The sequence below is a fragment of the Misgurnus anguillicaudatus genome, chromosome 22 (genome assembly GCF_027580225.2).
Source record: "Misgurnus anguillicaudatus chromosome 22, ASM2758022v2, whole genome shotgun sequence".
Taxonomy (NCBI): Eukaryota; Metazoa; Chordata; class Actinopteri; order Cypriniformes; family Cobitidae; genus Misgurnus; species Misgurnus anguillicaudatus.
Genome location: NC_073358.2, coordinates 48,002,678 through 48,146,856, shown reverse-complemented (window position 1 = coordinate 48,146,856; position 144,179 = coordinate 48,002,678). Strand labels below are relative to the sequence as shown.

General features: G+C 36.9%; 2 protein-coding genes and 1 long non-coding RNA gene across 6 annotated transcripts; 2 read left to right on the top strand and 1 right to left on the bottom strand.

Annotated features, from left to right (window-relative positions):
- Positions 1-72,883: 72,883 nt before the first annotated feature.
- On the bottom strand, positions 72,884-111,227 carry prodhb (proline dehydrogenase (oxidase) 1b). 2 transcript variants are annotated; one of them, XM_073860533.1, is made up of 14 exons: positions 110,804-111,227; positions 108,028-108,236; positions 99,723-99,757; positions 99,498-99,644; positions 96,824-96,933; positions 96,613-96,729; positions 87,707-87,775; positions 86,940-87,026; positions 86,544-86,636; positions 83,722-83,868; positions 83,185-83,360; positions 81,639-81,735; positions 76,044-76,134; positions 72,884-73,831 (listed from the first exon to the last, which is right to left on the bottom strand). In XM_073860533.1, exons 1-14 carry the CDS (start codon positions 111,137-111,139, stop codon positions 73,641-73,643), a joined length of 1,905 nt encoding a protein of 634 aa, XP_073716634.1. In that variant the 5' UTR covers positions 111,140-111,227; the 3' UTR covers positions 72,884-73,640. The 2 variants fall into 2 exon arrangements, with proteins under 2 accessions (XP_073716634.1, XP_073716635.1); XM_073860534.1 differs by having other exon boundaries at positions 96,824-96,888.
- Positions 92,203-95,445, top strand: LOC129415738 (uncharacterized). 3 transcript variants are annotated; one of them, XR_012365240.1, is made up of 6 exons: positions 92,203-93,013; positions 93,717-93,807; positions 93,978-94,101; positions 94,255-94,408; positions 94,560-94,610; positions 94,700-95,445. It is a non-coding gene; the product is annotated as an uncharacterized lncRNA (long non-coding RNA). The 3 variants fall into 3 exon arrangements; XR_012365238.1 differs by having other exon boundaries at positions 93,925-94,101; XR_012365237.1 differs by having other exon boundaries at positions 92,203-93,807; positions 93,925-94,101.
- Positions 111,228-112,347: 1,120 nt separating the features above from the next.
- scarf2 (scavenger receptor class F, member 2) lies at positions 112,348-142,587 on the top strand. Its single transcript, XM_055198416.2, has 11 exons — positions 112,348-113,034; positions 118,721-118,779; positions 118,865-118,966; positions 119,500-120,022; positions 121,232-121,450; positions 121,722-121,850; positions 123,153-123,256; positions 128,227-128,341; positions 130,517-130,641; positions 140,058-140,207; positions 140,486-142,587. The coding sequence occupies exons 1-11, from the start codon at positions 112,886-112,888 to the stop codon at positions 141,580-141,582; spliced, it is 2,772 nt and encodes a 923-aa protein (XP_055054391.2). The 5' UTR covers positions 112,348-112,885; the 3' UTR covers positions 141,583-142,587.
- The last annotated feature ends 1,592 nt before the right edge of the window (positions 142,588-144,179 follow it).

Below are 144,179 nucleotides of genomic sequence, written 5' to 3'. Positions count from 1 at the left end.
TTATTGAATTAATTAATTTTTGAAAAAGTAACTCAAATATTAATGTGTAAATTTAAAAAAGTAATGCGTTACTTTACTTGTTACTTAAAAAAAGTTATATTATTACGTAATGCACGTTACTTGTAATGCGTTACCCCCAACACTGGTCATAAGGGGCAATTTAGCTAAATTAGGATAGGGCAATTTAGCTAAAATAGGATAGGACAATATTTGTCCGAGACACAACTATTTAAAAATCTGGAATCTGAGGGTCCAAAAATCTAAATATTGCGAGAATTGCCTTTAAAGTTGTCCAAATAAAGTCCTTATCAACAACACATATTACTAATGATAAATACAGTTTTGATATATTTACGGTAGGAAATGTACAAATTATCTTCATGGGATATAATCTTTACTTAACTCTTTCCCCGCCATTGACGAGTTATCTCGTCAGTTAAGAGAAACGTGTTTCTGATGACGTTTTATGTTAATCTGTAATAACACAATTATACACTAGATGGCGCACTTACCCAATTTATTAAAAAAACTGAAGCAAAAAAAAAATGATTTACGAATTTTAAACTCTGTGTATGTTTTGATAATCGTTCTAAATCTGATCTCTAAAAAAATTCCTTCACAAAAATGCAATTATTTTATACCCATATTTAAGAGTTTTTAAGCAGAGAAAAAATATGGATGGGATGAAATGTTTTCTTTCGCTGTTTTGTTTGTTTGTTTGTCTTTCATTTGATATATTTGTATGTTGATATATTTTTAGAAGAAAATTTTCCTGGAAGGCATTTTGTGAAACTTTTGTGAAAATTACAAAAAATGCTGGCGGGCAAATTTTCCAAAAATTGCTGGTGGGGAATGAGTTTATATCCTAATGATTTTTTGTATAAAAAAACTATTCTTTTGATTCTAATATCTGTGCTATGTGCTTTCTGGTCCAGACTTAAATATAAGATACAAAAACTAAACTGTATTGTCTCTATTGTCCCTTTATTTTATGTCCTATATTAGATTAGACTAAATATAATTGTTATATCTTATTGTTATATCTTTATCTATAGTATAATATTTATAGTATATGTGAATGTGCATTTCTTAAGACTTTGAGTTTTGCAATTGCATAGCTTACAGCATTTCGACAACTAACCGTCCTAACACAGTGATTCAGACGTTACAGATGTAAAAACCGATAATGTAGATGTGCGGCTCTTTAAAGACTGTTAATTGAAGTGTATATAGTGTAGGACAACAAAAAACCTTCCTGTTTACCGAAGGATCAATGATGTCTCACAGGCTTTACAAGTGCCGATTGCGCTGCCAAATTGAATGGCACTGCTTTCAAAGCTCTACAGTCACCATTTGACATTTTCAGCCACCCTTTTATGGCCGTTGTAGACGATGTGTCACAACACATTAAAATAGAGCTGATACTTGTTGAAAGTTTAAAGCGACTGAAAACTTTAACACTAGCTAACTTATTCATGTCCTTATAGCTTCTGTAGGAAATTCAGTAAGTTTGTCGCAATTATCGTGATTATATTAAACATAAGAGATTACTTGTGACCCTGGACCACAAAACCAGTCATGAGACACACGGGTTTATTTGTAAAAATAGCCATCAATAAATTGTATAGGGTCGAAATTATCGGATATTAAGTAAAGATCATGTTTCAATGAGATATTTTGGAAATTTCCTACTGTAAATATATAACAAAAATGTATTTATCATTAGTAATATGTGTTGCTTAGGACTTCATTTGGACAACTTTAAAGGTGATGTTCTCAATATTTTGAATTTTACTCTCCTAACAAACCATACATCAATAAATGTAATGTATGAATCTTAATTTTTAAAAGACCCTTATGATTGGTTTTGTGGTCCAGGGTCACATATGTGACCTGGGTGTGCCTCAAACATCCTGAAAAGTGAAGCTGCTGGCTCTTTGATCGCCCCCTGGTGGCTGGATGCAGTACAAGTCATAAACCCAACCCTCTCCATGCAAACGAATGGGACTCGGGTCTAAATAAAAAAATAAAATACACCTACAATGAAATTTTCTGAAAGTTTTTAGTCCTTTAAGGTAGTTGTTAATGCGCTGATATTTGTTTAATTGTTCATTTTTGTATAAGTTTCATTTTAGCCAATTTGATGCTACAGGGTGTTATGATTAAGTCACAAAAAAGATGAATTTCGTGGCATTGACACGATAAATAAATCAAATTTAATTTATTATACAACTTTTCATGCATATAACACGACTTTCTGTGAGATCAGTCTGGTTTTAGGGCGATTTCCCGGACAAGGTTTGGGTTAATTCACGACTAGGCCTTATTTATATTAGGTAATTTAAGAAGTTTTTACAAAAATACCTGACAAAAAACACAACAGGTGTGAGACAAAACAATGTCACCAATATATTTTAAGGCGCTCTATGCATTTTCCATTTTTGTCAAACAGCGACCCCTAGAGTTGTTGGGGAATACTTGAGACTGTCGTAATTTCCCACCCCCACTCTGTACACCTCCGAAAATAATGACCAGGTAATGTTTTACAATTTCATACAAATATTAGACTACTGCATAGTCTACTAATCCACTGATGATGGTAATAGGATAATAAGAAGTTTATTCCAAGTGTAGAGTAGGCCTATAATAATAAAGTACCGCGTTTGCTGGCTTATAACGTTTTTACACGATTGCAGCTAAATCACAAGTAAACAGTCTATAGTCTATGTTTCATTTCCTTTGTATTATTTTATTGTAATGTAAACATTACAAAATGCCATGACAAAGTTAATTGTGTACGTTGCATTATTTCATAATATTGGCCATTATAACGTCACTATATATGATTATTGCTATTTATCATTGTAGTTAGCAAATTGTGCATGTTTACACTATTTACAACCTCTAGGCTTATTTATGTCCTGATAATTATGTGAGATATTGATAACTGTTGTCATGATAATTGCATGACATACTACAAGCAAGCGCAACAACATAGACAGCAAACAAGTTTACAAATAAGAGATTTACTTACTAGTCCATCAACAAGATTGCCAGATCAGCATCCCTGTTGCATCCAGTGCTGTCTTTATGCTCATGCTAACGAGTAAAAACTTGACCGAGTGGGACTCTTGTCCACTTCCTAACGCGGTCAGATTCTCTTCTCCTTTTCCTACTCTCTTCTGAATGCGCTTTCTTAACTCGTCCATCGTTGAGCATCACGTCTCAAATTCGCGCGTGCAGTTGTTGTTTACAGGCTTGTTCGACTTCATGCAGCGCTGCAAGAACCAACAGCCGGATGACATCAAAGTACCGCGAGAATGATCCGCACTTTGACGTCATCCGTCTGTCAGTTCTAGCGGCGCCGGACGAAGTCGAACAAGCCTGACGTGTGTGACGTCGTTGCCGTAAAGCAAGTCGTGATTCTCGCGAGATTTGTCAGGGGCGGTTCTCTCAAGCTTACATTGCTGGTTTTGGTAGCGGTGTCCTCCCCGAGCTTCAACAGGAGGATGATTCGCCCTACTATGACTTTGTTTATCACCGAAATAACTTTGAATCTGTTATATTAAGGTAAAATAACTGCATAGTGTGTCTTTAATATATAAATTGTCAGGACAATGTGTTTTCAACTTAAAGTAGCTCAAACATGCATTTGAGTCCGGGACTAGGATAAGCCCTGTCGGGGAAACCGTCCCATAGTGTATTATTATGTGTCTAAATTTAAGTCGTTAGTTGTATTTGTATTACCTTATTTTAGCAAGCCAAGGGACGTGGTTGAATTGGGCGTGCAAGCGTTTGGGTGCTCCGCCTCTGGGCTCCACGGACGATTCCTTCTGCACATGCCCAGGCTCCAAACTGACGTTTTTGCGTATGTCAGCACCCATCGTCATGCATTTTATGTTCAGTTTATTACAATGGAAGAAAGCGGCGTTGCGGCGTCCATCTTTTTTTACAGAATGAGACAAATATCACATTTTGAGATTAGGAGCATCAAAGTTTGATTTCACTCATTAATTTCACATTAGTTTCAATCTTTAACATGATCTTACTCAGTTAAAGGTACAGTGTGTAATTTTTAAAAGGATCTCTTGACAAAAATGCTAAATAATATACAAAACTATATTATAAGGGGTGTATAAAGACCTTTTAACTCTTTCACCGCCATTGACGAGATATCTCGTCAATTAAGAGAAAACGCTTCCCCGCCAATGAAGAGATTTTCCGTCTTTCCGCAATACCGCTATTATCCACCCTTCCGCAACTTTTTAAACCCGGAAGTATTGCCCTATGGCAAGCTGCTGCATGTCCGTGTCTGTTTTAAAGATCGCTCTGAATGGGATCTCTATGAAAAGTCCATCACAAAAATGGAATTATCTCTGCTTTTTGCTCAAAATTTGGTGTTTTTGCAGAAACCTACCCATATTCAAAAGCTGATTACAAAAGAACCAATGAATGTAGGATGAAACGTTTTTTTTTTTTTTTTGAAAGCAGAGGGTCTGTTCTTTCATTTGGTATATTGTATGTTTATATATTTAAAGAAGAACATTTTCTGGAAGGCATTAAACTTTGGTGAAAATCATGAAAAACGCTGGCGCTGGCTGGCAACTTTTTAAAAAAATGCTGGCGATGAAAGAGTTAATAATGAACTATTATGTTTTCATTACCTTAGAATGAGACGTTTTTATCTACATACACCGAGGGTCCCATTACGTGGAAGTCGCCATTTTGTGCCGCCATGTTTCTACAGAAGCCCTTAACGGACAAACTTTATTACTAACTTGTCTCCACCGATGACATTTTTTTTTTTTGTGGTGGCTACTGTAGCTTCTCTATGTGGTTCAAAAGCAAGGGGTGAGCAGTGGACTGAGCCATTAGTTGCAATTCGCAACCTCACAACTAGATGTCGCTAAAATTTACACACTGCACCTTTAATATTAAAGATATCAAGGTTATATTTTCACAGAATGTCCTTTACATTGTGTATACTGTAGGATGATTTCACGTAGAAGACAGTAAATCACAAAAAAATATAATTTTAGTTGGGTTTTCACAGACAATGTCACATAAAAAAACACCTCTGTTATGTTTTATAAAATGTCAGATTCTGGTTAAACCAGCAGGCTGTGATTTAGGAATTACACATAAATAACTTTTGCCGAGTACACTTAAACAGATAACCTTCAAAAGGGTCATATTTTGTTCTGTATTAAAAACTCAAAGTTATGTAGAAATTGTTTAAATTGCTAACATGCCTTTCTAAAACCTCTCTGGTAATTTTGTGTATTGATTCTGTTGTCAGTCATAGCAGAGGAATCCTTTACATGATCAATAGCAAATAACATCTTCACTGTTTGCACTCATTATAATGGTACGGTTCATCATTGACATTCTAATATAGAAAGCTAGTTATTAGTGGCATTCATGTAATTTTAATATTACTCTCATGTTTCATTTATACATTTGGTTTTACACCTGCTTTCACACGAACACCTTTCACAAATAACATTTTATAGTTTTCCACCTTACATAAATCTGACTCAGCTGCCATTAAGTTTGTTCAGAAATATACAAAAGCGTCCACGGCCTTATTATTTCCAAATGACTCATCTAATGACATGTTGTTGTATTGCTAATGTCCAGACAAGACTGCTGTATGACTTAATGGTTATTTTGGCAGGGATATGACACAATACACACATGCAACCATGTCTTAAACTACATCCCAAAAGCATTTAAGGTTTTACACAGATTATATGGTTGATCTTATCATGTTTTATGAATGAGCTTTCCTCGTGCATTTCATCACAGCTGTTTAAGTACATGTCTGAAACATATACAACATGCATGTTGTGATTAATAAATATTTGCACGTTGACAGTTAGGGTGTCATCCGTATCTATGTTGTCCTTGATGGAGGGGACCATATGCGCCGGAGATTAAAGTCAGCCGATTAAATCGGACAGCGGCCGCTGTCCTAATGAAGGACCGCCCCTGAGCTTATCTTTTAAAAAGAAAAAGCGATTCCCCTCTCGAGCATTTACTTTAACCTCATTCACCGAATCCCACCACTGTCCCGCTGCGTTTCAGCATTAACAGTATCATAGTCCGTAATCCCGATCCCCGGGAATTTTAAAGCTAATCTCTGCGGGAAAATATCTAACTGTGTGGTAATGGATCACGGTGGCTTTGACCTGTGAGATTGACCAGGTTGTCCTTAAGTGCATCTCAGTCGATGTTCGTTTATCACATCTGCGTCTCTGTTTGGATGATTCCAGAGGATTATCTGTATAATCCCTAGCATGATGGGAACTTTCCCCGAGGCGGCTTTTACCTTCAGTCACCCTGCGTGATTCGGTGCCAAACCAGTCGCTGCAGACTCCTTCAGCTTTCAGACAGAGAGCGCAGAATAAACTCAGACTTGATATAATGAATAAATGAACCAAGCAAATACTGTTTGGCAAGCAGGCGCATGATTTTTGCTCAGTGGGTCAGGCCAGGCCTGCCAATTTTGCAAACAATACAAATTCGTACGTCGCTGTAATCGTTTTTGGTGGAAACGTTCCAGACAATTTGCACATTTCTTATATTTAAGCTAAAACAAAAGCTCCATAAAACCGGTAATCCAATTACATCCGACAGGTAACGATTTTCTCTGCCTTTCGTGTTTTTACACGTTACACATCTTACAGTCTCCATGCATAGAAGCTTTATTTTGTGCCATTTTCAATAAGCAATTGTTTCTGGTGCTTTAAAGTCATTTGCATGCTGGTACATGAATTGGTGTAAGGAAGGTAACAAACACAGCAGAATAAGTTAGTAAAATAACACACGACATTCATAAACACTGATAAAAAAACGATTAATTGAATTTAATCAATTTTTTTAAGGTAAGTGGTTGCAATCAATTTCTTTAAGCTACATTTAAAAAAAGATAAGTAAAGTAAAATAAAATATAAAACTTTTGTTTAAATGTAGCTTAAAGAAATTGATTGCAACCACTTACCTTAAAAAAATTGATTAAATTCAATGAATCATTTTTTTTTTCAGTGAACTAGATCAGATTATCTAAACTGTTTAGTATAGATAAATAGGTCTAGCAATAAAGGGCTGTGACGAAGGTAGTATTTTATCATCGCGATGGTAATGTGGTAGTGTTGTAGTTCTCGAGACCGGTCTCGGTCTCAAGACCACTTTTTAAAGGCCTTGGTCTCTTCTTGGAATCGACCGCATTTTTACTCAGTCTCGTCTCGGTCTCAAACAAAGAGGACTCGGAATTTTATTTCAAGACCAGTCAAGGCCACAACTGATGGCACACTGCAAAAAAATGATTTTCAAGAAAAAAAATTCTTAGTATTTTTGTCTTGTTTTCAGTAAAAATATCCAAAAATTCTCAAAATAAGATGTTTTTTCTGGATGAACAAAACAACCCAAGAAAATAAGTCTAGTTTTTAGAGCAAAAATATCAAATTTAAGTGATTTTGTGCATAAAACAAGCAAAAAAAAATCTGCCAATGGTGTAGCTAATTTTTCTTGAAATTTTCTTGAATTTAATGTTTAAGAAAAGGGTTCAAGATTTTTTTTTTCTTACCCCATTGGCAGATTTTTTTGCTTGTTTTATTCACAAAATCACTTGCTTTAAAACCTAGACTTATTTTCTTGGGTGGTTTTGCTCATCAAGAAAAAGCATCTTAATTTAAGAATTTTTAGATATTTTTACTGAAAACAAGACAAAAATTCTAAGAAAATTTATTTTTTTGCAGTGCACATCACAAATTTATTTGTTATCATTAATTTTATGCAGTTTATTCAGGTTTGGCATATGATGTTGGCATTGTTTAAGCATTGTTTAAGTTTCTCCCAACGGTTTAGGTGGTCTTGACTACAACACTATTGTGTGGACGCGTGTGGGCATATCAGCATTAATGCATGTAGGCTTATATACTGTATGCATACATATATTTTAAAATATAAAAATGTAAACAAGGATCAGGATCCTTTCTTAACAAATCGGATTTTTTTTCACCGGTGGGTGCTGTGTCAAGCCAATGTCAAGCCATGCTCAGGTTATTTAGCAACAGCAGACACTCTGGAGCGGCCAATTGCTTGGAAAAGGAGGAAAGGTCGCATTTTCCATGTGGTTTTAGATGCAAAATAGGACTGCACGGTAAATCGCATGTGATTGTCATTGTGCATCTTGTCAGTAAAGCCGGTTCCTTGATTAGTTGTAAATCGGCATTACCTGCTTTCAGTTGGAGCGCCATTTACTACACAGAGCCGTAGTTCACTGACAAGCTGGGTAATATCGCATGCATATCGCAGGCGATACGTCCACAATAATTTTTGCAAAATTGGCCTGATTGTCAGTGAACTATGCCTTTGTGTAGTAAATGCTGCTCCATCTGAAAGCACGTAATGGTGATTTACTACTAATCAAGCCCTAATGCGAAATGTGAAGCGCCCCTTATTTAGATTATTCATCAAAGCATTATAGATATTGAGATCCATCAATCAGAGATGCTCCCGAATTTTTGAAAAAAAAAATTAATTGAGCATTGGCCAAGTGCTCGAGCCCCGTAGCACCTACGGGATCGGCGCCTATGTGCATGTTTATTGTAGCAATTCTATTCATGAAACAACACACAATTCAAGTGAGGAACCTTATTGGGGTTATAATGTTTCCAGCTGTGCTGAAAATGCATTCTGATAATGTACTGGTAGCACATATTGTTACTTTTTTGCAACCTTGACCGAGAGAGAGTTTCTTGCCTCATTGTTCCACTCCCAAACCAGCGAGTCGAGTTCCCTCCCTTTGTAAAAAACGCTGGCTGTTCACATAAACTTGAAGACATCTCGCTGGGCAAAACTGTACTTTATATTTGTCATAGTTTATGACATGCACCAGTGATGCGGGGGTTGATCCAAAATGAGCGGGTGCCTGCGGTCACCCAAAAATATATTTAATGATAATTGGAACGTGGTCGGCTGGGTCGTTTGAATTAAAGATGCCAATGAAACCTTTGTAATTTATATAATACAAAAATGCGTGCACACCACCGCGGGTCGCACTTCACCACTGCGTTGGTGGTGCACCATTGCGGTAGTGCGGTGGTAATGACAACCGTCACAGCCCCATTTTTGATCAGGTCTTTTCAAGCCTAGAAGCTTCTAGAAAGTGCAAAAACCAAGCATGCATAGTGTAAAACCAGCTTGAATGTGTCAAAATGACTTCTTTTCTAGTTTTAAAATAGGATCTTTACAGTCCATTGAGTCATTGCTGGAAGTGCTAAACTCAAACAAGCGCTCGCCGGAAAAGAAAGCATTGATAAGATGCTGCTCTTGTCTGTCCCACAGTAACAAATTTTGCCCCGCTGGGTGCCCAGGTGTTATTCTGCATTACACAAAACTGTTTTGTTAAGACAAATCGATGCATTATGATGAGATGACACTAACAATAACAAGAAATGCAAATGCAGAGCTTTGGTAACCTACCGCAAGTCGAACGTAGCATTTTGTGTCTTTGATACGTTTCAGCTAAATTTCAATGCAGAACATTTGTAAACATTTGAAGATTTGACTAGCACTCTTTAATCAGTGATGTTTTCGGTTATTTAAAGGTCCAGTTTGTAGATTTTCAGCAACATAGCGGTGAGACTGAAAATTACAACCAACGGCTCAGTGCACAACTCACCCCTCCCTTTCGAACCGCATAGAGAAGCTACGATAGCTGCCGCAGGACAAACATGTCATCCTCTGAGACAACGTAGTAACAAAACACACTCTATAGAGCAGTTTGTCCATTTAGGGGTACCGTAGAAACATGGCGTGCAAAATGGCGACTTCCATGTTAGGAGACCCGTGGTGTAGGTAGATAAAAACAATACAGTTCATTAGGTAAGGTCTTATACACCATTAATAATATAGCTATGTATATTATATTGCATTTTTTGTCAAGAGATCCTTCGAAAGTTACACAATGCACCTTTAAGGTCCTTTGCTTGTACTTTTATCTTCTAAAGGTTCTGTTTATCCTTGAATAGTTGACATGAAATTTGTCTAGATGAATATTTTTGAACATTTGGAAGAACAAACATCACAGATGCACTCTGTCATTTGTTGGCATTTGTGTCTTAGTACTTGCGTTTGCTGTAGACGGTCACATCATATTTGATGTCACATGGTATTTGCATGTTCTGTTCAGAGTCGTGTCGTGTCAAAGACTATATATGTAGATATAGCTCAGTGACGTACACGCATTCGTAATGTTGTGAATCTCTCAAGGCCCTGCCAGGGAGATCTTCAAATAAACATTTGTTCTTGTTTCGACTCGTAATGGTCCTGCAGTGGATTAGAGGGCACGTTTAAGGATTTAAGGTTTAGGACATCTTGTAAGGTTTTGTGCCACTTAGAAAGTGGCACATAAAATTGCTCGAATTCCCTTTTCTCTAAAGGCAAAATGTTTAATACAAAAGAATCGTAGCCGCACTAACAATGCAAATGAATGAGAGTCGGTTCGAACTCAGATCTGCATGTCATTTACACAAAATTGCATGTTTTAGGACGACAGGTTCTGGTTTACTGAGACTAACAGTAAAAAAATAAATATTCACACAAGATCACTTATTTAAATCACTGCAGGTCCTTCACACAAAATATGCCTGGAAAACTGTACAATAGTCCTCTCTGACCTTTAGCTAATGGGTGGAAAATAAGCATGCATGTGTACCCGTGCAGCTAGCAGATTATGGATTTGCCGCGAGCAAATAATCATGTGAATATGGTCATACATAATAATCAATGAGCAGCAGGGTACATGGAGTAAATTGCAAACATTTATATTCGGTTGGTATAATAAACCGAGAAAATCAAGAAGCGATGAAGGTAAGGAGGTTATTTTCTCTTTATGTGTACGGACAGCATCTGTGCCGTGATATTGATCATCACAGACGATTTTTTTTCAGTTTGTGAAAATAAACTCATAATTAGTTTTATGGTAAGACATATACAAGAAAGCATGGGAATGTTTAACAACAGAACATCTTAAAGGTGACATAGAATGGTTGAACGGAGTATTTATCCTTGTTCTGTGATGTGACATGTAGACAAAAAAAATTTAGTTTGGGTCTGTAATACCTTAGAAGCTTCCTAAAAACCTCTCTCAGGTAGCTCTATTAGGGTGGGGGATTTTAAACAAGTGGTTTTGCACCTATTTGGCTCCCCCTACTGGCTTAACTCGCAATCTCATTACTGATTGGCTGACTTTGCTGCCACTCAAAAAATGTAGCCAATTATTTTAAAGTGGAGGGGCTGTTAGATGCCTGTGATGTCATAAGCATCAGTTTTTTAGATTGGGTTGTTTTCTGGCTGACATTTTTAAAAGAGGAATTTCTATGAGACTAAGATGTTTAGCATGTTTAGCACTTTTTGTATGTTTGTGAATCTGGGTAGACTACCATTATTCAACAAAGACAAGGTAAAAATGGTTTTTCATTCTCTGTCCCCTTTAAAGATTTTGCATTAATCAGGGTTCCCACACCTTAGTTAACTTCAAAATCAAAGACCTTTCAAGGACTTTCAATGTCCAATTCCCTCAAATTCAAGGACTAAATGTGTGGACACATTTCAAGTGAGAGCAAGATTACATTGTGTTACCTTTAAAGATACATTGTTACAGTTCCCTTTCAAGGGAACTCGCGCCTCCAAGGGTAAGTGCGTCTGAACGTGTATATCAAATTCAACCAATTGTGAGGCTTAACGACAAAGACAGGTTGATGCAGGAGCCAGGAAATATATCGCTATCTGAAATATTGCCAAAGATGGTGTTACATGGATGCAGGAAGTATGGGGAGACGCAACGTCTCGTTCCCTTCTCAGGTAACAAGAGTTACATACGTAACCCGAGATGTTTTCATATGTTAAACACAACTATGCAAAAAAGCATTTTGGTATGAATCAACATTCGCATACAGAAGATATAAGCATTTAAAGTGAACAGTGCCCCAGATCTGCTTTGTGACAAACATTCTTCAAAATATCTACATTTGTGTTTATCAGAACAAAGAATTTTAAACAGGTTTGAGTTTTCAGTCAACTATCCCTTTAAATCTGATAAAGTCATAATAATGTGTCAAACATTTCCGTGAACCAGTTTAACCCCAGTAGACAGAGTACATCGTAAACAGTGAAACATGGCCAACTAGATAAAAATGTGTCTCTGTCACTGTTCTTGTATATCTCTCTCTATATAACAATGATCCCTCTATTTGATCTCAAGGTGAGGGATTTGCCGCAGACCGGCACCCTGTTTTCACTTTTCTGTCACTCTTTTTCTAGAGCTTATTTGTTTAGTGGGATTACAGCCTGTCTTCTCTGGGGACGAAGGCCATGGTGCAAAGTGTTGGGCTCTTAAAGGGCCAGCATACGGGCAGGTAGTCACGTCGAGGGGACTGTTTGTGTAAGCAGCGTGTCTGAGAATGGACTCCCACCGCGTCTGGCTCCCCAGGACCCCAATTCTCTCCCAGCCAGAGTGTTTCTCAACAGGCCTGAATGGAAAATGGGTGTTGATTTGATCCAGCATGTTTGAAGAAACCTCTGACACCGTGCTTGCAGGATCCAGGATAAATATTTAAAGAGCAAGGGGAAGGAAATGTTTGATTGGGATAGAGAAAGAGTTATACAGAAAACAGGGAAGTCGAAAGTATGAGTACCTGAGTACACCAAGACATGAATATGATTCATTTTGGTACTTAAGTGCGTCATGTCGACTGCATCATTTATGTAACCAGTGAATGTAAATGTGTCAAAATATCAAATATGTCCATTACGTCCTGTGGTATAAATGTAACTGACCATTTCGATAAAAACATATTTGATGAGAACATTTAGAAAAAATGCTGTGTAGTTTAACCATGATTATTAATGTAACCACATTTGTGACTCTGAACCACAAAACCAAGGGACAATGTTTTTGAAATTGAGATTTCTACACAACCAATAATGTATAATTGTTAAGGAAAGGAGGATATTTGGCTATTATATTATAAATCAGTATTATAAGCTTGCCGCTGTGAATGTAAAGTAAGGAGGTAGATTTGAATACTGATCTTTATGTACATGTCCAATCAAATGTTTTTGTTATTTTTTTACTAAAAAGTTACAGATTGCAGCTTTAACATTTATATAAAAATGTAAATTTTGAAATAACGGTGAGAGCTCAGTGGCATATTAGTTTTTGTTGTTTTGTTGAGGAAATTGTGCATTGTGAAATTGCACGGCTATGATTTACGCATTTGGCAGATGCTTTTATTCAAAGTGACTTTCAGTTCATGTAAGTATACAATTGTGAAAGAGTCACGGTCTCAGTGAGTGGGTGTGTTTTGGGAGGGTTGAAAGATGAGGGAAATTTACAGAGGGAAGAAATCGTCGACGGCAAATGGCAGGCCTTCACGCTGAGCTGATTAAATATTCCTTTTGAAGGTATGTGTGGTGTCAAAGTTGCTTTGAGAGAGTTTTCTGTGAGGCCAACAGAGACATGTCTAAGCAGTCATGGAGGTGAAGCATCGGTTACCCGCTTTCCTGTGGCAGTTAGTTGGCAGCTGGCGGTTAATTTATTGAGCGTTGATGTTTCGCATGTTGTGGGCAGACGTGTTTTTCACACGCAATACGTGCACAGACACAGACATTTTTATTTGGTGTAAATACAATAACTCAGAATATTTTGAATAAAGCAGAACACAATTAAGTCCAAATTCCCACTGAATTTTATTCCCCTACCCCTCACCCAAGGGTTAAAATATTTCCCTAAGAAATGGGACACCACTACTACACATCATACGACATCATACGTCCTCATCAAAGTAGATGCAATGTTTATCACAAACTAAAAAGATGCTGCCTTCACCTGAAGAACCGGAATGCATCTGCCTCTGGAATGCAATCAGACCGGGGAAACTGGGACGTGATCAGACTGGGGAAACCGGGATGTGATCAGGCCGAGAAAACCGGGATGTGATTTGACCGGGGGAACCGGGACGCTTGGGGAACCGGGACGCTTGGGGAACCGGGACGCATTCAGACCAGGGAAACTGGGACCCTATCAGACCTGGGGAACCGGGACGGAATCAGACCGTGGGAACCGGGACGCGTTCAGACCTGGGGAACTGGGACGCGTTCAGACCTGGGGAACCGGGACGCGTTCAGACCTGGGGAACCAGGACGCGATCAGACCAGGGGAACCGGGACGCAATAACACTGGGGCAACCGGGATGTGATTAGACCGGGGGAACCGGGACACGATCAGACCAGGGGAATCGGGACGATAGCAGACAGGGGGAACCAGGATGCTTTCAGACTGGGGGAACCGGGACGCGAGCAGACAGGGGAAACCAGGATGCTTTCAGACTGGGGGAACCAGGACGCGAGCAGACAGGTGGAACCAGGATGCGTTCAGACTGGGGGAACCGGGATGTGATCAGATGGGAAACAGGGACGGGTTCAGACCGGGGGAATCGGGTTGCAATCAGATTAGGAACAGGGACGGGATCAGACTGGGAGAAACGGGACGTGATCACACATCACACCAGGGGAACTGGGTTGCGAGCAGACAGGGGGAACCAGGATGCGTTCAAACAGGGGGAACCAGGACGCGATAACACCGGGGGAACCGGGATGTGATTAGACCGTGGAACCGGGACACGATCAGACCAGGGGAACCGGGACGCGAGCAGACAGGGGGAACCAGGATGCTTTCAGACTGGGGGAACCGGGACGCGAGCAGACAGGGGGAACCAGGATGCGTTCAGACTGGGGGAACCGGGATGTGATCAGATGGGAAACAGGGACGGGTTCAGACCGGGGGAACCGGGTTGCGATCAGATTAGGAACAGGGATGGGATCAGACCGGGAGAACCGGGACGTGATTACACATCACACCAAGGGAACTGGGTTGTGAGCAGACAGGGGGAACCAGGATGCGTTCAGACCGGGGGAACCGGGACGTGATCACACATTACACCAAGGGAACTGGGACGCGTCCAGACGGGATTCAGGAACACATTCAGACCGGTGGAACCGGGATGCGATCAGACATCACACCAGGGGAACCGGGTTGCGATCGGACGGGAACAGGGATGGGTTCAGACCAGGAGAACCGGGATGTGATCAGACCAGGGGAACCGGGATACGACCAGACCGGGGGAACCAGGACGCGTTCAGACCGGGGGACCCGGGACGCGATCACACATCACACCAGGGGAACTGGGATGTGATCAGGCGGGGAACAGGGAAGAGTTCAGACCGGGGGAACTGGGAAGTGATCAGACGGGGAACAGGGACGCGTTCAGACCAGGGGAACCGGGGCCCATTCAGACTGAGGGAACCAAGAACCTGGGACCTGATTAGAACGGGGAACCGGGACGCGATCATATCGGAGGAACCGAGACGCGATCAGACAGGAGAGGAAAATCTTTGTTTGAAGGGCTATTTGGCCCTACCCCTCCAACTAAAATAAAGTTGAGACATCCCTAGCCCTTCAAGTAATGCGCTAAACGGAGAGGTAGGGGTAAGGGGTAGAAATGAAATTGGGAAATGAAGTCATCCATAAGAATTTGGTATTAATGAGCTCACTTTTTTTTGTGGGTTTCGTCTTTTTAGTAGTTTGACAGGTGCGGTCATTACGAACTGAAGATTTTCAAAAGATTAAACGCATAGGTTTGAAGCGACATGACAAATGTTTCAGTGTTGGATGCATTCTAGTTTTTTTACCATGTTTTTTTTCCTACCATGTACACCATATATGTACACCATATAGTGGTCAACCAAAGTTATTCATGTAAGCCCAAATGGATAAACTTAATTATACGTCCATTTTATAATATAACACTCAAATTAAATGCATGCCATTTAATTACGTTGTGACAAAAACGTTCATGAATTGTGTTATATTAGCTCAGTTTAATTAACCAAATTGACCAAGCAGCAAAATCCATTTTCCAAGTCAGTGTTCAAAGGGTGTTGTCATCTTCGCATCATGTGACCCGCTCGGACTTCCTGTTTCTGTTCTCCATTGACGCGTCTCCATCTGTAAACCTATCGAGAGAGCGTTGAGGGAGACAACTGACCTCACAACCATCTGCTGCATAGCATTTCGGTGCTTGTTTTGGCCCATTCGCATGCTCGGAGCTTTAAGAAGTCTCAGGAAGTCTCTCATATTAGACTGCATCTTTATATCCCATAAGACCCATAATTTTCCATAATGCACCAGCAGTAAGTCACAATTGTGTCTGTGGCAAGAATGTGAGTGCATGTCCCTTTATGTCTTCAAGCGAGTCGATCTGTTTGGGAGTTTGGATGCAGAAATAAATGATGAAATAGTGATAATCATAATAATACGTAATGAGAATATTTGAATATAAAAATAGTAGTATTAAGTCATTGAGGTGTAAAACTGGCTGTATGTAATGTAGATGTTTTTGTGTATATAGTATTTATGTCTATGTGAACGTGTTTATGTAATGTGTGTGTGGGGATTTCTAATTTCTGCGGGTGAATGTAAAGGCTTAATATATTTTCCGACTGGGTCACCCAAAGCAGTAGAGAGTAGGTCACCTGCAGATATTGACTCTCTCTCTCTCTCTCTCTCTCTCTCTCTCTCTCTCTCTCTCTCTCTCTCACACACCACACACACACACACACACACACACACTGTTAATGTCAATACTGAGTTGAAAAAGCCTCAAGCGTCACACAAAGTATATACAAATAGCTTATTTGTAAAATTAGTTATGCAAAATAGTCCGAAATTGGACGTGAAAGAAAAGGCGAGCAAGCCAAACTTTCCTGGAACTACGCTTGTATTTGACACACTTAATATGAAGTGGAAGCCATCAGAAGGGAGTCATGTTCTGCAGGTTCTACATCACATTAAAATCTAGTAAATTTACCACAAACGGCTTTCCATCTGTAATGCTAACGCTCACAACAACAGCGACAGAATGCCTTTAAACGCTCAGTTTGCCAAAAATGAGCTAAGAACAGCTGTGCCACAAAAAATGACTCTTCATTGTGGAAATATTTTTGCGGTTTTATTTATTTTTTTGTCCGTGGCACAAGCTGCCAGGTGTAGTTTATGCAGGCTGTGACGTAAACTGAAGGCTACTGGCTATTTAAAGCTCTTCAATATGTCCCACCTACAGTCTTAAAAATAAAGGTGCTACATGATGTCATATAAGAACCATATTTGGTTATAAAGAACCTTTAAAGGACAAGTTGGGTATTTTACACTTAAAGCCCTGTTTTCAGATTGTTTATGATGAAATAGAACGGTTTTGACTGAAATTTCGACATATGCGGCTGCCCCGAGAATTTTCGGGTGTTTCTTGTATCACCTTCCACCTCTATAATGGGTTTATAGGTGCACAGAAACAATCCTTCCTAAAATGCATTAAACTTTCGTTTACAAAGACGTGAAACTCACCGAGTGGTCAGGGGTGTTCACTGATATGCTCACACAAAAAAATCGCTGCAAAATACGCATTCCAACAGGTTTTATCGTAGTTTTTGCCAACTCCATTGACTTGTATTAGATGTGCTGTGAGGTACAGTATTACTCTGCGCTGGGAACTTTGTTTCTATTCTTGCAATTGGCAATGGCGGATTAGCGCCACCAACTGGGCTGGAGTGTCTATTATTCAAGCTCTCAACGGAAGAATGTACGGGTGTGAGGCGTTTGGAAAAATAGGTCCACAAGTTAACAACGAATGCTAAAACAGCTGTTGGAGGGCATCTTTTGCAGCGATTTTGTGTGAGCATATCAGTGAACACCCCTGACCACTCCAAGAGTTTCACGTCTTTGTAAACGAAAGTTTAATGCATTTTAGGAAGGATTGTTCCAGTGCACCATTAAACCCATTGTAAAGGTGGGAGGTGAAACACAAACACCCGAAAATTCTCAGGGCAGCCGAATATGTCGAAATTTCAGTCCAAACCGTTCTATTTCATCATAAACAGTCTGAAAACGGGGCTTTAGGTGTAGAATACCGAACTTGTCCTTTAACATCTGATGAACCTTTCTGTTTCAACAGGTTTTTATCGGAAGAAAAGTTTCTTTAGGATACAAACATTTTAAAAAGAAATGGTCCTTTGACAGAGCTTGACATTTTCGTGATCATAAAAACAGATCAAGCCTCAGCCAAGTAAAGAAAAAGTAACGCAAAAGTAATGTAATGCAATTAGTTACTTTTTTGGGGAGTAACTTAATATTGTAATGCATTACTTTTAAAAGTAACTTTCCACAACACTGTTTACCAGTAATGCTGATGGTGACGATTCTTTCTCACCAATCAGTAGCTCCGTTTACATGCAACCAAATAATCTGTTTTGTAATCGTATTGATGGCCCAATCGGACTGAAAAGCTTTTATGTAAATGCCTTAATCTTTGCCTATATCTCAGTCCGTCCAGAAAAACCCAAAGTTTTTTTGTGATTGTTGCTGGCAAAAATCCTTGATTTTGCTGTTTTCTTAAAAAATATGATGGAATATGCGGGATATTTATGCAATGGAATTGTGGGAACTTGCAAAAACTGTTTGCAGCTTTTGCAGCTTTTCAATGATGTTCACGTCACATAATCACATCACTTCATAACGTTCCCATGGCAACAGGGGACATGGCTGCGCTTGTGTGAAGTAAATGCAAAAATGTTCAACTTTCTGCTAAGATGTATGTGATTTTTGCTACAAAAATGCGGGGATTATGAAATCATGCAAGCCCGCATATTTTGCGCACGGAAATCTGCAATTTATGCTTCAAAAGTGTGGCGTATTTGAAAAAACTTTGGCTGATTATGCATTGAATCATGCGATCCCATATTCACGTTTTTCTGGAGGGACTGAAATCTGAAAACTTCTTAAGAACAACTTTCTCCAACTCAGCATTGACTTTGTACATTTATCCAGAGATAAAGTGTGAACTCGACTAGAAATGGCGTTGCCAAGTCCTCTGCTTTTTTTCCGAGTTCAGATTTTTCTGCGAATTTCGTTCATTAGTTATTGACATTTTGGGCTGTGAATTGCTTTTAGGCTAGCGTTGAATGTCCATTGGTTTGGTTTTGGTGCACTTACAATGTTTAGGGCAGAGGTCTCCAACCTTTTTGTGAGCAAGCGCTACCACAATGAATAAAACAATCTGGAGGGCTACTTTTTGATATAGTCTACTCAAAACTTTTTTGTTACCAAGCCAAGCTAATATAAAAAATATCTAATAAATAAATATTACCATTGACACTATTATTAGAATGTGCTTTGGCAGACTTTGTGCAGGCTACCTGGTACCCGCGGGCACCACATTTGGAGATTAGGGTGGATGTAACTGTACAGTCATAACCTGCAATCAGATTAAATTCAGTCAGATTGACAAAATTTTGTGCATGTTAACATAGTCAGTGATCGGCAGTGTTAAACATCACATAGTGGCTTGCTTTGAATTAAGTGAGGTGATACAAAAAAGGTTTGTGTACTAGGTACTGTACACAGTGGAAAACCCCTAAATGTGTGCTGTACTGTAAGTGACTTTGGATAAAAATCTGCCAAATTAATCAATGGAAATGTAAAATAACCTGCAGTACAATGAAGGCAAAATAATCGTCTCTGGTAACTGGCGATAAATCCTGCTGTGTATTTTACTCAGAACATTCCTCCAAGCTGTTTCATCTCATTAACATATCAGTTCATTAAAAAGCAGCTCTGATTTTGTCCATCTCCATCACCTTTCAATCCCATGATGCAATTGTTTGGTGAAAAGGTCCATATTCTACATACGCGAGGTCAGAGCCTACAATCCCGGCGTCATGATTCCGAACGGACAGCACAGATCCTTTCCCCCTTTGTTTATCCGTGCATGAACGTGTCCATCTGTGAAATCCCACACATGCCCTCTGTGTGCTGTGTTGTTCCTGACAGCTGCTGTGTCAGAGCCATAGGAGTTCCCAGTTTCCAGGCTTTAATGAGCCTCTGAGGGTCAACACACCTTCAGGTGCTATAACGTACACATGTGCACTTTCTTTCTCAACCTAATCAGCTATATTTCAGCTACATATAGAGTCCCGCATGGCCCGGTATTTCCATGCTTTAATGAATTAAGGTCAAGGGAATTGTGAAAGCAGATAAGGATCAATTGCGGCTTTGTCGTTTTTGGCTCTCATCTTTGGCCTGTGTGCACGTGTGTTTGCGTTTATTAAAAACAAGGCTGCGGGCAATGCCAAGACGATAGCATTTCTTTTGAATTGTGAGCTTCTCAGCCACCCCCCTTAAAGGAATATTCCATTTTCTTAAAAGAAAAATCCAGATAATTTACTCACCACCATGTCATCCAAAATGTTGATTTCTTTCTTTGTTCAGTCGAGAAGAAATTATGTTTTTTTTTTAGGAAAACATTGCAGGATTCTTCTAATTTTAATGGACTTTAATAAAGCCCAACATTTAATACTTAACTCAACACTTAACAGTTTTTTTCAACGGAGTTTCAAAGGTCTATAAATGATCCCAAACGAGGCATAAGGGTCTTATCTAGTGAAACGATTGTCATTTTTGACAAGAAAAATAAAAAAATGCTCTTTTAAACCACAACTTTTCGTCTAGGTCCGGTCCAGCGCGACCTAACGTAAATGCGTAGTGACGTAGGGAGGTCACGTGTTACATATATAAAACGCACATTTGCGGACCATTGTAAACAATAAACTGACACAAAGACATTCATTAGTATCAGTTGACATACAACAACGTTGGAACGGTCCTCTTTCTCAACACTTTTAAACACTGGGGCGGAGTTTCGCGGTCGCCTCTGTGACCTCTTGACGTCATGACGTATTGTGTGGGGTCACGCTGGCGTATCACGACCGGATCTTGACAAGAAGTTGTGGTTTAAAAGTAGATATTTTTTATTTTTCGTGTCAAAAATGACAATCGTTTCGCTAGATAAGACCCTTATGCCTCATTTGGGATCGTTTATTGTCCTTTGAAACTCCATTGAAAAAAACTGTTAAGTGTTGAGGTAAGTATTAAATGTTGGGCTCTATTAAAGTCCATTAAAATGAGAAAAATCCTGCAATGTTTTCCTCAAAAAACATAATTTCTTCTTGACTGAACAAAGAAAGACATCAACATTTTGGATGACATGGTGGTGAGTAAATTATCTGGATTTTTCTTTTAAGAAAATGGAATATTTCTTTAACACACACATACAGTACGTCTCTAGATTTAAAACATTAGCAGAACACCTTGTCTGTACTGTACTTAATATTTCAGTTGTGGTACCTGCTAATTGGAGTTTCTCACGCACTCTTAAAAATAAAGGCACTACAAAAGGTTATTACGGTAATGCCCAGTTGCATAAGTGTGAGGGTAACCAGTGTTGTGCCTGAACGAGTTCATTGAACGAAAGTTCATGAACGCGTTCATATTTTGAGCGAACGTGTACTGAACATACTGTATTACTGCCTGATGAACTTATTGTGAACTCGTTCATTCTGGTGCTTGTAAATGGCACGCGCTCTCATTTTAATATCGTTCAATGGGGTGCCAGATTTCTATAGAGTCTTCCAGACGAAAACCCGGTTAAAACACATTGTAAACAGGCCTTAATGTGTAGCGGAAAAAACACCCAATCTGGCAACATCGCCACCAGGCTGCTGAAATCCAAATCCCTGCCGCGGCACTCACATAGTTTAACATTCAATAGCATTATATTTGTCCTAAACGGTTAACAATTACCATAAGTTAGGCTGCTAACGCATATTCTGGATCTTGAAATAGACTTTGACTAAGCTCACGCTATTTAACGTGCACGTGCGGTTGTCCTACGCGATGCCTCGCAGCGCTTTTCGCCCGGAAAACCCCCTTGAAGCACCGGCTAGCCTTTCAAGGTGTGCAAATACAAACATTAAAAGACAGTCAATGCTAATGTAAAACCTGGCTGGATAAGGATTTAAAGTTGGATATGAAGATGAAATCTGACGCATTTAGCTTCAGTGTTAAAACTGATAAAATAATTGTTGTCTGTGGTTATATGGGCTATTATGGCAATCATTTTTTTTTGTAATATGGGAAAAAAGAACTATAAATTAGTTAAAATTTTTGGAACTGTGAACTAGTTCAAATTTTTGAAATATGAACTATGAAGTGAACTGTTTCATTTTAAAATTTGTGAACTGTGAACTGCACTAGTTCATGTAAAACGTGAACTTTCCCAACACTGAGGGTAACCCCGTAACGCTGGATTTCCACCAACTGCGTAGCGGCTGCAGATCGGCTCCGCTGCGTTACGGCTCCGAACTCCGCCGTCCCCCAGTACCCACCAGTTCCGAATTTGTTGCAGTTCCGAATTTGCTGCGTGCTGAAGTGACGAGGACCCATGAGGTCTCGCAAATTCACGTGATGATCGCGCGGTATCTAGTTCTGTCGTCAAATTATGACGTTTTGTTGGACCAGCCCAGATCATGATACGAGATCTCGCGAATTCAGGTGATCACGTGATAGAGTCATGGCTCTGCCCTGCGGAGCTGTCCGGCATCAGTCAAAAATAGAAGCTCTGCGTATTTGTTCCGGAGGGCTGCGGATGGCCGGAGCTGTGACGGATTCGGAACGCAGTCAGTGGAAATACACACATTGACTTGAATGCAAACCGATTGACTCCGCAGCCGTTCCGCAGTCTGTCAAAACACGGCAATGGAGAAGCGGTTGCTATAGTTACAAAATCTCACAGTGTAAACAAATCTATGGACAGAGCTAAGCAGACGGTGGATTTGGGTACAACGAAACATCGCAAATAAACAGACCGCATGAATAAAACCTCAAAGTAATTAAGGTAACACTTTACAATAAGGTTCATTAGTTAACATTAGTTAATGTATTAACTAACATGAACAAACCATGAGCAATACATTTGTTACAGTATTTATTAATCTTTGTTAATGTTAGTTAATAGAAATAAAGCTTTATTTGCTTGTTCATGTTAGTTCACATTGCATTAACTAACATTAACAAAATTTTAATAAAAGTATTAGTAAGTGTTGAAATGAACATTAACAAAGATTAATAAATGCTGTATAAGTGCAGTTCATTATTAGTTCATGTTAATTAATGTAGTTAACTAATGTTAACTAATGAACCTTATTGTAAAGTGTTACCGTAATTAAAACTTGAAGCACTTTTGATTGACTGACAATCAAATTGATATTCTCCTAATATATATGCATCACTTTTGTGTAAGGGATTATTTTGATTGTTGGACATGTGTGTTGGTACTTCCTTTTCTTAAATAACCATAAAATCAGCCATCGCGTGTGAAGTTAAGGGACCTGTTACAGGCAACATTTTATTTTATACCTTGACAGACCCCTTGCCCATTCACGTTTGTGGTTCACAGAAGAGATTACGTCGTACAAATCATGAACAACGTGACAGTGATTAAAAGATTTATTTTGGGGGTGTTGCTTTAAAGATAGAAAGAGATCAATTTCTCACCTAATGGCATTCTTTCTCTAATAAATGAATGAATGAACGGCATCAAGCTATTGCCAAAGTATGATTTATGCTGTTCTCTCTCACTGAACATCTTCAAAACCATCCATCATATTCAGTGAAGTCCCACAGAAGATGGGTTAAATCATCTGTACCTCGTCTCTGGTTATGCATCTGGAGTGTGTTGAGGGCGTGGGACATCTCTGCCACTGAATAATCATCTAAATGTCATTAATCATTAGTACACACTCCGTCTGTTTCACCACAAGATACTGGGATGGTCCTCTCTACCTCCACCTGTCTCTCTCCCAACTCTGGAAATGTGCCTCATTTCTTATTGGCTTTTGGGAAACTAACAAGCAATGAATTGAAGGTGGCCTGGGGTGGTCCCGGACCTCCTATAAGCATTGAGGGAACTCCTATAAAGCACGAAAATAGAAAAGGGGATCCCCTGGTTTTTATTCAAATACTATGTGAATTTAAAATAAACTAATCCGAAAGATTAAACTCGCAAGTGCGCCTCATGCAGAAATTGACAGATTGTTAGATTTAGGATCGGGTTAGGGTCTTTTAAAAAATTCTTCTCTGAACTATTATTTCACATTAATTTGAGTCGTGAAAATTGTTAGGGTTTGAGTTCAGGGTAATGTGGGGTTTATTTGATTAAAAGTAACACATCTTAGCTTGTGAAATCACGGCGAACCTATAATGATGTGGGTAGGCAGGGGACTTTGACATAATTCGAACACTTCTACTAAGAACCCTTCAGGATTTCTGCACACTGTCAAAAAATTGTCCCAAGCTTTTACTAAGGCAGTACACTTTAAAAAGGTCCTAATACCATTTAGGTACAGTTATATAGCCTATTTATACATTTGGTACCAATATGTATCTTTCAAGTACTAATATGTAACTCTGGGGTACTAATAAAAACTCTTTTGGGCAATTTCCCGGACAGGGTTTAGATTAATCCAGGACTAGGTTTTAGTTATATTAGGACATTAAAGTAGTTTTTACAAAAATACATTACAAATAGCTGCAAGAGGTCAAGCCAAAAAAGGGCACAGGAGGAAGAAAAGTTGATTTCAGCAAAAGAATATGAAAGTTATCAGCAAAAAAGCTATGTTCTCATTCAGTGAAATCTTTCCCTCTCTTCTTGAGGAGCATTGACAACTAGAACACTGAAGGAAATGTGAGTGGTGCTTGCAGTGGCGAAACTCGGGTCACAAAATGTTAACGTGGTGTTAATGAGTCAAAAGAGCCCACCCCCATGTCTATAAGATGTTCTGATGCAGAGATATAGCTCGAAAACCGGTTGATAAGGTATTCTCATTGGTTGCTAGGGAGTGAATTGGCATCCACCAATGATTATACTCCAAACCATGGAAGGAATAATCCATGATGACTCAAGGTTTTAAATGTACTGTTGCAGTAGTTTTAGGCAAAAATCACCATCTCAAAACCACTAGGTGGCACAATAACAAAATTGTGCATGCAACCTCAGGTCATGACTGTGTTACATCTAGTTAGTTTCATTACTATACACTTTAAAGAAGAAACAGTTGTATGACCATAGAGCTTGCTTTATATCAAAGGTTTATAAGGCCAACTAGTGCAAGAATATTTTTTTGTGTGTGGCCACAAATCTGGTGTAAAAATCACATTTCGGTGCGGAGTTATAACAATATATGTGTAAAAAACACACAATTTAAAGGTAATTTTTCGTTTTTTTGCAATTTTCGGCCATTTCTGATGGACATTTTAATTTAACGCCAATAGAGTTTTTTGTTCAGAAGGTAATGTAATGTTCTTCCTATCTTGTTTTTGAGTCGATCGGAATAACGCTCGCGCAAATATTCGTGTGTGTTTTTTAAGTGATTTTTGTTGCTCAGGGCTGCGTAAGGCGAATTCTGGCATGTTTGGTATCGTTGTACTCTGCAACTTTTCAGAACTCCAAGAAAACGAGCCCCGTGAAAATACGTCAATCTGAGCCAAAGTTATAGGTGTGTAAAACATAAGTCTGACCACTAGGTGGAGCTGTGACGAAACTCTGAATGCACCCTCAGTTCCTGACTGGCATCACAACTACCAAGTGTCGTGTCAAGACATAGGTTTGGCAAAGATATAGCCTAAAATCTGTTTTTTGTGCTCCACGTAAAATTCTTTGACGCACTATAGGACAACGGATTGGTTTTTCAAAATTTTATAACTTTTTGCCTTTAGATGCTACATACTGATTTTCGTGGCAATCAGGCAAAATCTCTAGGACAAGTTTGCAAAAGTAGGTTTTACGAATAATTCAAAATGCCGGAAAAATTGTCATGATGGAAAATGATGTCATAGGGTCCACTCGAATCGTCTCGAGTCAAGAAATCGGAGGAAACAAGAATTTAATTTCCAGGATCAGAAGTTATAAGCAAAAACGTTAAGTGCAAATTTGGACTGTTGGTGGCGCTAGCGGGTTTGAGATAGAAAGTCCAAATTTGCTGTGGATATTATGTGGACTGTCCTGTATCAGTGTGCCAAATTTCTAAACTTTCCTATGTACGCTTCTATGGGCTGCCATAGACCACAATGGCGGGGGAATAATAATAAAAAGAAAACTAACGGATACAAGAGGAGTCTTCGCCCCTTCAGGGCTTGACCCCTAATAAAACAATATTGGTGTGCATATTGAGACAAAACAATGGCACTGATATGTTAAAGGAGACATTTCACAAGACTTTTTTAAGATGTCAAATAAATATTTGGTGTCTCCAGGGTAAGTATGTGAAGTTTTAGCTCAAAATACCCTATAGATAATTTCTTATGTTAAAATTGACACTTAGTAGGTGTGAGCAAAAATGTTCCTTTGGGTGTGTCCTTTAAAATGCAAATGAGCTGATCTATGCCCTAAATCCTGGTTGGATAGTGCAGATTAAGGGGCTGTATCTTTTGACATCACAGGGGGAGCCACATTTCAATGTACTATTTTTTCACATGCTTGCAGAGAATGATTTACCAAAACTAAGTTACTGGATTGATCTTTTTCACATTTTACAGGTGAAAGCACTCTGGACCCAATATAGCACTTAAACATGGAAAAAAGTCCCCTTTAAAATATGTGGCAATATGTTTTTTAATTAAGGCAGCTAAAAATGCATTTTAATCTGGGACTATGATAAGCCCTTTCTGGAAAACCGCCCCTTTATGTGCAAAGGCAGTACTTAATATGTATCATGTAGGTACAGATATACATATGACCTCTTTAGGTACATCAATCTTTTCAGGTTTTTCATTTAGTGATTAATAAATAATCACCTTCTGTTTGATCATCAGTAAACACTTTCTAGGTAAACACAGCAGGTGTAATGACGGTGGCAGGAACAAAGGTGTAGCTTCACTGCCGTCGACCTCAAAACACCATTTGAGGAAAATTTTGATTCATTTTCATGAGGGTGAGATGTTTACTCTCTAATTACTTTATCTCTCGAAGCCGGTTTGACTCATTCAGGCTGATTTGCAGATGTGATTATGCTCTTGTGCACTGCGTCATGCTTTCAATTGGGAACACACATAATGATAAAATGTATACTTTGAATACAGTCCCTTTGGATAAGAGTGCCTACCTAAATGCACGAAAGTAAAGGTTAATGATGATGTGCAATGATCTTTGTTAAGTTGTACATCATCATTTCAGCACTGTGTGATTCAGACACTCTTAAAAAACCGAATGCATGCTCATTTACACCACATGTCTGGATAATATCCACCACATAAATAATTAAATATAAAAATAATATATATTTTTTAAATATAAAAATAACATATGTTTTTTAAATATAAAAATAATATATTTTTTTAAAATATAAAAATAATATATATATTTTTTTAAATACAAAAATAATAATTAAAAATCATCAAAGATAATTGCTTTATTTATGCAGCAGTTTGCCGGTAACTTACTGTAGATTTAAATGTATGTTATTTACTCTAAACAGTTTGTTCAAAGATAAATTAACATTAAACATTAACAAGCTTTAATCTTAAGACTTTTTAATGTTTAACATAAATTTTTCTTTGAACAAACTGTTGCCAATTGATAAATATAAATCTACAGTAAGTTACTGGCAAACTGCTGCATAACTACAGCAATTTTTTACAGTGCATGATTAATTTAAAATGTACTCAAATATCTCTTTTAAATAACATCTAGACGCCAGCTCTCCACAACCGATAATACCGTATAGTGATGTTTATTTTGCCGCACAATATCCTAATTTACATTGAAGGCAGACTTGTTTGTGCTAAAAACGGCTTAATTTAAATACCGTGCAGCTGTAGTTACGGCAGCATCTGGTTGAACTGAATCTCAGGCTGCTGGTGAATAAAATATGGCAGAACTGTAAAGTAGATTCATAATGTTCGTTTTATTTTTATACTGAACGACATTATTACATCCTCACTTGCAAAGGGAGGCGTATCCACACCTGACTCTTTTAACTGGCAAGGTTGTCACTCCAGCACATTTCCCAGTTCACCAACATGTTTACTGTTGACTGCCTGTCTCTCCGTTCGTGGTGATGGTGCACATGAGCGCTCTCCTGCACGTCGCATGGAAATATCCGTCCTCCCCACGGGCAGCTGCAGCTGGGCATCAGAGGATTTGACATGGAGAGCTGTTTACGGTCCGATTGGCTCAGTGTTTCCAAACTCAACAAGTCTTATTTGAACGACCTGCTTGAAGTGGATAGCTGAAGGCGTTTGTGGATGGTGTGTACACCAGGATGCCACAGAAGAACTATTTTTGGCTGTATTCATAAAGAACCTTTAAGGTCAATGTCGAGGCTGTGAGGGATGGACGTCCAGACCGTGTGCTTTAAAACTATAGTTTTGTATCAGGATGCTGGTCATTTAGCCATCAAAATGCATAATTTTACAAATTTCCACAGAACAAAGAACCTCAGAAAATGTGGATTGTTAAAATTAAAAGGGACATATGATCTAATTTGGGATGAGAATAGCACATTGTGTATATAATATCTGTTTTGGATGTAAGCCTGTTTGCTAATCACAAATTTTTCATGTTGCAAGCATGTTTACTTTTCTTTAATAAAAAAAAATGATATAGTGCGCCGCAAAAAAATGATTTTCAAGAAAAAATTCTTAGTATTTTTGTCTTGTTTACCCGAGAAAATAAGTCTACACTGTAAAAAAATTCTGTAGAAATTACAGTATTACTAGGTATTACTGGCAAATAGCTGCCAGTAACTTACTGTAGATTTTACATTTATGTTATTGACTAGCAACAGTTTGTTCTAAGTTAAATAAACATAAAACATTTTCAGACTTTATCTTCTACAGTAAGTTACTGGCAAACAGCTGCATAATAATTACAGCTAATTTTTTACAGTGTAGTTTTTAGACTAAAAATATCAAATTTAAGTGATTTTGTGCATAAAACAAGCAAAAAATAATAATAATAATCTGCCAATGGGGTAAGCAAATTTTTCTTTAATTTTTCCTGAATTTAGTGTTTAAGAAAAATTGCTGATTTTTTGCTTACCCCATTGGCAGATTTTTATTTATTTTTTTGCTTGTTTTATGCACAAAATCACTTAAATTTGATATTTTTGGTCTAAAAACTTGACTTATTTTCTTGTGTCTTTTTGCTCATCAAGAAAAAGCATCTTAATTTAAGAATTTTTTGATATTTTTACTGAGAACAAGACCAAAAATACTAAGATTTTTTTTCTTGAAAATCATTTTGCAGTGTGCAACAATACAATATTTTATGACAACAACTACATCTCCAGTTTGTATAGATCATAAGAGTATGTCCCATGTATTTTCTCCATTATGGTTTTCAAAACATGAACATTGACTTAAAGAGCACCAATTATCCGATTCACGATTTTACATTTCCTTTGGTGTGTAAGTGTGTGTTAGTACATGTTAAGGTTATGCAAAAGGAACAAATCCCAAAGTAAACAATGACGTGAGTTATTGTTTCCAACGTAAATCTCTTTTCTTGGACTAAAACAAACACACAGATTGTAGGCAACAGTTTACTTCCTGTGCCGGTTAATGTGGACACGATGGTCATTATCATAATTCTGCCCGCTTCTGAAATACAGCCTGTAAGTAGTTTATGTTTTCATATTTAAAGAATTTATTACTGACTAAACCATGACTCCAACTAGCCTGGGTTTCCCCATGCTGCCTTGCGTGCAAATTTATTCACGCTGCAAGTCTAGCATGGAAACTATGACCCTTTTTTGCCTCTGAAATAGGGAACCAATCACAGAACGGGGAGGGGGCAGCAAGACGATGACGATGACTATGCGACACACCAAAGCAGTTTTGTTTATCCAACGCGGCAGCAGATGCGAAGTTACTTTTCGATGCAGACTTAGATAGTGTTCGAAGTAGTTTTTAACGCAAGTTTATTTTAAAAAAAGAGCAACTTTTGGGGTTAAACAATTTCATATCTAAGAAGGATGTTTGGATATGGCAAAACATGATAGCCACAGAGTTTTATAGGACCAACCTGCTAGGCATCGTCGTCGACGAAGTCTATTTAACTTATAAATGGTAAGTGGTATTTATTAATATCATATTGTCATTTTGCCTGTACTGTGGTAGTGACAGTGCCACTAAATTGTTTTGCTTTTCAATATCAATATACAGCTACCGGTTTAGTTGCATAGCTTTCAGCTGTGTGCACACGAACCGCTAAAAGTTGTTGACGTTTGAATTTATGTCGCTCTACATATGTCATCTGGTATAATTGAGACGATTGGCTATGAGCTACGTACAGATGCATTTGATAGACATTCGTAGCACCCAATAAATGGCTCTGGGCATTCGTAAACAACGCCTCAAATATGAGAAATGAACACGTGGTTCCCAGACCATGTCTCATTCTCTATGGGACTGGTCTGGTGTTAGCCAGGCTAGACTCAAACATTAGTTTTGTACATCATATTGATAAGGTAAATATTTTGATTATAAGTGGCACTTTCATTTGCACACTTTTGAGTGCACAGTAGTTGAATTTTACATTAATGTTTGGACCCCGCTGAAAAAGAGAAGCTCAGACCAGCGTGCATTTCTCTGCTCTTGCAGTCGATTTCTTCCACCCCTGAAGTTCTTCAGATGTTTGTGAGGCTCATTAACTCCGAGTATTAAAGCAATAATGGTGACCTTGATTTTCTGTTTGAAAGATTTTGACCACAATGTTGAGAGCGTTCACAGCTCGCAGCGCTTTAAGCAGGAGTGCTGTTGCGATGAGTCAGTGCTGTGTACAGCAGTCATCCAACCCTTCTGCAGTTAAGCAAATCCAGGTGTGTGAAATTTAGCCCGACATTTTGCTATACTGGAAAGTATTGCGGTACACAGCATAAAGAAGCTTGATTAGGGAAACCCAAAACTGCAGCCTGTTTTTGATGTTTCGCTGATTTTTGATGTTTTGGCTCTATCATTCCAAAAATATTTAAGTTAGATCAATCATTTTTTTTACACAATCAACACACACATCTCTGCTACAAATGAACACTTTTTGTTTGTGGGACCTACCGTTATCGTACAATTACACCAAAACTGACAGGAGTGCAAACGTTACAACTTACCCCACAGGTGAGGTTCATTGTAACACCTGCTAGAAATTTTGGTTTAAACACAAATAATTCAATAAATATATACTAAAGGTGGATATTGTTTACATATCTGCCAATAATAGATAGATATCCACACATTCATCCATCCATGATCCTTCATCTAATCATCCTTGTATTGTGCATCATTGCATATATTTTTTTTTGAAAGGGCTGCACAATTAAGACATAAAAAACATAATTGTGAGTTATTTCCCCTGATATTGTATTAACAGTTATCATTTTGATTAAAAGTATTTACATTGTTTTCATTTCATTATCATGTTTCAAAATGGTGTTATGTTTTAGGTAACAAGACAGTGATTAAGTAAGGGATAATGTAGAGGCAGCCGGTAGTTATCGGGAAATAAGCCCCGACAGTGTGATCAGGACCCGACGCGAAGCGGAGGGTCTTGTATCACACTAAAGGGGCTTATTTACCCGATAACTACCGGCTGCCTCTACATTTTCCCGCTTATTACACGGCTACTTGCCACATAAGAAAAAAAACTGGACATGAATTTGAAACATTTTATTGGCATATTTGTTTTAAATTAACATTTTTATCCTTCCGCGAAACTTTGCACAGATGCATAAAATGATCGTAATACCTTATTAAGATCCTCTGCTTCATACTTGTCTGTCTCCATTTTTTTCTCTTTTAGCCAGTCTTTGAGAAGTTTTAATGCCCATTCTGTATTTTTTTGTGTGTTGTCTTCAAAGCTGTCATGCTCTATTTGGTCAAGTTCAGTCTCAGTAAGCTCTCTGTGTCTTGTCGTTGTTCGTTCTTCTATCCACTGTATAAATGTTTTGTTTTTTCCGTACATGTTAAAATTAATGTCTAAATTTTCCATTCTTAATTGTGGTTGTCCAGTGTTTGTCACAAGATGGCGCCAAACAGTAATCTTTATTGGCGTGGAGCGATTTAAATCGTACAAGTAGTACCGGCTATGCGTTATTACTTTGGAGCGGTAATTATTTGAAAAGAACGAACCTGCAAATGTCTCAACTGAATCAAGCATGCCAGAGAGCCGTGTAATAAAATAATATAAGGTTGGATTTGGTGACATACACACTAAACTCAGAAATCGAAAAAAAAACATAAGATGAAGAAATTTACTTTTATACCTCCAAAACCTTTTTTGTTCAATATCTTAACCAAAACACACCAAAACTTTTCACAAATTCACAAGAGATCATCTTCTGACAGTAAGAGAAAGAGACCAAAAGCACAGATTGCTCAGCCCTGTATAAATATATAAAGTATATGTAAAGTAGCTGCGTTACAATTAACCCTGTGTTAGTTTGTGCCCCGCTCACCCCTACTGATTTTTCTTCGTGCCAATTTTATATGAATTCATCTATGTGAATTGAACATTAAGTATGACTTTCCTAAAAAAACAACAATGAAACCTTATCCCTAACATCAGCATTATTAGGATGAAAGCAGATTACACTTAAACGAATGACATCGTGCAAATTCTGTACTGTATTTCATCCATGTAAAATAACATCAAAGTGCATAACGCTTTAAAAAAGTCATCATGAAATCAAAATTGACAAATCCTATTTTATATTGTAATGTTTTTATAAATTATTTATTTGTATTTTTTATTCTGTAATTAAATCTGTATTTTTTTTAATTCATGTGCCCTCATAATAGTTTGTTTGAGATGTGCCTGGCCTTGCCTGAAATGAAGATTTTTTTTTTAATTTATTCATTTAGCTGACGCTTTTATCCAAAGTGACTTACAATTGCTATATATGTCAGAGGTCGCACGCCTCTGGAGCAACTAGGGGTTAAGTGTCTTGCTCAGGGACACAATGGTGTGTCACACTGGATTAGAATCCGGGTCTCTCACACCAAAGGCGAGTGTCTTATCCACTGCGCCATCACCACCCCCACCACCCCCGAGATGAGAGCAGGCGGCTACAGGCGGCTTTACCAATCTCACAGTCCAGTCGACCACAAACGTCACCAGAAGCAGTGATCGCGTTTATGTATTTTATCACGGTTGAAATAAATGCAACTAAAATACCAATAACATGAAGATGGTTAAAGGAGAATTGACGAAGGTTAACTGTTTATTACTGGAAAATATATATACTCTTCATATTATATATATGAATATATATATTAGGGCTGTCAATAGATTAAAAAAATTAATCTAGATTAATCGCATGATTTCATGAGTTAACTGCGATTAATCGCAAATTAATCGCACTTTTTATCCATTCTAAATTTACCCTAATTTAACACTTTTCAGGTTTTTAATATTCTAATCATATATACATATATAGATGCTTTATGCAAATGTATGTTAACAACAGCCTGTTTACATTTTAACAGAATCACCAGCCATTGTTTTGTATATGAATTTTCCTTTCAGAAGATTTTTCTTTCTCCATTTTTGTTTGCTGCTGCATCATTTGTGACCTGTGCAGGCAAGTTGAGTCGGAATTAGCAAATTTAAAAAAAATAGTTGTTCATATTTTGACATTCTCTATTAAAACATAGAACAATGCATGATTTGTTGAAATATAACAAAATATGACAGAACTACACGTGTTTGAAGTTGAAAGAGTCAAATTACCACAAACATTTCCACATCCATACATTATATTACCACATCAATACCTTAAAATCACTGGTAAAACTAATAGATTTAGCACACACAAAGCAAAAACATCATCAATGTATGTTCAACTTTTTTCCTTTTGTTTGATTGACATTGAGACAGACTGCTTAAAATCTAAGTGATCTAATATAATGTTACACATCAGATAGTTTTACCCAACAGTTAACCAAACATTTACTTAAAACATAACAGATTATAGAGCCTACCTGCGTGAATTCTTATCAAAACAGATATTTGTAAAACTGTAATTTTGTGTAGATGTCTATATATCCGGGTCGCGCACTCGCGCGTCTATGTGCACGCGCTTCAGATATCAGTCAGTCAGCGTGAGGGGATCGCTTTTGAGTCTTGTCGCTCTTAATAACTCTTTAACATTAATCAGGTACAGAACTTTATCTCTCTTAATGACTCTTTTAACATCAAGCAAGTCCTGCAGTCTATTTTCTAAGTCATGCATAAAAGCGAAACCAAAATGAATTGAGACGCATTTTTGTATTAGATTAAGCATTAGGAGGACGGTAACGTTACACCTCTCAGACGTATAAATAAAGATCATATCAGATGTCCAACGAGCATTTAGAGCATTGGATTTGGTAGACGATTTGCTTAATGTTCTTTTTCTATGAAAACCTTTTACTCATTTAGAGAGTCACATTTGTCTGCGTCTCTGTTCATTCAACTATGGGCTGGACCAAGGGTCAAACAGAAATTGCGCGTTGCGTTAATCTCCGTTAAAAAAATTAGTGGCGTTAAAATGAATTTGCGTTAACGCGTTATTAACGCGTTAATTTTGACAGCCCTAATATATATATATATATATATATATATATATATATATATATATATATATATATATATATATATACACACGATATATATATATATATATATATATATATATATATATATATATATACAGTCTTGTTCAAAATAATAGCAGCACAATGCGACCAACCAGAACAATCAAGGTTTCCAGTATACTTTTCATTGCTACGTGGCAAACAAGCCACCAGTAGGCTCAGTAGATTCCCAGAAAACAAACAAGACCCAGCACTCACGACACGCACGCCCTCAAGGCTGTGCAATTGGGCAATTAGTTAAAAGGGGTGTGTTCAAAAAAATAGCAGTGTCTACCTTTGACTGTACAAACTCAAAACTATTTTGTACAAAAAAAAAATTTTCTGGGATTTAGCAATCCTGTGAATCACTAAACTAATATTTAGTTGTATGACCACAGTTTTTTAAAACTGCTTGACATCTGTGTGGCATGGAGTCAACCAACTTGTGGCACCTCTCAGCTGTTATTCCACTCCATGATTCTTTAACAACATTCCACAATTCATTCACATGTCTTGGTTTTGCTTCAGAAACAGCATTTTTGATATCACCCCACAAGTTCTCAATTGGATTAAGGTCTGGAGATTGGGATGGCCACTCCATAACATTAATTTTGTTGGTTTGGAACCAAGACTTTGCCCGTTTACTAGTGTGTTTTGGGTAATTGTCTTGTTTAAACAACCATTTCAAGGACATGTCCTCTTCAGCATAGGGCAACATGACCTCTTCAAGTATTTTAACATATGCAAACTGATCCATGATCCCTGGTATGCGATAAATAGGCCCAACACCATAGTAGGAGAAACATGCCCATATCATGATGCTTGCACCTCCATGCTTCACTGTCTTCACTGTGTACTGTGGCTTGAATTCAGAGTTTGGGGGTCGTCTCACAAACTGCCTGTGGCCCTTGGACCCAAAAACAACAATTTTACTCTCATCAGTCCACAAAATGTTCCTCCATTTCTCTTTAGGCCAGTTGATGTGTTCTTTGGCAAATTGTAACCTCTTCTGCACATGCCTTTTTTTAACAGAGGGACTTTGCGGGGGATTCTTGAAAATAGATTAGCTTCACACAGACGTCTTCTAACTGTCACAGTACTTACAGGTAACTCCAGACTGTCTTTGATCATCCTGGAGGTGATCATTGGCTGAGCCTTTGCCATTCTGGTTATTCTTCTATCCATTTTGATGGTTGTCTTCCGTTTTCTTCCACGTCTCTCTGGTTTTGCTCTCCATTTTAAGGCATTGGAGATCATTTTAGCTGAACAGCCTATCATTTTTTGCACCTCTTTATAGGTTTTCCCCTCTCCAATCAACTTTTTAATCAAAGTACGCTGTTCTTCTGAACAATGTCTTGAACGACCCATTTTCCTCAGCTTTTAAATGCATGTTCAACAAGTGTTGGCTTCATCCTTAAATAGGGGCCACCTGATTCACACCTGTTTCTTAACAAAATTGATGACCTCAGTGATTGAATGCCACACTGCTATTTTTTTGAACACACCCCTTTCAACTAATTCAACTAATTGCCCAATTGCACAGCCTTAAGAGCGTGCATATCATGAATGCTGGGTCTCATTTGTTTTCTGAGAATCTACTGAACCTACTGGTAACTTGTTTGCCACATAGCAATAAAAAATATACTAAAAACCTTGATTATTCTGGTTAGTCACATTGTACTGCTATTATTTTGAACAAGACTGTATATATATATATATATATATATATATATATATATATATATATATATATATATATATATATATATATATATATATATATATATATATATATACGATATACGATATACGATATACGATATATATATATATATATATATATATATGAAGAGTTTGTTTCCAAAACGCGATAAACGGCATTTAAAAATAATGAGTTACTGCCAAAATCAGTATTGTATCAGGTCAGTATTTAAAAGTAAACTCTTAATTTTACGCAAAATACAATATCCGCCATGTTACTCTGTCATCTTTTCTCCTTTTTTCCCAAAACGTGACAAACACCAGTTCTCCTTTTCTGCAGAATGCAATAAATCTGCTCAACAAATCACAGCGCACCATTCCACGCACTGTAAACAACAATGGCGGCACATTGAATACACACACAAAAACAAAATAATACTTTGATGGCATTGATAAACCCGTGGTTGACGGGAAAGAAATGTAAGCCATTAAAATACGTGAGAGGCACTCGGAAGACGGAAAAATGCCAGCTGTTGCTTGTTCTCACACGACAGCATCAAGCTTCTGTCATGCTAACACATTGACCCACACACTAAAAACAAACGGTGCTATATAGCACCAAAAGTGGTTTTTTGCTCGTAATCATAGAAGAACCGTTTTTAGTGCCATATAGCACTGGTGAAACACCTGTAAAGCACCTGTGTAGATCCAAATAGGGGCAATATAGCACCACATATGGTTCTACATATCACTATATGGTTCTACACAGGTGCTTCACCGGTGCTATATGGCACTAAAAACGGTTCTTCTATGATTACGAGCAAAGAACCACTTTTGGTGCTATATAGCACCGTTTGTTTTTAGGGGATCTTATGAAAAACATTTATTTTACGCAAAGCCAACGAAAATCGAGCAGGACCAAAACTTTTTCAGCTGATCGCTTTTAAAAAAGCGATGACGTCCCAAGGATGACAGCAGCAATGACAGTGTTCGTAATATGACAAAGTACGTGTTTCGATTAATGCCATTAATGTTCATATTTTTAATCAGTGTATACCACTAGTCAACTTAATGTATATAACATTGCAAAGATGAATGCACATTTATATATTGATTCAATAGATTTATAGAGGGTTTTCACGACGCGTCATCAGATCGGAAGACGCCATATTGGAGGCACTCCGCATCACAACAGAGCACAGGCACTGAAGTATATCCCGAACGTCGTCAAGGAAAATGGTTAATTATTGCCGTGTTTGAGGTTGTACCAACAGGACAGATTGAGAAAAACATTTTGAATATTATCGACTTCCAAAAGTTATTAAAAACCAGGGAAAGGAATGCAAGAAATTATCAGAGGAGGCGCGTGTGGTTGGCAAAGCTCAGGAAAAATAACGTTAGTAGTATTGTATTAGAAATATGATTGAAGTCCATAAAGTATAAAACAATTATGCTTCTACTTGTTGTGCTTTATTTAAAGAGTATTTAATATGTACTTTTAGTGTTTGCACAAAATGTACTTAAACACAACTAAAATGTGCGCTGCGATGCCAGTGTGCTTAATTGCTCATAACAAATTTTCTATTGTAATGATAATAATATTTGTAATAGTAAATGGGAAAAACAATTATTGCTTTTATTGTTTTACTGTGTGCTTATTTTACTGTAAAGCACTTTGGTAGGACACTGACTATTTTAAATTTGCTATATAAATAAAGCTGACATTGACATATGGGCTCGGCATGAAAACCAGGTAGTTGACTATATCGGGATATGCACCTGAAGGAAGAATCGCCGGGTCGTCACAGATCCTAGAAGAGGGAGCTAACTCGTAAGGATCTGCACTGGTAATTTTTATGAAATATCGTGCCTTTTCTTGTGGTCCAAGTCCTTCCCTATATGCCTTTGCATCTTGGACTCGTTTTCTGTTGTTTAGACATGTCTACATTCACTGAAAGTATCCAAATCGCTCAATACTCCATTGTACTCAGTTCAGTTCTTTGCACCGAGTGCCTCCACAATGGCTGCGCATCCGGGTTACCGCCCAGAACGTGACGTCGATGAAAACCCTCTATAGCATTTTGAGAAAAAATCTTTTGTTAGCAATGGCCAAATTGTAATGATCCAATCAGTTGTCAATGGATGACATCACTTTTATTTTCATTTCAGAAGTTGTTTCACTCTTGTATTTACGTCACGATAGAGCCATATAAGACAATAACAACTTCTGTTTCATGCCGACTGTAATGCACATTTGATCCTAAGCTTAAACATTTTTAAAACTACACATTTTTTAAAAGCAGTAACAGAGGATTTACCGTAAATGCCTGTACTAAAAACTGAAAAATGTTTTTATTTTATTACCTAAACTAGATTTGACTAACAAGCTTAAGATTAAACCAGCTTAAAACCATGTCTAATCTCCAGAAGCTGGCTCTGGTCGGAGTTTGCAGCAGTACTATTTATGTCATAACTGACTCAGTGGTGCAATTGTGGTTATGTCTAAATGGTGCTAAATAAATAACACCCACAGTCTGCCCACAGTCCATAAACTGGCTGTCTGATGCATATTGTGCACACAAATGGCAAGAGCCGGCTAAAAAGCCATTTCCAATCTGGTCTGGCTCCTACACATGGTCCCAAGTGATCACTGGAGCACTACCCTTTAAATAGGTCCCAATATATACCATCTAAATACAGATATGCTTACATTTAATACTAGTATGTACCTCTGGTACTAATATAACCTCTGAGGTACAAATGTGTACATTTTATCACCAATTTTTCTGATATTTAGGACTGTAAACTAGACGAAAAACTACTGTGTTGCCTCGTTTATTTATTTGGTTATGATGTGTCCCATCATCCTAACAAATATGACCTCAAACTGTGTTGACATTTAAAGACATTTTGATGTCTGCTTGCTTTCTATTTTTGATGCAGCATGATGAGTAAAATATGTTATCATCAGATACGTTCTTATTGGCTGTAATTTTGTTTCCTCACCCAACAAAGCATCGCATTAGCAACGCAAAGGTCACTGGTTTAAATGCACGTGCAGAATGTGTACCTTAAAGGAATATTCCATTTTCTTAAAAGAAAAATCCAGATAATTTACTCACCACCATGTCATCCAAAATGTTGATGTCTTTCTTTGTTCAGTCGAGAAGAAATTATGTTTTTTGAGGAAAACATTGCAGGATTGTTCTCATTTTAATGGACTTTAATAGACACCAACACTTAACACTTAACAGTTTTTTTTCAACTGAGTTTCAAAGGACTATAAACAATCCCAAACGAGGCATAAGGATCGAAACGATTGTCATTTTTGACAAAAAAAATCAAAAACATGCTCCTTTAAACCACAACTTTTCGTCTGGGTCCGGTCCAGCGCGGCCTAACGTAAGTGCGTGGTGACGTAGGGAGGTCACGTGTTACATATATAAAACGCACATTTGCGGACCATTTTAAACAATAAACTGACACAAAGACATTAATTAGTATCAGTTGACATACAACAACGTAGGAATGGTCCTCTTTCAACACACTTGTAAACACTGGGGCGGAGTTTTGCGTTCGTCTTCTGTGACCTCTTGACGTCATGGCGTATTGCGTGGGGTCAGCTGGCGCATCACGACCGGATCTAGACAAGAAGTTGTGGCTTAAAAGTGCATATTTTTCAAAAATGACAGTCGTTTCGCTGGATGAGACCCTTGTGCCTCATTTGGGATCGTTTATAGTCCTTTAAAACTCCGTTGAAAAAAACTGTTATGTGTTGAGTTAAGTATTAAATGTTGGGCTCTATTAAAGTCCATTAAAATGAGAAAAATCCTGCAATGTTTTCCTCAAAAAACATAATTTCTTCTCGACTGAACAAAGAAAGACATCAACATTTTGGATGACATGGTGGTGAGTAAATTATCTGGATTTTTCTTTTAAGAAAATGCAATAATCCTTTAAAGCTTCTGCTAAATGAATACAGAAAACGTTGTTATATACTGTATATAAAACACAATTTGACATGGGCTTATTCTGAAACATAAAATGCAACTAGTACATGCAGGTATTATTATATTTGTGTGCGTGTTTCATTTTTCACTGTTGTATTAGTGAAGTCCTGCCTATGTGACAGAAGATACAACAAAACATGATTAGAAATATCAAAGGATCTTGTTTTACCGCCCTAAAATGGGGAAACACGGCAAGATTTATTTTTTTACTGAGGGCATATCAGAACGCAATTGAAGACGGAGACGTCTAACAGTATTTTCTCTTCCAGATAAATTGAATGGGGAGTTTGTGCCTGTATATTGGGCTCTCCCATATTTTCACAGGGGGATTATTAATGACATTTTCTAAGACGAGCGTCACTATTACTATTGCTCATACTGGCCTGGTGTTTTTTCAAAACACTAACCCTCCGTATTAAACGTTGTAACTCACTGTTTGTGCTGTTGACATGAATGATACCTCAATTTGTGTTAGTTGTGTAAGGAAAGCCAGCTATTATTATTACTAATGAAATGTGCAAATGTCCTGTTGGGAAAAACTACTATAGACTTCCATTGTTATTTATATATTTAGGATAAAGGCTCCTTTTTGCTTGGCTTCACAATAAATTCTTTAGTTGTTTTTTTTTTAAATAACAATTTCTTACCTTTTCATGGTCTGTACTTCTTGTGCATCCGAAAGATTATGTGCTTATTAAATTGACAGTTCACCTAAAAACGAAAACTTTGGCAAAATTTACTCACCCTCATGTCATTTGAAGCCCTAATGGCTTTTTTGTTCTTTGCAGAACAAAAACATGCAGATCTTTTTAAAGGGCACCTATTATGCAAAACCCACTTTTACAAGGTGTTTGGACATAATGTGTGTTGGCAGTGTGTGAACACAACCACCCTACAATGAAAAACAAAATCCACCAGCTACTTGTTTTTTAATTCCCATTAAGCCAAAGGAGTCTTATTAGACATGCTGTTTTGATTCTCTTATCAATGTGAGGTCACATTGATAAAGCCCCTCCCACTATGCATTAGCATAGTTTCCACCCTAAGTGAGTTGTATCTGTTCACTGGATACTATTGTCTCAGACTGTATTAATCAGATCTAGGGTTAGGTGCCCTTTAATGGTGCTTTTCCATTGCATAGTACCCCACGGTTTGGGTCAGGTCAGCTCACCTCATATTGGCTTGGTTAGCTTTTCCATTGAGTTAAGTAACACTCCGGAGTGGGAAAGATTATAGGCTTCTACTGCTGTGACATCATACAAGTGAGAGCGTTGTTGTACATTCCCATACAGTCATTTATTTCTCAGTCCGCCACAACATTAAAATTGACCACCACAGATAGATGTTTGCACATCACATTTATCACAACCTCCGTCTCGCATGACAGTTTCTGTACAAACACCCACGGCCTCAGTCGACCTGCATTGCCTGAGCCTCATTTAAGTTGCATTTAAGTATATATGTGGACATGCGCGTCGCGAATGTGCCGCCACAAACTGCAAGTGTTGAAAAAAACTTTTGTGTGTTCCTGGTTCTCAACCTGTGGATATTTTTCATTGCTAAAAGAGAGTTTGGGAACTTACAGCAAAGCACAGATGACAACATGTTTGCTCGAGACAGCGCAAGCTAGCATAAAGGGAAAGCTAATCTTTTACATTATAGCGATGACGCTGGTAGTGATGATTCTCTTTGACCAATCAGTGATCTATGGTCTTTTCGCGTCACGTTTTGGTATCAACTCGGGTTGCTTGGAACCCCAATCGAGGTGGTACTAAAAAAAAGTATTGGGTACTAGAGCCCAACCGATATATTGGCAGGCCGGTATTATCGGCCGATATTACGCGTTTTCCAAATTATCGGTATCGGCATTCATAATGGCCGAAAAATGAATATTAAAAAAAAAACACACGGACGAAACAGCTTTCAACCATGTCATGAGTGTTGCTGTTGTATAGTTTGTCCACCAGAGGGCACTCTACAACCTCCCTGTTGGCAACACTCGTGTATAACGCGTCACACATCTTGCAACCTGCTGATCCAGCCAGAGTTGGGCAGAGAGAACAACGGTTAAGTGAGTTCATGGAGAGTTGGTCACGAGACTATAAAATAAACAAGTTTCTTTTTAAAATACATTATCATATCATATTATTTTAGTTAAAACTCATAAATAACTACAAATAACTAATGTAAGGGAAATCTGTCAATGTGCGTTTTGTTGTGCGTTTCTGAAATAAAATAAAAAAATATCGGCCGATATATCGGATTTTAAAACCAGCAAACATTTGTATCGGTATCGGCCTTCAAAATCCTTTACCAGTCGGGATCTATTGGATACTATGTACTGCACCCAATGGAAAAGCCCCAAAAGTAAGGTACCCAAACCAGCCGTGAGGTACTATGCCAGGGGCTCTCAAAGTCCGGACTCCGGTCCGGATCCGGACCCGCTTCCATTTCATATTACAAGAAATTAATGCACTATGTGATTGCTAAATGTGTGCATTTGCTACTTTACAAATGCATATTAAACTTGTAAACCATTCGTTTCGTTTTTTCTTTTTAGATTTAAGAGTATTCCTGCTCCGAAAATAAATCGAGTTATTTAAAAATGTCCTGTGTGACGCTGTAGCCATCACACCCAGATATTATGCACAGCTACCTCATGTACTACGGCTTATCAGTAAGTCCATATCAATCTGAAATCACTGTTGTTTTGAGTCGTTTAAAACATGCATTTGAAAAAGCAACACTCGTCAAACATAATCACTATACATATTCTTTATTATCATGAAAATACCTGAAAAGGTTTGAAGAACAGCAGTATAAATATAACCTTAAGACATTTCCTGGAGCTGCGTGTGTCTGGTTCTTCGTCTGCAGCGCATATTAAGTTTCTGCTGGAGAGCGCCCCCTGGCTTTTGGATGTAGGGGCATTTCACCGTAATTCATTGAGAAGCATAGTAAGCATTATCAGCCAATTTATAGGTGCACCCCTAATTTAGGTCTGTGTCTCTGCCTACCAACCACATTTTTTTTGCCATGGTTTATGCATCTGATGGAGAACAAACTGTGCCATTTCTCTAATTAGGTTGCTCTGTATTTTGCACCTGGTTACTTTTGGCATATTTCTTGTGTTTAAAAAATTTTTTTTAGTTTAAATGCAAAATACACTTATGTTTTTCCCAAACTATTTGTGTTGATTTGTTATATAAACAAATGATTTACATAAAGTTTTTCCGGACCTATGTAAATGATGAGAATTCAGATTTGGACCTTTGAATGTAAACTTTGAGAACCCCTGTACTATGCAATGGAAAAGCGCCATAAGGGAGTGGATGGTGGGGGTCACCATCCACTCCCTCGCTTTTATTAACCAGAAAACCCAAAACAACTATCTACTTTTGGGTTTTGACATTGAGGGGGTTCAAACAAATGAGGTTAAGAAAATATTGACGTCTTTTTTTCGGGGTAAACTATCCCTTTAAAGGTTTTTTTTATAAAACCATACAGCCTGACAAAGAACCGTTTAGGAACCTTTATTTTTTAGTGTGCAGCAAAAGGAAGTCAAACTAGTGAAAAACAAACCTGATAAATAGGTCATGACACTTTTTTCTTCTCATACTTTTTACATGATATGTTTCCACCGACAACATCTGTTCTTCTAGCTACCTTCTGCAAATCTGTGTGTGTGTGTGTGTGTGTGTTGAACACCACCTGATTTAGCACATGTAAATAAACTCACACCCGCTCCCTATTCACAACACTTCTGCACCTCCAACTGCTGATGTGTCCTAACAGTGATAATTTTAGCAATGTAATCAAAAAGAATGAAAAGTAAAAACCCTGCCAAGCTCTCTTCACGTATCTTTGTCAAGCATTCAGACATTTCCGATTGCCAACATTTCTCACTGCTGTGCGTGCTGCTAACAGATGGGTTTACGTGCCGTATTTAGCCAATTCTCAATCTCTTTCATCTTGCAAGTAAAAGAAGTTTCTCTCAAATATCTTAAAAGAAGCCCACATATAAATTTGCATGATTGAATACCTCTCTTCTCTTTTAAAGTTTCATTGCCAGCGAGCTCTCCTCCCTTAGTATGTGCGTGTTCCTACCCCATCAATAACTTTGCCAATACTGTGAAATATGATTACGAACGCAGGCACTTTGTTGACACTCTCAGCGATTTTTTGCAGTTCCTGCAGCTTTTCTCTAAATTTGTCTGTTCGCTCATCGCTCCTCCTGTTCGCAGAGGAAGCAGAGAGAAATCCTGGAAAAGAGAAACGTTCCACCCACCCGCAAGCTTCAGGCCCTCGGAAATCTGTAGTTAGACTCTACAAAATGCCAACGTTTGAAAAGTAAAATATCAAATGAAACATTAAAAAGCGTAGGTTTGCTTTGAACCTAATGTCGACACCATCCGACCACACGGAAATACTCGATTAGGAGTATATATATATATAGTGCATGATTGAATGTGTGCAGTGTGCATGTGAGCAAGTGATGGAGTGAGATTGTGAGATGAATAAATATTGGCCTCGAACAGACTGCAAGGATGTGTGCCGGATTGAAATAAATCCCATTAGTTAACATAGGAATTAACACTAGACGTGGATGCCAACAGAAGAAAGTGAATTTTCACAAATTCATTTTGTGTTTGTTTCATATTGCACGTGTGTCTTTTGGTCACTAAATGCACAAAATTGATTTCCACAAAACTTGCATCTTCATGTGCCAAATTTAAAGGGATAGTTCACCCAAAAATGAAAATTCTGTCATCATTTTCTCATCCTAAACCTGTATGAATTTCTTGCATAAAAGCATATGAATTTTCAATGTAAAGTTTACTGTTCGGACAAGATCTTGATTCACTGATATATGGATGACAATTACATAATCTATAAATTATAAAACAAAACGTTTAAATGAACGAATCGGATCTTTATTGTTTTATCGAGGGACACAGGAAAAGTGACTGCTGTGCGCCTGTAAAAATATATACAGCAGTACTAAGCCTGGGCTTAAAATAATAATATTACTTAGATCACATATTATCGACATGCATTTATATGCTCACGGGAACATCGGAGAACTGAATTGCAACATCTAGATGTCCTGTGTGACAGTTATTAGCTTTTCTGTACTTTTCCATTCGTACATCACATATTCTCAGTATTGATCAACTGTCCGCTGTCAGACGCCAGAGGCGTTTATGTCAATTCATCAATGAGGCACCAATCGGAGAGTTCATAGCTATTCTGGTGTCCCCAAGTGGCAGTCCGACGGCCCGGTTTCTAGTGCTTGCGTTCAGCATGAGCGGGCACACGGAGCGTTTGGGATATGCTAAAGAGAGCTTCAGCAAAGACCATCTTCAATAATTACTCACTCCAGTAACTCCAGGAGTTTCTTCCCGGCTGCTAAGGCCAGCATGAATTTCCATTTATTCATGTGTGTTTGGTGGTGGTGGTCGAGAACTAAAATACCACACTAGCAGACCAAATGAATGAATCTGGGTACTTGTGGTACAGTTATTGGCCTGATACACACTAACAAATGTTGGGTTGTTTCAACCATATTTTTTGTGACATTTTTAAGGTTATTTTTAACAAAAGTGGCCAAGAAATACAACAAAAGTTAAATTAAAACAACAAAAAATAATCTACAAAAAACAAGATGCAAAATAAAAAGTCAACGACAAAACAACAATTTAGAAAACAAAATAAGTAAGAAAATCACAAAACATTATTTTTTTGTTTTTGATTTAGCATTTTGTTTTTCGATTTGTCTTTGTGTTTATAATTTGTTGTTTTGATTTTAGATTTGTTGTTTTGTTTGGTTGTCTGATTTGTTTATATTTTACCTAACCATAGGATGAAACAATACAAAGTTAATTTAAACCCCACAGATTTAAATAGCATATAGACGGTTTCATCGGACGCACGTGCGGTGACGCGATATGCATCTGGGGCCTCATTTATAAAATGCTGCGTAGAAACCATCCTACACTTGATCTTACGATCATTTATCAAAAAATGCATACGAGTGATTCATAAACTGAACGTACGTGCAGAAAACGCACGTACCCCTTTCTGTCAGATGTGAAATGTATAAATCACAAATGATCTTGAACTTGTGCGCAGCTGTGTAGTTTCAGATCTCCACCTTTGAACGATATGCCTAATTAATGTCATAGACATATAAAAGAGCACTCGTCAATGTTTTAACCCAATTATGAGCAGCAAGAATGGCTTATTTACATTCCAAAAACCTGCAGCAATCACACAAGCAAAAGTGCGTACATCTGCTCAGACCCTGACGTGGCGCTAAGCACTTTTCCACGTCAAAGACAGTTTTTATAAATATGGACTTTGCCGTGGATTTTTGCGTACGCACACTTTACAATTAAATCTGTGCTTACGCACATGTTATAAATGAGGCTCCAGGTCCGAACTTTACTTCCGGTTTCAGTTTGTTTAATGGTCTGACTAGTTGCTAAACTGAACTCTTGAACAAATACCTCGTCGAAAATAGCAAATGTTTTGGTTTCCTAGGTAATCTATGTGTTGTTTATTTTGCTTGTAATAAACTACGTTTAAAGTACTTAGTTGTTATTTATTCTTAGCAGAGTTTACCGGAAGTTACGTGTTGACCACGAAAGCCGCTTGTTTATGTTGTTACTGCTGAAACCTTACACAGTGACACCAAAATCTAAACACAAAACATTTGCTGGTCTCCTATGCAAGCATTAAATTGTTTAATAACCACATCATCAAAATGTTCCTTTGGTCCAGGACTGCGTCCGAAATCTCTAAAATGCCTTCGGAGGCAGCATTCCAAGGCAGAAAGGCATCAAGGCACGTCCGAATCCAATGTTTGCTTTACTTCCTGTCTTTTGAGATACCTTCATCGGCTTGTCCCACAACTCTATTCGAATGTGATTGGAAAAATTAAAATGGTGGCCAAAAGTGACAGAAGCACAAATTTTGGGTAAATAAAGTTATATTTTCACATTTTACACCTTTTGATTGCATTTCTAGCGAAAAAAGTATTATTGCAATTTTCTCGAGAAGGTAAAATAATAATAATTAAATATCCATTCGTTTATACTATTATTAATCAATGCAAACTCAGGGCCTAAACGGGAGGACAACGCGGGTTTGCTTATCACAAAGTACATGAATGCGCAGCAGCACAAAAATGCTTTTAAATATGAAAGATTAAAGGATTGAATGTAAAAGGTTATTATTGAGTCTCTTGGACATAAATGAGGACTAATTATGAGACGTTAGAAGGCGCAAAGAGCTGCTTTACCTGTAGCCTGGTAAGTAAATAAATGCTTTGCTTTAATCAAATACATCTGTTTTTAAATGTTTTTTTTAATGCTACCTCACGGATTTATTGTATATGATGACTCTGTACCTGTGGATATGGTGAGATGAGAAACATTTTTAAGTAATGCTTAAAAAAAACTCTTTGCTAAAAAAACGCTGTCCAAAGTGTTGAAACGCGCAGAGAGACGTTTGCAAATTCTTTATCTCCTGTTTGTTACAAATAAAGTATTTTTAGAGTACAAACCTTATCTTACATACTTGTAAAGTATTTTTTGATGATATTGGATAGCCATACATTTATATCAACTATAAGCCTGCTTTTTTGCTTCCATGACTAAAAGAAAACGGGTTTTAAAGGTTTTAATAAAAAAATAATTTCAATACAAGTGAAAAACAACACGATTATTTAACATTAATCTTAAACTGGGGATCTTCTTCCTCCGCTTAGTTTTTCAATTTACAAAGTTCATCATCTAAATAGGGATTAGACATAGCGCCAGCGCAACTGGCTTTTAAAGGGGATGAGAGCTGAGACTCTCATTGGTTTACTGCACGTTACGCCCAAAATACTCCCATTACAATAGGACCAACCCTTTTTTCGACCATGCGCTCGGCGCACAAACCATTTTCCCCGTCGTTAAATTAGCAAAAGTGGATTCGGACACGCCCATTTACACGTTGCGCTGTGCGCTTTAGACAATGCGCTTAGATCGTTAAAATAGGGCCCTCAATATTGCTTTAATTGTCTATTTTGTTCCCCCTTGTCTTCATTCACATTGACTTAATTGTCTTTCATAGTGGAAAGTGTTTGGGTGAACTATTATAACCTGAGATATTAAAATAAACCTGGCAGCCGCGTCAGTTTAATAATATCTGCATCACTATTTTGGCCAACACCTGAAATATATGAAACCCTGCTGTGCGAATAACTGTAGCCATTCAGTTCATACAGGGAAGAAATGAATCGCGAGCTTCTCTGATTAATGGTCAGTCTGAAGGTTTTGCAGGGCATTGATGAAGACTGTTTTGGTTTATTACCATCTGGACTGTTACTGATATTCACCTTGGAGAAAAACAGCTGAAGTTTTTCATCCACTCATACGACACACAGATTGAGATTTGTGCTGCCCGCAGGTGATACTGGAATGATTGAATTTAGGAGATGACCGCACATGAATGACAAAGTTACAGACGTGTCAATTAAAGCAGTGACTTGCCAATGTTTGATAAACTTATAACAACCATTAAAAGACTAAATGAACTAATAGCATTTTGGTTTTTTGTTAAAATCTGTGTAAAGTCATTACAGAGAATTGTTTCAGAGAAATGTATTGCAATTAACTGTGGAGTTAAACCGTTAAGTTTTCCACATTTCTCTGTTCATTATTATTTGGGCGGGGCTAAACAGTGGCTTGATGATGCACTGGAGCTACCGAGCATGGCCCCGCCCCTAACACAGTTGCAAGCATCCTTTCAGGTTGTAACGGTATTTGAAATTTGAGAGAGACAGCAACTTTTCCCACGAGTGGGTGTGGTTTAAGTGTCAACAGCGGACACGCCCCCCGCAGACACGCCCCCAGAATTTGAAAGCAGAGAATGCTGCAGATTTTTCCCCGATTTTGATAACTTATTATATTTACTTGCCGTTTTTTGTTGCTCAGATTTGGCTGTGTGGTTAATAACACATTTTTCTGTGGTGTCACAACTCAGAACACATATTTATTATCACTTAAAACAGACTTCAAAGAAAAACACAAAATTATATAATGAATGCATGTATTTGTGCTTATGATAATAACATGTTTGCCCCTTGTTCAATTTACTGAATTGAAATAATAATAAAAAAAAAAACTATTTCGACATGTTGAATCTACTAACTTGATTTGTTCGAGTTGGGACTATGTGAATGATTTGTGTTATATTAAAGCACCATTGCTCAAACTAGTCAGAGGATTTCGAGTTCACCGTATGGCTGAATGCAATATGGGATAACATGCTAAATTATGCAGTATGCAATTTGATCATGTTTAAAAGTTTAATTTGAACATTATTAAAATATTTTTTTAAACTGAAATTTATATAACAAAATACATAGAGCTTTGACGATTAATCGCGTTTCCCATTAAAAATACCTGCCTGAAATTGATTCTAAATCGCAAGGCCACGATTCTGTGTTTTATGCACAGCTCGTGCATGTACTACGGCGTCAGTAGAAAGTCCTTATCAATCTAAAATCATTATGAGTCGGAGTCGTGCATTTAAAAAAGCAAAACTCGTTAAACAAAGTCATTCAAAATATTCTTTATTATCATCAAAATACCTGAAACAATTTGAAGAACAGCTATATAAATATTTTTATAGACATTTCCTGGATTAGTGTTTGTAATGGTGGTACTTCTGTGGCACAAAGGTAGTTTCTGCACGAGAGCGCCCCCTGGCTCTTGGATGTGCCGTGATTTCACCGTAATTCACTAAAATTCATTCATTGAAAAAACACGCATTTGCACCATTAATGGTAACAGCCCTACAAATATATATTTCTGATTCATTCTGATGGTTGATTATCTTCCTAACAACATGACACACACCCACTAACATCTGTGTGCTCGTCTCTTTGCTATAATTCTGACTAAACATAACTTTTTATAGTCATTCACTTTTGCAAACATTTCCAATATCCTGTATCATTGCCAGCATGTGTGTAGTCACGAATACGCGCCTGAGCCAAACTTTACTTCCGGGCTGTTTCTCAATTCCGAGAACGCAACTTGCGTTCTCGTGAAGATCGTTTTTGCCGGGCGACCTTGGACGAACGAATTCAGAAGGTCACGAGAACACAGAACGCACCTGTGAGAATTGAGATGTGTGTGAGTTTCCTTTTGGTCACCTGACCTCTGCCATTGTTTTGCCGCAATGTCTTCTAGGGCGTAAAGCGACTTCAGCGTGCAAGTCTGAACTTGATGCATCCTCGATATCAAGAACACTTCGGGGTATTTTCATGCGTCCTCTGTACTTGCATTCTTGAGAATTGAAATTGAACTTCAATGGTTAGTGATGATGCAGAGCGAGAACACAAGGACGCAAGATCGCATATTGGGAAACAGCTTCAGTCTCTGTTTGTTTAATAGTCTGGCTAGTGGCTAAACTCAACTCTGAAACAAATACAGTACCTTGTCGAAAATAACTAATGTTTTAGTTTCCTAAAGACGGGGGAGATGGCGATCATGGATCACCGCTATGTGAAGAGAGGTTTGGCAGCCGATTTGTATATAACATTCTATACATTATAAAGTACACATTTTACACAATAACGTTAGCTCGGTGTCGTTTTAGATAATCGTTAGCTATGAACTAATGTAATCGACTTGAAATTTATTTTGTTTGTTATCAGAAATAAACTACTCTAAAAGGACTCTGTTGTTATTAATTCTTTGCGAAGTTTACCGGAAGTTACGTTCGTTCCATGAAAGCTGTTTGTTTATGAAATATCTTCTATTAAGTATAGTTTACTTTTTCATTCTAGTGGATTTCATCTATCAGTTAACTCTTTTTGAGGTGATAGGTTTGTGCTTCAAAACAAAATTTCCCAGCATTTCTAGCGGCAAATGAAGATTATACAGTAAATTACACAGATCAAGCATCAGTGACACAATGATCATCATCATTTGCTCCATTTTGCTGCCCAAGCTCTATAAAGCTACCTTGCAATGATAAAGAGAAGGGAATTACCCAAAATCTCCACTTTATTCTGTCCAAAATCACTTTGAAATGAAGACTTCCGAACCCAAGCATTAAGATTCCTAAAAGAGAACCGGAAGACGGCTGTAGTCATTCATTTCGCTCTATCATGCATACCATTGATTGGAGCTTGTCGAAACGTATAGTTTACAATATAGTACAACTGTTTACATTATGAGAGAGCAAGTTATTAATGTTTCATTGCTATCTTCCACTGAACTGAAAACAGACAGACAAATAAACTTGGCTGAATGGTTTATTGAACAGTAAGACGTCCATAAACTGCCTGGAGATTCCCAGCAGAACAAACGACTCGGTAACAGAATAAGACAAAGTTCAGGTACAGGGCTCAGGGACGGAGCTCTTCGACCCAAGAACTGAATGTGCAGCGTAACACGGATGAAACTCATAGCAAGGACAAGAAATCCCTCATCCACAAAAAAGTTCTCCACGTCTGCACGGAGGGTTAGCCAACGGGTTAGACCAAGAGAGAGATGGACAGAGAGCTAAAATAATCAATGAAATAGTGCGAGGACATGGATCGAAGTTTCCAGTCACGCCATGCCATCAATTATAAAAAATAAGCAATGCATCATTCGCCCTTTGGTCACATGCAACACACACACACACACACACACACACACACACGTGCGCGTGCTTCCTGTCCTTATTTTTTTACATTTGCCTTTCTGTTGTGGCATTTAGGGATAATGATATTGATGTTTTGTGGGAGAATGCACATCCCTCTCTCTCTCTCTGTGTGTGTGTGTTCAAGGTCAGTTCATACAGCTGGTTTGTGTAATGTCAATCCCCTTAACTTTAGACTGCTCCGTGTTTTGTTTTTGTGCCCTATTTGAAATGTCAACTGCAAAGGTGACATTAACAACCACAGCTATTTTATTTTATAGCCTCGTTTCCCTTTACAAAGCTGTCTTCGGGAAATGATTATGTATTATGAGGGTATAGCGTGCAATTCGTATTCAGACATCACACTGGAATGAATTCAGCCATGCCAGAAGTTACCTTGAATTTAATTAATATGCATTGCTACTTTTTACATAACTATTTAATCAACTTCATTAAATAGCACAAAAGGATTCGAAACAGTGTCATTTTTGTCAGAACACATGAAATTACTGTATATGCTAAAAAATGTTAATTAGGCTATATAAAGGTGCAATTTTTCTCTTTGCGATAGTCATGGGGCAGTCACACTACACTTTTTGTTTCATTGACTCCATTCATACCAATGCAAAAGCATAAAACACAAGATATTTCGTATTTCGCTGTGTATCAAAGTTCGAGTCTGGTGAACTCTGACCTGCAAATTCGTATTACTTGGAAATGTGAAATCCGAATGCGGAGATGGACGAAGTGATTCACACCGATTTGCATTATCGTCTGAAAAATCTAGTCATGCACAAATCGGTTCTTTGGACGAGACAATAAACGGTTGCAAAACCACTAAAGATGCAACTAGAAATACTGCAAATGTAAAAATCAAGAAACTGAACCACACATTAGGGGGAGCTGTGATGCACGTGACTGCCACAGTCGGTTGTGTTCAGTACTCACAAGATATTTTTACACACAAGTTTAAATGTCAATTTGCATGCACTTAAAGAATTACTCTACTTTCATAAAAAAGAAATAACGATAATTCACTCACCCCCATGTCATCCAAAATGTTGATGTTTTTCTTTGTTCAGACAAGAAGAAATATTTTTTTAACATTCCAGGTTTTTCTCAATTTAATAGACTTTAATAGACACCAACAATTAACACTTAACTCAACACTTAACAGTTTTTTTCAACGGAGTTTCAAACGACTATAAACAATCCCAAACGAGGCACAGGGGTCCCATATAGCAAAACGACTGTCGTTCTTGACAAGAAAAACAACAAATATACACCTTCAAAGCACAACCTCTCGTCCAGATATGGTCGTGATGCGCCAGCGCGACCCCACGCAATACGCCATGACGTCAAGAGGTCACAAAAGACGAACGCGAAACTCCGCCCCAGTGTTTACAAGTGTGTTGAAAGAGGACCCTTCCTACGTTGTTGTATGTCAACTGATACTAATTAAAGTCTTTGTGTCAGTTTATTGTTTACAATGATCCGCAAATGTGCGTTTTATATATGTAACACGTGACCTCCCTACGTCACTACGCATTTACGTTAGGTCGCGCTGGACCGGACCTAGACGAAAGTTGTGATTTAAAAGAGCATATTTTTTATTTTTCTTGTCAAAAATGACAATCGTTTCGCTAGATAACACCCTTATGGCTCGTTTGGGATCGTTTATAGACCTTTGAAACTCCGTTGAAAAAAACTGTTGGGGTCCAATAAAGTTTATTAAAATGAGAAAAATCCTGGAATGTTTTCCTTCTAAACAAATAAAGACAGAAACAACTCGGATGAAATGGGGATGAGTAAATTATCGGGATTTTATTTTTATGAAAGTGGAGTAAACCTTTAAGAGGACTTTGCAGAAAAATCGACGTGGTGTTTAGCAGATTTTGCCAACAAAGCGTTATTTTTGAATGGCATGAGACTGGGATTAAGCGGACTTGAAGAAAAGGTTATTAATGAATGTATCATACGTGCTGAGAGCATGCAGTTAATATCATTATCTCATTTTTGACGGAGATTGGCGTTTAGTGGATTTTTATCTGAGCGTTTCATATACAAACACATAATTAAAAAAAGTTTTACATTTGAAAGTAAAGTATATTACAATATTTTATAATATAAATATTACAACTCTATAATTTTTAAATAACTATATGTTGGTATAAGTAGTTTTTAATATTAAAGAGGTATTTTCAATATCAATGGGGTATTATGGGGTAGTAATAATATTAATAGGGTATTATTTTTTTTAGGTGTGTGACGGATCACAAAATTCATGGTTCGGATCATATTATGTTTTTTGAGGCACGGATCGGATCATTTTTTGGATCAGCAAAAAATGGGGTGGGAATAATCTAATAACAAATAAATTACAAACATTTATAAAAAAGAACAAAGTTGCACATTAAGTAAGGTCTGAAATTTGCATTAGGAACAGAAATCTAATCAAATGAATCATAACGCCGTCTTTATTGTATGAATTAAATATAATTATTATTTTTTTAGAGCTACAGAAGTGAATTTCTCTTTGTCTTGAGTTGTTTGATTAACATTAATGGCACAGACTTAAGTAAGTTAATTGAGGTTACTGTCTCTTTAAGACCAAATAAGCACAGACTGGTTTCTGCCTCTAATCTATACACTTAAGACATTAACAAATGTTTTTATTAGAAAAAGAATACTGTGGAGATAATTTTGTTTGTATGTGCCCTGTCAAGAACAGAAACATTTGATGTTGCTTGCTTTTTGAAACGCGTTTCTCCGTGTGTGCACTTTTAAGTGCATTTAAATGCCCGCGCACAGACGTAGGGCGCAGCATAAACAGTCGCTTCACATAAAAACGACATTGTTTTTCATTGCTCTATTTACCAAATGTATGTTAATGTACTACAGTATGAGACACAGTAACACATATCTCTAAAGTTTACACATCAAGAGTTCTGATCTTTAAAGGGATTATCATGTCTGACTGGAGTTGTGCGTCTGTGCATACAGAAAGCTGCTTATTTTAGCGCCTTTTTGTGGTTAAATTGTTTAAAATCACTTGAATGTTAACATTTGCAAGCCTTAAAACCACGTACAAATGATCAACTTTCCCTATTTAAATATGCGTATTAATCCGCAAATAGCATGCAAGCCGATTCTTGGGTCGTGATCCATACGATCAACTGCGATCTGTCACAGCACTAATCTTTTTGTTATTTAATAAAGTTGCCTCAAATTCCATTTATTTCCAATGTTTGTTTTCCAACAGAGCTTTTATTTACCAGTAAAAACAGCAAATTCGGTACGAGCCATTGAAAGATTTAGCATTGCATCTGTCCCATTAAACAGCATTTCCATAAAATAATCTTCAGGGCTTTATTGGATAGACTGAAAAACTCTCAACACGTGAACAAACTAGCGAGGGAGTGTTTGTGTGCAATGGAAAGAGAGAGAGAGACAAGAGAGAACCAGGAGTTTCCCAAGCTTTTTTTTTAGTTATGCTTTTCTCTAAAATATTTATTGGTTTTAATGGATGTTGCTTTTGTAAACTTTTGAAAACAAGTGATAGTTTTTTAGTTTGTTTGAGTGAATCAGTATTGATTAAATATTTGTTCCGAATGATTCACTGCCGAATTGAAATGATTATTGAAATAATTCTTCTTAAACCGGTTCGATCTCTCTGTAGGGGAAATACCAGACAGAGACTGACGTGTGTAGTGTTATTCTTTTAAGTCTGTGTACTATATCTGATGAAGTTTGCTCAGAGATCAAGCCTGTTAGTAAACAGTGTGGGTTAACAAAAATCCTGACATGTGTCGCAGCTCCAGGTGCGTCTTTGATTCATTTTTGTTTGATGTACCAAGCGTGGTATGTTTTTGCACACTTGCTGTTGACGAAATGCAGGAGTGCCCCCTGATGGCAGCAGGTGGTAATACACCCTGCATATTGTGTGAATGCGTCTGACTGTGTGTGTGGGCTCGGCTATATGAATCACTTTCCCAGCCGGTGAGGGGGTGGTGTGTGTACTGTCAGAGAGAAAGCAGATGTTCGGTGCTTTTGGAAGACACACAAAGTACTTGGGGAGAGAGAGAGAGAGAGAGAGAAAGAGAAAGAGAGAGAGAGAGAGAGAGACGAATCAATGCAGATGTTATAAAAACAGCAGAACAGCTTTTATGATGGATTTTCTTTAGGTTGCAGGTGAAAATGAGAAAGCGCAGCACTGATACTCTCTTTTTACATCTCTGCACAGACTCATTACCACCATAGAAGAAAAATACGCCAACAAGAAAGGGCAAATCTGTCACAGGCAATACTCTTTGCTATGTGTACAGCTTCATACGTTTTAAAACAATCCTAATATGTATTATAATATTATTGCATCACTGCTTAAAAGTCCTGAATTGTACTTGGTAAATGCAGAGCTCCAGCTATAGGCAGAAATAAACAATAATGGAGGCTATGATGATAGAAAACATCCGTTCACCTACAGTAGCTGTGTATATCACCGTGCAGATCCCATAAACCAACTTACAATAAAATTTTATGTCATGTCAAGGACTTTATCTTCTGTATCTGTACCTTCTAGTCTAATAAAAGATGGCATTTGGGAATTGAAGAAATAGTTCACCCAAAAATGAAAATGACCCTATAATTTACTCACCTTAATGCCATTCTAGATGTATATGTCGAACATATTTAATAGCTGCTGTGTATTTAAAGCTCATCCATCATCAGAAAAAGGAACCCAGTGGGTTAATATCAAGGGATAACCTTACTATCTCTACAGAAGTGACTTAAACTGCAATTAATCGACTGGTCGCTAGATACAGGCTCCAAAAGGGAGTCAATCCCCATAGACCCCCATGTTAAAATGGCCAACTTTACAGCGGAAAATATTATTTTTTACAATATATTTCAACTGTGAGGGGGTTGAATTTTTTGTAACTAAACGGTTTAAATTATATTAAACCTTAAAGTTTTGCATAATTAAGGGCGTGGCCACTTGAGTGATGGGTGAACTGCCAGTGCTGTAACTACTGTTGAGCTAGGTGGGCGTGGATTCTGCAACCAGCCCCTTCAGCTTCACCCATGTCCCGCCTCTTTACCCATTTTCGGTTATCCGCGAGTGATACACGGTGATGCACTGCCAACTTTTATGCTACGTACACACCAAACGCGGGTCATCGCGTTGCTCGCTCTTGATTACTCGCGGGATTTAACGTTGTGTCATGCAAATTTTTTGCTCGAGTTGAATATTTTCAACTTTGGCAAAGACGCGTTTAAGGCGAAATAGTGCGTTTTTGCGGCAAACGCGTAGCCCATATCGCGTCGTTCGCATCGCCCCACACGAGGCCGCATCTGATCGCGTCTTTGCATTGACTTTGTATGTAATCTACTCGCGCAAATCGTTGAACTCACGTCTGGAGTGAACCCACAGTTAAGGGCTTGTTATAGTTGTGCGTAGGTCCTACGGCGTAGCCGCGATGGCGTTGGTTCCGTGTCGGTTTTCATTTATACTTTTGCGTCGTCCTCGTCAACGTGCAAACACTAGCGCAGACCGTTGGTAGGCATTATCCACGCGTGTAACCACAGTAGCAGCGCGACCGTCAAAGAAGAAGAAGTTTTACAAGTTAACCCACAAACGAAAAAGAAACAGCAACTTGTATGATTTGAGAATAATGGAAGCAATGATGGAAGTAAATACACAGCGACTTTTGTTGCAGTTTGAGTCAAATCACTCCTCAACTTGGCTCAACTTTGTTTTCTGTTTCGCAAATTTTTTTGTATGTTTTTTATTTACAGATTGATAAGTCTCGCTTAAATGTAAACATTATAAGCTGTGTCAATCTGATTTTACAGGAATTCGTACATATTTTACCAGTTAGACAATTTAAAAGTGAATTGTACATACATACAATTAATATAAAAAACAAAAATGAAACCCCACCCCTAACCCCAGTCACAGGGGTGGAAGCAAATCGTACAAAAATGTACAGATGTGGTTGTACGCATTTTTATGAATCGCCATGAGATTTATATGCATCTTATCGATCTCTAGTATCGATTCCTTATTCTTATGGATGGGCGTGGCCACTATTCAATGCCATTACAAGGCTAGATAGAGCGAGGATATTATTAACTCTTTCCCCAATCAATTAAAGAGAAAAAATTTGCGGTTTCCTGATGAATTTTTATGTTAATCTGCAATACCAATACCAAAACTAGATGGCACACTTACCCAATTTATGAAAAAAACTGAAGCCAAAACGTTATTTAATAATTTTAAACTCTGTGTATGTTTTGATAATTGTTCCAAGTCTGATCTCTGACAAAATTCCTTCACAAAAATGCAATTATTTCAGATTTTTGCTAAAAATATATTTTTAAAGAAAAATATCCATATTTAGGAGTTTGTAAACAGAAAATATAGATAGAATGAAACTTTTTTTTTCGTTTTGTTTTTTGGAAGCAGAAGGTCTGTTCTTTCATTAAATATATTTGTATGCTTATATATTTGTAGAAGAAAATTTGAAGAAGAAAAGGCATTTTGTGAAACTTGCTGGCAGGCAACCTTATCAAAAAATGGCTGGCGGGGAATGAGTTAAATATAACTCTTATTGTGTGCAGTTCAAAGAACAAAGTCATATACAAATAGGATGGCATTAAGGTGAGTAAATTATGGGCAAACTGTTAATATACATTTTAACATTGTGTCATTTTTGCACCATTAACATAACCAGATGGAATTGCTAAAATAATGTCTGTCCTTTATTGGTTGGACCGGAAACTCACACCGTCAGTCAGATGTTGTGTCGGTGTGGTCAGTATGCTAAAATAAACAGAGCAACAATGTTACACTTTTCACTGACAAAATCAATAGATGTTGTTGTCCAAGTATTTAAGCCTTATTTTTTAAACACGGTCACGTCCGACTTTATAGTCGCAGCCCGTTACAACTTAGCACATGCCCAGGAGCCTTTTCGGTTAATTAAAAGATATTTTGGTTGCTTCAACCAGCTTTGCTTGAAATTCGAGACGTTAATGAATAAAAAGCCGGTGGATTGATCGTACTGGAATTTGCGGTTCGCATCCCAGACATCATGAAGCGACACCATTAGGGCCCTTAATGATGGAGCCTGTGGTCAGAGCACTTATTTAATTTTGGCTTGGGTTGTTTCTGAGAGTCTATCCTCTCCAATTAACTCCAAACCTCTGACTTTATGATCAGCGGGAGAGAATCCAGGCTGCTTTTTACACTCCAGGACTTCCACTGAGAAAGATTTCAGCTTGGCAGTGGCTTCTCTCCAGTGGGTTCGCACCAACCCACATTAAACAGATTCACTTGTAGCGACTCGCACATGCGTGCATAACCTTTTTCTCTCACTGGTAATCTTTTTAGGAAGCTAGATTCATCGCTTTGAAAGTGACAGAGCGCATTATCAAATAATGTAGACGAATGTCCTGCTTACAATCTATTAAACATGCAAAAACAGAGCTCGATGGAGAGAGAGAAACTGAGTCCTTCTTGGTAACAGACACGTTTGTTTTAGTATTCCAGGAATCTGTCCATGTACCTGCTGGTGAAATCAAATTAAGAGAAAACTGCAAAGCCCTGTCAAATGACCAGAGGTAATTAATTCTCAAACTAAACCCGGTTTAAACCCTGTCAATGTTCTGCCTGTGGCGTCTGATGATTGACACCAGAGCTCGCCATCACCTTTACTGACGTGTATGCCAGTCAACATTTCACAAACGCAGTGGGCAATGTCACATAATCGTTGCATTTACTAAATGGGTGCATATATATATAAGTACTGACTGGAAAAGGATTTTCATCAACCTTGACATTTTGAGATGCAAAAGTAAATGGAGAAATTACAGTAAATGGAAACTTTTACTTAAGTCTCCTGTGTTTTATGTGTGACCCTGGACCACAAATCCAGTCATAAGGTTTTTTTTTAATTGGGATTTATACACCATGTGAAAGCTGAATAAATAAGCTTTCCATTGATTTATGGTTTGAAAATCTGGAATCTGATGGCGCAAAGAAAATCTAAATATTGAGAAAATCGCCTTTAAAGTTGTCTAAATGAAGTCCTTTGCGACACATATTACTAATGACAAATATATTTTTTATAAATTTACGGTAGGGGACATGATCATGATTTTTGGCAATTAATAATTTAATCATTTTGACCTATACAATATATTGTTGGCTATTGCTATAAATATACCTGTGTGACTTATGACTGGTTTGGAGGCCCATGGTCACATATTACTGTACTCTTGAATTTTTTTTACCAGATATCATACAAATGTCATTAGAGTTTCAGGACAGATTTCAACAATGTCACAACCTGAGCACAGCACGTAGCTGGACGCTTGAACGTTTGAGTTTACTCGCTTCATTCACATGTGAAAGCCGCGCGTGAAATTCTAGTCATTCGAGATATTCACTTGGAAATTTGCATAATGGGAGGGGCTTCTGCAACTCCGCTGAGACTCCGCTCACTTCCTGTAATCACGTCACTACTTCAGCAAGGTCCTAATTGGTTAGCGCGCCGCGGATCATGATCATGATTATTCGTGCGTAGTTGTACGCTTGAACGTTTGAGTTTACTCGCTTCATTCACGTGTGAAATTCTAGTCATTTGAGACATTCACGTGGAAATTTGCTTCATGGGAGGGGCTTCTGCGACTCCGCTGAGACTCCACTCACTTCCTGTAATCATGTCACTACTACAGCAAGGTCCTGATTGGTTAGCACGCCGCAGATCATGATCATGATTATTCGCGCGTAGTTGTACGCTTGAACGTTTTAGTTTACTCGCTTCATTCACATGTGAAATTCTAGTCATTCGAGACATTCATGTGGAAATTCGCATAATGGGAGGGGCTTCTGCAACTCCGCTGAGACTCTGCTCGCTTCCTGTAATCACGTCACTACTACAGCAAGGTCCTGATTGGTTAGCACGCCGCGGATCATGATTATGATTATTCGCGAGTAGTTGTAAGCTTGAACGTTTGAGTTTACTCGCTTCATTCACATGTGAAATTCTAGTCATTCGAGACATTCACGTGGAAATTCGCGTAATGGGAGGGGCTTCTGCGACTCCGCTGAGACTTCGCTCGCTTCCTGTAATCATGTCACTACTACAGCAAGGTCCTGATTGGTTAGCACGCCGCAGATCATGATCATGATTATTCATGCGTAGTTGTACGCTTGAACGTTTCAGTTTACTCGCTTCATTCATGTGTGAAATTCTAGTCATTCGAGACATTCACGTGGAAATTTGCATCATGGGAGGGGCTTCTGCGACTCCGCTGAGACTCCACTCACTTCCTGTAATCACGGCACTACTACAGCAAGGTCCTGATTGGTTAGCACGCCGCGGATCATGATTATTCGTGCGTAGTTGTACGCTTAAACGTTTGAGTTTACTCGATTCATTCGCGTGTGAAATTCTAGTCATTCGAGACATTCACGAGGAAATTCACATCATGAGAGGGACTTCTGCGACTCCGTTGAGACTCCGCTCGCTTCCTGTAATCACATCACTACTACAGCAAAGTCCCGATTGGTTAGCACGCCGCGGATCATGATCATGATTATTCGCGCGTAGTTGTACGCTTGAACGTTTGAGTTTACTCGCTTCATTCACGTGTGAAATTTTAGTCATTCGAGACATTCACGTGGAAATTTGCGTCATGGGAGGGGCTTCGGCGACTCCGCTGAGACTCCTTCCTGTAATCACGTCACTACTACAGCAAGGTCCTGATTGGTTAGCACGCCGCAGATCATGATCATGATTATTCGCGCGTAGTTGTACGCTTGAACGTTTTAGTTTACACGCTTCATTCGTGTGTGAAATTCTAGTCATTCGAGACATTCACGTGGAAATTCACATCATGGGAGGGGCTTCTGAGACTCCGCTGAGACTCAGCTCGCTTCCTGTAATCACGTCAGTACTACAGCAAGGTCCTGATTGGTTAGCGCGCCGCGGATCATGATCATGATTATTCATGCGTAGTTGTACGCTTGAACGTTTGAGTTTACTCGCTTCATTCACGTGTGAAATTCTAGTCATTCGAGACATTCACGTGGAAATTTGCGTCATGGGAGGGGCTTCTGCGACTCCGCTCACTTCCTGTAATCACGGCACTACTACAGCAAGGTCCTGATTGGTTAGCGCGGCGCAGAAATCCACCAAAGTTCAGATTTCTCACACACACGTTTCCCGCGGCAACGACCCTGCATAATGGTGCCAGACGCAGAAGAGGCGGCAAGCGCGAGTGATTTATATGTTAAGTCAATGCAAAGATGCTAATAGGCCTTCTGTGGCACGGTAAGTGCGAATTGAGCATTGCCGCGTGATCCGCATGAGTTGAAAAATCTGCACAATTCTATGCGTGTGTGCACATAGGGAATGTGATTGGTCGAGCCTGGTTGAGTTGGAAAAAATAAAATGGCGGGCAAGGAAGCGACTGGAGCACAAATTAAGTGCAAGTAAATGCATAATTTCACTTTTTACACCTTTTAATTGCGTTTCTAGGGAGAAATTAGTATTGTGGTTTTCAAATATGTGCTCTCTGTTTATATTTCAAAGACACTGCCTTTGAAGTGTGTCTGAAAACGTTTCTCTGAGCTGCCTTCATGCCTCCGAAGTCATTGCCTCATGAGGCAGCGAGGCAACAAGTCACTGCCTTAGTTTTCGGACGCTGTCCTTATCATCTAATACAACTTTGTGACAAAACACGTCTACTGAGCCGTTTGTCCATTCAGGGCTACTGTAGAAACTTGACGGTGCAAAATGGTGACTTCCATGTAAGGCTCAATCTAGATATAAAAACAGTACAGTTCATTATGTAAGGTCTTTATACACCAATAATAATATAATTATTTATAGTATATTGCATTTCTGTCACAAGATCCTTCTAAAACTTACACAATGCACCTTTAAATGCATGCTCAATTTCAATATGCATTGTATTGTATAATGTGTTAGAGCATGATTTAAAACACATCACAAATAAACTTTGGCAGCATTGCGGTAAGGGGCGCTGTAGTGGGAATTAGTGTATTCTGTCTGTTCCTTTAGTATGTCACAGTTTAAAGCAAATCTTTCTCAGCAACCTAATTGAAGTTAAACTGTCAGCATGTTTATAGCCATACCTGAATAATAACATCCGATTTAATGGCACAGACATTTGAAGTTAACTTTAAACTCCCCTCTCGAGTAATCTTAAAGTATAACCAAAACAGCACAATAGTCCCTGTGCAGTATTTCAGTTTATAGTTCAGATAACTACTTTTATCAAAAGGGAAGCTTGGCCATAGTTAAAGTACTTTAAATAAAGGACCTTAAGGAGTTTGTTTAAAGCTGTAAAACTGTGTATGTGAAGGGGCTCTTGTTTTAATATTCAGGAACGTGCCTGAATTATATTTCACATGTTGTGAGTAGCAAACTGTCAATATTATCATACAGTACGTGTGATAGCAGCATGGGATGTCCGCATCAAGGAAATACATAAACCAATCTGGAGACCAATTGGGAACAAAAATATTGTTTAGATGTGTGTGTGTGTGTGTGTGTGTGTGTGTGTGTGTGTGTGTGTGTGTGTGTGTGTGTGTGTGTGTGTGTGTGTACGTCTCATTTTCCTTTTCAACACTGGAAATAATCTACATCCTGAGTCCAGTATTCATGACATATTTAATAGAAAAACTATAATTGGCTTTTCTAGCCAAATCACTAGCAGCTGTGATTTTATTTTCTTACAAACAACTATTTCCTATTTGTGTGCATTTCATGAATGTTTTGATTGCATGTAACTGATTATATTATAGTACATAACAGTGCCCACAACAGGCTAGATCTCCTGAACTTAAAATAAACCCTATTTTAGTGGGTATCGCACTGATGTTTTAAAATAGTGTTTAGAATAGTGCTGCCTCACGATAAGTCGCGACTAATCGTTTGCAGAATAAAAGTTTTTGTTTACATAATATATGTGTGTGTACTAATTACGTATATATACATACACACACATACATATATAATTTTAAGAAAATATATATATATAATAAATATTTATATATAATATAAATTATATATAAATGTAAACATGCATATACACATGCAAATGTTTCTTAATTAAATACATGTGTGTCTGTGTTTGTACACTTCGAGGCTTAGACAACATTGGTGTAATAGCCTGCATATATTATAGGCTTTTATGAAATTACTGTATTTTTTATATTTTTGTATATTGTATGTTGTGGTATATGGACCTGTGTCTGCAATAAAGCTTTATATATATATATATTTATACATAATTATTATACATAGTACACACACACATATTATGTAAACAAAAACTTTTATTCTGCAAACGATTAGTCGCGACTAATCGTGAGGCAGCACTAGTCTAGAAAACATGTTATACATGACATATGCTACATTATATAAAAAGTTGGGCTGTCAATCAATTAAAATATTTCATCTAGATTAATTGCATGATTGTCATGAGCTAACTCACGATTAATCGCAAATTAATCGCGCAATTGTATCTGTTTAAATTTACCTTAATTTAACACTTTTTAAGTTTTTACTCTAATCAACATGGGTGTGGACAAATATATATGCTTTATACAAATGTATTTTATTATTAGTGAAACCACACTTAACATAGACCATAAAGAACATGTAGATGTTTTTTAAAACGCTTGTTTGTCTATTAAACGCATGGAAAAAAGAAAATAGTAAAAACACAGGTTCCCATTACTTTTCTTTCTTTGCACAGAGCATTTACAGTAACTTACACCAGCCTGTTTATATTTTCGACAGAACCATCAGCTATTGTTTTGTATATGAATTTTCTTTCTCCATTTCTGTTTGCCGCTGCATCATTTATGACCTGTGCTGGCAAATTGAGTTGGAATGAGCTATTTATGAGTCATTTATATTTATATATGATTTGCTGGAATCTGACAAACATGACAAAGCTACACCTGTTTGAGTCAGCAAAGTTCACTTTTAGAAAAATCCAAGATTAACCACATGCATACCTTAAAATCACTGATAAAACGAATAAATTTAGCACACAAAGTCAAAAGCAATATCAATATATGTTAAACTGTTTTTCTTTTATTGTTTGATTGACATTGAGACAGACAGCTTTAAGATCCTGTAATGCAAGGATTAAATATAATGTTATAATGATATTTTTCCCAACAGTTAATCAAACATTTACTTAAGACATAACAGATTATATTGCGGGAACTGTAATTATGTGTATATATATCGAGGTTGTGCACCCGCACGTCAGATGTGTCAGTCAGCGCGAGGAAGGTCGTTTTCGAGTCTTGTCGCTCTTAATAACTCTTTTAACATCAGTCAGATGCACTGATCTATACAAATGATTGGATTGCGCATGACGTCACAAATATTGGTATGCCCAAAATTCTATTAAATAAATTGATTTTAATGATAAAACACTACTTTATCAGTCTCCATTTTTATATCCGAAGTCTTACTGTTTATTATTACAACGTAGATGTCATAAGCATGTACATACAGTAGTTATTTATATAAAGTTGTATATTTTACTTTTTAAACAGTGAGTTACTATACATTCATCTTCATTACAGTATCAGATCAGCGGACAGAACGCAGCATATTTATTATTAATCACAAACATGTTAATACTAAAATCGAAATAAAAATTGAAGTACCATATGTGAATGCAATTATTTGCTGGTTTTGTAATTATGTTATGTTATATAGTATTATACAACAGTTCTTTCTGGTTCTCGAATCTGATTGGCTAAGAGGCGTGCAATATTCTACTGATAACGGCACAGTAACCGCTTCACCTTTCGTATAATTCCGCCACCTAGTGAATGGAGGTCCTCTAAACAGGCTCATCTCTATGGAAAAACTGCAGGCACACACGGACACACACAACCGCATTGTTTTGAATCACTCTCCGTGTGTCTCATTAGTTCACTAGCTCGTAAATCAGTCTGTGAATCCCCAATCGGAAGTTGTTATTCCGTCAAAGATCAGCGCTCCTGGATGTTACGTTAAACTTAATGGGAGTAATGTCTTGTCACATTGTGTGGACGATTAACACTTGGAAAGAGGAATGTAAACACTCATTTTTTTCTGGAGCTATATCTCTTATCAGAACGCGAAAACACCGTGGAACTGCAGGTAAGCACCACAGCTTTTAAATGTGGACATTGATCATTTACTTTATCGTGACGTGACTATTAAAACATGTTATGAGATATCGCCACTGGTATATTTATAAGCAGCATGCAAAAACATCTCTCTGACACTTATAAAAAATAGTACTGACAAGAACGAAGTCTAATAATAACCGAGTGCTCGTATCGCGTTAAGATGAAATGGTAAACCAATAGTAACATTTATATAATTATAGTTTTATTAACTTTTACCTCGCGCCAAAACAATAACAACACAAAAGAAACCAAATATGAATAAGAAAACAAGTAATAGTTTTATCATGACACGAAATACTGCTGATTTGATCTAATTTTGACCATCAAAAACAAACAAGGCCAAAATGAGAGCCAGGGTATCTCTGTCAGAGATGTAGCCCAGAGAGGGCGGTGGTCAACGGGGCGAGTGAACACTGACGTCCGCTCATGCTTTGGTTCTCATACGTACCGAATCTCACTAAGCAAACGTTCCAACAGGCGCTATCTTTACTAATCGACTGTAGATTTAAATATAATACATATATATTCTCGACTGAACTAATCTTAAAACTACACTTTGTGACCAAGAAACGTTAATATAAAGAAACGCCTATCCGTCCATTGAGTTATTATGAGATTCAAAGCAGCCGAAAGTGTTACCTGTCATTCTGGCCGCCCTCAAATCCGTGGCTGAAGAAGTAGTTCTCAAACAAAGAGGCTTTTAAAATAACTCCGTTGTTGTTTTCTAGTTTTCGTTTTTTCAAACATGTGCCGTCGAACTGTTGTATAAAAGCAATATCGTTCTTGGAGTCGTGTGATATAGCTCTATATCATCACGGCTTTGATTGCCTGCGGCCTAATCACAGCCGTGATGATATAGAGCTATATCACACTCCTACTCGAGCGATATTGCTTAATTGTTTTGTTCATACAATAAAATGCGTTATTTTAAAAACAGTTAAGATAACGTTTTAAAACATGGTTAAACTAACATTTGATGCAGCAATATAAAAACAACACCCAATTCCGATGCATGCTTGTGTATGCTTTCAATGTCATAAAACTTTATTTACACCTGTCTTTACAACAGAATGCAGCAGGCACACTCACCTTAACGTTTTCTATAAATCTCTTTCCTGCCCAATTTGAACATAAACATTTCAAATAACATCAGAAGTAACAATTAATTTACGTACACACATAGTAAAACTTAATCTTGTGTGACTGATACACTGTAAACCGGGTGAATTTAGATCATGATTTTGAATGTAAGTCATTGGCAAAAAACCGCAAGGCGCTCTGCGTGCATAAACAGCGCGCAAACGCGCCCTGCCCATAGAATATCATTCAAAAAAGGCGCCTGCAACTGCCATAAACGCTTTTGGTGTGACTGGCCCCTAAGACTGCGTCTCAATTTATCCAAATATGGGCTAGGCCAAGCGTCAAACAGAAATTGTGCATTGCATTAATCGCACGTTAATAAAGTTCGTGGCGTTAAAATTAATTTGCGTTAACACGTTTTTAACGCATTCATTTTGACAGCCTTAGTAAAAAGTGATTATTCATCTTGCAAAATATACCTATAATAAAAATGTTATGATAATATACCTTCCTCAACCTATGGGATCTCATTGGCTATGTTCACATGCACAACATTTTGTCAATACGACTGAATTTAATCCAATTGACAGTTACGACAATACAGTTTACATGTTCAGAAAACAGTGCAATCTGATTAAAGTGTTCGTTTACATGCACATTCAATAAAATCCGAACCAAACGTATGCACAAACGTGCACGGCATCTCTCATTAAGTTCAAGCTTTATGTCTAGATAAATAGAGTACAAAGTCAAAGTTGAATTTGAGAAAGTTGTTCTTAAGAAGATATAAGGAAAGAAAACACAATTTTCAAAAGGCACAACACCATTTTATTGCTTTATGTAGCCCAATGTTATAAAAGTATACATGAACCTTGTAGAATGTACAGCGTGACGCCATTACAATTTTCAATACGATAAAAATTTGCATCCGATCGACCTCAATCGCATTGATTAAGGTGTTTACATGAAGGCTTTTCAATCTGATTAAGCCATCAATACGATTACAAACAGATTATTGGGTTGCATAATGTAAATTAAATCTCAAAGCTCCCCTGCTGATATTACATGTGTGTGTCAGCATTTCTGTGTGCACTGTATTCTGTAGGCCTGTGGAAGTGCACAAGCTGTTGTTAAAATACATACTGTAACTAGCGTGCAGCCGACTGAAACAAAACCATTTGTACACTGCCCTCCATATCCCAGAATCCTATGGGAAAGAGTGGCTCTATTTATCAAACCTCCTGACTAACAAAGCATTCACGCTGACGGTGACTAAATCACTGCAGGTCGGCAAGTCATTTGTACTGTTACTGAAGTTGCTAGAAGGGAAAAGCTTCATGCTTATTTAAACTAAATGTCACAAGATTTTTAATCCAAGTGAATTTAACAGCATTTGATGCTACTGTAAAGTGTAGTTAAAGGAATAATTCAATGAACATCACAATATAGACCTGCAGCGATGAAGTATTTTTGTAGGTCAACCCGGAAGTGAGCATCACATGGGTTCCCTCAATAAAAAGTCAATGGGATTTTCCACAGGCTTTTGGATTATCTCATGGTTGCTTTTCATTGCCACCAAGTTTCCTATAACTTTTTCAAAGAGACTGTTATCATATTAATTATTGCAACGTAAAGTATTGTGTTAAGGGATTAGTGCCGTCTAGCGCCAGTAGCTTATAAAACCTGTGGGTACATTTTAAAGGTGCAGTGTGTAATTTTTATCTCTTGACAGAAATGCAAAATAATATACAAAACTATATTATCAGGGGTGTATAAAGACCTTTCATAATGAGCCTTTATGTTTTTATTACCTTAGAATGAGACGTTTTATCTATATACAGAGAGGGCCCCCTTGCGTGGAAGTCGCCATTTTGTGCCGCCATGTTTCTACAGAAGCCCTTAACGGACAAACTTTTTTTACAAAGTTGTCTCCTATGATGACGTTTTTCCGGTGGGCGGCTACCATAGCTTCTCTGTGCGTTTCAAAAGCGAGGGGTGAGCAGTGGACTGAGCCGTTGGTTGCAATTTGCAACCTCACCACTAGATGCCGCTAAAATTTACACACTGCACCTTTAAGGTTCATTTTATGAATTTACATATATTGAATATGAATTTACATTACATATAACTCAAAAGTACAAACCAGAAATTAAGCACATGGCTACTAAAGGGTTAATGGTGTCACATTGTGCAAAAGCAAAAAACACCAACAATCAAGAATGCATGATTGGATGGTGTCATGGCTTTGCAATCAAAAAATGTTGTTATAATGGAAGTCAATAGGGCAAAAACAGTAAATGAGGGAGAAAAAAATCAAAATCTTATGCTTATCATTGTGTTTTTTTCAACATGATCTCATGGAAAGTCGTGTTATATTCAGGCAAAATTTTATGAATATAAAATGAATTCAGCTTTTTTTGTGTGCCTTGAGCATGAATGTCTTTTTCGTGACATTCGCACAAATTTCTATAAATAGTTTTTCGTGTCCATGGCACAACTTTCTTTTTTCGTGTCATTTTATGATTTTGTGTTATTTTTTTCCGTGAGATCAGTCTGTGTTTCCTCCAAATCAGTAAAATCACTTATGAACTTGGCAATTAAAGAGTTAGAATCATGGATTTTTTGGAAACATTTGGTAGTTTTGATCAGTACTTACGTTGTAACAGATTTTTTTAAAAAGTGAAAAAAATATTAATCTGACATGTTTTCATCCACAAACAACACAAAAGGGTATTGAATCTGAACAATGCACTAGGGTTAAATCTCAAGAACGGTTATTACCAATGTTTTCATGTTGTAGAATAAAACGTGAAAATATCTTGAGCTTGTGTTAACCCAATAACTTATTTAAGTTTTATGTAAGGGATAATGTAGAGGCAGCCGGTAGTTATTGGGAAATAAGCCCCGACAGTGTGATCAGGACCCGACGCGAAGCGGAGGGTCTTGTATCACACTGAAGGGGCTTATTTCCCAATAACTACCGGCTGCCTCTACATTATCCCGCTTATTACACGGCTACTTGCCACATAAGAAAAAAAACTGGACATGAATATGAATTTGAAACATTTTATTGGCATATTTGTTTTAAATTAACATTTTTATCCTTCCGCGAAACTTTGCACAGATGCATAAAATGATCGTAATACCTTATAAAGATCCTCTGCTTCGTCTCCATTTTTTCTCTTTGAGAAGTTTTAATCCCCATTCTGTATTTTTTTTGTGTGTTGGCTTCGTAGCTGTCATGCTCTATTTTGTCAAGTTCAGTCTCAGTAAGCTGTCTGTGTCTTGTCGTGGTTGTCGAGTGTTTGTCACAAGATGGCGCCACACAGACAGTAATCTTTATTGATCTTTATTGGCGCGGAGCGATATTACTCGTGCAAGTAGTCCGGCTATGCGTTATTATTTTGGAGCGGTTATTATTCGAAAAGAACGAACCTGCAAATGTCTCAACTGACCAATCAGAATCAAGCATTCCAGAGAGCCGTGTAATAAAAGGTGTTATTATTTGTTATAATGCAAATGAGTTTCTGGGGTTTGTCTACAAAAATACGTCATCCCTGCAGCTCTATATTCTGTCATCATTAGCTGCGTTTCCATTAATGAACTTCAGCTTTATCTTCTAATTGTCGTCCAAAAAAAAAAAAACATGGCAACGGGTGTGTTTGACTTCATACGGCGCCATGCAGCAGTGTTGTGACTGAACAAGTTAATTGAACGAAAGTTCATGAACTCGTTCATATTTTGGGCGAACGTGAACTGAACGTACTGTATTACTGCCTGATGAAATTTACTGTGAACTCATTCATTCTGGTGTTTGTGAACGGCACGCTCTCTCAGTTTCACGTCGTTCAGTAGGGTGCCAGATTTCTATAGTGTCTTCCTGGCGAAAACCCTAAACGGGCTTTAATGTATAGCGGAAAAACACCCAATCTGGCAACACCAGCCACCAGGGTTTCATGGCTGCATGCGTCATCGAAACAAAACGCAGCATGGAGGAGACGCTCTGACTCTGGACGCTGCAGAAATCCCTGCCGCGCCACAGCGCGCCACTCACATAGTTTAACATTAAATAACATCACAGTTGTCCCAAATCGTTTACGATTAAAATAGGCTGCTATCGCATATTCTGGATCCTGAAATAGACTCTGACTAAGCTCACGCTTACGTGCACGTGCGGTGTGCGATACCTGCGAGTTGTCCTGCACGCGATGCCGCGCAGCGCTTCTCGCCCGGTGTGCGACCTTCTTAAAGCACCTGGCAAGGCTTTAAAGGTAGGTGCAAGCAAATACAAAACTTAAAAGACAATCAATGCTAACGTAAGAAGTTTAAGTTGGTACTGAAGAAATCTGACGCATTTAGCTTCAGTGTTAAAAACTGATAAAATAATTGCTGTCTGTGGTTTTATATGGGCTACAATGGCAATATTTTTTAAAAATAATATGGGGAAAAAAACTATAAATTAGTTAATTTTTGGAACTGTGATTAGTTCAAATTTTTGAAATATGAACTATGAACTGAACTAGTTCATTTAAAAAATTGTGAACTGAACTAGTTCATGTAGAAAGTGAACTTTCCCAACACTGCGGAGGAGATCAAAATACCGTAAGAGCGCCATGAAAGCATACAGAGCATTAGACTCTACACCCTTTAAGCCTCGTCCTCCAATCAAACATAACCATATTAAAAGAATGATCATATGACTTTTACGCATGTCAGGTGACCTGTAAATGCGAAAAACGATTTCCATTGCAGTTTCGCGTTATATACCTTTTTCGAATTTCCTGAAAAACCACCTCGCCCGAGTGTAAGAACTTTGTGATGTATGAAAAAAATTGGCCGCATTTTCAATTCGTTATTTCAACTGGCGCAAAAAAAGGGTAATGAAAACACAGCTAATGTTAGCCCGTTATAACTTTCTTTCTTTTATGGAACAGAAAATAACAAGGTTAGGGACTGATGGCCACAATCCCCATTCACTTTCATTGTAGTGAACATTTTGTAAGTCATTACAGAATTTTCGTTATTTAGCGCACTGTCCCTTTAAGAGAATATAAAGTTTCAATTTAAAACGTATTTAGTACAAAGAGTATGCAAATTGAAATGCAGAACAAATTGGAATGTGACAAAAGCCTAATGTAAGTTTTATTTTGCAAAGAAAAATGACTAAATATGATTGGATGATTTTCAGCCGAAATAGATGAGAAATTGTGCCGTTTACTTTAGAGCAAACCCATTGTCTGGAAATCATTATCATCAGCTCAATTAATTATGTCTTTTTCCTCATCTTCCCCAAATACTCCACGGGGAAAGAAAATATTAAAGGATAGAGAGAAAGGATAGAAAGCCATTGGTTAAGCAAGAGAGACTTCATTGCGCAGATAATAAAAGAGGTTATTTAATTTATGCTCTGTATATGCTAAACACTTCATTAGGCTGCAAACTCAACTTTAAATCATCTCATCCAAACATTTTTTTGGAGTTTACGAAGCGTTTCCGAGCATACAGTATAATATCACCGGCAGGGAGGGTGCAAAAATAAAGCCATTTCCATGAAAAAATTGCTTTATTCACATTGAAATTCAATGCAAATTACAAGATTTTGCTTGAGCACAAACTAACCATCCTGTTGGAATATATTACATCTGAAATATAATCTGTTTATACTTTAACCAAGCTATTGAAAAGCGACAAGACCCGCTGCTATCTACGCACCGAGCTGAGCAAAGCAAAAACCGAAGCTTTCGTTCATTCCTCAGTCTGAGCACGAATAATGTCACATAAATAAAATATAGTTCAACTTTACTTTTATCCTTGAATTTAAACAGTCATTACCAGACAGTGATGCTGAAGTGTTTAAATCATGCTTATATTTTATTATTAGTGCAATTGAGGAATAAAGGTGGGGAATAAAACAACAGGGCACATTTAGACATCTGACATTTAAGAAGACACTTTCAGAACCATAAAGGTGCCGTGGAGAGGGATGAAATGAAAAGGATATAAAAAGGAAAATAGAGTGGAAGTATATTAAAGGTATAAAGGAAGAGGACAGCATTCTGCTCTGCCAAAATACCACAGCTTGGTTATTTATTTTTACAACAAACACTTCACTCTTACAAGTGCTAACTTATAATTAAATCATTTACTTACCAGTTTAACTTAGTAGAATCTCTCTTTTTTCCAAGTGTGGTGTGAAATATGGCTCAGACAACTATTCAACATGGTACTAAATAATGAATTCTGTATGCAGTACCTTATAAGCCACATATGTCAGATGTGCAAAATGATTGACTTGTGTGTTTTATAAAGCAGGTGTGTGAAACACCTCTCCGCTGGTCAGTCTGCGTATAACTTCCTTCCACAGAAGGTCTCTCTCCATCTGGACCCCTTTCATAACGCCGCGGTTCTCCTGGGCCCGTCGGGACAAATAAGGGATGACTTCATTCACCGGACCATAAGGAACGTACTTGTACACTGGAAATCCTGCCTGGGCTGCAAATATACAGTGGGGTTTTTTCAGTTATTTATGTCATTGACGGACATAGATACAATATAATGCTGTATTTTGTACTGTAACGTTGTAATAATTTTCATCTTAAAGGGATTTGTCTTATAATGATGATACCTGAAAGTATGCAGTACTTTGAGAAGAGGTACAGTATTCTGCTACTTTTCTAAGTGATCAGACTTGCGAATTTCGTCTGGCAGATTATCGTCTGGCAGTTTTTGCGAACTTTTTGCGAATGGATTTCAAAGTGACATTTTTGGTAAATGACATTATTCTTGCCATAACCCAAATGTAACCCGTCCTCTCCTTAACTACACTGTGAAAAGCAGCATGAAGTTAAAATAACTTGGTTTTGCAAGACCTGTGAATAGTTGACATAACTTAAAACTTTAAAAATTGAAACTGTTAAGGTCAAAGGGGACATTTCACAAGACTTTAAGATGTCAAATAAATATTTTGGTGTCCCCAGAGTACATATGTGAAGTTTTAGCTCAAAATACCATATAGATAATTTATTATAACATGTTAAAATTGCCACTTTATAGGTGTGAGCAAAACTGTTTTTGGGGTGTCCTTTAAAATGTAAATAAGTTGATCTCTGCACTAAATGGCAGGGCCGTGGTTGGATAGTGCAGATTAAGGGGCAGTATTATCCCCATCTGACATCACAAGAGGAGCCAAATTTCAATTACGTATTTTTCGCATGATTTCGGAGAATGGTTTATCAAAACTAAGTTACTGGGTTGATCTTTTTCACATTTACTAAATTGCAATTGAGAAGATTTTTACTGCAAAAAAATATATATATATTCAAACGTTGTGTTTTCGTCTTGTTTTCTGTAGAAATATCTAAGATATTTTCTTGATAAGCAAAATGACCTAAAAAAATCTTGTTTTTAGACAAAACATATACAATTTATGTGAATTTGTGCTTTAAACAAGCAAAAATATCTGCCAGTGTTTAAGAAAAAATTATTATTTCAAGATTTTTTTCTCACCCCATTGGCAGATCCATTTGCCTGTTTTAAGCACAAATTAAATATTTTTTGTCTAAAAACTAGACCTATTTTCTTATGTAATTTTGCTTATCAAGAAAATGCATCTTAATATAAGAATTTTTAGATATTTCTACTGAAAACAAGACAAAAATATTAAGTAAGAAAGTCATTTTATGCAGTGTTTACACTGCAAAAAAATATATATTTTTAAGAAAAAAATGTCTTGTTTACAGTAAAAATATCAAAAAATTCTTAAATTAAGATAGATAGATAGATAGATAGATAGATAGATAGATAGATAGATAGATAGATAGATAGATAGATAGATAGATAGATAGATAGATAGATAGATAGATAGATAGATAGATAGATAGATAGATAGATAGATAGATAGATAGATAGATTAATTAAACACTAAATTGAAGAAAAATTTGCTTACCCCATTGGCAGATTTTGTTTTACATCTTGTTTTATGCACAAAATCACTTAAATTTGATATTTTTGGTCTAAAAACTAGACTTATTTTCTTGGGTCGTTTTGGTCATCAAAAAAGCATCTTAATTTAAGAATTTTTAGATATTTTAAATGAAAACAAGACAAAAATACTAAGAAAAAGTTTTCTTGAAAATAATTATTTGCGGTGTATGATATGTCCCCTTTAAAGTATAAAATATATGCTGATTTGACAAAAATGCATTTTTTATAGTGTACTGTCTGTCATATAAAGGTTCCCAAAACATTTTAAAATGCAATTTTGTGAAACTGGTGACGTCATTAATATACATTGTTTCTTTACATTGTGGCAACGCCATCTCCTGGCCTGACATAATACAGCATTTTAAGTCATTTTCATTGATCTGTACATTAAACTTTTCAAAAATGCTAAGAAAAAAATAATTCTTCATGTACCCAGATATAACACAGATCAGGGCCAATAAGAAAACACATACAATTACTTCACTATACACGTGTAATGTACAAACAGATGCAACAGCTTCATAATACATTACTTATTTTGAAATATCTCTGAATTTTAATGAACTACTGCTCTGTTAAGCATATAATATTTGTTATTGACTAAGCAATGAAAGATTATAATTGTAAAATATTACTGTAATTTCCTAAACGCCAGATTAATAAAAGCAACAGGCTGTAGCTTTAGATGTGTCTTTTTATACAATGTGAGCGTGTGGTTTACCTAACGGAAAGCTGATTTGGTCACACATTCCCAGGAGCTGGCCGAAGTACACCTTCTTATCTGTGGGAGCCAGACCCATTTCATTCATCCTGTCAGACCATAAACACACACACAGCGCCATCACCGAAAGTGAAAAATGAGAGGACGCTCTTTGGCAAGGTTATTAAAATACAGGATACATTTCACTCCCTGTTCTACTTCCTTCTATCAGTTACGGTCATTATACGCACATGACACATTTTGTCATACTTAGGGTGCAATTAAGTGTGAATGATGTAAAATGATGATAACTCGTGTGAGGTTTACTTTATAAAAATCTCGTCCTGATGACACCCTTGTGACAGAGTATATTAATGACATTTGTCATTGCGTTTATTAAATGAGGTCAAACCCCTAAGGAGTCATTACATAAAGATTAATGTTCTCACATTACAGTGTCCACCGACACAGACTAATTTACTCCCTCAGGCATGTAAAGGTTTCTGGTGATGCAAGATAGTGGAGATTAGAAATTCAAACAACACCATAAAGAAAAAGTCACATCTGAAACTAGGGTAAAGAAATGTAGGATTGAAGATTATTACGGGAAAATTGATGAAATGAAGTTTGAGAGAACATGGTGATAGCGACTCCAAGGTCACAGGTTTTATACCCAGTGAACACAGAAGCCGTTTCTCAATATGCGTTCTTGTATGTACTTGTGTTCTTGTGGACTTGTGAAACGTCATCAGTGGCGGCCCAAGTACTGTTCCAATTAAAAGTTCACATAAAATCCCCGGATGTGTTCTTGATCCGCCCATTTTATCGAGGATGCATCAGAGGAGACTTGTGTGGACTTATGACAGTGAAGTTTCCCAGAATGCATTTCGCGTCAGAAGTTCGTTCTTCCGAGTCTGAACTTGCAAGTCCGAACTAGGAAGGACACAAGTCCGAACTTGGCGTACTTGGTATTGAGAAACGGCTAGAATATATTTTAAAACGTGTTTAACTAACCCTATTTGGGGGACAAATTTGACTATATTTTGCATGGATAAACCTCATTTGGGGATGTCCTGGTAGATCATTGTGTTAGCAATGCAAAAGTCATGGATTCGATTCCCAGAGATCGCATGATATATATTTTATTTTGTGTACCTATTTAACCATATTTGGGGAGAAATTTGTACCCAAAAGTGAGCAAAACCGAAAAAAGACTCCTTTGGGGATGTCCTCATCCATGCAAAAAATATAGTCCAAGTTTAATTAATTGTAAAACTGCAGAAAGTTTTCAGTAACTGACTTGGTAGATCATGGTGTTAACAATGCAAAGGTCATGGGTTTGATTTCCAGAGAACACAAGATATTTTTAATGTGTGTACTTTAACCGTGTTTGAGGGAAAATTTGGTACTCAAAAGTGAGCAAAACCGGACAAAACTTCCTTTTGGGATGCCCTCATCCATGCTATGAAAATATAGCCAATAACTTTTTTTTTAAATCTGAAAGTTTTCTGTAGCTGACTTGGTAAATCATGGTGTTAGCAACGCAAAGGTCATGGGTTTGATTTCCAGAGAACACCAGATATTTTTAATGTGTGTACTTTAACCGTACACACATACTTTAAGTTTTCTGTAGCTGACTTGGTAGATCATTGTGTTAGCAACAGTCATGGGTTTGATTTCCAGATAACACATCATATCTATTTTAATGTGTGTACCTACTTAACCAAATTTGGGTGAAAAATTTGTAAGCAAAAGTTAGCAAAACCAGACTTAACCTCCTTTGGGAATGTCCTTATCCATGCAATAAAACGTTTATTTGGTTGTAAAACTGCAAAAAGTTTGCTGTAACTGAATTGGTAGATCATTGAGTTAGCAACAAAAAGGTCATGGGTTCGATTCCAAGAGAAAACATGATATCTATTTTAATGTGTGTACTTAAATATATTTAGGGGACAGATTTGTACCCAAAAGTGAGCAAAACCAGACTAAACCTCCTTTGGAAATGTCCTCATCCATGCAAAAAATATAGTCCAAGTTTATTTAATTGTAAAACTGCAGGAAGTTTTCAGTAGCTGACTTGGTAGATCATTTTGTTAGAAACACAAAAGTCATGGGTTTAATTCCCAGAGTAAAACCAGACTAATCCTCCTTTGGGGATGTCCTCATGTATGCAAAAAAAAAATTTTAGCCAAAGTTTATTTAATTATAAAACTACAAAAAGGTTTGCTGTAACTGAATGGGTAGATTATTGAGTTAGCAACACAAATGTCATGGGTTCGAGTCCAAAAGAGAAAATGTGATATATATTTTAATGTGTGTACTTAAAGGATTAGTCCAATTTCTTAAAAAAAATCTATTCACCACAATGTCATCCAAAATGTTGATGTTTTTTTTTGTTCAGTCATGAAGAAATTATGTTTTTTGAGGAAAACATTCCAGGATTTTTCTCATTTTAATGGACCCCAACACTTAACTCAACACTTAACAGTTTTTTTCAATGGAGTTTCAAAGGAATCTAAACGATCCCAAACGAGGCATAAGGGTCTTATCTAGCGAAACAATTGTCATCTTTGACAAGAAAAATAAAAAATGCACTTTTAAACCACAACCTCTCATCCATCCTCAGTCCTGCGAAGCGCCAGCGCAACCCCACACAATTGCGTAATGACGTGGAGAGGTCACGTGTTACATATGAAATGCACATTTGCAGACCATTTTAAACAATAAACTGACACAAAGACATTAATAAGTATCATTCCACATACAACAACGTTGGAACGGTCCTCTTTCTAAACACTTGAAAATACTGGGGCGGAGTTTCGCATACATCATCCGAGATCTCTTGACGTGATGACGTATTGCGTGAGGTCGCGCTGGCGCATCACAGGACCGAAGACAGGCGAGAAGCCGCGGTCCAAAAGTGCATATTTTGTATTTTTCCCGTCAAAAATGACAATCGCCTCGCTAGATAAGACCCTTGTAGAATATACTCCTCATTTTATTGTGCATATCTACAACCCTTATGCCTCGTTTGGGATTGTTTAGAGTCCTTTGATACTCCGTTGAAAAAAACTGTTAAAGGAATATTCATTTCCTTAAAAGAAAAATCCAAATAATTTACTTACCACCATGTCATCCAAAATGTTGATGTCTTTCTTTGTTCAGTCGAGAAGAAATTATGTTTTTTGAGGAAAACATTGCAGGACCTTTCTCATTTTAATGGACTTTAATAGAGCCCAACATTTAATACTTAACTCAACACTTAACAGTTTTTTTTCAACTGAGTTTCAAAGGACTATAAACGATCCCAAACGAGGCATAAGGGTCTTATCTAGCAAAACGATTGTCATTTTTGACAAGAAAAATAACAAATATACACTTTTAAAGCACAACTTCTCGTCTAGATCCGGTCCAGCGCGACCTAACGTAAATGCGTAGTGACGTAGGGAGGTCACGTGTTACATATATAAAACGGGACTATTTTAAACAATAAACTGACACAAAGACATTAATTAGTATCAGTTGACATACAACAACGTAGGAACGGTCCTCTTTCAACACACTTGTAAACACTGGGGCGGAGTTTCGCGTTCGTCTTCTGTGACCTCTTGACGTCATGCGTGGGGTCACGCTGGGGCATCACGACCGGATTTAGACGAGAAGTTGTGGTTTAAAAGTGGATTTTTTTTTTTTTGTCAAAAATGACAATCGTTTCGCTAGATAAGACCCTTATGCCTCGTTTGGGATTGTTTATAGTCCTTTGAAACTCTGTTGAAAAAAAACTGTTAGGGGTGTTGAGTTAAGGATTAAATGTTGGGCTCTATTAAAGTCCATTAAAATAAGAAAAAAATCCTGGAATGTTTTCCTCAAAAAACATAATTTCTTCTCGACTGAACAAAGACATTTTGGATGACATGGTGGTGAGTAAATTATCTGGATTTTTCTTTTCAGAAAATGGAATATTCCTTTAAGTGTTGAGTTAAGTGTTAAGTGTTGGTGTCCATTAAAGTCCATTAAAATGAGAAAAATCCTTACTTGTGCATTTTAAGGCAAAACAAAGGGCACTGATGTATTTTAAGATATGCAAGTGCAAGTTGTTTTCAGTTTGGACATCTAGGACTAATCTAATCCCTGTCTGGGAAACTGGTGTGTGTACCTACTTAACCATATTTGGGGGATAAATTTGTACCCAAAAGTTAGTAAAATCAGACAAAACCTCCTTTGGGGATGTCCTCATCCATGCTATAAAAATAGTCTGTTTATTTAATTGTAAAACTCCAGAAAGTTTTCTAGAACTGACTTCGTAGATCATTGCATTAGCCACAACATAAGGGTCTTGGCAGGAAACAGACATACTGATAAAATCTATAGACCTTTTGCGTGTTTGCAAACAGAGATGACGTTTTTTGTGGGCGGAGCCCAACTGGTGGCAGAAAGTGAATGCTTCTCAATAGCTGTGTGAAGTGTTTTAGAGTTAAACTCTGATTTTTAAGGATCCGGTGTTCTGTAGAAGTCTGTTTCCTCTATATTTCTCTTAAGTGTAATGTTTCTTATAACGTTTTCACCAAGTTACGTTTATTTTTTAAATAAATTAAAAGTTTAAATGGCTTGGCTACTAATTGTGTGCATGTATGTAATGTATATGTATTGTTCTTTATTGGTAAATCAATTATTTTAACAGTATGAAGCGCTGAAGTACTTATGAGAGCAATACTATCATGTATTCTGTATAATATCATTTATTAAATATTTCATCATTTCCTGTTTTCAATTTCTTCCTTATATTTTTAGCCTACGTGTTTGATCTAAAACTATTATGTTTACATACAAATTAATTTGTATAGGCCTGTTTATATATTATTAACACTTTACATCGTGTGTGTGTGTGTGTGCTATGTTTATATATTTATAAGTAAACATCATGATTTAGAACAAACAGGAATAAGACATAGGCTAAGATAGAAGTAAAAAAAAAGTAATAGAAAACGAAAAAAAATACGAAAACCTTAATAAATGGTAATATTATTGATATTATGAACTAATTCAAATCTTTAATCTTTCTAAATAAATTATAAACGTAACGTGATGAAAATGCTATAAGAAACACATAGAGGGATCAGACTTTGACAGAAAACCGGTTATCTTCTCTAATTATTTTCTATTCAAAGTATTAAAAGATTTTCAGATGATTTCATCACTCCAGTCTGTCCGGTTGAGGGCTTTTATTGCAACCATAAACACCTACGTTTATCTTCAAATGGTGTCTTCGACGACGGTATACTATAAAAATGAAGGTCATCTATTTTGGCATTCCTATTCTGACACTCAACAGCACAACAAGACATTTTCTAGTGAGTTATATTGTTTGTTTCACTCGTGTCTCATTCATTTCCACCACATGCGCGCGTGACGTAACTGTGACGTCGACTCGCAAAAGGTCTATAGCTTGGATGCACTGTTGCTTTGGATAAAGGTCTCCCAAATGGGAAAATGTTTTCTATAACTGTTATGTTTTAGCATTTACTATAGTACATTTACTATAGTAAATACTAAAACAATAGAAGTGTATAAATGTGTGTGTGTGTGTTTAAGAAAAAGAGAAAAACCAGTCATCCTTTTAAGTGTATGTTTTACTGTATCTAGGTTGTGTGATGCCACCATAACATTTGCTTTCTTGTTCAGCTCGATCTCTTCCAGCACGTAATCCAGACATCTGAAAGACAGCAGTGGCTCATACATCAGCGGGCTTTAGCTCTGAACTTGTAGCCAAAACATTTAGTTGACGGTTGACCGCCGAACACAGGAGCTTCTAAAAAAAGAGCGTGATTTATTTTGAAAGCTGTCAGAAATTGCCTTAATCATAAGAGGCTTACCTAGGACGAGATAAGCCAAAAGTCTAGATACATCTATCTTTTATGTGAAACCTTCTGTCAGCAGATAGACTGTCTCAATGAAGCACATTTCACGGTGAGTGTGATGCACAGATAAGGATGCGCCGTGACATCGCTCAGAAACTACATGGATGTCTATGTAATCTTATTCCAGAGGAGCAAAGTCAGTCTGACCTTACATTTTTCTTTCCGAGTCGATGACGTGTAATAGTCACAAAGATTTACTAGTTTTCCAGAGTAAGTATCATGGTATCTACTATACTCCCATCTACTTACCTTTATTTTGATAATTTGTTGTTTGTTTATATTCGGGGTACCCTGTAAGCATTGCATTGGATTATTATATTTGTGTGGTATCGGCTAAAATAGTTAATGTCCATAAAGACGTTTTAGATGGGTCATCAGGATGCCATCTAAAAAAGTTGTCATTAGGGCTGTCACGATTATGAAATTTGGCTGACGGTTAATTGACTGATAAATTGTGATGATTAATTTACTGTTTTATTGCTTTGACATTTAATTCTCATAATTGTTTTTGTTGTAATTATAAAATTAAAACTTTTTTAAGGTTTACCTGAAAGTAAATACACATAACGCATATTTCAAAGTAATTCTTTGATAGTAAGTAATGTAGAGGCGACAGGAAAGTACAGGGTGAAGAGAGGGGTATGGGAATGCCAAAGGACCTCGAGCCGGGATTTGAACTCGGGTCGCCGGAAGTGCGTTTGTACAATATGTCAGAGCACTGTCCACTACAAATCTAAAAGTAATTTTTTATGAAATAAAATCCTACTAGCGTCATATCAGTACTGGACCACATGTCTGTAGTGGCTGCAATAAAAAAAAATTCCTTACAGATCCTTAAAAATATTATCCTTCACTTCTCCAAATTTGGAATTGCTGTTTTAAAAATGTATGTTTTAACTGGCAGTTCATACTTCTTATCAAAGTTTTGCAGAATTTCTTTAAACCTTGTTTTCCACTGTATTGAATGGCTTTACAATGTATCGCGTTACACTGTCATTCAAGGAGCGCCATTAGATACTGTCTCATTTATACAGGCGCTGCAGCTCCCCCTTGTGTTTTTTAGAGACATGTGCAATCATTGCGGTGATCTGAAATCATCGCGATGAGGTCAAACAATCGTGATGAGACGATTATTTAATCATTGTGAGAGTCTTAGTTGTCATTGTAAAAGTTAAGGCTGACAGTAAGACTTTGCGAACTGTGAAATTGAACTAAAAACTAAAAAGGTTTTGAAAGTTTTGTACCTGTGATACATTCTGTTTGTAGACTGATAGTCAGGGTTGATGGGGTCTTCATATCCAATCTCAGCTGCTCGGATCCTCTCCTGGTACATGTACGCCCCCCTTACCAATTTAGCAGCGAAACACCAGCCCTCTCTTCTCGATAGCTCAACATCCATGGACACATTATCAAACGCATCCTAAACATGAAGAATCAAACACTTCAGACACTTAAAAGTCATTATTTAATCACGATGTGTATTATTACAACTGTTATACTTCACTTTATTTGTTTAAAAAAAAAAGTACAATGAATGTCTCATTATCTTAATTCACAACAGTAAACTCATAATACTGATTTATACAGTTTTGAAGTTGCATTGTGTAAATGTAAAATCACAGATCCATACTGACAAACAGAAAGCATCTACTTCAAAGCATCCACCCACCATATGATTGCAGATAATCCTAAACCAACATCAAATGCTCCACGGTAACACTTCACATACGTGTCAGACATTTATGTGTGTGTGTGTTTGTGAAAGAGAGAGACAGGCTTACTTTGAGGTAGCACTGAAAGGTGTTGAAAACAACAGCATTGTCTCGGTTGAAAATCCTTTGCATCTCCACGGTGAGTCGGCTGATAGCAGGCTGGAAATACGTCTGTTCAGCATCCACCATCAACCTAACGCCATTTTCCACAGCATGCTATACGACAAACATAAGAAACATGCAGTGTGTATTTGACAGTGTTGGGGAAGCTACTTTGAAACTGTAGTTAGATAAGCTACTTATCAGTAGAAGTAGTTAAAACTACAGTCAAGCTACCCATCTGAAAAATTTATTAGCTACAAGTTACTATTAAAAAGTAGGTAGCTACATTAAAACGACTTAAATTTCTTTACAATGATATTATATTATAAATAAGTGAATATCGTTTTTATTAATAAAGAATATTTTAAGAAAAAGATTTGGGGGTTTAAAACCAGTTGGAGCCGGTGATTTCTTTTTTGATGGCGCACAATGCAAAGCTCGTCACAACATGTATTTAGCCCAGGAGTCCAGCCTGCGAGTAAATGGGTGATTCTCACGAAATCATTGAAACACCACGGCACTTATGATTTTAGCTTTAAAATGTGTAATATAGTAACATTAAAAAGCATCAGAATTAACACAATACTGTGTTCTATCTTGCACAATGTGTGATTTCAACATAAGAATTTATAATTGTAAATTTGATCTCATTTTCTGATGAAATTCTCATTACCGCAATGTGTCCGGCTGTGTTTGAACATGCGTTATGTTGTAATTTAATCAAATTAACACAAAAATATTAAGAAAAAAAAATTATTGGATGTTTTGCTAGACTACTTTAGATGACAGAAAAAATATTTACTGAATATTCATGTATAATAACAATGAAGAAAAATTAGGAAAAGGATGTGTCCATCCCTGATGTTCTCATCCTCCGCAACACTTTTTGAGAACAGTTTAAGCACACATACAGAATTTTAATAAAGTTTGATTTTGAGTGACCAAGCACATGGACCAGTTACTTCAAGATGGCTACCAGGTAAGATCCTTTTTTACAGTTAATTTGAAATATTGTCTTGTCAGAATGCTTACACGACATTTTGATTATCATTACCGCAACAGATGCTTATTAAAAATAAGCATAATACTTTGATTTTAAATGCATGTGCAGAATCTCCAAATTATGTTCTTTCAGGTTGTCATGTCATTTTGTAAATATGTCAGTGTTGATGTTTTCTGACTGTTGCGGTAATGAGATTTTTTAGGACTACTTTTTTTAATTATGTTACAAAAAGTGTTAAATGATAAGTAAAAGTTTTTAAATTAATGTTCCCATTTACTCCAGACTTTCTTTTTCAATGTCTGGTGGGAAAAAAAGTAAATTTAAGCAATTTTTACATTTTCATGCTTGACATGTTTAAAACCAAGTTTTCGTGAGAATCACCCAAATACCGTATTTTCCAGACTATAAGTCACACTTTTTTTCATAGTTTGGCTTGTCCTGCGACTTCAGGTGCGACTTATATGTCAAAATTAATTCATACTGACTAACATGAACCAAAGGAAAACATTACCGTGTACAGCCATGAGAGGGCACTATGTTTTGCTCCTGTAGCCTACTCCTGAAAAAAACTATTAACTGAAACATTAACTTAAAGACAACGGAGAAAGACTTAAACTAAATGCCCCCCCCCAAAAGAATAATAATTTTCTAAATAAATGCGACTTATAGTCCAGTGCGACGTCTATATGTTTTTTCCTCTTCATGACGCATTTTTTGACTGATGCGACTTACACTCCGGAGCGACTTAGTCTTTATATTTTTGGCGTATGCCACTTTTGGCTTTTGGGCGTACGTAGACTTCTAATAAGGATCCTACGCACAATTTTATACATGAGAACCCTGGACTTTATACGATCAGTGAAAACGCATGAAGTGACCAGGTGTAAAAAGCCCCATATTCATCTCGGATGGCTTTAGGGTGATTAAATCATGGAGTCGTTTTTCGCTGACCTATCCCTTTAACGCTTTCCCCACCATTGACGAGTTAAATCGTCAATTAAGGAAAAAACATCCCTGCCAATGACGGGTATTTTGGGCTTTCTGCAATACTGCTATTATCCACCAACTTATTATTCCCAACTTATAAAACCCGAAAGTAATGCCTCAGGTGAAAGAGAACAAACTCAGTGTATGTTTAGGATCGCTCTGAATCTGATCTCTATCAAAAGTTCTTCACAAAAATGCAATTATCTCAGCTTTTTGCTCAAAATTTTGTGGGTTTTTTTAAGAAACCTACCCATTTTTGCGAGGTGATAAGAAGAGAACAAATAAAGTTAGGATGCAAGTTTTTTGTTTTTTAAATCAGATAGGCAGTTCTTTCATCTGATATATTGTTGTTTATATATTTAAAGAAGAACATTTCCTGGAAGGCATTAAACTTTTGTGAAAATCATGAAAAATGCTGGCGGCAACTTTTTTTTAAAAATGCTGTCGGGGAATAAGTTAATGTCACCAATTCCAAGTAGAAGTACTATTAAATTATATGTAACAATTGTATTTGATTTGTTACTTAAAAGCAAAGAAACAGAAAACATGACGCACGTGTGACTCACACAGCATCGCACTGGCCATTCACAGCACGACATAAACCAAATGCATGTTTCTCGCATCAAGCTGACGAGGTGGAACAGATCTTCATCCTCTACACTCGACTGAAGCCTTTCTTAAAACACATCTCTCTTACTTTCTTTGCCCACGGCTGTCTGTTAAACCATGACCTTCTGACACTTCACATGAATAGTGCAATGTAAAAGAAAAAAAGGAGGAACACAGTCTATAAATGCACCTTAGCCAAGACGTCCATTCGCTGAAGCATTCGCTTCATCTGTTTTTCCTCCTCCTCTGTGAATTTAGACAGAAGAGACTCCAGCTGACCTCTCTGTTCAAACAAAAAGTTATTTTTGCAGTTCCATTAGATGAGGGAGAAATGAGACATTTACCTTTAATGCATGCTATTACACGAGAACATTTTCTGCGCTTTACGACAAAGTCCACTTGTAAACAGCCATGTTTCTCTTGCAGGCACAATTCCAGACATGTCTTTATTATCCAATTACTTGGAAAAACTCAAAACTGCTATGTGCGCCCTGCAGTGTTTATGGAACCAATTTGATGGCACGAAATCGATAACTCTCTTAATTTATGCTGTGGTTAAAGTATCCGTTTCTTGCCGTCTGCCTACCTGTAGATTCGGGACAACTAGAAGATCGGATATCTGCATTCTGTCGTCAATTAGACCGTTCCAGTCCAGTATGTCGACGGTGCCGGAACCAAAAACATGTTACAATTTTAGCATGTTTATTTAAGGAGACATCTTTTCCACATTTAAGTGCTATAATTGGGTCCCCAGTGCCTCTATCAACCTAGAAAATGTGAAAAAGATCAACCCAGTAACTAAGTTTTGGTAAACTATTCTCTGCAAGCATGTGAAAAAATCGATTATTAAAATTTGGCTCCTCTTGTGATGTCAGTAGGGGATAATACCGCCCCTTAATCTGTACTATCCAACCACCTCACTGCCATTTAGTGCAGAGATCAGCTCATTTGCATTTTAAAGGACACACCCAAAAACAGCAAATGCTGACACCTACAAAGTGTCAATTTTAACATGTTATAATAAATTATCTATATGGTATTTTGAGCTAAAACTTCACATTCGTACTCTGGGGACACCAAAGATTTATTTTACCTTTAAAAAAAGTAAAACTTTTCATTGGTCAATTCTACCAAGCAAATTCTCTAAGTGCTCTTATATGAGGTTACACGCACACTTTATTTTAATAATACCGTTTAGATACTCGCTGGGGTTGGAGTATGGTGGGTTGCATGGGTAATCTTTAAGTAATTCTCTACGCTTCTTAAGTTAACTTCATTGTCTGCTATTGATTTAGGAGATTTATAAGTCTGAGTGTCAGAAGAGCTACGGGAAACGGGCATTTCTCACCCGGATAAGTGCAGCCGTCCATCAGAGAAGCAGCTCTGGATGTTTCCTTGAGCTCCCAGACTGGCTAGACATGCCTGCAAACACACACGGACAAATGAACAAACAAACAAAGACAATTCTGCTATTGTTTACTTACCCTCATGGCTATCCAAACTCATATGGCTTTTTTCCCTTTGCAAACTGCAATAAACAACTTTTGAAGAATGTTACGGTGACTGTACAGCATACAGTGACCATTGGGCCTGTAAGGGTCCCGAAAGAACAAATAAACACCATGAAAGTAGACCATACAACATGAAAACTATATACAGTAGGTGTAAACCACACTGTAAAACAAAATGCAGCATGAAGTTAAAACAACTGACAACAATAGTCAATTTAACCTAATATTTTAGGATTTTACCTGTGATAAGTTGACATAACTTATAAAAAGTTGAAATTGTTTAACTTAAAGGGATAGTTCAGCCAAAAATGAAAATTACTCCATGATTACTCACCCTGAAGCCACCCGAGTTACAGGTCTATCCTTTTTTATACGAACACATATTCAGATATTTTTAAAAATGTCCTAGCTCTTCCAATCTTTATCATAAATGAATATGGGGTCCGCTCTTTTCATAGTGACGTATGACAAATGCGGAGCGTTTTTTTGCGTCCTGCTCTGTGTCTTCAGCCTACCCATATAAAAAGTGCGTACACTATGCTGATACACTGTAAAAAATAATACACTGATTTACTTAAAAATATAGTGCATCATTTTTGCACCACTTTTTAATTTTTTTTTTATATTGCTTAAAATAAAAAAAAAAAATTGCCGAACTATACCTTTAATTTGTTAAGTTAAAGTAACATAAAAACATATGTTGAATTGACAAAACTGATGATTTTTTTTCTGCATAACATCATCCACTGCAAAAAAAATTGCTTTATAACTTAGTATTTTTGTCTTGTTTTCAGTAGAAATATCTAAAAAATTTTGAAACAAGATCTATTTTCTTGATGAGCAAAATGACATAAGAAAATAAGTCTAGTTCTTAGACAAAAAATATAAAATTTAAGTGAATTTGCGCTTAAAAAAAGCAAAAATATCTGGCAATGGGTGAGAAACCTACAAACCTACAAAGCTTTAAATGGCCTAGCACCCTCATATCTTAGAGAATTACTATCAGAATACAATCCATCACGCACACTACGGTCGCAAAATTCTGGTCTCTTGATTATCCCTAGACTATCAAAAGTGTCTAAAAGTGGAAGGTCATTTTCCTACTTAGCCCCTAAGCTCTGGAATGATTTACCAACCGATGTCCGAGATTTAGACACAGTCGATAATTTTAAATCTAGACTTAAAACTTTTCTCTTCAACAAAGCATTCGCATAATTTGTCTAGTAAAAGTACTTAACTAGAAATAGTTATCTGTACGGAACAAAGCACTCGCGGTCATAACACAGACCAACCAAATAAATAAATAAAAACCTTATCTTAACCTATAGTCGGATTGCGATTTTGGAACTTTCGTGTTTTTGTGAATAGTATGCCATACAAACCCGTTTGCCACTGAACCTGCATTAACGACGACAGTGGGGCTTCCAGCCTTAGTCAAACGGGTTGGCACGTATGGTTGGGTTGTGATTTTGGCGCTTTCTTTCTATTGCGAATAGTATGCCATACAGACCCGTTTGCCACTGAACCTGCATTAACGACGACAGTGGGGCTTCCGGCCTTAGTCAAACGGGTTGGCACGTATGGTCGGGTTGCAATTGTGGCGCTTTCTTGTGTCTTGTGAATAGTATGCCATACAGACCCGTTTGCCACTGAACCTGCATTAACGACGACAGTGGGGCCTCCAGCCTTAGTCAAACGGGTTGACACGTATGGTCAGGTTGATAGGTTCGCTTTTTCTCGTGATCTAGTAATAAGTATTCAATATAGACCCGTTTGCCACTGAACCTGCATTAACGACGACAGTGGGGTTACAGGCCTTAGTCAAACGGGTCGACAGGTTTCATTTTCTCTTAAAAATCGGAAGGTGACCCTTAGTTACCATATATACCGTCGCAGTGGGCCCCCAATTTGCAAAATCCTCAACTGTGGATAAAACAATTATGCCTCAATAGTTAGTCTGTCTGAAACTAAGCTGATTAAACCACATCACTGTGTGACACTTGCATTACATGTGAACGGCCCCTACGCTAATATGATTTTGTTTTTCTCTCCCTGTCTCGTCCCTGGGTCCCATTGACCCTGAGGACAATGGGACAAACAGACCCAGTTCCGGTAGATGTGAAAGTCGGCACACCTCTGATCTACTGGTCGTCCTTCAATGTGATGCCCAGCTGATGCCTGACCAACGACCACCGACAGGACCCGCTTAATATCCGCTTAATCTCTGCTTAAGCTCCTTATCCGTTTATATGTGTGTATATACATGTATATCTCCCAAGGGTTTTTCCCTCCTAGGACTTTTATTTTTATTTCCTCGGCTAAACAACCCGGGGTTTTTGTTTTTTTTCTCCTAGGGGGTTTTTTACCCCGGGGAGGTAGCCTGCTTTGGCTTAACTTAGCTTCTTCTTCTAGACGTTACATTAGTAATATGCTCGCTCATAATGTTGCGTCATAGCCGCAGCAAATTTGACTGCTTATGCTATTGTGTATTATGTTATGCTTTCTGTCGTTTTTCTGTGCTTTTACTGCTTCTATTAATGTAAAGCTGCTTTGAAACAATTGAGTATTGTGAAAAGCGCTATATAAATAAAATTGAATTGAATTGAATTGAATAGAAAATATTGCTTGAATTAAGTGTTTAAGAAAAATAAATAATATTTCAAGATTTCTTCTTACCCCATTTGCAGATATTTTTGCTTGTTTTAAGCACAAATTCATTGAAATTGTATATTTTTTGTCTTAAAACTAGACTTATTGTCTTAGGTCATTTGCTCATCAAGATGAAGCATCCTAATAAAAAAAAAAGATATTTCTATTGAAAACAAGACAAAAATACTAAGTAAGAAAATCATTTTTTGCAGTGTCCCACCTAATGTAAGGCTATGTCAAAAACTGAAATAAGTCACTGAAATCAAACTTTGATGCTCCCAATCTTATCATTAGATTATGAGACTTTAACCTCACTGCAAAAAATGACTTTCTTACCTAATATTTTTGTTTTGCTTTCCGTACAAATATCAAAAAAATCTTAAATCAAGATGTATTTTCTAAATAAACAAAATTCCCTAAAAAATACAAAATTTAAGTTAACTGGCACCGTCCCGTGAGCGGGGCACCCAAGTTTACTTCAATATTTTTCATGTAATTGTTAATCTAACACGACAAACTATATATTGTTGGAAATGTCTAAGAATGTAGTTTTTTATATTTCAAACCTTTTAGCAGTAATAATAATGCAGTGACTGTAATGTATTAAAGGCGGGGTGCATGATCTCTGAAAACCAATGCTGACATTTGAAATCACCTTAACAAACATGCCCCTAGCCCCCATTCAAAAAAATCTGGACCTTCATTTGATAGACCTGTCCCAAACATACGCAACCCAGGCAACGATGTCAGTTAGTAGACTGTAAAAAATACTTTGCTGCCTTAAAAAATTTGTTGAATCAACTCTGATTTACAAGTCATTTCAATTTACTATTATTTATCTTGACTAGAGATGAGTTGTTACAGGTGAGTTGTTAAAACTAATAAAATTAAGTTGACTTTTTTCAACTATATTTTATAAGTTGTGACAACTCATCTCTGTTGACATGACTTGTAAATCTGAGTTGATTTAACAAAAAAATTTAAGGCAGCAAAGCATTTTTTTATAGTGTGCTGATTCTTACAAGTGTGTTTTGGTACTCTCCCTTTTCCAAAGCGTTTTTCAAAAATGGTGCACCTCGCCTTTAATTTGTGAGTTTTAAGAAGAGTATGCAGCAAATCAACACAACCTATTTTTTTATAATTTTATGTATAAAATTATACTATATTGCATAATTTTTATTTATTACAATAAATTTAAACTGCTTTAACAATTTTTTCCTATTTCATATTTTCACCTCCAGACAATTCCATAATTTTTTAAAACCTTTTCACCCCCCCACTCAAAAAGGGCTGTGCCAGGTAAAGGGTTAAGTGAATTTGGGCTTAAAACAAGCAAAAAATCTGCCAATGGCGTAAGATAATTTTTCTTAAATTAAGAGTTTTAAAAAAATTTAAAGTTACCCCATTGGCAGATTTATTTGCTTGTTTTCAGCACAAATTCACTTAAATGTTTTTTTTGTCTAAAAACTAGATTTATTTTCTTAGATAATCTTGCTCAAGAAAATGCATCTTAATTTAAAAAAATTGTATTGAAAAAAGTAAGAAAGTCATTTTTTGCAGTTCTGGATTCCACAGACAGGTTCACATATTTAAAGTCAAGCAATAGCTTTGTCTAAGGAATGAAATTTGAACATTCCAATAAAAATCTTGTCCTCTATCATAGCGCTAATACCATTGATGTCAAACAGTACACTCTTAAAATTGATGTGTTAAAATTTTACACAAAATATGTGTAAAAGGATTCCAACACATTTTTGTGTTAGAACTGACACATAATGTGTAAATATTATGCTTAACTGCTTACACAATAAATGTGTGAAACACGTTTACCAGTACACCATAAAATAAAATGCATAATTATTGTAATTTAATGATGATTTATATTTAAACGAAGTAACAAAATAAAATATATCTACTGTTAACCAAAATATATCTACTGTTAACCACTACTACCACATAACAGCCAGCGGGGATTTTCATAAGGACTTGCCGAGATCAAGCTGCGTTGGGCGGGGTACATTAGCGCTGAGTATCCGGTGGTTGTCTGGATCAGAACTCCGAAAGAGTCGGAGCAGATTTTTTAATAAACGCTATCTTTATAAACCGACCACACATTTGATCTTTTTATACATACATTCTCGCCTAAATAGCTTTTGAATATAGCCTACATTTTGTGACACAATAAGAGTAATATTTCAAACATTATGCAGGCGTTCTCTTCCATTGGTGGCTGTTGTAAGTTCACACGAGTCAGCTGATGACGTCTCACTTGGACAGACAACCACGCATTGTTGTATATATTTTTGCATGTGTTATTATTATTTTATTATTATGAAATTCGTGAACATTATTATTGAGCCTTGGCAGTCTATTTTGTATTTGTCTTATTGAGGAGAAAAAAACAGACAAGAACGCATATTGTGTTGCGCCTGCGCTCTGACGTTTTTTTTTTCAACCGCATTTCCAGTCAAGAGGTCAAGAATGTTCCTGTCTGCATCAGGTAAGAATTTAAATAAAAAATTACCGTTATAATATGATATCTATTTTTCATATAGTGTAAGAAACTTTAGCATTAATTGTGCAGGAGACTGTTCATTTAAACTTTATTGTGGTAACGTTAAATGCTCGCTCGTTTTGCAAAGTTACGTTTGGAGATTCATGTTAACAGTCATTGTTTAATGAAAGGCACATTGGACTACGGGTTTATGTGTGACACTTGCAGCACTTTAACGTAAATCTGTAACATCGTGTCCTAAGTAGACGTGACTCGCGGTAACGGGTTTCTTTTCAGTTTATGTCCTGACGTTAATAGGACGGGATATTATAAAGTATGCCTTTCCATTATCGCGACGCCTCGTCGCGTTTGGTTAAGCACATGGTGGAACAGTATGCACGTCACTGTACCTACTGTACACCTGTGAGCGGCATGACAAGACAAAAGACGGTAAAACTCATTATTATTCGGTGATGCTGTAACATACTGGATGCACCGCCACATTTTATAATAATGTTTTTTATTTTCGTGTCGCGCCCTCGCGTTCAACATAACGTAGTGGTCTAACTGTAAGGAGTCAAACTTTACGAACCTTTCACTGCTTGCAGTAAGGCTGAAGTGCTAGGTAGTGAATAAAAGGGGTGTAGTCTTGTGCTACTAGATGTAAATCACAATTCTTGTGTCAATGTTTGTTTGTGATCTTTTTCAGCTATCCATCTGAAAAAGAAAAGCTGGCACTCGCAAAGGAGATTGTGTTTTTGGATTATGGTCTCATTTGGTCAAAATGAGGGACATGTACTGTAAGGATGCTTTGTTTTACATACTTCATTAATGTGTATGAAATTACTTACTTGACAATGTGTATAAAAACCGTACTTGACTCTAACTTAGTGCTATTTTTGCATTGATCATGATAGGAGCATTTTTCTTTATTTTTTTATTTTTATTTTTTTGATGGGCCATCACACAGTGGATTTATAAAAATGAGACTACAGAACATCAGACGGAAGCTTCAATGGAGTTGACGTGAGAGGACATCATCAATAAAGAATGCCATTGACCAAACCTTCAGTCATCAAAGGAGATGGATACAGGTAATGACAAAATCACCAACTGTTGGTGAAATATTTAAGGAATATCCCCAATGTCTGGACATGCCAGTCTTTATAATATACTACACTGCAGATAACTTTACACAAAGTGTTTCATCATTTCAATATTAATATTTCTTATTAAATTTACTGAAGGTGGACATTGAGTTTTCCAGACTTACCGATAGGAAAGAAGACATGTTTATCAGGAAATGGGAGGTGACAATTATTGAGAAACTCAGGGAAATAGCATCTTTAGAGAAGAAAATGGACATCAGACATTCATTGAAGAAAGCTGACAGACATAATGGTATGATTTCCTGTCTCTGTTCCAAATTTTTTTTTTGGAAAATGACATTTAAAATGTAACATTTAATGTAAGATATAAAAGTAATCCTTTTTAAAGAATTTTTTCTCATAATTTATATTTTGCATGTGACCTGCATGTTTACCACACCCAGATCTTCTGCTGTGTGAATTCTGCTGTCTCAGAGCTGTGGGACTTGGTGGCGGTAAGCTTTGTGACTAAAAACTTTATATAAAATAAGCAATTTTCATGCAACAACATTTTCTAATGATGTATATTGTTTCATTTCTGTAGGCTGGTACCAGCATGACCTCTTTGCTTACTAAATGATGAAAAGGTGTCTAAAATCAGCTCGGCCACAGTTGGTTTCCAGCGGTTCTTCAGGACATAGAGGCCACTATGTAATTGTCGCAATGAATGATTCTCTTGCCTTTCCATTTGATGTTTACAATCTGACCTGTGCGGTAGACAGACTTTTCAAATTTTCTAGCTAAGTAACCTTAAGTATCCCTGCCAACTGTCTTCAGTTTTTTTTTTTTGGTATGAATATGATCTACCCTTGTCCCAGTCCTCTTGCAAACGATCCAAGGCAATGGAGTTTCAAAATGGACCGCAAAATTGCAGTCTGTTTTAACCAATGCATGCACTGTGTGGTGGTTTCCCGGACAGGGATTAGACTGGTCCTAGACTAAAACATTTTTAAGAGCTGTCCAAACTGAAAACAACTTGCACTGACATATCTTAAAATACATCAGTGCCCTTTGTTTTGCCTCAAAATGCACACAGGTAATGTTTTTAGTAAGGCATGTTTGTTAAAACCAGATATATTTCCTAATTAAACTAAGGCCTAGTCCTGGATTAAGATAATCCCTGTCCGGGAAACCACCCCTAAATATTTTGTGATGGAAATTTCTTTGAATACACTTGTCAAGTTCATTTGAAGTATTTTTCTTAATGTAAAATAACGTGTTAATGTTTCAGGACAAGGTAAGAATTTTTGATAACTTGCAAGTTGAAAACGATTTCAGACATTGTTTCAACATGTTTAACACATGTGCTTTTAAATTCAATTAATTATTTTATAAATGGTGTTTTTTATGTATTAATGTAATGTATGTTTGAAGTGTTTATACTTGCACTTACATTTATTTAAATTAGCATACATCTTGCAACATACAGTACTAGCATATTTTCATGCTAGCATTAATTGTCAAATATTTATTATTTTACAAATAAATCGTTTGTGAACGATATTTAATAGTTGTCTGCTTGATTTCATTATTTAAAGTTTACAAATCGTATGTTTTTTTTTCTCTTTTATATTAAAACTAAACAATTACTGGGTAACACACAGTTGTGTTAAATTAATAGAAAGTTACACATTAATGTGTTTACTGTAGCAACACATTTTTTGTGTTGCATTTTATAACACATATTCTGAGTTAAATTTAACACAACATGTGTTGTCCCTGCGCACACTCAGAACATGTGTAAAAAATAACACATGTTGTGTTGTTTTTAACACATTTGTTTTAAGAGTGTATACAGTACGTAAAACTATTTATACATTAACATGAAATTTGAGCACTTTTTCTCATAAAATCTTTTTTAAAAACGACATTCTCCTGTAGGAGCATGCACGACCTACACGTACAATGTAAGCTGGGTTTAAAAAAATCAGCTGACCCTTGCGTAAACGTAAAAAATAGACTATACAGTACAAGCTTGACAGGCTCTGTTCACAGTTTATTTTGTAGTAAAACAGCAGAATTAAGATTTATATTTTATGTGTTACCAGAAACCCTACAGAGCTCATTGTTGTGGATTTGCATAACAAATAAATGCATGTAAATGTGCTTATGTATTTAATAAGATATGATTACAAGTTTGAACCCCACAGGGTGCAATCTTTTTGTTATCATTAATGTACCTTCATAGAGTTTGCTTTAAGAAAATGGTCCTCATGTCATTGTACTGTGAATAGCATTTTACATTTACTCATTTATTGTCATGTCAATTACATTATTAAATACCACTAAAATAATCATGAATTCAACTCATGTTGGTATATAGCTGTTGCAGCAGATAATCTCGCTCGCTGTGGGTCAGATTTGTCACGGGTGCTATACAAAGTCAATGCAATATTAAACATGGTGTAGTGTCTGTGAATCTTTATGCTTTGGCCGCAGTTTGAACCCATATTGTACCTGCAATCGCTCTAGATCCAGTTTCTGCTCCAGCACCTCCAAACCCTCATTGCCCTGTTTGGCTGCCAGGAAACTAAAGAAACGCCTCCATTTCACCAACACCTCCGAGAGCTGGAGCTACGTGCCCCGGGGGAAAGATGAGGAACCTGTTTAGTTCTCCAAGGTGAGGGATTTCAACCTATGTTTTCTGATAAATGAACTCCAATCTTACCAAGAATTGTGGGCGCCCCAGAGCAGTCATCTTAATAGCCGTGAAACCATCTTCTGAACTTCCACCTGAATGGGCAGGTGATTTTCTTGTAGTTATTTTAGTGGTAACTGCTGCGGTAATGAAAGCGAAACTATGCTTTTTGGAAGTAATATTAAATGGATTTTTTCCGGTTAGTCTAGCGCAGATGCATTACAATGGATGTTTCTCCAATAGTGCTGGCATAATGGAAAACTGGAGCTGCATACACATTCCCAAATATAAATGCTTTCAAAAGTTGGTCAGCTTCCATGCTTTGATCTCTCACCGAGCATTTGGCATGCTTAAGCATGCGCTAAAAATAAACATAAATAACATCTGCAAAGTAAAGGATAGCGGGATGAAAGTTTTTGGTTTTGGTCAGTCAGGTTTGTAGGGTCTGCTTTTTGATTTCTGTGTAAACTCCACAACTTTAAAGAGCCAGTAAGATGCCAATTTTAAGCGTCCTATCACTGTTTATACTGTAAGTCCCGGGCAGCAGGTTTAAATGCATGCAAGGTCAAAAAACACTGTCATTTTCATTTAAAATTACCCAATTTCTCAATTTTTCACATATCCCCAAACGAAGCCGTTCAACAACTCAGTCTGCCTAAACCCCACCTTTCAGTAGCCTACTCTGCTCTGATTGGTCAACTGACAGAGTCTCCGCACAGACCAAAGATCACTGGCACAGACCAACAATAGTGCAACATGTATTGACCTAGTGCTAACATGATTTACTGAGAAGACATTATCGACATCAATACATATTATTCATCATTAATCCATGCAATAAAAAAGACGATAGAAACTAACATTTTACACTCATTTAAGCATTTATGTAAGCTAACCGGGTCATAGTAAACCGTAAGTGTGCATGCGTTAGCAGCTTGCTAACGTGACTCTCTGACAATATATGAAGAGTTTAAACAACGACATCATTCATCATTAATCCAAGCAATAAAAACGACGATCGAAACTATCAATTTTACACTCATTTAGGCATTTATGTAAACTAAGTTAGTTTAACTAACAGGGTCATAGTAAAACCGTAAGTGTGCATGTGTTAGCCACTTGCTAACGTGACTCTCTAACAGTATATTACGAGTTTAAACAACAACATCATTCATCATTAATCCAAGCAATAAAAACGATGATAGAAACTAACAATTTTACACTCATTTAGGCATTTATGTAAACTAACAGGGTCATGGCAAAACCGTAAGTGAGCATGCGTTAACCACTTGCTAATATGACTCTCTGACAGTATATTAAGAGTTTAAACAACAATATCATTCATCATTAATCCAAGCAATAAAAACGACGACATTTTACACTCATTTAAGCAAGTATGCAGCTATAATCATACTTACAGGTTGTGGTTAGGAGACGCATGTTGTTTCAAATAAAGTGGGTACTGAACCATCTTTCATTGCCAAACCTCTAGCAAATACCTCCGTTAAAAATTAATTTTAATCACTGATTCTTCACAGCCAAACGTTTAGTATATCCCTCCTTGAAAAAGTCACAGCGTGATATGATGTTTACACACCAACTAGCAGTGGGCAGGTCATAGTTTTCGTTTCTCTCGCGGGCAAGGCTGTAGGCAGAGATTAGTATCTCGTGTGACGTGGAAGTGTTCGTGTGACGTGGACAAAGTCGGGCAGGAGATTCAATCCATATAACGACTTGTTTCAGCGATTCAGAGTCGACTCCCTACTTTAGAAGCACTTTTTGGTTCAACTACTTTGCACATTGTTTACATTGATGGACAGCTACATGACACCCTGCAATACAGGTCATTTTCGATTTTGGATCTGTGTGGCTCTTTAAAAAGTAAATTCCTGTTAAAGTAATAGTTCACATCAAAAAATGAAAATTCTGTCATCATTTACTTATCCTCATGTTGTTCTAAATCTGTATGAATTTCTTTTTTCGGATGAACACAAAAGAACACATTTTGATAAATGATGGCAAACACACAGCACAGCGTCCATTGACCTCCATAGTAGGAATAAAAAATTTAATGGGTACTGTCAATTGCGTGCTTTTCAAAATATTTTCTTTATCATTTATCACAATACTTCCAAAATATGTTTTACTACTATGGAAGTCAATGAACACTATATGCTGTGTGTTTACCATCATTTCTAAAAATATCTTCTTTTGTGATCATCAGAAAAAAGGCAAGGCAAGGCAAGGCAAGGATGAGTAAATGATGACAGAATTTTCATTTGTGGGTGAACTATCCCTTTAAATATGTATAAAATAAAATAACAAAATCTTTAAAAAGCATTCTCTGCTCTCAAATGCTGGGGGCGTGCCCGCTGTCGACAATGAAACCACGCCCACACGCTGGAAAGTTGCCGTCTCTCTCAACTTTTAAATACAGCTACAACCTGAATAGACGCTCCCGATTGTGTTAGGGGCGGGGCCATGCTCAGTGGCTTCAGTGTGTCATCGAGCCACCGTTTTAGCCCCGCCCAAATAATCCTAATCACAGAAATGTGTTAAAACTGTTAAACGGTCTTTGTAACTACTTAGTTTACAGTCTTTGTAACGTGATTCAGCAATACATTTCAAACATTTATAATGTGTTTAGAAATGACTCTCTAAGATGACTTTTATTACAAAACAACTTTTCTAGAGCGTTCTTTACCTGCTGCTTTGATGCATTTCAAAAAAGTCTCCATGTTCTGGTCGCACTTCGTCTCATTGGCGTAAAAATATGTACGATTGCTCGTCACTCCCTTGCATTGATCGCCGAACTTCTGGTGAGGTCTGAACTTTTCTTGATTGTGTATTCCTAATCAAAAAAGGAAAATTGGAGCTTTCAGCTTTCCTAAAAGCATCCGAATATTAAATAAGTAAATAAGCTACTCACCAGCGCTTTCTCTCTTTGATAAAGACGTACACGATCTGTCAAAATAAGACATTGACATTTTTAACAAAACAGAAAACTGATCAAAATGACTATTTGTACTTCAGGTGTTTTTTAGGGACCTTCAGGAAAGAAAATGAAGAAACAGCAGTTTCTGTACCGAGAAATCAATAATAAACTGCAGGGCCTGGTATGAACTCACTTTATTTAAGTGCCCTACTGCTATTTGTTTTCCGTCTACGTTTTGGGGTCAGAAACAAACATGGGCGGACTTCCTGAACTCCATCTGCGCTCGACTGTACTGACACTCAGATCAGGCACTTCAACAAATCCAAAGGTTACACAACCACATGGGGTGCCATTTGTTTAGATTCAGTTCCTGTGATCTCCACATCCTCCCAACGGCAATCTGACCACGCTGCTCTTAACCGCCATCCACCGCTGCTTTTACACTGCGTGCGTCATGTTTTGACGTCTCCAATGTTCCAGCAGGAAGAAATGTTGAGATGTTGATGGGGTCAATAGACAGACGTGACCCTTGCTGGCTGCAAGTGCTTGGTTTAATGTAGTCGAGTTATAGAGTCGACATTTAGAAAATCATGTCTGTTTATCCCTTACTAGGCTTGTTTACTTTAAAGAAAATAATTTGTAATATTATGGCTAACTTACTGCAATAACGCCTCATTTGTTAAAGAGCAACTATCGTCCAATACACGGTTTTACATTTCCTTTGGTGTGTCAGACCGACATTATAATAATTCCTCCCGCTTCGGACTCAGCTTGTAAATTAACTCCTGTTAGCATTGCATTGTGAGCGAATCTTTCAAACATGGGAAGAAGCGTCAAATTTCCGGCTGACATCAGAGGTATTCAGGCCAATCACAACGTACAGATTAGCTGGCCAATCAGAGACACGGAGATTTTCAAATCGATGAGTTTTGTACAAAATCAATGCGTTTGGGGAAGGCAGGATATCTGGAGCAACAAAAATGTACAGTATGTGGAAACTAATGTGTTTTTTGAACCATAAACCATGCGAACACATTGTATTATACTAAATACACAAAATAACATTGTTTTTTAGCAATGCAATAGGTGCACTTTAAGATTACTCAATTCATTTGCTACTATGATCTAACAATTAACAAAATCTACAGCATTTATTTGTTTTTGTTAATGTAAGTCCATTCATTCAATTGTTTATTTGTGTTAGTTAACTGTGCAGTAGCCTCTTATGAAACGGCTGAAATTCCACAAGGGGGCGTATTTGTTCCTCAAACGTTGCACAATATACGTGACACCCGAATATTTCATTATAAATCGTGAATGAAAAGTGAGAGTCGCCTAATGTCCGGTAGTAAACTAATTAATAATCAATTGTTTGGAGATTGTAATGGACGTTTCTTAGTGGCAAGTTTGTGTTTTTTCAGTATGGACCTGCAAATGTAACTGTAACGTCAATAGTAAAACTTCAGCCTAAACGCTAGCATATAGCATTAACTAGCATATAGCGCTAACTCAGCAGTCACAACTTAGTTTTTAACATTGTAACAACATTTTAATTAATGTAATGAGTAATTTAATGTTAAGGGCGTACATCTCGACTGAAATCTCTAATGCACAAAGTTTACCTTAGAAGGAGGAAACAATAGTGTTTAAAGCAACACTATGTAGTTTTTTTACCTTTAAATAATTTCTCTAAAATTATTTCAGTGATAGAACAACTTTTAACTGGACAAATTGTACTGTTGCTGCAACCTGAGCAGCCTCCTAGCTGCTACAAGCACACTCTGAAAGTGGCGGTGGAGGGTAGAGCACACAGCCCCGCCCCTCCACCTGCATGCAGAAGAGTGTCTGATACCAGGCACTGTTGCACTTTTCAACCACATGGGGGAGCTGTAAGTAATTTTCACATGGAAACTACATAGTGTTGCTTTAAGGCTCACGATATGTCATTACCATGAACAAAACTTGAATTATTCATCTGTGCCATGGTAAATACAGTACAATTAGAATACAATTTACATTCTACGGCACCTTTAACATATAACATAACATCAACAACAATAACAATGCAATTTTGTTGCATATATATCAACTGCATTGACTGTTTTTCTTCAAAATGATACAAGGCAGGAATGCCGTCGGAATTCTCTGGGAACAATCAGCACCGAGCTCTTGCATATTAGATATCAGCCTACTCAGATGCCACATCCTCTTGCATCTCCTCTCTATCACACCCTTGATAATGCGGAAAAGCCAAGCTGAGCACTCTATTCTGTGTAACAGCATTACAGGATCCATTGGGCTGGATGTTAATGCAATATTGATAGGGGCAGAGGCTCTAAAACACACATAACGAACATAAATTAGCTTTTATTAGCCAGTGACCAGGCTGGGTCCTCTGTGGTTGTAAAGAGCATTTCCAATAAACGCTCCATTTCAGGTCATTTTTGCCATTAAGAACATGTTCGCAGTGATGTAGCGCCCTGCGCTGATGGATAAGGGGAACTGCAGTGTATATTTTCGGCCTGATGTAAGAAGGGACACGTCCAAAATTGCTTAGACCTCTGACGAGCTGCGTTTGGAAACGAGAGCAGTGATGTAAAGGGGTAGTCGTTCATTTATCGGATCTCACTCCAGCCCCGGCTGCTTTTTTCTCCGAATCTAAATGGCATTTCATCCACACTTCTATCTCTGTCTGTCTCTCCCACATTTCATTTATATTTCTAGAAGCAGACTCTTGGGAAAAGTACTGACAATCTCATTTCCTAAAGGTCAATGACAAGAACAAATGAAGATAATTTTTAATCAAATGTCAAAACGTTGACACAGCTGCTGATATGTAGGTAAGGTTATTGGTTAAGGATCTCAGCTGATAACTGAAAAGTCGTAGCGAGTTCAGATACAGGTTGAAATGAATCTGAAAGTTCCTTTCAGAGTTACTAAGATCACAACCTCTAAGGAGAGATCACAACTTTTAAAATTGCTGCAAAGAGACGGCAGTTTCAACAATTAGTGTTGAAATTGCATGGAGTGAAAAGCGTCTGCTATTAAGGAAGTAAGGCAATTGAATATTTCAGTGACAACCAAGAAATGAAGCAATTCGATTACATTGATTTTATAAGCACTTTGCAATAGGGTTGTATTTGTTAAAGGGCACCCTGACTACAAACACATGTATGGACAACGCTATCTCACGAGAATTCGTATATATTTTACGAGTAGGCTAATTCGTATTAATTCATACTCGATGATCGTTTAGGGATGTGAATTTATGCAATTTCCCATATTCGATGATTGTTTAGAGAAGTCAATTTATGCAATTTCCCATATTCGATGATCGTTTAGGGATGTGAATTTATGCAATTTCCCATATTCGATGATCGTTTAGGGATGTGAATTTATGCAATTTCCCATATTCGATGATCTTTTAGAGATGTCAATTTATGCAATTTCCCATATTCGATGATCGTTTAGAGAAGTAAATTTATACAATTTCCCATATTCGATGATCGTTTAGAGAAGTCAATTTATGCAATTTCCCACATTCGATTATCGTTTAGAGAAGTCAATCCCATATTCGATGATCATTTAGGGATGTGAATTTATGCAACTTCCCATATTCGATGATCGTTTAGAGAAGTCAATTTATGCAACTTCCCATATTCGATTATCGCGGCCCCCCCAAAGAAAATTTATGACAAAAACTGTTCTAAAATTTAACATTTCAATTAAACAAAATATATTAAGTTATACAAAGTAGTGCAGTTGGTTAGCAGCTTTATTTTTTTTAGGTTTAATTACACAGAATGTGATAATTTAATGTATTTTATAAAATGTTATACAACTGGGGCTCCCTGGCACCATCTCGCGGCCCCCCTGGGGGCCCCGGACCCCAGTTTGAGAACCACTGGTTTAGAGAAGTCAATTTATGCAATTTCCCATATTCGATGATCTTTTAGGGATGTGAATTTATGCAATTTCCCATATTCGATGATCATTTAGAGAAGTCAATTTATGCAATTTCCCATATTCGATGATCATTTAGAGAAGTCAATTTATGCAATTTCCCATATTCGATGATCATTTAGAGAAGTAAATTTATTAGGGCCGGGACTCGATTAAAAAAATTAATCTAATTAATTAGAGGCTTTGTAATTAATTAATCTAAATTAATCGCATTTTAATCGCATATAAATATTTGACCTGAGAACATTAAGAAGTAATTTTTTACATGGATTTTAGTACAATGAATAATGACTGAATACATAAGCTTAAGCAACAAAATATTGTTTATTGAGCCCTATTCGGACAGGATTAGTTTTACAGGGGTAGATGGCGTAATGTAATTTTACCACAGGACGTCGGTAATATTAATGGTCAAATCGGACGGGATTAGAAATCTCTGTAAAACATTCAGAAGTGGGAGAGGTAACTCGTTGGCGCAGCGCGTCACCTTTCGTCTTAACGTGCACGTTACCTTGCTTCCAGATATCAGATGTGCAAACAACATGACACAGACAAGGAAAACGCGAAACACTGTGTTTAATTTCAGTTTGGAGAGAACGTCAGTTTCATAAACAGTTCCATGCCTCTGAGAAGTAAATTTGACTTTTTTTTTAAAAGTTTGTGTCGTGTTTTATTCAGAAACTGACTTGTAACTGACTTGTTTCTCCGTCTAGAACGCAAGTAAATGCTTCTTTAAGCGCTTTTATATTTAAAAGAAACCCGCAAATTAAAAGGAAATGACGCGATTTACGTGTATATTTACAGCTGGTCTATTCGCACTGGATTTGTATTACCTGAGGTAATTTCTCCGGACCTTTTTACAGAAGGTAAAAGACGCCGTAATCTTTACTGACATTGTCCGTAATGATTACTGACATGGAGCATTCGGACTGGACTAAAATCACAGAGAAGCTCTGATAAAAACTTGCTTTACCCCACATCCCTATGTAAAACTAATCCCGTCCAAATAAGTCGTTGTGCCCGGAGTCGGGCTAATGTCCACGCTAGCTGCTGTATGTTTTGCATTGAGATGCTCGATGTGCTGCGTTTATATTTTAATTCCTTGTTGAATAGCTTAAAAACGACAATGATTTTATCGACGCTTACATCCTTTGGTTTTTTATAAAAAAATTCCCATCCACGGGGCCAACCAAAGCGATCTCATCAGCCTCTTGGTTCATGTTCACTGTGGTTTGTTGTGAAGTCATGAACGCTAGTTGGTGCTCCAGTATAATCGGTCCGCCGAAACTCATGAGAAATGTTCCGCGGTGCAAAAATAAGTGCGATTAAAATGCGTTAAAAATGTTTAACGCGTTATTTTTGTGTAATTAATTAATCTTAATTAACGCGTTAAAGTCCCGGCCCTAAAATTTATGCAATTTCCTTTATTCAATGATTGTTTAGGGATTTCAAATTATGCAATTTCCCGTATCCGATGATCTTTTAAATTGACGATCAGTCAATCGAATAATCATTAACTGTAGTGCAATGAGCCTTTATTGCAGTGGCATATCCAAAGACATAAAGTGCATAAAAAATGCCAGCTTCCTCACGCAAAATAAAATATTTTATTTTGTCTAAATAACATGCTAGTGGGATTGTAAAATGAGTCAAGGTGCTTTGATAAAATCAACAATTTAAACTTATCTCGTACTGAAATATAATGAATAGTAGACACAATAGTGTATAACTCCGCCTCTGGTAACCGTCACATGAAAGTCAATGCGCCCATGTCAAAATAAAAGTATCATCAAGTGTTATTTTTTCTAGTTCTACAGTTCTATTTCTATTTTGTTTTAGAGTTTATTGCCAGAATTTAAGACTACATTTTAATTTGTTTATTAAAACGACTTCTTGTCTCCCTCCATGTGTGTATCTGTGTTAGCAGCGTTGCTATGCTAATCATAGAAGCTTTCCTGAAGAGCGTCTTTGCTTTCAGTATGCTAACCGTATTTGCATTTTCTGTATCGGACCCTATTAAATCCACTGCAGGTGCCATTTCATTGCGTTGGCAGCCAGCCTCGTCTCGAATGACTTTAAAAAGCCCAGGTGTGTGTTTGGCATCATGGCTAGTTTAACCTCTGCACCTCGCTTCATTTTTTTTCTCCGGCTGTATGTGTTTTGCACAGGCGCCGCACACACATGCATGATCTTGCTTATTTGACAATTGTTAAGTTTTATCGATTTAATTCTTATCGACAATTAATCGAAGATCAATTAATTGTTAACATCATACGACCACATTCGTAAGTTTTTGTGCGATTTGCCTTGACCCCTGTGACGTTGGGGTTTGGTGCGGGGTTGGGTTTCGTTGTTGTTTTTTTTCATGAAAATTGTACGTTTTTACACGCTTAGCTTCATATGAATTCATACGAATTAGCCAACTTGTATAATATGTAGGAGTTTTCGTGAGATCAGGCTGGTTTGGCTTAACTCTTTCCTCGCCATTGACGAGTTATCTCGTCACTTAAAAAAAACGCTTGCCTGCCAATGACGAGTTTTTACGGCAATCCATATTTCTGCTATTATCCAATAGGTGCCGCTTTTAATAAACAAAAATGCAGTTATCTCAGCTTTTTGATCAAAATTGTTATTTTTAAAGTAACCTACCCTTATTTGAGAGGTGATAAAAAGAGAACAAATGAAGATAGGGATGACTTTTTTGTATGAAAGTAGAGGGTATGTTCTTTCATTTGATATATTGTATGTTTATATATTTAAAGATTTTTTTTCTGGAAGGCATTAAACTTTGTGAAAATCATAAAAAATGATGCCGCTTGCTAAAAATTTTTAAATACACTCGCGTAGATTTGTAGATAGATTAGATAGATTAACACTGGGATTGGCTATATGAATGTGAAATTAAAACAGTACAAATGTCAGTTTTAATAAACTTTTTTTACTCGGAGGCTGCCATTTTGTTTACATCACAATATATCTGAGATCAAATGGCCACAGTGAGGTAAACATGGTAAACAAGTCTGTAGAAATATTTTGCAACAACCATTACACGTCAACGACCCAAATGCACTATGCGCGAAATATAATAAAGGCCAACATACATAAAAATGAGTATGTTGGGGAGTACCTGCTGGGATTTTTAAGTAATACAAAAAAGTCGAGGTACCCTTTAACATTACAGTAGTTAAATACAGTAGTTAACATGAACTAACAATGAGCAATAAGGCTTTTTAGCATTTATTTATCTTTGTTAATGTTAGTTAATGCCCAATGCACAATTGTTCATGTTAGTTAATTGTGCATCAACTATTTTTTATTAATAAATGCTGAAATTGACACGAACTAAGATGATTAAATGCTGTAGAAATATTGTTCATTGGTAGTTTGTGTTAGCTAATGCATTAACTAATGTTAACAGCTACAAATGAGGGATTTTCTAAGGGATCCAGAGGACAGAAACACTAATAGAAATGTATACCTTGTAATGCACTGCAAGTCGCTTTGGAGTCTACAAATGCATAAATGTAAATGTAATTGTGATCCTTGCTTGGCAAGCATTGCTTATTCATAATTCAGAAACCGATAAATAAAAGGTTAATCATGCCAGCACAATATAAACTACTATAAAACATTTGCTGCTTTTGTGAAAGAGGAGTAACGCTTGACGGTCTCCGTTTAGCCTTGGGATCCTCGTGACAAAATTCCTAAAGAGTGAGCTTGCCATTAGCCCCAATATCAACCAATGAGAAACAAAGGGCCTTGACCGAGAGAGCCAATAACACCTCAGCTCTTTGTTTACATCTGTGACAACATATCAAATCTCTGTCTATTTCAGTGAACTATATCCGCATGAGCGAAAACACAGCATGGTCATTAGCTTTCAGGCCCTCTACCAAAAACTACATTCACATAAACATTCACTTATTTAACATAAACATTTGGGCACAATCTTTAAAATACATAGAAGTAAAATTATAAAAGGTCTTTTGTAGGTAATAAGTTAATTTTGTAAGAATTAAACAAAGTTTGTCCGCTACAGCTTTATGAGCAAAATAATTGCACTTGTTTATATTCTTTATAATCTTATAGACAATATCTATATCACTCTTTGTATTATTTGGCCTTTAACTGGCTTAATCTGGCCCATGTTTGCTGTGATTAAATTCCTACACATTTAAATTACCATCTTGAGCAATGTACTATCTAGGCCACAGACATTTCCTCGATTGTATTTCTTTTAATCGCTTAGATCTTACAAATCACCTTGGTGCATGGCTGCATGCAATCGATCGAAGCAGATTAAACTGTTAAACATGGTACAGATCTCGACACTTACTCCATCTCTTTCCTTTCCGCTTCATCTTGCGGCAGATCCTCTTCCACGCTGTAATCCAGCACAGCACCTACTCCATACGCCTGGTTCCTCTGTATGAGGGTCCTGATGGAGTTATGGTCTTCACCAGCCACAAACTGACCATAGAAAGTCATTTTCATGAACTGCTCGAACATCTTCTGTCCCAAGACTTTTCTGCTAAGATCTGTTATCTGATGGGAGAAACAAAGCAATTCTGGAAAATTGTATTTGTTGAAGAGTTTGAATTCAGTCTCTTCAAGCTGGATTTTTGTCTTTGGAGTTTTAACATACAATATATAAAAAGAAAAGAAAAGATGATGATGTTTTATCTTCCCACAGACAAACAATTTATGCACACACACTGATATTTATAGAAATATACTGACATTCGCAAGTAGTACTGTATTATATTTTATGCTATATATGCAAACATCTTTCACAGCAACTTTCCCTTATCTGCAAAATGCAATTTTCAAAATATGCCCATATCACCGTATGATCTGAATTCGTTTTGGGCACTACAGTACTTGATATATGGATATTGAGTTTTGGAGGCAGGGGCTTCGAAATGCTTCATAAACAAAAAAGTTTGGACGGTTTATGTAGCATTCAATACAAAGCAGTACAAATTTATGTACAAATAAAAAATTTATAATATAGATTTGAAAGTCAAACAGATGCATGGAGAAATTGCCTTTTTCGGTTTATTATTTCTTTAGTAAGATAGAACAATGTACTGTATACAATATAAATACTGTGAATATCGAGGACATGTTAAACAAACACAGGCAGACCTGCCATTGTTTTCTGGCTATAGAGGGGACACATTAAATGATTCAGGAACAGATGGCAGGGGTTCTTATCAACATAGTTCGGTTCGGCACAACAAAGCACGAGGCACTAAATATCTAAACAACACTGAAAGTTACATCTAGGTAAGCAAGCATTTTCATCTTTATCAATGTTTATGTGTTCTGTGCTATTAATCTTTGAACAAGCAAGTTCACCTCGATGTTGACTATGGAAATCCTACATCAGGGCTAGTTAACTGGCGGCCCGCAGGCCAAATCAGCCCTCCAATCATCTTTATCCGGCCCGCTGGTCATCTTTGTCTGATTTAAAATCAGCGTGGTTACTTTAAAGCTGCCTTTCCACTGATAAATGAAGGCCAATAAACAAGATAGAAAGAGTCGGAAAGGAGCTGCGTGGGGTGCCAACAATCTGGAAGTGATGTATTTCAGTGTGTTCCAATCAAAACACTGTGCGAGGTGAAAATTATAATCTTTTTTGTTGAACTTTATGAGTAACACCTGAATCCTTAAAAAATAACTAAATACTGATTAGTAAGTAAATTATTAAGTATAAATATATTCGTAGATTAACTCTTTCGCCGCCATTGACGAGACAACTCGTCAGTTAAGAGAAAACGCTTCCCTGCCAATGACGAGATTTTCCGTCTTTCCGCAATACCGCTATTATCCACCAGGGGGCTTCCACAACTTATACAACCGGATGTAGCACCTCACATGAAATAGAAAGAACTTCGTGTATGTTTTAAAGATCGCTCTGCATCTGATCTCTATCAAAAGTCCTTCACAAAATGGAATTATCTCAGTTTTTTTCTTAAAATTGGGTGTTTTTGCAGAAACCTACCCATATTTGAGAGGTGATAAAAAGAGAAATAATGAAGGTAGGATGAAACGTTTTTTTTTTGTTTGAAAGCAGAGGGTCTGTTCTTTCATTTGATATATTGTTTGGTTATATATTTAAAGAAGAACATTTTCTGGAAGGCATTAAACTTTTGTGAAAATCATGAAAAATGCTGGCGCTGGCTGGCAACTTTTTTTAAAAAAGCTGGCAGGGAAAGAGTTAAAGGCTCTTGGCTGGAATGAGCTTCTCTCCTATGTTGACACAGATTTACAATGAAACTGAAATTTCATTACGACTACCACTAGGGGGCGAACGTCGACAATTGTGTTCGAATGTAGTGTACAATGGGAAAGGCAGTTTTGCCTATATATCTCTAAAATGTTAAAAAAAGAAAACATGAAGTGCAATTTTAGTCATTAGGAGAAGAATGGCTATATGTTGTAATACTTAAAATATAACCATTAATGAAACATAAACAGTTATAAACAAAATAAGTTTAAGAGCTTTGCATTACAGTTACAGAAATACATGTGTTGATTATTTACACTTGTTGTTCATAGTTCAAGTATTAGCATTTGGCTCTTGCAATGTTAAACTGTAATTGTTTTGAAAATTTTAAAAAAGAAAATATGAGTTTTCAGTCATTAAAAGGCAAAATACAGCTCACAAGATGTGTGCATTTTTGAAAATCTATGTTTTTAATATCTGACCTATAACAAAAAGTAACAAAAACAATATAAGTTATATGTAACATAATAATAATAATAATATAATAGGTAAAGTAGAAAATATATAAAAAGTAAAAAATAGGCGTAAAAGTTTGGCCTGCATCAGATTTAAATTTTTTTTAAATCTGGCCCTCGAGGAGGAGTATTGGATGACCCCTGCACTACATCCTAACTCCATTACTTCTTCCTGGCCAAATGTCATTTCTGAGCTTACAAAGTGTAAAAGTGCAGGGAAGTGTAAAACAAGAGTTAATTCAGATAGGTCAGCACGTGCATGTGAAAATGTTAAAATATATGCAAAACAAAATATATGCAAAACCTTAATGCACATCTTTAATGGGTTATCTGATTTAATTGTGTGCATTAAATGCATTACATACCTCTTTGTTCTTATCAACCAGGATGTCATAGGAGCACAGTTTAAACACTACCAAGCTCCTAAGTAACTCAAGAGTATTTTTGCTCTGGTAGGCGTCTCTGGTCTGTTCAAAGTCAATGGAGATCTTATTATTATTGAAGGAGGCATCTCGCCTGCCTTGAACAAGCTCCTCACGTGCGTTTGTTTTGGTAGGGTCGCGCGCATGATGACTCCGACGATAACCGTGTCGAGTTGGTAACGTCAAACTCCTAATGTTGCTGTCAAGAGTCACAGCACCAGTAGCAGATAAAGTTTTGCGAAGAGACATGTCGTAGACTTTGGTTGTGACAATGTGCATGGAATATACATGAGCACAACTGACTGCTCAGTTGCTAAAAGAAAACACTTTCTGTCTCTCGGCTATTTATTTAAGAGAACCTGAAAGAACCTCCCGTTATTTAAATTAGGGCGATGAAGAAAGGCTGATTGGTCAAGCGTTCTGACGTAGTACGCATGAGACGCCTTAAATAAGATTCCTCTGCATAATGAGAGAAACTTCAAAGACTGCTTTACTTCCAGTGAATTCATAAATGGTCTGAAACATTTACTTAGTGTTTCATGTGCTCTTAATCGTCACAGATTAATTTATTTAGCGTTTTATATGCTCAATTTCGTCACTTTGGTGTTTAATGGCGCAAAAGGTCTGTGTGCATGTCTAAGTATTAACAGAAGGTGGAGCCATTGCATCATTTTGAATTATTCCTTTACAGGACCGAAGGAAAAATTACAGATATAGCAAAACTAATTTTTTTAAATCAGTTTTGTTACTATATTGCAATGTTTTATTTTGTGTTATTTTACTGTATTATTATTATTATTATGTGCATTAGCAGCAGTGATTTATTTATGACTTTATTTTTAAAATAACCACACTTCCGATCGTGACAAAACTACCGAATGTCTAACTTACATACCGAATGAATGTGCGTTTCAGTTTTAGCTGTTTTTAATTGAAGATGAAGATTTAAAATCTATTTTACTGTAGTACATTGTAGTATAATGCAGGATATTATAGAAATACTACGCTTTGTTAATGAATAATATTGTATTCTGTAGTATTACTACAGTGAAGTAGCCTATACTTAATAAATACTTCAGTATTTATTATGGTAAGGTACTATTCTAGTATTTTACTCTATAGTAGTATAGTTTTAAGAATTTACCTACAATGTACTGTAGTAAAGTAAACTACACGTACGGCTCAAATAATGGATGGTTTTATTTAACGATAATAATTAAAAGTTATTGGGGTTAAGGTCTGTAGCCTACTATACTTTTGAAGACAAAACAAATCAGAAAAATATCCCCGAAAGTTACATTTGAAAGAAAAAACGCACCTCTACTCTAAAAATGTATCACATTTGGTAACCTATAGACTACTGTAGCTAATTTGAGCTCGCGCCATTTGCGAAAGGGAGCGAAAACGCGCTCGTGCCCGTGTACGCGCAAGCGTTGAGGCGGGATACTGGGGGGGCTGGATGAGGGATTCACGGTGAAGTCCAGTCACACCCGCGCGATTGCTGGGGTGGTTTCGGTTAGGATTTGGGGAAAGAGAGCAAGCGAACCGAAGTCCCAAGAGATAGGGACACGAATCAGGAATTTCCCTTTTGAGAATAAACCCGTTTGAACGGCCCTGGACGCACATAAAATCACGCAACCCGTTTGTTCCTCTACACTTTAAAGCTTATCGATTGCACTTGGAAAATAATAGCGGGTTTATTTGGGCATATCTGAAGTTTTTCAGCAATGAACCAGTTATATCTAACAGTGTCTGGGGCGCAAACTAAAGCCAGAAGTTCTCAGGAACTGGGGCTGGACGGAGAAAAGTTTTTGGTTTTATAACGTCTCCGCGACCTCTCCTCTTTCTCTCCTCTGCTTTTTTTCCAGCCATTGGATTCCGAAAAACAGCGGATAAACATACCGTTACCATTTTTTTGGGGATATAGTAACTCACAAACATCTTTGAAGGTTTTGAGTCGATGGTTTCGAGGCTGTGGAGATACAAAGTGATAGTGTGAATTTCTGGAGATTGTACACGAGAGGAATGCTGAGTAGAGCCGCATGGAGAGATGATGCTTCTGCCATGGCACCCAAAGGCACTTTAGTAGTTTTTGTGGTTTTGCTTTTATGCTTTTGTACCGTTTTCAGTCAAGAACTCAATCCGAAGGGCAGGAATGTGTGCAAAGCTCCAGGGTAAGTTGGATAAAATGTTTGTTTTGGGGGGAGGAAAGATTAGCTTCCTATGCTTTGTGATACTTTGTTTTTTCCAAGTTCATGCAAATTCCTTAGTTCTGAGTATAGCAATTATTCTTAACATTTCCAAAAACAAACTTTATCAAATCAAAGTTTATTAAATGCACAAAATACACATGCAACTGCAAAAAGTTTTGCTGTGATCTCAAAGAACGAACAATCTTCTATCAGTAAAGTTAAAAGTTACAGGAAAGGTCAAAAGATGATTCAAAATTACATGTTGCGTAGGTAACATTTAAAAGTTATTTTATTTGCTGTTACTACTATTATTTTAGTATTATATGTGATAAGCGCAAAGAAAAAGTGTTTAATTGTTAACTTAAGTATTTTTAGGTTATGTTACAAATTATTTTAATCTGATGTGTGCCAATAAGTGCAGTTCCTATCTGATGGACTATAGGGGGCGACACCAGTTACTCAAGGACTGAAGTCGTGGCACAGTTTTCATACTTTAAGAAACAACAAAAATGTTTGTATTAACCTAAATAAATGAAGAATTACGAGACAAACCCTTTATCGGGTTACTCTTAAGTAAAGAGGAATCTGATAAACACTTATGTTTATCTTAAATTATCAGTCATGTAATAAACACATTTCATGTTAAACATTTTTATTATACAACTGCATTTTAAGTGCACATGTGAAGTGTGATTCTTGCGATCTCAGATTCATTGCAGATGTAAACTATTCCCTGACTTAAGCAGAAGTAATTAATCAAGGGTGCGACATCTAACCATAACACATCAGCCTACTACATCCCATCCACTTGGAATGAAATGTAGGTCACATTTTATTCCAAGAAGAATAGATGGAGAAGGGACAACGAGGTCGGTGCTGACATCCAGATGCTTTTTTGAAATCACAAAGATTTGCCAACAAATATTGTACAGCTTTCAAAGGCTAATAGTAGATTTGGAGATGATATGAGGGCAACCAACAATACAGCTATTAATAGGCCATTTCATCAGGTTTATCTGTCGATAATCTCAAAAGGGCCAAATTACAGATTTAGATTTTAGGTCTTCTTGTGAAATTGGTCTTTTGCTACGATTATTTTTTTTTATCTCCTATGCAATGTTGTTTCATTTCAGCTCCTACATTGTAGTGATGCAGTACTCAAGTCCGGTGTCGGACTCAAGACCAGTCTCGAGACCGATTTCTGCTTTCTCGGACTCGTCTCGGACTTGTTCCTTCAAAGACTCGGTCTTGACTCTGTCTCGGACAGTGAGAGGAGAAGGACTCGTAATTTCAGACCGAGTTCTCTAGACCAACCGGTGTCGGACTCAAGACCGGTCTCGAGACCGATTTCTGCTTTCTCGGACTCGTCTTGGACTTGTTCCTTCAAAGACTCTGTCTTGACTCTGTCTCGGACAGTGAGAGGAGAAGGACTCGTAAATTCAGACCGAGTTCTCGAGACCAACGCATTTTTTATGTTCATATAAACACATAACAACAATAATAATAAAATGCAATGTTGACGGGCATTATTTGAAAATGACATCCCATGGTGCAATGCAAAGATACTGCCATCAGAGCCGTTTATTTATCTGTAGAAAAATAGGCAGAAGATGATGCGTGTGGTAGGGATTTTTTAATGATAGTTAAAGCAAGCATAGTCCATTAAGACATTAAAGGCCAATTTATACTTTTGGGTTAGGTGCGCGTTATAGGTGCGCGTTATAGGTACGCCGTAACATACGCATAGACGCGAACCCTGTCGCCGTAGCCTTCGCAGTACCTGATGTGCACCTCCTCAAAAATGTAACTACACGTCAAAACGACGCAGACCGCAAGATCTGTGATTGGTCGGCGTGAATGCATTGTGTTTCCTCCTACGCATTTCGGCGGTGTAACTGCAGAGCAACACAAACGCAGAAGTATAAATGCTCATGACGGCGTTGCCTACGTGCGTAGCGTCTGGCGTACCCTACGACGTAACCCCGACGCAAAAGTATAAATTGGCTTTAAGACTGCTCCTCTAAACAATTCCCAATCTAGCTTAGTCTGTAGGCCTAACTGTTGATTATTAACCGGGGTGATATTAAATCATGAATTTAAAAAACTTCCTTGTTTTTATGGTCTCGGTCTCGACTCAGACTTGCTTCCTCAAAGATGCGGACTCGACTGTATTTGAAAACCAAAGGACCCTTTAAAGACTCGGTCTTGACTCGGACTCAACTGTATTTGAAAACCAAAGGACTCGGTCTCGACTCGGTCTCGACCCTTCAAAGACTCGGTCTTGACTCGGCTTAGTCAGTCTCGTCCTCATCACTACTACATTGTAGGGGAATTTCTTTAGCGGTGTTAACTTCTGAATTGTTTACCCCGTTGTTCTTAAATGTGTTTACTTTGAGATTAGTGGCTCCAGATAGTTATCGCAGGATTCGAGATCAAAATGAAACCAGCAGATACCATCTAGCTTGTATTCTCGCAAACTGTGCTTTTCACAAACGACAGACGTTGACAGGAAGTTCACGTTCATTTTATAAAATTGCTCAGAATTTCCACACAGGATTTATTGTTGTTGAACCACGTTGGCCCCTCCAGCTGTTGACTGATGCTCAATTTCCATTTGTTTAAGCTTTTATCCCCGTACACGAACGAGGGTCTAGCTTCTTGTCATGGCTGTGGTCCGTATGTTAAATTTGACATTGAGCAGAGAAGTCAGGGCTGTGGTGTAGATCATGTCTGTGGATGACACGCACACATAGGCTAAACAAACTCTGAGTGAAGGCAGAGAGCAGACCCCTCGCTTCAGAGGAAGCAAACGTGTGGACAAGGCCTCATGGAGGTCACATGTGGTGGAATATGAGGGGCAGCATATGTCTTACATCTAAGTACTTGGATAGCATTTGGTTTTAAAGAGAAGCACTTGAGCTAGAGATAGGAGGGATCATTTGTTAGATGTAAAGAAAAGTCATAAAAGCTTTTATGTTGTAGATGTTGTACTAGATAATATAAATGAAGCAAGAGTTAAATAGTCAATTCAAAATCTGGTACCTAGAAATATTATGTGAATCTCAGAAAAGGATATTCAGGTCACATTTCATATAGTTAAAAACACTACCTGTCAAAAGAAACACTAAACTGAAATGTTTATGGTTTTGCTGACAAAAAAATAGTTGTGCCAAGAATTAATTTCTTTTATTAGAAAACCTAAATTTTATTAAATGACTGAATATTAAAGGAAAGCAGCCAAAATTTCTTTAATATTGTTTTAAAATTGTTTCAAAACTTTTGAGCGGTGTATCTTAACTCTTTACTCGCCATTGATGAGTTAACTCGTTAATTAAGAGAAAACGCTTCCATGCCAATGACGAGTATTTCATAATTTCGCAAAAGCAGCCAAAACTTCTTCAATATTGTTTTAAAATTGTTTCAAAACTTTTGACCGGTGTATCTTAAAGGGCGATTTATAGTCGTGCGTAGATCCTACGCCTACGGCGTAGGCTATCCGTAGCCTGTCCGTAGCTCTGCGTAGCCTGACGCGCACCTCACAAAATTTTTAACAGCGCGTCAGATCTACGCGGACCGCAAGCTCTGTGATTGGTCCACCAGAACCCCTCCCGTCAGGTTAAAAAAACTGCGTCATAGGTATTTCCGTTTGTGACGGTGAAAACAAAGATGAGCCAAGTTGAGGAGTGATTTAACTCAAACTGCATCAAAAATCGCTGTTTATTTACTTTCATCATTGCTGGTCTTCTCAAATTATACACAACAAGTTGCTGTTTCTTCTTCGTTTCCGGGTTAACTTGCTTAGCTTCTTCTTCTGTGACTTCTTCTGCTGCTACTGTGGTTACACGCGTGGATACTGCCTACCAGCGGTCGCGCGTGTGTTTGCACGTAGATGCGGACGACGACGCAAAAGTATAAATGAAAACCGACGCGGAACCTACGCCGTTGCCACTACGCCGTAGGACCTACGCACGACTATAACGAGCCCTTAACTCTTTCCCCGCCATTGACGAGTTATTTCGTCAATTAAGAGAAAACGCTTCCATGCCAATGACGAGTATTTCGTAATTTCGGAAAAGCAGCCAAAACTTCTTCAATATTGTTTTAAAATTGTTTCAAAACTTTTGACCGGTGTATCTTAACTCTTTCCCCGTGATTGACGAGTTATCTCGTCAATTAAGAGAAAACGCCTCCATGCCAGTGACGAGTATTTCCAGCTATCCATAATACCGCTATTATTAAACTTCTGCAACTTATAAAACCCGTAATTATTAACAGTTGTATGTCCGTGAATGTTTTCAAGATCGCTCTGAATCTGATCTCTATCAAAAGTCCTTTACAAAAATGTAATTATCTCAGCTTTTTGCTCAAAATTTGGTGTTTTTGAAGAAACCTACCCATATTTGAGAGGTGATAAAAAGAGAACTAATGAATGTAGGATAAAATGTTTTTTTTCTGTTCTTTCATTTGATATATTGTATGTTTATATATGTAAAGAAGAACATTTTCTGGAAAGCATTAAACTTTTGTGAAAATCATGAAAAATGCGCGGGCCGGGGTATTTTCCAACTCGTGGGTCCCTCTTTTAAGAAATTATTTTGACCGCCCCAGCTCGCCCCGCAACACTGTATCTATTTTTTCAACACGACCATTAAATCGACATACTAGGCATTGAAATGTAAATGAAAACAGGCTTTATTTCAGCCTAACCGCCACAGGCGAGAGTGTCAATAAAAGCTCTGGCTGCCCTGCCAAGGACGCTATAGAAAAGGTGTATTGGACGCTCGAATGCATTCTCTGAACTTCTCTCAAGCGCAGATTTCCGCCTTTTGATTGGTTGCCGCCCAACGTTTCCGCCTTTCGTTTGTTTGCCGCCGAACCGCGTCATAGCTCATTACCATAAAGTTGAACTGATTTCATCTCTCCTCGATGCGGCACCACGGCTCGCCGCCAGCTCTCAATGAAAATGAATGACTTTTTGACACTTTTTTGCCGGTGGATATATCGGTGCACCCTTAATTATGTAAGGTCTTTATACACCACTGAAAATATAGTTATATATATTTTATTGCATTTCTGTCAAGAGATCCTTCTGGACGTTACAAAATGCATCTTTAAATCCAATATTATGATGCAAATAATAATCCAAAGCTTCCTTCATACGTCTGTTCTTATATCTATTTAGTCTATGTTCTTCAAGCTTGTAAACACCATACCAGCTTGAACACTGGCCTGATTTAGTACCTTTGCATTACTAATCACATCAAGCTGTGGCATTATTTTGGATCCAATCATTGTTGCTCCATGCTTGCTGATCCAACAAGTTATCACTTCAAACGATTGTCTGGTTTCTATGTCGGCCTTCTGACAGCGAGAGGGTGGAGATGGGAATGAATGCTTACGCTTGTGTTTGTGCGAGTCTGTGTATGTTTGCTATCCTAAACATCTGCTCTTGTAAAGTTGAGGCAATCTGCAGATGGCACCCAGACATTCCCAGTGTTCCTTGCGAGCCACACGAATAAGATGCATGCTTAGATCTATCATAGACAGTTGAAATGTGGGTCAGTGTGTTTGCAAAATAGACCAATGCTGAATTTCAGCCGTCAGAGGTTGTGAGACTTTGTATTCACAATGTTCAAAATCTTAATTTGTTTTGTCATCTTTTTGAAAGGTTACAAGAGCTTGTGTGTTGCAGCGGATGGGCGCAACAAGGCGAAGACTGTTTAACACGTAAGTTCATTCTCTTGCATGATGGATCTCTTCTTGACTTGAAAGTTATTTGCATACAGTATTGATTATATTTATTTCTCTTCAGCTCTCTGTGAGGGTAACTTCACTTGTAATGAGAATGAGGTGTGCGTACGACCGAATGAATGCCGATGTCGTCATGGGTATTTTGGGGCAAGTTGTGACACAAGTGAGTACTTTGTTTTCTCCAACTTTTGGGGGTTTGTCCTCTGTAAAGGCTATCTATGTGCTTACGGTACATTCAGATGGGGCGTAAGCGTTGACGCGTCTCATTCAATTTAATGGGTTACGTCATGCGTTGCCAGACTGAATTGTGGATCCATCTGCGCCGCGTCACTGCCATGGCTCGCGGCAGAAGTTGAATATTTCTCAACTTTCAAGCGGCAACGTGTGCGTCAGCCAATCAGATCGCCTTATGCACATAACCTAGGCAGAGCCAGCCAATTACGTTTATAGAAGACCGAAGCATGTGTTGCACCACTGTGATTGGCTGTGGGCCACACTTCATACAAGCCTTCTGTCAAGCGTTAACGGATGTGCTGTTACCGTGCTAAAAGTTTCAAACATTTAAAATGTACCATCTTCCCAACACAATCTCATGGCAGTACGTACCTACAAGGTTGCTAATCTATATGAATCCATATTGTTAAATGTCTTACAAGTATATAGACAACAAACAGTGTATCTTTTTGCATTTCTTAGAGTGCCCGCCTCAGTTCTGGGGTCCAGACTGCAAGGGCAAGTGCACGTGCCACCCCAACGGTAAATGTGACGATGTGACCGGGAAATGCACCTGTTACCTCAACCGCTGGGGTAAAAACTGTGAGAAACCCTGCCATTGTCAACAAGGGAAGTGTGACCAAGAAACCGGGAAATGTACCTGCCACGCGGGTTTCTGGGGAGCACAGTGCAACAACAACTGTTATTGCAGCATCAATTCAGTGTGCGAGCAGAGCACCGGACGATGCATCTGTAACCCGGGCTGGTACGGGCGTAACTGTGGGGCTCAGTGCACTTGTAACAACTCACCCTGTGAGCAGTTTACAGGGCGATGCCAGTGCAGGGAGAGGCTCTGGGGTCAACACTGTGATCGCTACTGCCAGTGCGGAGTCCATGGAAAGTGTAACCCGACAGATGGCTCGTGTACCTGTAAACCCGGATACAGAGGGAAGCTGTGCCGGGAACCATGTCCTGCTGGCTTCTATGGACAAAACTGCAGAAACAGGTGAGGAAAACATTTGAACTTCTTTAGTTTTTACAATAAGACCACAAAAGGGAAAAAAGTGGCAAAAGTCTTATTAAAATCTTATTATTTGTGTTATGCAGTGTTGGGGAAAGTTACTTTTAAAACTGATGCATTACAATATTAAGTAACATACTTTTCATGGAAAGTAATACTTGCATTACTTTTAAGTTACCTTTGCGTTATGCTGCGTTTACACCAACCGCGTTTGAGGCGTCAAAATCGCGTCTACTGCGCCTAGTTTGCTGCTTGAACAGTTTGAATGCATTTGCGCGTCTAGAGCGAAGTAGACGCACGGAAAAAACAAGCATTTGATGTGCGTCAGAGGCAAAATCCGCTTCTTGTGGAAGGGGCAAGTGCTATGCGGTTTGCAAGATGGCTGATGTTGATTGTGCATTTAATGCGCCAAAGTTCTAATTTTGCAACTCGGGCGTCAGCAGCAAATTCTCGTCAAAGCAAAATGCACAAAAAGCACCATTCGCGTGTACCGCGCCAGACGCTCAATTCGCACGAATTAGACGCGCGAATGAGGCGGAATTGTGTCTACCGCGCCGCACCAAACGCCTCATCCGCGCTGCGAGATCTCCAGACGCGCGTCAATGCGTCTTCACATTGACTTAACATTGAAATCACTCACCCTTGACGCCTCTACCGCAGCTGGTGTAAACGCAGCATTACTTTTTCTTACTTGGCTAAGACTTAATCTCTTTCATTTGCATATTTCCATCGCAAAAATGTCAAGTTCTATCCTGCCATCTCCATTTCTGACTTAAATTGTTCTCGCTCAGGCGCACGCGCGTAGATTGCGTAATTCTACGTGACTACGTTCAGTTTAATTCAGTACATTTTTTTACTATACAAATTAATTAAACTGAAAAGTAACTCACATTCATTTTTTAAAAAAAATAACTAGAATCATAATGTGTACATTTATAATGTAATGCGTTACTTTACTCGTTACTTCAGAAAAGTAATATTATTACGTAATGCACGTTACTTGTAATGCGTTACCCCAACACTGGTGTTATGTTTTTCAATAAAATATCCTAGCATCCTTAAAGCAAGTTTGTGTACGATAAGACATTTACAAAGAATGTATCTTGAACTTGAACTGTGTTGGCACATAGAAATTAGTTTAAAGTACTTTGATCATGTATTTATAAAATCTTTCCTTGTGTCTGTTGCCGGCAGGTGTGGTCACTGTAAAGGCCAGCAGCCCTGTAAAGTCACAGAGGGCCGATGTGTGACCTGCGAGAGCGGCTGGAACGGCACTAAATGCGATCAGATGTGTGCCCCGGGTTTCTTCGGAGAGAACTGTAAGGAAGAGTGTCCACCGTGCAAAGACGGCCATCACTGTAGCCGAATCGATGGCAGGTGTTCACACTGCAATCCCGGCTGGATCGGAGATCGGTATGATTGTAACATACACAAAATTAGATTAAATGCAGTTGCTGTAAGTTATGTACTGTATATGTACAAATTATGTACTTGTTGGTGCTTATCAGAAAGTTTAGTGTCTATGCAGCGTTTTAAGATCGGCGATTTTAAAAACCTAAAGTGTCCTCGATATATATATCTAATGAGGCTTGTTTGTAATGAATTCAATAACAATTATTTCAAATCCGCAATGTTAAAAAGTCACTGTTAGATTCTTACTCTGTTTATTTATATCTGTATTCAGCTGTGATGTGCGCTGTCCTAACGGCACCTATGGCGAAAACTGTGAGAAGGATTGCAGCCATTGTTTTAACGGAGACTGTCACTTCGTCACAGGAGAGTGTCTGTGTGACCCTGGATTTTATGGGACATAGTAAGTCAAAGCTGAATCACACACATAGTTTCAGTATTAAACATAACTTAGGTCATGTTGATATGTTGCCCTGTTTCCATGTGAGTATGAATCACCTAAACACTGTTTAACGTGCCATAACAAATAGTTTAAAGATGGGTAACACAAGATGATAAACAAGACACCCCAAAACATTGATTTTTTTTGTAAATACATTTCTGAATTGAACATTGCACCATGAAAACAGACATCAGTGGAAACACTAATTCAAAACATTTATGCACTTTTATTCAAAATAATTTACAGTGCATTCTTGCTGAATGGTTTTTATTCATTTGTGTGGGAAATAAACCCACAACTTTGATGTTGCTAGCGTCATGCTCTACCAGTTGAACTTTGTATTAGAGATGCACCGATGTTACATTTTTCCACCGATACTAATAGCCGATTATTCAGACGGATATTTGCCGATATCAATGCTAATACCAATAGTTTTGTGGTTATATTAACTTGCATTAACTAACTTCTAAAACATTACATTATATTTATATTTTCTATGCAGAGAGCTCTGACTATCGGCTGTTTTTAAACTATCGGCCGATAGTGTGAAAATTGCTTTTATTGACCGATACCGATTATTGGCCGATACATTGCATGTACTACTTTGCATGTTTGCTTTGTTTATAAGGCAGCACTTAATCAATATTCCTCAAACGTTATATTTTATTTATCTTCTCTGCAATTTTTTTGTTAATATGGGCCAAAGCACTTAATGTACAGATTCTTTTCAAACTTTGGCTTGCAGATTATTTTAGTGTTCTGATTGTTTTCATGTAGACTTTATATTTTTTTGTAAAGTGTAAAAGAAATTTAAAGTTTAAAATAAATGTGGAGTTTATAAAGGCCCGTTGACTTTAAGGGGCGGTTTCCCGGACAGGGATTAGACTAGTCCTAGACTAAACTAATTTTAAGAGCCCTCCAAACTGAAAACAACTTGCACTGACATATCTTAAAATACACCTTTGTTTAGTTTCAGAATACACAAGTAATATTTTTAGTAAGGCATGTTCATTAAAACTAGTTATATTTCCTAATTAAACTAAGGCCTAGTCCTGGCTTAAACTTATCCATGTCTGGGAAACCACCCCTAACTGTTAGAAAGATCTTTACTTAAAATCGGACCGACTGTCATGACATCACTTCAATAATTGCATAATCGCCCATAATTCTCAAAATGCCTGATGCCAGTTTTACTGGTTGCTGCTGTTGTTATGTATACAAAGTCTTTCTTCGATGTTCAGTTGTGCTCTCCTCTAATTTTAGCTGCAACCTGACATGTGAATTTGGTCAGTTTGGCGTGAACTGTGCTCAGACCTGTCCATGCCACGACATGAACTGCAACCCGGTATCAGGGGACTGCAATCTACGTAAGAAAAACTTTTTTCTTTCTCTGTTTGGAAAATAAATATCTTAAGCTTTATCCGCTGAAGATACAAATGCTCTTGAAGTGTTGAGACATACTTGTGGGGTCCAGCATCATATTTTCCATTACGTAACGGAAGAGGAAGTAGCTGTCTACTTGACACAGCTATTTTAAAAACAAAAATTCTGTCATTCACTCACTCTCATGTTGTTCACCTAAAACAACAGATATGTTATTAAAGAATTAAGAAAATATTATTCTCATAAATTATTAGTGGATAGTAACAGGGGTTGTAATATTACTCAAGTGCTATATTCCAAAACTTCTGCTTTTTTCCGTTGAGCGCCGGCCATCGCTGTTTTTTCTGCGCTGGGCACCGAGAGTTGAAAAATATTCATCTTTGGGTGAAAAGCTCAGCTCGTCAATGTCACTAATCACTCGGCCGTCCAATCACAGCAGAGGAGTGGCGGGACAAATGTCACAACAACTGACTGGGACATTGTTTAACGTCTAATAAACAAAGCAGAAGAATCATAGAAACCAAAGTGCTCAGCTGGAAAAAAGCTGGCAAGTGCCTACAGTCGGCATCCGCCTGGCGTTTTTTAGCCGCGTTTAATTGCTTTGGTGTGCAGCCCCCCAGTGATAACCAGTGTTGGGGAAAGTAACTTTTAAAAGTAATGCATTACAATATTAAGTTACTCCACCAAAAAAGTAGCATTACTTTATTAGCATTAAGTAACTTCTACAGCTATAAAACTGCACTGAAAAAAATTAACTTTTTGGTGTAGTAATATATGAAGAGTTTGGTTCCAAAACGCAATAAATCCATTTTGACAAATTTCGGTAAAAACGTGTTTTCTATACCAAGAAAGTGACAAGATGAAAACCACTATTTTCTGTTACAAACTTTCCCATAGCATCTTTAGGTTATAAAAACATAAAAAATTCAAATCCATAATTTGATTTTCAAAGATTTATTATAAAAACGAATTATTTTTTCCACAAAATGCAATAAATCCATTACAGTTTTTGTTTCAAAATGCTAGAAATCTATTAATTCAAATGTGCATTCATCTTTGCCATTTTATATTCATTTAGTTGAACAGTTGTACACACTGACTAAAAAATAAACATTAATGTCATTAATCAAAACACTTACTTTGTCATATTAAGAACACTGTCATTGCAGCCGTTATACTTGACGTCGTCTACTTACAGTTTTCACAGCGATCAGCTGTAAAATGTTTTGGTCCTGCTCGATTTTCGTTGACTTTGAGTAAAATAATGTAAAGTTATTCATAAGATCCTCTGGGGTCAATCTGTTAGCATGAGACACTTGATGCTGTCGCGAGATCAGCACCAGTCTCCCGAGAGCTTCGCGTAAATTATTAGATGTTGATGACAATCTTTCCCGTCACAGAAAACAACCACAGGTTTATCAATGCCTTTAAAGTATTATTTTGTTTTGTTTGTTGATCACGAAGTACAAAGTAGATGAGGAAAACTAAGATTCCGTGTACTTAACGCTCCGCCATTGTTTGTTTACATTGCGTGAACGGTGGGCTGTAATTTCTGGAATGGATTTATTGCGTTCTGTAAAAAAGGAGGAGTGAGAAAAAAGGGAGAAAAGATGACAGAATAACACGGCGGATATTGTATTTCGCGTAAAATTAATTATTTACTTTTAAATACTGACCTGATATAATACTGATTTTGGCAGTAACTCATTTTTTTTCAAAAATGGCGTTTATCGCGTTTTGGAACCAAACTCTTCATTTATTAGATTAACTCTCATAATTTCTACATAATAATATTTACATTTATTGAGAACTAGATTTTCCTATGTAAAATGATGATAAATACACAATTAATCATTAAATTAAGTAAAATTAACTTAAATTTATTTGCACATGTTGTAAGGAATACCCACAATCCTTTGCGCCTGGATATTTTTATTTTTTAAGCTTTATCACAGAATAAGAACTGATAAGAATTTAACTACTTAAATATTTGTTAATAAAATATCATAAAGGTTTAAGATCTTATATTATTGTTGTTGTAAATGATAATTTTGGCACCGTTTAGGTGATCAGTGTTTCTTTACATGAACCCTGTACGGAACATTATATTGTATTTTTCTACACAGTGCTGACAATGCATGTCAAAAACCCAGTTTGTGTGCGCTTTTTGTTCAGAATCAACTAATAACTAAGTCCATTGAACTATGTTAAAGAAAATAACACACTAAATACGATTTATTTAATATTTTTAGGACAGCAATTCTTAAATTTTCAACAAAAAAAAACTAATAGACTTTACTTAAACGATTAAAATAAATCAAACTTCTAAAAAAATATTTGTATTATTTAAAATATGTTTTTCATGCATTATTAAGTAGATTTTATTTAATTTTAGTAGGTAAGTTGTACTTAAAAAAGCAGTAAATTTTACTTAAAAAAAGTTCATGCAAATTGTTACGAGGATTTTTTTAAGTACATTTTTTTCAGTGTGTAAAAGTTAAAAATACAATCACCTAAATTGATAAAAAAATACATTTTATGACAGTTCTTAAAAGTGTTGTGTTTTTTATGTAATCAAAATATATTAACAAAATAAATATCAATATATACAAAAAAGATTTTTAAGAAGAAAAATTCTTGTTTTCAGTAAATATATCAAAAAATTCTTAAATTAAGATACTTTTTCTTTATGAGCAAAACAACCAAAAATATCAAATTTAAGTGATTTTGTGCATAAAACAAACAAAAAAATCTGCCAATGGGGTAAGCAAAAAACACTAAATTCAAGAAAAATGCAAGAACATTTTGCTTACCACATTGGCAGATTTTTTTGTTTGTTTTATGCACAAAATCACTTAAATTTGATATTTTTGGTCTAAAAACTAAGTTGTGTTTCTTGGAAATCATTTTTTGCAGTGTAAACATGTTTTATACAGGTCAAAAGTGTGTGTGAGTAGATGTGTATCAGGAACATACCTGTAAACCTGATTCTCACGGTTAAAAATTTTTTCCGCTGTCATCCCATTTAAATATTAATATTACGTAATGTTGAGGGATTTTCACATCCCAGTGTTTATGGGTATTATAAAGAACACAGCACATTTGGTTTCATTGCATTCTGTGATTATAAGACATTATACAGCTCTTAAATCACACATGGTACCCTGCCAACATCAACATCATACGTTGTTTTTACTCTATGTGTCTGATTTTCACAATGTTCAAAATGCAGCGCAGACACCGTAATTGATTTGAGAGTTACATAATATTAGCATGAATAATTGATTTAACATGAAATTCCAGATCACACGATAGCTTTGCACAAGAAGCTGTTATAACGTAATGTAGGCTATTAGTCACTGAAATTCCTGCCGGCCATTGTAGTCGTTCATATATACTGTTAACTTTCATTCGGCTTATTCTTCAATATTATGGCTTGACATAAACATTTTAATATAAAAAAAACAACAACAGTTGCTGTCAATAACATGCCTTTGTAGAGGTTTGTGTGCGTAGTCTTTACTATGTAGGTCACTGCTGTACTGTAGACAGCAGCAGTTCCGCATAGCCGCCCTGATGGGCTTTCCAGACAAGTGTCTTACTTTTACGGCTGTGTTTTTTTGGCTCGTTTCCTGCCTGCCTAGTTATTTCACACAGCTGAGAGGAATACTGCAGGATGAGAGCGAGAGAAACGGCAGTGAGGAAAGGTGTGGGTCAGTACAGGATCTGAATGAAAGCAGTAATGATGTCACGGTGGCAGACCTTCCTTTAGACAGCTGTGATTTCAGGACATGCGTGGATGTCTCACACCGCACTACACCTAACCCGAGCACAGCTCTTTCCTATCATAAATCACAAAGGTTGTCATGGGTTCTTATGCTTTAAATGTTTTTATACTGTAATTTATTTTTTCATTTTTCCTAAGAGCTCTCATATTTAAAGTATGCTATTATATCTCAAAAGAAATCTCATAATGGTGCGGTTTCCCGGACAGGGTTTAGATTAGTCCAGGACTACGCCTTAGTTATATTAGGACATTAAAGTAGTTTTTACAAACAAACCTTACAAAAAACAATACTGTGTGCATCTTGAGACCAAACAATGGCACTGATATATTTTAAGATATGACACTACAGTACAAGGTGTTTTTAAATTATGGTAGCTCAAAACGCCCCAATATGATCCACTTCCCAAGGTGCTGTTGTATAATTTTAAATGCTTACTATGTTGTACACTAGTTACATTTTAAAATGATACATGAGCTTATTGAAATAACAATTGGCTGTTCTAGTGTGATACACTGTGTAGCACTGTTTGGTGGTCCAAGTTTAAATTGTCATCCATATTGAGCTGTCTCTCTAACTATGCATGTGATGAGCTCTTGTGAATGGTCATTTCAGTTCCCGGGCTGATCTGGGCTATTACACACAATATGTTCCCGTAATAATTCCTGCTGGCAACAGATGTAAAGACACCATTGGCTGACTTCTTGTTCTTTAGAGGAAACAACTGCCAATCTCAATTTATTTAATATTATATTGTAAGAGTTTGTGCCAGCTCTTTAAGCAAAAACAGAACATTTAAAATTTGCTTTAATATGTTATATTTTAAAATAATTATATATATATTTTAGTACTTGTTTACCAACGCTATCTCATGGCAATTCTTTTGTATTTTATGAAGTGGCTAATTTGTATTCTTCTGTATGACCACGTTCATACATTTTTGCGCAATTTGCTTTTCCCCCTTTGACGTTGGGGTCATCATAGGCACATTTAGAGGTGGGGTTTCGTTATTGTTTTTTTAATGCTTTCGTATGCATTTCAGGTTGGTTGTGCTTGTTGCTTTTTATATCTGAATTGCGTCTTGTTCTCCAGTCCACCATTTATTCATGCTGAAAAGCGTTTTAATAATTTGAATTTGTTCATGTTTTCGAAATCTGTCTCTTTTTTAGATCCTAATCAGCGAATGGGAGTTATAGCCGCAGGAACGCTGGTGACGTTCCTCTTCATCGTCCTTCTCTCTCTGCTGTGTTGCTGTTTCCTCTGTAGCAACAAAAACAACCGCAAGTAAGTCCGAAACAACCTGAATTAACATTTATATTATATTCTTTATATTAAAATATATAAAAACTCTTTAACTCTTTCCCGACATTTTTTTAAAGTTGCAAGCCAGCACCAATTATTTTTATGATCTTCACAAAAGCTTGATGCTTTGAAAAAAATATTTGCATATAAACATATACAATATATGAAATGAAAGAACCAACAAAAAATGAAGAGTTTAGTTCCAAAACACAATAAATCCATTTTGACTAATTTCGGTAAAAACATGTTTTCTTAACCAAGAAAGTAACAAGATGAAAACCACTATTTTCTGTTACAGACTTTCATATATTATCTTTAGGTTATAGTAACATTAGAAATTCAAATCCAAAATTTGTTTTTTTAAAGACTTATTGTAAAATCTGATTATTTTTCCTGCAAAAGCAATAAATCAATAGTTTTTTTTTTCAAAATGCTATAAATATATTAAATCAATATATAAATTATAACACTGATTTTGGAACATAAAAATTAATGGCATTAATGAAAACAATTACTTTGTTATAATAAAAACACTGTCCTTGGGACGTCGTTGCTGAACTTTTTTGACAGCGATCAGCTGTAAAATGTTTTGGTCCTGCTCGATTTTCGTTGACTTCACGTAATATAATGTAAAGTTTTTCATAAGATTCACTGGGGTCAATGTGTTAGCATGACAAAAGCTTGATGCTGTCATGTGAGAACAAGCAACAGCCGGCATTTTTCCTTCGCCCGAGTTCCTCTCACGTAAAATTATTCGTTTTTGATGACTTACGTTTCTTCCCCACCACAGAAAACCACCACAGGTTTATCAATGCCATCAAAAGTATAAATTTTTTTTTGTTTTTTTGTTGATCACGAAGTACAAAGTAGATGAGGAAAACTAGGATTCCTTGTGTATCCAATGCGACGCCATTGTTTACAATGTGTGGAATGATGCGCTGTGATTGGTTAAGTGGATTTATTGCATTCTGCAGAGAAGGAGGACTGGCGTTTGTCGTGGTTTGGAAAAAAGAAGAAAATATAACAAAATAACACAGCAGATATCTGATTTTAAGTCAAATTAAGAATTTACTTTTTAATACTGACCAGATACAATACTGATTTTGGTGGTAACTCATTTAAAAAAAAAAGGCATTTATTGTGTTTTGGAACCAAACTCTTCAAATGTTTCATCTTAATTTAATCTCTTTTTATCCCCTCTTAAATATGGGTAGGTCAAGCAAAAAGCTGATAATTGCAATTTTGTAAAAGCCTCTTCTTATAAATCAGATTCTGGGCGATGATAAAAACGTACACAACGTTTTTACTGTTTTTAGATCAGTGGATGCTTCAGTGTTTTATAAGTTGTGTAAGAGTGCCACCTAGTGGATAATAGCGGAAATATGGCTTGCCATAAAAACTCATTGGCAGGGAAGCGTTTTCTCTTAATTGACGAGTTCACTCGTCAATGGCGGGGGGAAAAGTTAAACGTGTAACAGACCATTTTTTGTCTGATGCACGACCACATTCATGGCAGACAGTGGATGGAGTTAAGGGTAGGATTGTTTAGGACAGGGCTGTCCAAATTCGGTCCTGCAGGATCGGTGTAAACTCTGCAGGACACTGTCCCTCCAGGACCGAGTTTGGGCACTCCTGGTTTGGGATATCTGTGTCAATGTGAATCCCTAAACTAAACAAAATGTTTAAAAGTATTTCAAGTACAGATATGTGAGGGATTATTACCACCTTTTATGATAAATATATCTTCTTAAAGACCTTTGCGCCACCCATCTCAACCATCAACTTTAAAATCATGTTCAAGTGTCTCATTTTATAATGAAACTTATCAACAGAATCGTTCATGGTTAGTTAAAGTATAAAGAGTTTCCCTGTTTTCTGAATGATTCAAGACTCTCAGTATTGTCAATCAGCAGGTTTCTTAAATTTTCCACCTTTTCTAAGTTGAAGGAAAATGACATAACGTAAGACTAACTGAGTTTAGATTATCTCACCTTGACTGTGAGGTCCACGACATATCCCTCCATTTCTCCCAAATCTGTATTTGTTGCTTTTTTTGGACATTGTTTAACCTAGAGACATGAAGTATTGGAAAACTATGCACCAACACAAATCCACAATTGTCCGATATGCAAAATAACATCGAACTTCTTCTTTCAGCTCTGACCAAGAAAACTCCACTAATAGCAAGAAAGCCAAGATAATCCTTTGTGGCGGATTTAGCCGAATCAGCACCAAACTTCCCAGAATCCCTCTCAGGAGACAAAAACTACCCAAAGTTGTTGGTATGTCTATTTTTTCCATCATCTAAAGTTCCATATGGTTTTGGTCAGCATATGGGTTTGGCCATTGAACAGCTGTATAATGCAGTTAGTTTATATATACATTTGTTTGCGTCTGCCTGCCAGAGTGTCTTAAGTGGTTAAACTGAATGTCTTGTTTCCTACTAGCTGTACTTAAATCTTTGGAAATCTTGTTTAGCCTAAACAGGTCATGTTGTATAAAATTGGCACTGGTGACCTTTAGTCAGCTGTGCACTGTGTATGTTTTATGTGTTGGCGGTAGCCCATTTTAATGTGCATACTGTAGGTGAATTAAAGGACATCTTGTGCTGAATGGTCAGCCGTAGTGTCGGCTTCTTTTAAACTCTTTAAGCTTGGCGTGCCGATTAAACAAACACTTTTGGTGCAAAAATGACAAACATAATTTGTAAATGATGCTTAAAGTCCAGTGGCCACAGAGACAAATGGGATGTTAAGGATTTGGATGGAATGCTCTTTGTACAATTTTTATTTCTTTTGGCACTGCAAGTCTTTAAAGTCTTTATTATCTGAATCCAAACATTCTTTCTCTTATTCATTTTATTCATCCCCTTACTTCCTTACTTTTGATGAAAACTTTATTAAAGCTGCTATTATTCAATTTGGATTAGGAGAAGTACTATATAAATAAACCTGAATTAAACTAAAACCGACAGTTGACTGATCCCTAAAGAGGCAAATTTGGCCCGGATTGAAACCTTGTGCTAAGGTCCGTCTTGGCAAACAGTCTATCTTAAGATAATTTTATATAAAGTTTGAAAACATATTTTACTTTTCCAAAGTCAAAAAATGACTTTCTCAGTATTGTCGTCTTGTTTTTACCTAATAAAATAAGTCTAGTTTTTAGACAAAAAATATAAAATTTAAGCGAATCTTTGCTTAACTCTTCCCCGCCAAAAGTTTCACAAAATGCCTTCCAGGAAAATTTTCTTCTAAAAATATATCTATTTATATTTTTCTCTCTGCTTACTCTGCAAACAATGATTTTCAAGAAAAACATTTCTTAGTATTTTTGTCTTGTTTTCAGTAAAAATATCTAAAAATTCTTAAATTACAGTGCTTTTCTTGATGAGCAAAATGACCCAAGAAAATAAGTCTAGTTTTTAGCCCAAAAATATAAAATTTAAGTGATTTTGTGCATAAAACAAGCAAAAAAAAATCTGCCAATGGGATAAGCAAAAAAATCTTGAACATTTTTCTTAAACACTAAATTTAAGAAAAATTTGCTTACCCCATTGGCAGATTTTTTTGCTTGTTAAATTTACTTAAATGTTATATTTTTGGGCTAAAACTATACTTATTTTCTTGGGTATTTTTGCTCATCAAGAAAAATCATCTTAATTTAAGAATTTGTAGATATTTTTATTGAAAACAAGACAAAAATACTAAGAAATTTTTTTCTTGAAAATCTTTTTTTGCAGTGTATAAACTCTTAAATATGTTTATTGCATTTTTGTGAAGGAATTTTGATAAAGATCAGATTCAGAATGATTATCAAAACATACACAGATTTTAAAATTAGTAAATAATTTTTTTTGCTTTAGTTTTTTTTTTATAAATTTGGTAAGCAAATTTGTCTTGAATTTTTCTTGAATTTAGTGTTTAAAGGTGCAGTGTGTAATTTTTAAAAGGATCTCTTGATAGAAATGCTAAATAATATATAAAACTATATTATCAGGGGTGTATAAAGACCTTTCATAATGAACCGTTATGTTTTTATTACCTTAGAATGAGATGTTTTTATCTACACACATAGAGGGTCCCCTTACAAGGAAGTCGCCATTTTGTGCTGCCATATTTCTACCGAAGCCTTTAACGGACAAACTTTGGGACAATGACGTGTTTGTCCGGTGGTGGCTTCCGTAGCTTCTCTATGTGTTTCAAAAGCGAGGGGTGAGCGGTGGACTGAGCCGTTGGTTGCAATTATCAACCTCACCACTAGATGCCGCTAAAATTTACACACTGCACCTTTAAGAAAAATTTTCACTTTTTTTTGCTTACCCCATTGGCAGATTTTTTTAAGCTTGTTTTATCCACAAAGTCACTTAAATTTGATATCTTTGGTCTAAAAACTAGACTTATTTTCTAAGGTCGTTTTGCTCATCAAGAAAAAGCATCTTAATTTAAGAATTTTTAGATATTTTTACTGAAAACAAGACAAAAATACTAAGATTTTTTTCCTTAAAAAAATATTTTTTGCAGTGTATAGTTTAAAAAAGTATAAAAGCTGGATTCTTTAAAGGAATATATGGAGGGCACAACTTTTAAATTAAAACAAACAATGGCCCATTGTGTGGGCGATAGGTCATGGATGAAGTCTATTATGAGAGAGCGATAAGCCAACAAGAGAAAGCCCCAAGCCATGTTGCCGTCTTAAAGGAGACTTATTTAACACATTACATAAGTTAAAGAGTCGTTCCCATAGGGTCTGGGTATAAAAAAATCCTCTTGAAACAATGATGGCACTGTTGGTTAGGGTCAAGTATGCCCTGTGGCTTGTTACAATAAACCTCCTCAGGCTGTCAAACCCTGGAGAGACAACAAAGACCAAACATGTGTTAAACAGCAATACAAAGATAGCACTTTTTCAGACACAAACCAACCCTTTCTTTTTGACATTTTATGATGGCATTGAGTGAGAAATCTTGTCATTATTTTGGCAAGTACTGTGACTTAAGACATGGTCAGAAACAACAGAGAAAGGATGTTTTTGCAGACTTTAAACATGATCAGAATCAACACAAAAGGATGTTTTTACAGTTACTCTCTAGAGAGGTAAAAACAAGGCTTTGCATCAGAACGTGAGAAGAAGAACTGAAAGCAAATGCAGATGTAACATCTACCAGGTTCTCCTTCCTTCTCCGGCATTCCCCACCCCCTCAAACTCTTTTATGGAAGGATGAAAATATCATTTTTACTTTTTCGTCAGTCTCCTCTTCCTGTCAGCGGTTCTGCTGTCCTCATTGGGTGACCGCAGCAATGAGGTCTGCTATTTTTTCCCTTTCTTTCCCCACTTTTTTGTAACTCTACCCTCATAGGAGACCGAGGGGCGGGGGGTCTTTAGACAGGAAGTGAACAAATATACCTCTGGGTATTTCAGAGCTCTTTTTAACCCTGTTACAGCTGGTAATGATAGATTTAGAATAAGAAAAGGGCGAAAGAATAATGCAAATGTTTACCCCGCTTTCATCTCCTCTTGACTTTTATTTCCACATTTTGTTTCTGCTTATAGTTTAAATTAGATGTGTAGGGTAAAAGTACAGTCATTTTTTAAGTTTAGCCTTTTGTGGGTCAATGACATGAAATGCTTTTTTGTGTCCGGGGACATTATGTAGTGTACTATAAAAGTAACTTGGTACATTTACCGTGTATGACACGTCACTTTATTCTATAAAACCATCGAGTTTAAATACATTTTCAGTATTTTTAATAGTAAATACTTAAAACTCATTCATGTAAAATGACAAACGGGGCATCTGTCTACACTGGAAAAAAATTACTTTCTTCTTACTGGTTTTCAGTAGAAATATCTACAAATTTTTAAATTAAGATGTATTTTCTTAATGAGCAAATGACCTAAGAAAATAAGTCTAATTTTGAGACAAATTTAAGCGAATTTGTGCTTAAAGCAAGCAAAGAAATCTGCCAATGGAATAAGACATTTTTGGCTTAATTTTTCTTGTATTAAGTAAATTCAAGAAAAAAATTCTTATTCCTTTGCCAGATTTCCTTTGCGCGATTAATCTTTGCCCAGCACTATGTTAGGATAATTTAAAAACTTTTGTCCAAAAATTTGGGTGTTCTCAAATGTTAAGGTAGAACAACCAATGTAAAACTATATATATATATATATATATATATATATATATATATATATATATATATATATATATATATATATTAGTATACTATAGTATATTTATGAATTTAATATGACAAGCAAAAAAGCTTATGCCAGGCAGCATCCAAGTAGCAGTCTGTTAAATGTAAATTCATTGCAGAAGTTAGGTGGTGCAACTGGTATGAATGCCCCTAAGAAATAAGAAAACATTAAGCTAAATCATTTTAATAAGTTAGAAAATCCATTTAGTTTTAATAAATGCAAGCTAAGGTTGTCTATAATTGTTGTTATTATACTTTTTTAAACATTGTTCCTAAATTTATAGTTCTCAAATGTTAGTTTTATGGTACTGTAAAGTTGTTTTACACTTCCAAACTATTTTCAGGATTATAATTTTTAAACAAACAATTAGCCTGACAAAGAGATCGCATTAAACCTTTTCTGGCAAACAAACAGACAATGGGTCTCATTCAGTAAGCATGTGTACGCACAAATTTGTGCGTATGTGCCCACGGATGTTTTCACGAACAAATCGTGATTCAACAAAACTTTCGCATCAAACTTTTTCCTAAAAATTTGCGAAAAAATGCATGAAAAACCTAAAACCACTCATACCCAATAATCACGTACGCTATAATCAAATACTAGGCTATAATTATAATGATTATAATAATGTTGATATACAAAATTTACATGATTATATTTTATATTATAATATTTTTTATATTATATATTATTATACATTATCTATATTATTATTTTTATTATATACATTATATTATATAATATTATATTATTATTACATACATTATATTATATTTTCTACACATATAAAGAAGATGCACGTAATGACAAATCTTCACGCTTTCCTTCCTCACTTTTTAAATCTCTATATAAAAGCATCTACTTAATGCCTAATTTAAACGTCATGTAAATGTAATGAGAAGTTCAAACGTCAATCACTTGATCTCATGTCTTTTTTATTTTAGATACAGATGCGCGTCTTTGTCATATTAATTAAATGGCATATTTGTTAACGCATCCAATACTTCTTTAAATGTTACTCCGTGGAAAGCACTAGCTTCCTCCAGCGACAGCAAAACCTCCCAAATAAATAAGGGGAAAATAAACAAAATTTTACCGATAATAAATATGATCATGGATTTTTTTTTTCGAGCATTTTTGCTTCAAAGACAAACTGCTCTAAATTTTCTGTAAACCTGCGCGGCGAAAAACCCTTATATGGAGCTGGTTTTGGCGTGCTTTATGCAAATTAACAACCTCGTGCATGTGCAAGTGTGCGTATAAATACGAAAAATTGTACGCGATTATTAGTGAATGAGACCCATTGATTGGTTTTACCCTGAATTTTTAAAAATCGGGCTATCAAAAATATTGTGGTAAAAATCATCAAAATGTACTGAAATGTTGTTCAAAAAACAAAACTTTTAACACATTGTTCCTGAATACTGTATGCATTACATTTATTTTTAAAAAATACGTTTGGGGGGGCTTTTTATTGACTTTTTATAATGAATTGAGTATTAAGAAATTATATTATGCTTAAAATGGCAAAAAAATATTTTTACCATAATAAAAAGTCTCTTACAATCAACATTGTAATGATAACAAATACAGTCCCATTTATAACTTAAATTTAATTTTTATGTTACTGTAGTATTTGTTTGTCGTATTAGAGTATTTTTAATTAATAACTGTAATGTGAATAAAAAACATCCTGACGTTACATTATTAAATTTTTAGTGGGAAATGTGCTTAAATGCCATAATGCAAAACACATGAAAACGGTTGTGATTCCTATTACTTTAACTTTCTGCAGTAAAATGCGACTTGTTCTTCGGCTCTTGGTGTAGTTTTTTTCTCTTTGTCTAAAATATTTATAAACATGTTTCTAGACAGGCGACAGAGAGACATGCCACCTGCTGCCTATACAAACAGCAGAGTTTTTTTCATAGCTGTGAGGACTCAGTAGTGCAGCTGGGATGAGACCATTAATGCACTTTTGTTCAAGGTCTATATAGTAAAGGGTGGGTGGGCAGTCAGATCAGTCTGAGTCTGTATGTCTCCGTCCGAAACAGCAGTTGTCCGATGTCAGTAAATCCTATAAAACCGTTGCATCTGTTTGAATGCATCTCCAACATGCATGTCATGCATTTTATGGTTTGGTGATCCCACAGGGGTCTCTCGAATGCCTATGATGGTCATGTGAATAGCAACAAACACAAAGATAGCATTTTAAAGTTCAACAAGTATTTGGAACAAGTAAAAAGATTGGAATTTAAATTGTCACATTGAAGGCGATTCTCCAAAAATGCACTTTTATTTCTCTGTGGTCTACAGTGGTATGTGCTGCAGAAATGTTTAGATTTGCAAATGTGCTATTAATGTTTTTTTCACCCGGAGAGAATGTAAGTGAAAAGAATGCAGAAACTTTGCATGGTTTAAAAAGTCTGAGCTCTTCAGCAAAAAGCATGTAAATGGTAAATCTAAACATAAAAGATCTATTCTTGGAGTGTTTTTCACTTTGTGAGTATAGAAACCAAACTAAACAGCTTGTAGGTCTTTAAGTGCATGATATCTTTCACTGTGTACATCTTAGCTAGGCTAAGGATACGCTAAAGTAACATTTCGGGTAGTTTTGAACCAGGATTGTGAAAATATTTGATGAATCATGCACAAAAACACAGTAACTTGCAAATAGAAAGTATTTGATCAGTTTTGGTTGATTGGGTCAGTATGGTCAGTTTTTATTCTAGGCTGACCTTAAAGGGACACTCCACTTTTTTGGAAAATATGCTCCCCTAGAGTTAAACATTTGATTTTTAGCATTTTGGAATCCATTCAGCCGATCTACGGGTCTGGCGCTATCACTTTTAGCATAGCTTAGCATAATCCATTGAATCTGATTAGACCATTAGCATTGTGCTAAAAAATAACCAAATTTGATATTTGTCCTATGTAACACTTAAATAGGAAAAATATCGAAACTCTTTGTTTATTTTTGAGCGCGATGCTAATGGTCTAATCAGATTCAATGGATTGTGCTAAGCTATGCTAAAAGTGGTACAGACAGAACCGGAGATCGGCTGAATGAAACGGTAAAAATCAAATGTTTAACTCTAGGAAAGCTGGAAAATGAGCCTGTTTTCAAAAAAGTGGAGTGTCTCTTTAAGCAATGTAAATATGACAAAAGTTTGTGTTTATATGGCCGAATAGTAGTGGTGTCAAAGAGGCAAAACCAGGTCACGTGTGGTTAGCGTCTACTCCATTGCCTTCCAACTGAAAGGAGCTGTGAGCAACAAACCACAGGAATCTCTAGCTAACCGACTTTTCTAGGTCTGCATGACCACATAAAACTTTGAGAAGGAACTGCTCTCTGTACACTTTTTAATGTTGTATGGCATTTTTGGTTCCTGAAAAGCTATTTAAGTAAATAAGCTCCAACCAAAATCGCAATTTAAAGGGCACGTATTATGTCAATTTTTACAAGATGTATTATAAGTCTCAGGTGTGCCCAAAATGTGTCTGTGAAGTTTAAGCTCAAAATCATCCACAGATCATTTCTTATAGCATGTCCAAAATGCCCTTATTTGGGTGGGAGTAAAGATGTGGTGTTTTCGTGCCTGTACCTTTAAATGCAAATGAGCTCCTGCTCCTCACTCCCTTGCCAAATGTGACAGTGAACATTTTCTGTTAAAATAGATCTGATTACTGTGAACTCAATTGGCGATAATAGCATCTCACTATTGAGAAATGACAGGCAGCGTGCAAATCACTGAGGGTGAAAACTTTGAGACTGTCAGTCAGTGGCAGTGGGTGGGGCTTTATCAGTGTGACATCACATTATAAATAGAATCAAAACAGCATGTCTAATGACACTGCTTTGGTTTAATAGGGATTAACTCATTCCCCACCAGCCTTTTTTTTTTAAAGTTGCCTGCAAGCATTCGTTGTGATTGATTTTCACAAAAGTTTCACAAAATACCTTCCAGGAAAATTTTCCCAAAAAAAAAATGTATATAAACATACAAATATATCAAATGAAAGAAGAGACCCTCTGCTTTCAAACAAACAATATACAAGCAAACAAACAAAACGGGGGAAAAAAACACGTTTCATCCTATATATATTTTTTTCTCTGCTTATAAACTCATAAATATGGGTATTTTTCTAAAAAATATATATATATATTTTTTTATATTATTTTTTTTCCCGCATATATATACATTCATTTATTTAATTTTTTATGCTGAAATAGTTGCTTTTTTAAGTAATGTTTTCAGAGATCAGATTCAGAACTATTATAAAAACATACACAGTTTTACACAGCTTCAGTTTTTTTATAAATTGGGTAAGTGCAGTGGATAATCGCGCTATTACAGATTAACATAAAAATTCATCAGGAACACATTTTTATGCAAATGTTTTATTTTAATTGACGAGATAACGCATCAATTGCGGGTAAAGAGTTAAAAAAGAAGTGGGTGGATTTTTTCACTGTAGGGTGGTTGTGCCAACACACATTTATGTCCAAACACCTTGTAAAAGTGGATTTTGCGTAACTTGTGCCCCTTCAAACAGTCCCTCCAGAAAAACGTGATTATGTGATCGCATGATTCAACGCATAATCAGCCGAAGTAAGCATATTTATGCAGGGGGTGCATTTTTTCAAATACACCACACTTTCGCAGCATAAATTGCAGATTTCCGTGCACAAAATATGCAGGGCTTGCATGATTTCATAATCCTCGCATTTTCGTAGCAAAAATCACATACATCTTAGCAGAAAGTTGAAAAATGTTGCATTTACTTCACAAAAGTGCAGCCATGTTCCCTGTTGCCATAGGAACGTTATGAAGTGACGTGATTATCTGATGTGAGCATCATTAAAAAGCTGCAAACAGTTTAAGTTCCCGCAATTTTTGCAAGTTCCCGCAATTTTTGCAAGTTCTCGCAATTTTTGAAAGTTCCCGCAATTTCATCGGATAAAAATGCATAAATATCCTTGTATATTCCATCGCATTTTTTAAGAAAATGGGCCGCAAAATCAAGGATTTTTGCCTGCAACAATCACAAAAAAACTTGTTTTTCTGGAAGGACTGTTTAAAAAGAGAGGTTATCTTCTGGGGAAGAAAATACAGTAAGTGGGATGGGTTTAGGACAACCTTACAGTTAAGTAAAAGTAAAAAATGTCCATGTGTGTTATTGAGTGAACTAGTATATTACTTTTTGAGTGAATCTTTAACCCAATTCACCACAGTAAATGCTTTCCTCTTCAGCTCAAAATAGCACTTGTGTACTTTGAAGTAGCATTTGCAGTCAATGTTGGCTTTCAGACAGATTATCCACGCTTGTCGTGCAGACTGCATGCCCTTGTCTGTCACCAGTGCACACTGGAGAACCTAAAATGACCACACATGCTATCAAAGAGCTTTTGTTCATTGTGAAACTCAGGGAGATGTCTTCTAATCATGTGACCTGACCTTTCTGTTTGTTTTCCTCTCGTATGAACCCTTAGTAACCCATCATGATCCAGAAAACACCTTCAACAGTATTATCGAACCACCCTCCATTGTGGACCAACCTTCTCCATCGTGGTCGTCGCAGGAGTCTTTCTCTTCCTGTGAGACGAGCGAAGACGACCATCATTACTCCCTCCCACCCAACGGTAAGAGAGTGGGAACCACAGTAGATAAGCCATCTGTTTGTCCAACAGGGAGAAGTAATCTGGGAATTAAGAGGTCTCTTAATAGTTTTCAGTACTGTGCTAAACGCCGCCACTTTGGGCGAGTATGTCACGTGTATCCAGATAATACAAACATCGAATGCTATTAAACGCAAAGTCAGCAGAAGATAGTCTCGCAGGATGTGACTCAGCGCTTTTTATTCAAATTGTGGTACTGGAGGGAAAAAGGTTTCACTAAATTTTCTCTCCTACCGTTTCAGAATCTATGAATGAGAGTTATGAGAAAAGAGGTTCTAGTGTTACTCAAGAAATATCATCAACGCCTAATGAAGAAGATGCTGGAGAGTACACATCTCTCAAAGAGACGACAAAGCCATATGTTAATGATGGATCCGAGCAGCCACTCCTGAAGTTCTCTGACAGCGAGGGGTCCACCAGCGGTTCTGAGTCAACCATGGGGGCCGTTTATGCTCACATCGCTCGTCTTTCAAAACACTCCAAAGAGGAGGAGGATAATGCGGCACTAGAGGTCAAAGGTAACGGCAAGGTCCCGTCCCCAGAGAAAACGAAACCTCGTCCTCCAGACCCTTCAACCAAACCCAAGGTGTCCTGGATCCACGGAATATCTGGAGGCAACCAAACGGAGCAAGGCCAGACTCCGACGACGCAAAAGGAGAAGAAGAAGAACTCTGGAAAGGTTGAGGAGAAACAGAAGTCAAAGGAGAAGTCGAGCAAGAACGGCGAGAAGGATCAGGAAGGTAAGAAGGACGAAAACAAATCTCCAAGCAAATGCAAAACTAACATAGCCTCTGAACACATCAACGGAACGTTCCAGAACGCCTGGAAGAAGATCGGAAACTTCCACTCGGACAAGAAAACCACTGACACCGCCAAAGATCCACCTAAAAGTCCAAAGATCATGCATCCGCACATAAACTCGGAGGCTGCTACACTACTAGCGGCTCAGCTAAAAGAGAAAACCCAGAGCCTGAATCGTAACGAAGGTCTCACGGTAGGAGTCAAATCCAATGGTGTGTCAACCCATCAAGTCAACAAAGAAAAACCCACCCCGCCTCAAAAGACCAAACGCTCAACGACAGGGTCCAACAAACCGTTACTTCCCACCTCCAGCAACCTCCAGAAGATGGTGGCCCCTATTTCAGACTCAACCCCTGAGCCTACAACTCCACAGAAACAGGGGATAAATGGGACCAAGGTAGAAGTGGAAGGCGACGTCACACCAAAGAAAACACCGATCAAAAAACCACCAAGGAAAAAAGGCAAGGAGGGAACGGTAGAAACAGAAAACAAAAACACTCCAAAGACGGCCATTATGCCTCCTCAGACTGTCAAATAGAGAGTAGCTTTGTTTTAAAACTTAGTAAGCTGCTTTGTTACATACATAACCAGCTGCCTTGAAAGACTGAGTGCATTCTGGGATTGATCCTGTGGTGCTGCCTTAAAATTTGGCATTTTGGCTTTGCATCAGCATACATCCAATACCTCCGAAGCTTACCAGGTTTTAAAACAGAGCAAGTTTTCAAAAATGCGTCACCTTATGCAGACTTTTGCTGTTTTGAGGAATTGGATGGATAGAGCTGCTTATAGGATTTTATTCTCTTTAACTCCTGAAATAATGACATTTAGTGGTTATTTTATGTACAGTGTTAAAAAGGAGAAGCTGAACAAATGTAATGTAATGTAATTAGCTCATTTTATAAGCTTTCATTGCTTTAGACAGTTTCATCGGATGCTCGCGCATTGCTACGGTTTCATGCCTGGCCCGAAGGTAACTTCCTGTTTGTGTTTGTTTATCGGCCATGGATCTTTTGGCAGCCAGGCAAGAATTCAAGGATCTGTAGCTAACATTGTACGTTCATTTAACATTTTGGTAATGTCGCTCGGTGTTGATACGCTTGAACTATTTGAAATAAGGTAATTTACTTATTTATTTTGCGTGTTATCAGAAATAATCTTTGCGGAAGTCTACCAGGAAGTTAAATTTGGGCCATTTGTTTATGTTGTTGCCGCTAAAACTGTCTACTATAATTTTGAACAGATCACAGGTCGTGTTTTAAAGGTTGGATTATCACAAAAAAATAACCTAAAGTATGGTACTGACAAGGTACTGTGAGGAATATGCAAAAATATCTTCACGTTTTCTCTCAGATGTTTAATATCATATGAATGATATCAGATCAAACTTCTCTGCTTTGCTTTTAGGATAATGGTCTGCTTCCAAACGTCGTATAGCAGATATACCCCCAGTCACCGTTTTAAAGGTGAAGTTTACCCAAAACATTTTGTCATCATTTTTCAACCTCAAGTTGTGTATAAATTAATATGTTCTGCTGAACCCAAAGGAAGCAGCGTTTTTGAGCGCCATTAACTTCCATAGTATTTTTCTTTTCTACTATGGAAGTTAATGGTGCTCCTGTTTCCTGCTTGATTACAAATAGCTTCATTTATTTATACAGTTTGTAACAACTTAAGGGTAAGTAAATGATGACATCATTCTCATTTTTGGAGGATCTATCACTTTAATATTATGATTCTAGGTAGCACAAAGTGTTGGGGAAGTTACTCCAAAAATAATTAATTACTAGTTACTAATTACAGTTTCAATCATGTAATTAGATTATTTACAAATTACTCTCTACAAAAAGTATGTATTTACTTATTACTAATTCCTTTCTAAATCCTATTTAGTAAATGATACAAAGAACTGGCTTAAAGGGACACTCCACTTTTTTTGAAAGTATGCTAGTTTTCCAGCTCCCCTAGAGTTAAACATTTGATTTTTAATGTTTTGGAATCCATTCAATCGATCTCCGTGTCTGGTGGTAACACTTTGGGCATGGCTTGGCATAATCCATTGGGTCTGATTAGACCATTGGCATCGGTCTAAAAATAACCACACTGTAAAAAATTGACTGTAGAATTTACAGGATTTAGCTGGCAAAAAAGTTGCCAATAAAGTTCTGTAAAAAAATTATTAATTGCTGTAAAATGGACTGCAGCATTATACTGTAAAGCAATTTACAGCTAATTGTTGTTTGTAAAATACAGTACTTTGTTGTTTATTTTACAGTTAAAATGAATTACACTTGTATTATGAGTTACAGTATTTTTTTGTAATTCCAATAAATTACAGTATATAGTTGGCAACTAGAGTTGCCAATAAAATCCTGTAAATTCCCCAAAACCCAAGATGATATTGTAATAGGTTTACATTCAAATGCTGTAAAGAATTTTTACTACATCATTACACTAATATATTTACCAAATCTATTCCTGTAAATACAGGAGAATGAAAACTGAATTAAATGTAATTTACAGAATAATGCAACCAAAGTCAGAGGTGCTTCAAGAACAACATTTATTAAAACTGACAGCAAAGTACTTTCAAAAAAATGATGTTGTTTCAGCAACTATTCCACTCAATCCTGAATATTCTAAAACAATGGCATCTATAAAACATCTAAACACGGTTTGTGTTACATTTAAGATCTTGTTGAATCTGTGTTAGAACATGACATAACTTGTATGTCTAGAAACACAAGTGTTCAATCACAGAACTAGCCTATTTACAACATGTTTTGGTCTTTATACATGAACAAGAACTTACATGCGTAACCATTCAAAGTCCAATAATTTTCTGAAAAGAGTACACACACAGGGTTGATGGTGTTGTTTCTCTTCTCAGAGGCGTTTACACTTTTTTGCCTCTTGATGCTTGATGCCAGTGGTAGCTGTCATTCCAACAAAACATCTGCACAAAGAACAAACAAAAATAAATTTTAGAATATACATGTATATATGTACATTTACATACAAATGTACATATAAACACTTAAATATCATATGGTAGCATGGGTACTTTCCTGGTGTGTGTGTATATATAATTTTATTTTTCAAATGAAAATAGTATAATGCAGGAAAAAAAAACATCTA

Coding starts and splice junctions, on each gene's coding strand:
- scarf2 (XM_055198416.2), top strand. CDS start 112,886: ATGCTGAGTAGAGCCGCATGGAGAGATGATGCTTCTGCCATGGCACCC. Junction 118,780..118,864: donor AGGCGAAGACTGTTTAACAC/GTAAGTTCATTC, acceptor ATTTCTCTTCAG/CTCTCTGTGAGGGTAACTTC. Junction 118,967..119,499: donor TGGGGCAAGTTGTGACACAA/GTGAGTACTTTG, acceptor TGCATTTCTTAG/AGTGCCCGCCTCAGTTCTGG.
- prodhb (XM_073860533.1), bottom strand. CDS start 111,139: ATGCACATTGTCACAACCAAAGTCTACGACATGTCTCTTCGCAAAACT. Junction 96,730..96,823: donor TGGGGCGCCCACAATTCTTG/GTAAGATTGGAG, acceptor CGGGGCACGTAG/CTCCAGCTCTCGGAGGTGTT. Junction 73,832..76,043: donor CCAAATCAGCTTTCCGTTAG/GTAAACCACACG, acceptor GTATATTTGCAG/CCCAGGCAGGATTTCCAGTG.